This window comes from Peromyscus eremicus, chromosome 19 (genome assembly GCF_949786415.1).
Source record: "Peromyscus eremicus chromosome 19, PerEre_H2_v1, whole genome shotgun sequence".
In the NCBI taxonomy this organism is placed as follows: domain Eukaryota; kingdom Metazoa; phylum Chordata; class Mammalia; order Rodentia; family Cricetidae; genus Peromyscus; species Peromyscus eremicus.
The window spans coordinates 26,507,681-26,650,868 of NC_081435.1; the positions used below are offsets into that span (position 1 = coordinate 26,507,681).

A 143,188-nucleotide genomic window follows, 5' to 3' on the forward strand; every position below is an offset into this window, starting at 1 on the left:
ATGTAGAGAGTTCTAAGACAACCAGGGCAATGTAGAGAGATTCTATCTCAAAAAACAAACTCCCAAACCAAAACCAAACCAAACAAACAACGAGTAAACTGAAACCTAGAGACCCCTAGTGTCCCTTATCTGGAGTATATGCAAACAAATAATAACGCAAGCATATGGCAGAATGATAAACAATGAAAAGAGCGTAGCACAGATCAGCTTACCAAAGAAAATGACAGTGACAAACAAGCCTACAACAGAGAGATACTCTACTGTCACTACTTTACAAAAGTTCTAAGAAAGGCAAAATATTCTGTCAATAAAAGTCAATGTAGTGCCTAGGATGAGAGAAGTAACTAATGAATGGCAGGGGGAACGTTATTTATTTAGGTAGGTGCTATTTATTCATCTAGATTCTGATTACTGAACTATACTAACTTGGTGATTTTTTTGTTATGTACATCTAAGAATAGTGCCTGTTTTTATATGTTTATAACATTTCAATGAAAAGTAATTTGGGAATATTCAAATATTTTGCAGATATTCATTACGTTGAATTTATGTATTCAAAATGTCTTTTGATCCATATACCATTTTGATCATATAAAAAGTTACGCTCACTGAAAATTAACAAAGCGAATGTGTTAGAGCTTCTGGTTGCTAAGAACTGAAGATGCAATGGAGGACACTTCTATACCTCAAAGGGTGTTTAAACACAGCAGGGCTGGAGCTAAGAATGAAGACAACAAAACGTGCAACACTAGAAAAGTTCGCACGGTGGCGCTGCAGACTAACAATTTGTGTAATAAGGGACTCCCAGGATGCCCAGAACGCCATTCCCAGAAATCAGAATGCTGAATGTTCTCCGAAAGAAGAGGGAGGGGGGCATTTGCCTGAGATCTAAGGGAAAAGACTACTGAAAGCAATTTAGTAAGATTTAATTTGAGATTATTTCACCAAACCTTGTCTGTGTGGACTGAAACCGACAAGATTTAGAAGCAGCGCCCTCTGGACTGCATCTGAACAATGGAGACAGCTCTAGCAAAAACGCCAGAGAAAAGGCAAGTCGTTTTTCTTACTATATTGCTGATTTTGTGGGAGGCTGATTCTGAGGCGATTAGATATTCCATGCCAGAAGAAACGGAGAGTGGTTACTTGGTGGCTAACCTGGCAAAAGATCTGGGGCTCAGGGTGGGGGAACTGGCCACCAGAGGGGCGCAAATCCAACACAATGGGAACAAAGAGCTCTTGCAGCTGGATGCAGAGACCGGGAATTTGCTCCTGAGGGAAAAACCAGATCGAGAGGAGCTGTGTGGGGTGACAGACCCCTGTGTGCTGCACTTCCAGCTCATTCTGAAAAACCCTGTGCAGTTCTTCCAAACTGACCTGCAGATCACAGACATAAACGACCATGCTCCAGAGTTCCCTCACAGGGAAATGCTCCTAAAAATCACTGAAAGCGCCCAGCCAGGGACTGTGTTTCCTCTGAAGGCAGCTCAGGACTCTGACATAGGGAGCAATGCTGTTCAGAACTACACAGTCAGCCCCAACCTCCATTTCCACGTGGTTACTCAGAGTCGCGCTGTTGGCAGGAAATACCCAGAGCTGGTGCTGGACAGAGCCCTGGACAGGGAGGAGCAGCCTGAGCTCACTTTAACCCTCACTGCTGTGGATGGTGGGTCTCCTCCCAGGTCTGGGACCACTACAGTTCGCATTGAAGTGGTGGACATCAATGATAACGCCCCCCAGTTTGTACAGTCGCTCTATGAGGTTCAGGTCCCTGAGAACAGCCCCCTTGATGCCTTAATTGTCACGGTCTCTGCCAGGGATTTAGATGCTGGAATAAATGGGAATGTAGCCTACTCTCTGTTTCAAGGTGATGAAGTTTCTCAACCATTTGCAATAGATGAAGTTACAGGAGAAATTCGTCTTAAAGGGGTATTGGATTTTGAGGCAACTCCATATTATAACATGGAAATTGTAGCTACAGATAGTGGAGGTCTTTCAGGAAAATGTACTGTAGCTATACAGGTGGTGGATGTGAATGACAACGCCCCTAAACTCACCATATCCTCGCTCACTAGTTCCATCCCAGAAAATGCTCCTGAAGCTGAAGTAGCTGTTTTTCGTGTTTCTGACCCAGATTCTGGGGACAATGGAAGGATGGTGTGTTCTATTCAGAATGATCTTCCATTTCTTTTAAAACCCACATTCAAGAACTATTACACTTTAGTGACAGAGGGACCCCTGGACAGAGAAAGCAGAGCTGAATACAACATCACCATCACAGTCACTGACATGGGCACACCCAGGCTCACAACACAGCACACCATAACAGTTCAGGTGTCTGACGTCAACGACAACTCCCCCGCCTTCACACAAACCTCCTACACCCTGTTTGTCCAGGAGAACAACAGCCCCGCCCTGCACATAGGCACCATCAGCGCCACAGACTCAGACTCAGGCTCCAATGCTCACATCATCTACTCTCTGTTACCCACCCACGACCTGCAGTTGGCCCTCTCCTCTCTCATCTCCATCAATGCTGACAATGGGCAGCTCTTCGCTCTCAGGGCGCTGGACTATGAGACCCTGCAGACCTTCGAGTTCCACGTGGGCGCCACAGACCAAGGCTCTCCTGCGCTCAGCAGCCAGGCGCTGGTGCGTGTGCTGGTGCTCGACGCCAACGACAATGCGCCCTTCGTGCTCTACCCGCTGCAGAATGCCTCTGCACCCTGCACAGAGCTGCTGCCCAGGGCGGCAGAGCCAGGCTACCTGGTCACCAAGGTGGTGGCAGTGGACCGCGACTCTGGACAGAACGCCTGGCTGTCCTTCCAGCTGCTCAAGGCCACGGAGCCCGGGCTGTTCAGCGTGTGGGCTCACAATGGTGAGGTGCGCACTGCCAGGCTGCTGAGTGAGCGCGATGCTTCCAAGCACAGGCTGCTGCTGCTGGTCAAGGACAATGGAGATCCTCCAAGGTCTGCCAGTGTCACTCTGCATGTGCTGCTGGTGGATGGCTTCTCTCAGCCCTACCTGCCTCTGCCAGAGGTGGCGCGCGACCCGGAGCAGGACAATGAGGACGTGCTCACTCTGTACCTGGTCATCGCCTTGGCTTCTGTGTCTTCGCTCTTCCTGTTGTCTGTGCTGCTGTTCGTGGGGGTGAGGCTGTGCAGGAGGGCCAGGGCGGCCTCTCTGGGTGGCTGCTCTGTGCCTGAGGGACACTTTCCTGGCCACCTGGTGGATGTCAGCGGCGCAGGGACCCTGGCCCAGAGTTACCAGTATGAGGTGTGTCTGACTGGAGACTCTGAGAACACAGATTTCAAATTCTTCAACCCCATTATTCCAAGTAGTGTGTTTCAGGACCCCTAGACAAATTTCAGTGTCCAGGAGACCTAGGTTTCGATAACCAAATCAGAATTAGTTGCTTGGCTATTAATATATTTGTTTTGCATTTAATAATCTCTCCTTGCAACAGTGTATTTTATGGTGATTTTATTCGCTGTTTTTAATTGCTCTGTTTTTTTTCTTTGGATCTGTGCTTCCTGTTATCAACACAATCTTAACACATCTCTTTCTTTCACTAATTTGTATTGTATACAACCTTTTTGTGTTTCTCTGGTCATTTCAAATAGTGTTCTTAGGAACTCATTTTTTCCTCTTTATTATAACCAGGGTGGCTTTCTTCAACACCCACTTCAGATCATATACATATATATGGTTTTTCAAGACAGGGTTTCTCTGTGTAGCTTTGCGCCTTTCCTGAAACTCACTTGGTAGCCCAGGGTGGCCTTGAACTCACAGAGATCCGCCTGCCTCTGCCTCTGAGTGCTGGGATTAAAGGCATGCGCCACCACCCAACTAGATCGTATCTTCTTGAGGCTACGCACAGAACTTGCTCTGTCGTATTCACATTGATTTTCACTTTCACTGCAGCTTGTTAACTGTAAAATGTACAGCGTTCATTGTGAGATTTTCAGAGATGCACATACCATGCCTGGATAGAATTCACCTCCTTATCACATTCTTTAGTCCTGTTGTCTTTCTCCTCACCACACTCTTCAATGCTTTTGTTTTCATGTACTTTTTGTCTTTTAGAGGGTGACTGTTTAGCTTAAATGATCTGCAGTTCCATTTCCCTCAAAATGACAATTTCATTTTTCCTGATGACTGGATAAAGTAATTCCATCATGCATGTATATGTTTTCCTCACCGATATTTCTGTTATCATGATAACACACCTTTGTGTACAGCTAATGAAGTGTGAGCATAAGATACAGTCATCTGTCATAGTTTTATGTGGTTTGTTCACAAATGGAAGTAGTGTGTTGTTTTATTTATCATCTTTGCTGACAATCACATTTAGTATTTCAAGACTTTATTTGCTTTTATACAGGCCAAAATTGCTTCTAAAATGTACCAGAAATAACTTTGCTTGACCTAAGCCACTGCAAGTGATGGAGTGTGCTTTCACCTTGTATGAGAAGACACTTGGTGAGGCATGTGTTTGGATGATGAGTTGATTTATAAATGCTGGATGTAAATGTGGGCCCATTAAACTTGCAACAAAATATGTAGATGAATGGCTTTTAAGTGTTTTAGTCTTTTTATTGCTAATGCTTGCCATAAATAGGGTGACTTAGGAGAAATATTTCCACTGGTTTCTATCAATAGGTTCCTTTCTTCCTATTTCAGTCTGCCTTGATGTAGAATTACTTGGAGATGAAATCTGTTAATCCACAGCAGTATTCTACCTACAACATTGTAATTAAACAGGGTACAAATATAATAGGAAAAAACAGTATCATTGTGGAATTTTAGATTTTCTACAACTAAAAGTAACACATGGAAGCAACCAAAACCACAGAATACACCCATTTTGAGTGAATTTTTAAAAATAGTTTCACATAACAAGCCATTATTTCCTTGGCTAAATTTATTTTTAAAAGAATTTTCATATTTTACCATCCATATATATCTATTTAGTATTTCAGTGTTTTGTCTACAAGAAAAAATATTGAACTTATAAAAACTTGAAAATCATTTTGGAAACTCTGGGAAGCCAAGAATTTAATATTGATAGCTCTCAATCACCAGTAAGTGTAGTTGTATAGTCATAACTACACTTATGTTCTTGCAGGAATGGAGGAACTACTTTCCAAGCAGGAAGCTCTCCAGCATAAAAAATTTTATATAAATGAGCCTTGTAGTATGAATTCTGAATAAATGGGAAAAAATATTTCCATTCAGCCTAAATACTTTGTATGAAAATTTTGACCATCTTTTCACACATATCCACAATTTCTTGGAAATTATGTAATTCATGTAAGACAATTTTTTGAGGGGCACTATAGTGTATGACAAAGGGAGGACAAAGGATGAGATGCTACTAGTAGGGGTGCACATGCGTATGTGTGTGTGTGTGTGTGTGTGCGCGTGCGCGTGCGCGCGCGCGTGTCTGTGTGTGTCTGTGTATATCTGTGTGTCTGTGTGTGTGTGTGTGTCCGTGTCCGTGTGTGTGTCTGTGTGTGTGTCTGTTTGTGTGTCTCTGTGTGAGAGGGGTGTGTCCAAAACTTGGGGTCCAAGATATGCGAACTGTCACTAATGAGCATCCTCAAACCCAGATCCTATTAGTAATTTAATTTGTGGATGGACTATATACATTGTGGAGAAAGTGGGCAGAAATTTTCCAAGCTGATATGATAACCTGGACTGAGTTTGAAGAAGAAAAATCCCAATCAGTCTTGGTTCAAAGTTATTTTTATTTCTGGGCACTTGGAAATCATTTATATGAATTCCTTTCCAAAGCTACTCTTTATCTTTTGAGGTTGGTTCTTTTTCAGTTCTCTCTGTGCAGCCTGGGCTGGCCTCCAACTCCGCTCCCGAGGTCTGGATTACAGATGTACCACCACGGCTGGTTCCCACGGTCTCTCTATATGGATATTTTACTAAGTGGAGGACTGGGGGTGGGTTACCAGTTGTATAGCACTAACTATTGTTGCACTTTGGGGCATTTTACAAACCCCAAGTCAGATATCAGTGAAGAAAATGACTTTGTCTGTCAATTCTCTAGTAATAAGGTAACTATTATTTATGTACAAGTTGATATTACTGATATTTCAATGTTTGAAGAGGAAACAAAATTAAACAAAAACTGAGTCCTCTTATTGATAAATAACTTCAGTAGACGATAAATAGACTAAAGGTGCTCTTTTGGTTTCTTTATAGTTTAGTTTGCAGTTCATAATGCAATGTCTCATTCAAAACAGGTGCTCAATTTGCAGTCATTGAATAATTAACTTGCAACATTTAGGAAATCAATGAATTTCCTGAGGACTTTAAGATTTATCTCAAACTTGTGTACGCATCAAATTTCAAAAGAACTATCCATATTCAGAAAAGGGAATGACATTTTAATTTTGTCAGAATAACACCAATCTCTATGAAGCTCAGAGAATTGTAAAATAATACATTAATCTCTAACTTAGTTCCAAATTGAGCTTATCCATCTCTTTCATTTTAGGGATGGGGAGAGAATACAAGATTTTTCTGTTCATCCAATTAACTCTCAGAAATCTCTTTGTTGATTCCTTGGTCTCTAATTGCTGGTGCTATTGGCCTCTAGTTACTCTTTACAGCACCAAAATTAAATGAAAATTTCAAGACAGAGATTCAGTCACTTATTTTCAAAACATAATTTCATATAATATTTACTATCCCTCATTTTTTCTATAAAGACATCAATTCAGAAATTTAATTACTTTCTTGAAAACCCACTGTCCTATTTTAATGCATAACAATAGTTTGGTTAATCATACACTTAAGAATGAAAATATTTTTCTACTGTTCTTCTGTCATTCAGTACTGTTGATTACACGTGCAGTGTCAGCCAGCTTCTCCAGCATTATATGTAAATCCCTTTTCCTTCCACAATTGATTTTCCCAAAAGCAGAGAAGTGACAGATCTCATTTTATTTTAGATTGTTTCATTTATTCATCATGTTCTGACATTTGTTATTCCAGAACCCAAGAGTCATATAATACACTACATTTTTTAGTAGTTCTCATCTTCTTTTTCAAAAATTCCACTAGGCATATTTTCATAACAACTAGTACATACCTCCCAATTGTCATTTCCTACTTTTGATTTGACCAAATTAAATCTCTTTCACCTGCAGTCTCTCTGTGTGGTTATGAATCTCTCTGTCCTAGGGGAGAGAACAAACATTGAATCTGTCTAGTCTTTTTTCATGGCCTTAGTCATCTTTAATGATGCTGTTTTAATCAGCTTCTAACCGTCTTTTGGAAGTTCCTTCATACTGCCCTGGCTTTACTGGGCTTTAAAAGAGAGACTGGAGATCTCATGGTAGTTTGCACTCAGGTTTCAGTGGATCTAAGCCTTAAGAATGTTGGCTCAACTTTGTCAGACACTGGTAAAGGTTCTGTTTCACTCCTAACATTGTGTTTGGGCTAGGCCCATCCTGCCTCAGGGCTTATGATTCTGCATTTTCTCCATGAAGAAACAATCTCAGAAAACGTCAGCTTCCTCATAGCTGTTATTGTATCTTTTAAGGTATTCGAATGAGACCCTGTGAAAATATTTTATAAAGTAATTGATGAGTGAAAAACCACATGGAGTGCCAGATGTGATGGTGCATACCTTTAATCCCAACACTGAGGAGGCAGATGCACATGGGTCCTTGTGAGCTAGATGCTTTACTAGTCTACAGCATGAGTTCCAGAAGCCAGAGCTACACAGAGAGACCCTGTCTCAGAACAAAACAAAACGAAGCAAAACACACAGGGAAAAAACTCACAGCAGCAATTTAGGCAATAAATGTGCAAATCTGACAACACTCTGCAACAGTAAGACACAACCCCAAATTGCTGTTCTGAATGAAGAGTTGCTATGTTTAGGCTCTCCTGAAAACATGAAATTAACTTGATCCTTCAACGGCAATTCCCTCCTCATAAAACCATATATCAAACATTACTGTTGTAATAATAAAGATCAGATCTGCAACTACTAAAAAACTCATTTATGGCAGTAAATTATGACAAAACCAGGAAATATAACAACAGGAGGGAAAATCATAGACCCATTTGCCTTACCACCATTGGTTTGAAGAGCCTCAACACAATACCAACACCAGTAACAAATGAGATTGTACTCCACAGCTGTAAAAGATTTACCCAGAAACATATTGGCTTAACATACAAAAATCAACACTGAAATATGCCTTGTGGGCAAAATGACACAATTGTCTCAGTCAATGCAGAAAACGTTTTAGAAAATTTAATAATTGGAAAAGGTCACATGGTGTGGCCTCCCAACCTAAATAATCTGCAAAATGCTAACATTGCTAAACAAATTCAGAAAGTTTGTGGGACACAAGATCATTACCTTAAAATTAACTATTTCTGCATATTACCATGGGACAAACCGGAAATGAAGAAAAGTCCCTTGGGATCAAAAGGAACAAGACGCCCAGAAAGGAAGCAGACAAGTGTGTAGATGAATTTCATACAGAATGGCAGACAACACTGAAGTAAACCACAGAAGGCCTGTGTGAGGAGGAAGTGTCTGTGGACCGGAAGACTCTGTACTGTGAAGATAACCCTCAAACTAGTCAATGACTTAATGGAATTCTTATCAAAAGGCCAGTTCGCTTTTATTCCCCAGAAGATGCTAACTGTCTCTAAATGCAAGGACTCCTGAATAGCCAAAAAATATTGAAGAAGAAAAAAATTAAGGAAATATTCTAAATTAGAAGTCAAATCTTTGGATGATTTGTATGTGTTAAACACATAAATACTATTTTCTATTTGAATACAGGAAATATTTGTTAGTTGTTTTAGATTGCACCAAAAATTTACAGCATCAAACTATTTCAATCCCTTTAGAATTAGAAGGTTAGCCAAAGTTAAATTTCAGTGCACTCTTTGGTTTGTAGCTATTGCTCTCAGGTGGTCAGCTGATAAATTAGATCTATGCGATTTTATCTGTGCATCCGAGTATTTCAAAAGGTAATTCCCTCTACAATAATTCATACTACTCACACAAACCGTTGATATTAACCACGTAACTTTGCTTTTTCAGTATTGTAAGAACATTCTTTTAGAAATATAATTTCCTGTTTTGTTTACCTGATTATTCAAAACTTAGACATATGTGTTTGAAGACTTGCGGTCTTCTGTGTTCATGATTCCTCTCGTGCACAGTAGTGGATAGCCTTACCAGTTATGCAGTTTTAAGACAAAAACAATGTTGGCAAAGAAAAAAAAACTTTATACACTTTCAACGTGGCATCCTTTGGACATTAAAATGGTGTTTTGACATTAAAAGGTGTTTTGACTTAAAACTAGAACTGTTTCAATTTCCCCAAGAAGACACAGGGTGGCGCTGCAGGCTAAGATTGTGATTAAAAAGCATTAAAATGCCAGAAATCCCTTGTGTCAATACAGAACAAAAGACGCAGGCAAGAGCTTTGCAAGCACTCCGGAGCTATTAAGGGGTGTGAGCAAGGATATATTGGACTAATGTAAGATTAAGAGCAACGTTGTGAAGATTCCTCTCAGAAGGAACCAGAAGTCAGCATTTCAAAGCATTTGGAGATTGCTAAAGGATTGGATGCAAGCATTCACTTTCCCAACATGGAGAAGCTGGAGAGAATTCACCCGAACAGGCAAGTCATGGCTTTTATTTTTATCCTGGTTTTGGTTCAGGTTTGCAGTGAGCCGACAACTCGATACTCTATCCTGGAGGAAACAGAAAGTGGGTCCTTTGTAGCCCATCTGGCCAAAGATCTGGGCCTGAGATCTGGTGACCTGAGCACCCGTTCTGCACGGGTAGTGTCTGATGATTACAAGCAGCGACTGCTGCTGGATCCCGTGACTGGGGATCTGCTTCTGAGGGAGAAACTAGACCGGGAAGAGCTGTGTGCCTCTGTGGATCCCTGTGTGCTGCATTTCCAGGTGTCCCTTGAAAAGCCAGTACAATATTTTCATGGAGAATTACTGATCCAGGACATAAATGACCACTCACCAGAATTCCCAGATAGGGAAATGCTCTTGAAAATACCAGAAAACAGCCAGCCAGGCACACGATTTTCATTGAAATTAGCCCAGGACTTGGATGTGGGCAGCAATGGGTTACAGCAATACATAGTCAGCCCCAACTCACATTTTCATGTCCTCACTCGAAATAACAGTAAAGGCAAGAAATACCCAGAGTTGGTGCAAGACAGAGCCCTGGACAGAGAGGAACAGGCAGAGCTGAGCTTGACCATCATAGCTCTGGATGGTGGCTCTCCACCTAGGTCAGGAACAGCCATGGTTCGAATCCTGATCCTGGACATTAATGACAATGCTCCCAAATTTGTGAACACTCCCTATGAGGTGCAGGTCCTGGAGAGCAGTCCCCCAGACTCCCCAGTCCTGACTGTCCTAGCACAGGATGCAGATGCTGGCAACTTTGGGAGAGTTTCCTATGACTTGTTCCAGGCATCAGATGAAATTCAACAAACCTTCTCAATAAATGAAGACACAGGAGAAATACGGCTCAAAAAGGAATTGGATTTTGAAGAGATTAAATCTTACCACCTGGAAATCGAGGCCACAGATGGAGGAGGTCTTTCTGGGAAGGGAGAGGTGGTGATAGAGGTGGTGGATGTGAACGACAATGCCCCAGAGCTGACCATATCTTCACTGACAAGCTCAGTCCCAGAAAATGCTCCTGAGACCATAATCAGCATCTTCAGAGTTGGAGACAGGGATTCTGGAGAGAATGGAAAGGTTGTTTGTTCTATTCCAGAAAACCTGCCATTCATCCTAAAATCCACTTTCAAGAATTTCTACACCCTGGTGACAGAGAGTCCACTGGACAGAGAGAGCAGAGCTGAGTACAACATCACCATCACAGTCACTGACATGGGCACACCCAGGCTCACAACCCAGCACACCATAACAGTTCAGGTGTCTGACGTCAACGACAACGCCCCCACCTTCACACAAACCTCCTACACCCTGTTTGTCCAGGAGAACAACAGCCCCGCCCTGCACATAGGCACCATCAGCGCCACAGACTCAGACTCAGGCTCCAATGCCCACATCACCTACTCTCTGCTGCCCACCCCTAACCCGCAGCTGGCCCTCTCCTCGCTCATCTCCATCAATGCCGAAAACGGGCAGCTGTTCGCGCTCAGGGCACTGGACTATGAGGACCTGCAGACCTTCGAGTTCCAGGTGGGCGCCACAGACCAAGGCTCTCCTGCGCTCAGCAGCCAGGCGCTGGTGCGTGTGCTGGTGCTGGACGCCAACGACAATGCGCCCTTTGTGCTCTACCCGCTGCAGAACGCCTCTGCACCCTGCACAGAGCTGCTGCCCAGGGCGGCAGAACCTGGATACCTGGTCACTAAGGTGGTGGCAGTGGACCGTGACTCTGGACAGAACGCCTGGCTGTCCTTCCAGCTGCTCAAGGCCACAGAGCCCGGGCTGTTCAGCGTGTGGGCTCACAATGGCGAGGTGCGCACCTCCAGGCTGCTGAGTGAGCGTGATGCTCCCAAGCACAGGCTGCTGCTGCTGGTCAAGGACAATGGAGATCCTCCAAGGTCTGCCAGTGTCACTCTGCATGTGCTGCTGGTGGATGGCTTCTCTCAGCCCTACCTGCCTCTGCCAGAGGTGGCGCGCGACCCCGCCCAGGACGAGGACGTGCTCACTCTGTACCTGGTCATTGCCTTGGCTTCTGTGTCTTCCATCTTCCTCTTGTCTGTGCTGCTGTTTGTGGGGGTGAGGCTGTGCAGGAGGGCCAGGGCGGCCTCTCTGGGTGGCTGCTCTGTGCCTGAGGGACACTTTCCTGGTCACCTGGTGGATGTCAACAGCACTGGGACCCTGTCCCAGAGCTACCAGTATGAGGTGTGCCTGAGGGGAGACTCTGGGACTGGTGAGTTCAATTTCCTCAAACCCATGATCCCCAACTTGTTGCTACAGGAAACTGGGAGGGAAATTAGGGAAAGTCCACACTGCAGGGACAGCTTTGTATTTAGTTAAGTGTTCAAAGTGGTTCAATGAATCTAAGAATTGTCATAATGACTCTTATATAAATAAGTGTAAAGGTAACTACCTTTTTAAAAGCACTGCACGTGTGCACAGGTCCAACAGCTCTCATTTTTCCTACTGATATGAAGCATCTCATTATACCACAGGTTTAGTAAGTGTTTTCCTCATATTTTGATGTCTTTGGTGACTAATATTCTCATAACTACAAATAACTCAAGTAGCATAAGATTTGTTTAATTATTTTCTTCTTTAAAGCCAATAAGAGAATTTGAATTTCTGTATAATTGTGTTGCCTGTTTCTTCCATATACCTTTTTCCTTTTTAAGTTTTGAATACATAGCTTTTTTTTTTTTTGGTTTTTTTGAGACATGGTTTCTCTGTGTAGCTTTGGAGCCGGTCCTGGATCTCGCTCTGTAGACCAGGCTGGCCTCGAACTCATAGAGATCTGCCTGGCTCTGCCTCCTGAGTGCTGGGATTAAAGGCGTGCGCCAGAATGCATAGCTTTTTATTTGGCCTTAGCATGCTTGTTTCTGTCAAATTCATGTCAAGATGGCCTTCATTAGGACATTAGTATGCTCAATTACGACACTTGTGGGCATCATAAATGTTAGTGTTTGTTTTACTTATGTGACTGCAAATGTTCCAAATATAGCAAAGTTAAAATTTTCCATTGTTGTTTAATGAAAATTAAAGAGGCAATGTCCTATAATTTGTTGTTCCTTTCATCAAATAAAATTGTTAATCTGTTGCTAAGTATAATCTTTTTAAAAAGCGACATCCAATCTGAAGTCTGTCCTGACTTCCTCCAAAGCATTCCAAGCTGAAGAAGCATCAAATTTCTCCTTTCCTCCTCAAAGCTGAAGCATAAGGTTGTTTCCTGCAGCTTGTCCCACCTTCCATTTGAAGAAATTTCTTCTGGATTCTGACAGTCTAGTTCTTGTTATCGTGACTTCACGTTTTTTGCTTTATGTCATTTGGTAGCTATGGATTTTTTTTAAAAAAAAAAAACAACAGTAGAATTTTGCTATTTCCCTTTCTTCTCTGATGCATAATGTGATTTTAGTTATTTTTATCTTAAATTTTCAATCAAATGAAGTTGCCTTTATAGAAGATAAGTATTGTCTTGTTCATGATTAAACAACAGTGCACTTATTGAATTATAATTGCTTTATGTTATGTTCCATGGTAAGCACATTGTGCGATTCTACCTTGCTATATTTATGTAGATATGACTGTAAAACAGCGAACTTCAGACAGAAAATGAGGAATTAAAAAATCTCTCTTTAGCTGGGCATGTTGGCCCATGCCCTTATTCTTGCCACTCAGGAGATGCAACCTGGCAAGTTCTCCTTAAGTTCAAGACCAATGTGGTCTTTCATATCTAGCTCCAGGCTAGCCAATGCTATATTGCCAGACCCGATCTCAAAACATAGCTGGAATATTGGAACCTGTGCTGCCTTGCTCCACAGAAGCCAGTGAGTAGAGTCAGAAATGGAATCTTTAAGTTGTGATTTATTTGGAGAGCTGGCTATCTGAGAAGGCAGCAGGTCCACACCCTAAAAACTGCCTTGTGTCTCACTCCTAGGCAGCGGATTATACAGGAGGAAGGTGAGGGTGAGGCAGCCGGAGACTCTGAATTTAGTCTTATCCCCCTGGGCAGGTCGTACATCACATGTTTTAGAGTTGTGATGTCTCTGTTTTTCTTACCATCGTCACCTGAACTCTTTGCTCATCCTGTGGATAACAGGGTCATGTGCTTCTTGTGCTGTGTCTATTTAGATTTGCTGGAATTAACCTTATATTCCTCCAGAGGCATCTAGGCAGGGTGGGTGTGGTGACTCAGAACAATTAACCATGTAAATATGCTAAGCTGTTCATGGAGTACAAATAATGTCTTTACACAGGAGGAATAAGAAAGTGCTCCTATTTAACTCGAAGGTTACGTGAATGATGTGGTAAGAGAAAACAATCATAAAATGAGATTAAAGGTCAGACACCATTACTGTTCTGCCACAGAAAACACGTCGTATAATAAGAACTGAGTGGGCCTAAGTTTCTGAGAATAAAAATCACTTGGGGATGAGAAAGTGAGTTCTATTGTCTGTCTTGCTCCCATAGAAGTTTGCTGAGTCTGAGCAAACAATAGGTTGGTTGTCATGGAGACAGAGTAAATCAGTAAACTTTGGTAGATTGAAGATTCCACTTGAAGGCCATTTCCATCTCCTGGGACACTTACTCTCCCTGAGAAGACGTGCACAGTTAAAAACTAATAACCTGGATGCAGAGGCAGGAGGTTCTCTGAGAGTTCAAGGCTGTGGAATGATGTTTTCCTTACTATGCAAAAATTAGAGTTTGGGGCCTGCAGCAAGAAGAAGATGTGGAGCATACAAGTTCTCAACTGGAAATTAGGTAGTGTTTGTTGCTTATCAGGCCGGAAAATAACCTTAATTAGGCACAATGCCTGTTTGGATTAGGGTAATTTGATTAGCCAGAGTTCTATCAAGCAAAGCTCAGAAGACTTTCTCCAAGGGGAAAAGAATAGAACCTTAATCCTAGGTTAAGTTTTCACATGGACATCCAGTCTTCATAGAAAGAGTCAATGCAAGCCCCCACTACTGGGTGATAAGAATAAACCAAGAGGAAACACATAGCACATGTGACTTAGAAGGCTCAGATCTTAGACTGAAAGGATAGGATTAAAACAAATCAACTTTAATTAATTGATTAAACTAATGAGTAGTGCCATTGAGTTGGTTCAGTGGGGGAAAGGTGCTTGCTACCACCAAGCCTGCCAACTCGAGTTTGCTCTCTGGAACCCACAAGGCGGAAGGTGAGAACCAGCTTGTGAAAGTTATCCTCTTGTTGTACACACACACACCTTGACATGTGCATGTGAAGGCTCCCAGCTCAAAACTTGGTTCAAGATGTTTTGTGAAATCCAATCTAGACAATGAAAGTAGAAGCTCACCTTAAGAGATCTGTAGCAGGAACCTTAAAAGGTCTTATTAATAAAATCAAACCTGAGGCCAGTTATTGGGGTGAATACTGGAGGATCAGAGAACCAAAACAAGCCACAGCTACCTCACCTCGCTGGATCCTCAGCTGGTCTTGTTTCTTCACACTGGAGGCTTCTGAGTCCTCATCCAGAGTGGGTCTCAGCTGAACTGCTGCTCAAAAGCCTGAATGCTTAACCAGCCAAATGCTTAACCAGCCAAAAGCTTAACCAGCCAAATGCTTAAACAGCCAAATGCTTAAACAGCCAAATGCTTAAACAGCCAAATGCTTAAACAGCCAAATGCTTCTAGTTTCTGGTCCTCACGCCTTATATACCTTTCTGCTTTCTACCATCACTCCCTGGGATTAAAGGCGTGAGTTACCATGCTTGGCTGTATCCTTGAACACATGGATTTCTGCCTCTGGAATGCTAGGATTAAAGGCGTGTGCTACCACTGCCTAACTTCTATGTTTAATATTGTGGCTGTTCTGTCTCTGACCCCAGATAAGTTTATTAGCATGCACAATATTTGGGGGAATACAATACCACAGAGATCATAGGAAAGTTTTGCAATATTAAAGTCAAATAGAAAAGCAAAAAAAAAAAAATCTTTTAGCAACCACACAAAAAGATGTGTTATTTTTAAAGAAACATCGTTAAAATGGAGTGAGAACTTCTCAATGTGGATCATAATACCAACAACAAATGAATCACATTTTCAACATCTCCAAAGAAAATGATTAGCACACTAGAATTCTGTTACCAGCAAACAGAACCTTCTAAAAGGTTTTCAGACAAAGAAAATTAATGGAGGATACATGAACACTGAAAGGAATATGTTAGTGGAACTCCAAGAAACAAAAGGCAAGCACTCTGGAAGAGGTTATAGAATTGCAGGAAAAAAGAAAGAAAATGATGGGAAGTGAATATTGACTGAGCATTGATTGTGTCTCCAACAATAACAGTTTTGTAAAGGATTTAAAAATGCATATAAAATGCATGAAATCAGGCATGCAATAGGTTGGGCTGTTTAGAGAGTTCTATGCACTACCATAGAAATAGGAAAATGAATTATTTTACTACACCATTGTAGATGAAACTGCTTTGCTGAAACTTCTTAAGTAACTTCTAAATAATGATTCAAAGACTAATTGGAGGAAAAAATCAGATAATAAACATTTGAATAATATAGCAAGAACAAAACATACGGAACAAATGAAAACAGACCCTAAATATGGATAAAAATATATATTATATAAATTATAGCTGAATTAAAAAACCAATTACACAATCTATGTTATTAAACTACATTTAAGAGAAGTGTAAATTATACACGGTCGAATAAGTATCTATGTGTGAGGAAATAAAACAGGAAAAGACTGAAAGTTATATATTATTTAGTACAAATTTCATCCAAAATAAACAATGTAGTTGTATTCATTGAACCAAAGCAAAGAGATTTTAAGGCAAAACACAATGCTATAAATAAAAATAAATCTATAATAACAATAACACAAAGGTAAACATATCAGAAATATGCTATATTAAGACAATGTTATTCAAGGACTATGGATATGAAAAACATAACAAAAATCCAGAAATGCTTCAAACTTAAATGATAGAAATCATGACTTAAAGATGACTTAGAACAGAAATTCCTAATATTTTCCACAAGGTAAAAATTAAGAACAGAAATATTGAAACTTAAGTGATGGAAGCAGAAAGACCTTTAGGTTCAAAGCCAGCCTAGGCTATGTAGCCAGAGAGCTTGTTTTAAAATGCAAAAAAAAAAACCACTAACATATCACTAAAAAACTAGAAAACTTAAAATCTTAATTGCAAATATTAGAAAAATGACTAAGGTTTGATTTCGGGAAGTTAGAAGTGGAACAGCAAATCAAATACATATTTTTAAAAAAGAAGGCAGACAGAACCCACACACGTGAAGCAGCGAATGAAGTAGAGGATAAAAATACAAGAAAGAAAATGAGTCCACAGTGGGTTTTTCTAATTATAATAGTATTTAAAATTCTTAAATGAATCAAGAAAAAAGATAAAACAGCACCTTGCGATCCTAAAGGTCTCTTTAAAAATGAAAGAGGCAGAGATGCTAGCACATGCCTTTAATCCCAGTTCTTGAAAGACAGAGGCAGAGGCAGGTGGGTAAGTCTGAGGCCAGCCTGGTCTCCATAGTGAGTTCTAGGACAGTCAAGGCTATACAGAGAGACAATGACTCAAAAACATGCACGGTTAATATTCTAAACAATTTTGTACCAATAAAGTTGAAAACTTATAAATCATCATTTAAACTATGGTTTTCCAAAACTGAAGTAAGAAAAAAAATAGAAAATCAAATAAGTTTAACTAGCTTTTAAAACAGTTTCAAAACATAAAATATCTAAAAACATCCTGGCCATACCACTATTATCTAGAAAACTATACAGTGGTCACAAACTAAAGGATTCAGCAGGTGAAAATCAAGTTCTCCCCCAATCAATTTATAAAAACAATAAAATCTTAAACATTAAAATCTTAAACATTTCAGGTCTTTTCCTAATATGTATGTCATGTGGAAATACAAACAATATAATTTTAATTTTTTTATTTTTAAAGAGGATAAAATAAAGTTACTACAACGAAGGCATAGTCCATGGAACAAGAACTGATAATGTCGAAAACTCAATCAATCTTCTCTTCTGCAAAATATCCTATGAAGAAAATGAAAAGTCAAACTATAGATTGGAGAAAGGCTCCCAAAGGACATATTCTAGAAAGGATGGCTGTGTACAATATACAGGATTTTAAAGACTCAACAACAACAAAAACCAGTGGCACATAAAAACGCTCTAAGACACATTAGCAGACAAGACACACAGATGGTCAATAAGTGTGAAAAATGGTTACAAATTGTATGTCTTTCAAGAAATGCTAATTCAAATAATACCGAGACATTACAACACAGCTATTAGAATGTCCAAACTGCAGAATACCAACATCACCAAATGCTAAGGAGGGTGTGGAGCACCAGGAACTCTGATTCTTAGGTGATGGGAATGATAACTTTGGAAGACAGTTGGGTAGTATCTTGTAACATTGAGTGTACTCTTACTATGTCATCCAGTAATCACGTTCCATAGTACTCACGCAAAGGAACTGAAAATGCATCCACCCAAAAATATGAGCATGAATGCTTCTGGAAACTTCCTTCATAAATGTCAAAACAAAGTAATGGAAATTCCTCAGTAGGTCAATGGATAAATGCATTGTGGTAGAAGCAGAAAATGAAATGTTTAACATAAAAAAGGGCTATTGCCTCATGAAGAGGCCTTGCAAAGATTTGAGTGCATGTAGTAAGTGGAGTAAGACAAGCTGAAGATTCCATGATCTTTGATTCTTACGTGGCATTTTGGAAAAGGGAATAGCTGTAGCAACAGCAAAAACATCAGTGATTTCCCGATTTCAGGAGAGGCAGGGAGAAACACATAGATGTAAAGGATTTGGAGGTCAAGAGTCTAATCTATTTGATACTCTAACAGTATGGACACACCAGGATAAGTTGTCCAAATCTACAGAATATACAACATTAAAAGGAAAACCTAGTCTACAAGTTGGGCTTGGTGATAAAGATGTGAAAATGGAGACTGGAGAAATTGCTCAGAGGATAAGAGCACTTGGTGTTCTTCCAAAGGACTGAGTTCAATTCCTCGCACCTACAGCATGTCAACCCAAGCCCCAGGGAATCTAGCACCCTTTTCTGACATCCACAGGCACCTACATATGATTGGCATACACTCACACAGGTGTACACATGAGTAAAATAAAAATAAATCCCGTTTTTAGAAGATCTGTTAGCAAGCTGGTCATGGTGGCACACACCTTTAATCCCAGCACTTGGGAGGCAGAGGCAAGTGGATCTCTGTGAGGCCGAGGCCAGCCTGGTCTACATAGTAAGTTTCAGGACAGCCAGAGCTACACAATGAAACCCTGTCTCAAAAACAAAAACAAAAACAAACAAACAAAAGATGTGTTAGCTGGGTGCAGTCCTTTAATCCCAGCACTAGAGACAGAGGCAGGAGGATCCTTGATTTTAAGGACAGACTGGTCTACAGAATGAGTTCCAGGACAGCCAGGGCTACACAGAGAAACCTTGTCTCTAAAAACAAACAAACAAAAAAGATATGTTAATATAGATTTATCAAAGATAGCAAATGTACAACTTTAGGGTATTAATAACATGGAAGGCTGTGTATATTTGTGGCCAAGAGAATATGGAAAAATTCTGTGGCTTCTAATAATTTTCCCGTGCATATGAAATTTGCAATACATGTATCTGGAAAAGGGTTATGCTCAGAGTACACAGGATTCTATCTATCTACCTATCTATCTATCTATATCTATCTATCTATCTATCTATCTATCTATCTATCTATCTATCTATTTTTCTCTCTCCCTCTACCTTTTTAGATAGAGTCTTACTTTGTAGCTCTGGCTGTCCTGAAACTCAATACGAAGACCAGGTTGACCTCAGACTCACAGAGATTTGTCTTCCTCTGACTCCCAAGTGCTGGGATGCCTTCAGTCATGTACCACTGTGCCTGTCTTCACAAGATTATTTCTGCAGGCAAATGTTCCAAATAGAAAATTATGTGAAAGACCTGAATATTGCTTTCAAAAAATGTATCATGTGAAAAAAATCCATGTGAATATGTAGATAATTTTATTATCACCAGAGAAATGCTAATTAAACTTATAATATGGTATCATCACTTGCTCAACAAAGTGGTTAAAATTGAAATGATAACAGAAAATGTTGACAAGACCATAGAGCAACTGGAACTCCCATTCTATTGCTTTTTGCTTAAGTTTTACTGTGCTGTGAATCAATCTTGAGTATGCCAGACAAGGAGTCTACAATTGAGATGTCTATATCCTTTGGAATGCGCTGCCTTTGAACTTGAAACTCCCTTCTGTGTCTCACCATGGCTGGGATTACATGCCACCATGGCTGGAACAGTAAAACTACATTTTTGAATAAAAAAGATCTTACAATCTAGGCTAAATCTCAATGTTTTTTTCTCAATTATCACATTTTAGTGCACAGTAATCCAAGCATTCAAAATACATACATATTACAGCAAAATGGCATATACAGCAATGTTCACAGTATTACACTTCAACAAAGTTCAAACTGAAAACACAGTTCACCAGCAGGGATAGACTCAATGAATCAAGGCACACTTCTCCAGAGGAGCAATATAAAACAATGAAAAGAAAACTAGTTAGGACAATTTGTCACATATCAGCTTCACAAAGTCAGTGTTGAATGACAGACAACCAGCACAAGAGAAAAGTACTGTACAAACACATTTCATAAATGTTATAACAAATATAGAATAATGTGCAATGATAACGGTCAATATGCTGTTTTTGTAAAGAGAGTTGGTCACAAAATAATGGAGAGGAACATGGTATGTTATTGTACATTTAGTTTTTCTTTAGTTTCTGCTTATAGAAACATATTAATCATGGAAAATGTTCCTGTTGTGTCCCTTCTGAACATATGTTCTATATTAAAACAAAATTAATTTGTTTAAAATTCATTTTTTCTGTATAAAATTAATTAAATACCATTCAATTTAATAAATTATAAGCCCATGAAAATAAAATTCAAAAGAATTTTATTAAGATTACTAGACCACATTAATGTACTATATAATAAATATATGTTAACTTAATTGTAACTCAGGAAAGGTATGCTTAGCACAACTAATACTTAAGAGCTGATGTGAACTAGAGGATACAGCTGTACCTCAAAAGCAGGCGTAGAATTTGGAAGGACAGAACTATAAGCAATTGTAAAAATGGACGCCTGGTGGCGCTGTTGACTAAGAGTAAGAATGAAGGGCTCCACAGATGCCCAGGAAGCTAAAGAATAAGCTGAAAATCAGAACGCTGTCTGCTCCACAGAAGGAGAAGGTATGGAAGTGTGATCTAGGGGAGATGTCCCCAGGAACAATAAAGCGTTAAAGAAAATTTAATTCGAGGTTATATCTCCAAACCTTACCTAAGTGGATTATAATCGACTGGAAGAAGCAGCGCCCTCTGGACTGCATCTGAACAATGGAGACAGCTCTAGCAAAAACGCCAGAGAAAAGGCAAGTCTTTTTTCTTACTGTATTGCTGCTTTTGTGGGAGGCTGATTCTGAGGCGATTAGATATTCCATGCCAGAAGAAACGGAGAGTGGTTACTTGGTGGCTAACCTGGCAAAAGATCTGGGGCTCAGGGTGGGGGAACTGGCCACCAGAGGGGCGCGAATCCATCACAAAGGAAACAAAGAGCTCTTGCAGCTGGATGCAGAGACCGGGAATTTGTTCTTAAAGGAAAAATTAGATCGAGAGGAGCTGTGTGGTGTGACAGACCCCTGTGTGCTGCATTTCCAGCTCATTCTGGAAAATCCTGTGCAGTTCTTCCAAACTGACCTGCAGATCACAGACATAAACGACCACTCTCCAGAGTTCCCACACAGGGAAATGCTCCTAAAAATCACTGAAAGCGCCCAGCCAGGGACTGTGTTTCCTCTGAAGGCAGCTCAGGACTCTGACATAGGGAACAATGCTGTTCAGAACTACACAGTCAGTCCCAACCTCCATTTCCACGTGGTTACTCAGAGTCGCACTGATGGCAGCAAATACCCTGAGCTGGTGCTGGACAGAACCCTGGACAGGGAGGAGCAGCCTGAGCTCACTTTAACCCTCACTGCTGTGGATGGTGGGTCTCCACCCAAGTCTGGGACCACAGTAGTTCGCATTGAAGTCGTGGACATCAATGATAACGCCCCCCAGTTTGTACAGTCGCTCTATGAGGTTCAGATTCCTGAGAACAGCCCCCTTGATGCTGTAGTTTTGACAGTCTCTGCCAGGGATTTAGATGCGGGGATACATGGGAATATAGCCTACTCTCTGTTTCAAGGGAGTGGAGTTTCTCAACCATTTGTAATAGATGAGGTCACAGGAGAAATTCGTCTTAAAAGGGTATTGGATTTTGAGGCAACAACTTATTATAACATGGAAATTGTAGCCACAGACAGTGGTGGCTTTTCAGGAAAATGCAGTGTCCTTGTTGCAGTGGTGGATGTGAATGACAATGCCCCTACACTCACCATATCTTCGCTCACTACTTCCATCCCAGAAAATGCTCCTGAAGCTGTAGTTGCTGTTTTCAGTGTTTCTGATCCAGACTCTGGGGACAATGGAAGGATGGTGTGTTCTATTCAGAACAATCTCCCATTTCTTTTAAAGCCCACATTCGAGAACTATTACACTTTAATGACAGAGGGGCCACTAGACAGAGAGAGCAGAGCTGAGTACAACATCACCATCACAGTCACTGACATGGGCACACCCAGGCTCACAACTCAGCACACCATAACAGTTCAGGTGTCTGATGTCAACGACAACGCCCCCTTCTTCACACAAACCTCCTACACCGTGTTTGTCCAGGAGAACAACAGCCCCGCCCTGCACATAGGCACCATCAGTGCCACAGACTCAGACTCTGGCTCCAATGCCCACATCACCTACTCTCTGCTGCCCACCCACGACCCGCAGCTGGCCCTCTCCTCGCTCATCTCCATCAACGCCGACAATGGGCAGCTCTTCGCGCTCAGAGCACTGGACTATGAGGCTCTGCAGACCTTCGAGTTCCAGGTGGGCGCCACAGACCAAGGCTCTCCTGCACTCAGCAGCCAGGCGTTGGTGCGTGTGCTGGTGCTGGACGCCAACGACAATGCGCCCTTCGTGCTCTACCCGCTGCAGAACGCCTCTGCACCCTGCACAGAGCTGCTGCCCAGGGCGGCAGAGCCAGGCTACCTGGTCACCAAGGTGGTGGCAGTGGACCGCGACTCTGGACAGAACGCCTGGCTGTCCTTCCAGCTGCTCAAGGCCACAGAGCCCGGGCTGTTCAGCGTGTGGGCACACAATGGCGAGGTGCGCACCTCCAGGCTGCTGACTGAGCGCGATGCTCCCAAGCACAGGCTGCTGCTGCTGGTCAAGGACAATGGAGATCCTCCAAGGTCTGCCAGTGTCACTCTGCATGTGCTGCTGGTGGATGGCTTCTCTCAGCCCTACCTGCCTCTGCCAGAGGTGGCGCGCGACCCCGCTCACGACAATGAGGATTTGCTCACACTGTACCTGGTCATTGCCTTGGCTTCTGTGTCTTCCATCTTCCTGTTGTCTGTGCTGCTGTTCGTGGGGGTGAGGCTGTGCAGGAGGGCCAGGGCGGCCTCTCTGGGTGGCTGCTCTGTGCCTGAGGGACACTTTCCTGGCCACCTGGTAGACGTCAACGGCACTGGGACCCTGTCCCAGAGCTACCAGTATGAGGTGTGTCTGAGGGGAGACTCTGGGACAGGTGAGTTTAAATTTCTCAAACCCATGGTCCCCAACTTGTTTCAGGATGCTGGGAGAGAAGTTAAGGAAAGTCCCCACTGCAGGGACAGCTTTGTATTCAGTTAACTTTTGTGTTTGGTTCAGTGAATTTAGTTTTGGTAAATCTATAGCAATATGGTTCTCTTAAGAAAGTGAATCATTTTCTCTAAGTATTGACATTGTAATCGAAGCATATGCATGTCCTCCATTACCAATTTTTTTTTTTACTTTCTTGCCATCTGCTGTACTTAGAAGTGTCAGGTGTGATGAATATTAAGAACACAATTTCAACTTATATTTTACTTTAGCTCAAGTATTGCAAAACAATTACAAGCATTTTAGTTAACCTGTTTTGGGTTTTTGTTGGTTGGTTGGGTTGGTTGGGTTTTTGTTTGTTTGTTTGTTTTTTGTTCTTGACATAGTATGTCTGTATGTAGCTCTGGCTGTCCTAGAACTCACTATGTAGACCAGGGTGGCCTCAAACTGATAGACATCCATCTTCTCTCTCGAGCTCTCAAATGCCAGCAGCTTTATTATTTTTACCAGATAATTTCAAGTTTTTATGGCCAAAGTGTTTACATAGTTTTAACTTCATTTTGTTGTATTGGATATTAAATATAGGACCTCATACCTGCTAACCATATATTCTGATAGAATGAGCTTCACTCACAGTTGAAGTTGCTCATAGTTACCTTGAGCAGCCATGAGCATAACAACTTGCATACTTGTCTTCAAATTGTAAACATTCACTTATTAAAATAATAAGACATAATTTGTATTGCATAATACAAAAATTATTGGTTTTTAATTGAACTCTAATCCTTTTTCATCTTATGTGAACCACACATGCTAGAGGTTGTCTGTGTTATTTGTCCACCACATACCTAGCACACTGTTCCTTAAATATTAATTTTAACAATCTCATTTATAAATATTAAAGAGATAACCTTATGTCTTGTTAATTTGTCATCTATTTCACTAAACAAAACTGTTTCAGAGTAAGAGTATAATCAGTGATTGACCAAGCATGCATGCCAAGGCCTGGGTAACACTTCCAAGCAGGAAAAAGAAACAGACAGAAAAAAACACACCTGTTAAATCTTTGCTTGACACAATACTGTTTGAAAACTAATCTGGGTAACAGAAGAAACCACTGACATCCTCAAGGAATCGAGACTTTTGATGGTCTCATTTTATCTTATTGTTCCAGAAATAAAAGTGTTCATGGAGCTTTTGTGATTTTTTGTTAATCTCAGTTGTGAACATGAGATCTAGAACCATCTGACCATGGAGGATTATCATGCTTAGGATAATTGAGACGGGAAGTCCATTGTGGTGGCATCATTCCCTGGGCTGGGATCCCAGACTGTATGTTGAGGAGAACGTGGGCTGAGCACAAGTGTTCATTGCTCTCTTCTTTCTGCCTGGAGATACAGTGTGACCAGCTGTTCAAACTCCTGTCTTTAGCCTTCCCTATCATAGGGTAGTCTTGAACTGTGAGCCAAAACCCTTCCTATTTTATCCTAGAAATAGAAAAAATAACTAAGACAGCCTACATGGTCACATGGTATCAGATACCATACCCAGAGACTTGAGCATTCTAAGCATGCTGTTCACTGTGGCCCTGTTCTAGTTTATATTGATACCTATGTTTCCTTTGGTTTTCTTGCAGCTTCTCCTCACCTATCAAAAGACTCTGGAAATTTCTGGAAATTTCAATATTCTATTTGAGTCTCATTATCAGTTCATAATTTTCACATTATATTGTTTTGTAGATATGGAAAGCTAAACAATTATTTTGTGATATTTAAAACTATCACCTGAATTGTTATTTGGTGTAACCTGGAAATAGTCTCAGTTGATTTAGTTTTTCAATTATGCTGACTATTGCATAATACAAAAATTATTGGTTTTTAATTGAACTCTAATGATTCTAACTGCATTAAATTAACTTATATTCAATGAGTTAAGTAAGCTTATTATGTGATTGCTAACTAGGTAAATTTATATGGCTACAACTGCAAGAAAACTTTATTGAACTTTTGGCAGAGAATGAACAGTTGAAGAGCTTGGTTTATAATCTATTATCTTTATGTTTTACTCTTTAGCTAGTACATATCCACTGTACAAACAATGGATTTCCTTATGAATTTTATGCATGTACATAATGCACACACATTGATCATGTATACCCTTTGTTTCTTTTTAAATCTCAAGTGTCATGTGGAATTCAAATATTTGCATCTTTCCCTGAATTAATGTTTCCTCCCCTAAGGATGAAGTGATACATAAAAAGAAAATTGATGACCATTCCTTATCCTTGGAATGTAATTTTTGGTTATTAGTTTTAAAATTGAAGTGAGAAAGAGGTTAGCGTGAAACAAAGTAAATACAAACAAACATACATGACTTAAATACGGCAGATAACTCTAACGGCTTGCCCATAATGTGACAAGATGCCTCTTCTGGTGTGGTGTCTACTCAGAATACCAGCCTGAACTGAAAAAAGCCAAGATCTGCTGTTATATCTCAACAGTAGAGCATTTACCTAAGAAGTACAAATCCCTAGCATTAGAGAGAAAAATATTCATCTTTTCCTTCATGATCAAATGGCACAAAAAGTCATGTGTTTTAAAATACAAAGTTATAGATTACGCATGTGTTTAGTAGAATTCCCCTCCAACTTAGATGGATTCTCTGACACCAGAAAACAACTGTAAAAACTAACTAAATGTCAGAAATTATCTCTTCAGTGCAACAGGAAGTCACTTATATGAGAAATGAATCCTACTCAGTTTGCTTAAAGAACGGTCAACAGGTTCTTGATATAGACACCTTTATTGAGTAGCCTCTGACAGAAAGGAAAACCTAGGCTCAGGGCCAGTCTTCCTGCCAAGATCACTTGTCAACTCAGCAGGCCAGGAAAGAAGACTAAAAATGTAACTTGAAGACTCTCTGAAGACAGAATGAGATTTTGTACAAAGTACAAAGATTACAGATTGGGACTGGCCTGACAGAGTTGATGTACAGAATTCATGTTTGTAACTTGGAATTTGCCAAAACTCCATGCTTGTAAGGACTTCAGAGAACCTTGACCAAGTTTAGTGTCTGTTTGGGTTGGAGTGATTGCACAAGATGGTGCTCTCTCAGGCTAAAAGCAAAGGGTGAGCCTTTCCTGGAAGAAGATAATAGTATCATGACTTGGACAGATTTTACGTAAGTACCAACAGTCAGTAGGTGCACATGACAAACCTGGATAATATAAGAAAACCAGAGGAGAACAAAACACAATGACCTAGAAGATGCATGTGTTAGAATAAAATAACTATGTCATTAAAATAAAGTGGTTAATACTTTTGGAACAAGCAACAATTGAGCAAATAAATATTTGATATTTAAGACAATTGATATTTAAGACTCAAAGTCAATTCCATAACAAAAAATACACGTGTCATAAAACTATATAAATGGTAAAGCTTCATGGAAATAAAGGAATACAGAATTAGCAGATATAATGCATGTCAATATGAAATACCTAAAATAAATACAGAAAAATTGAAGTCTTTAAGAGATGGCTCAGCGGTTAAGAGCAACTGGATTGAATTCAGGTTTCAGCACCCACCCCTTGTCAGGGGGATCACAACTGCCTTTACTCAAGCTCTCAGGGATCCAACACCATCTTCAAGGACATTCCCACTCTCATGACATTTATTCACATGCACAAAACACAAATAAATAAAAACAAATCTTTTTTAAACAGTAGAGAATAGAGGTTGAGAGATGTCTCAGTGGTTAAGACCACTTGCTGTTTTTCCAGAGATTCCAGGTTTGGGTCCCAACAAAACCACCTATAAGTCTAGTTCCAGGGAATTCTACAGCCCTCTGTCTCTGTGGGGACTCACATAGGGGATTGTTATTCAACAACAAAAAGAAATGAGCTATCAACCTACAGAAAACCATTAAGAAACTTTTATACACATTAGTAAGTCTTAGATGCTAAGCTGAAAAAAAACCTCAATACTGTAAAATTCTGACTGTGGAGGAAGAAAAAGTGTCAGTGATTTCCAAGGATTCTAATACGACAGGATAGATAAAGAGATAGCTTTAGAAAATGGGGTTGGGGTGGGAAGAGTCAGTGAAACATGAAATTCTAAAAATATGTGCATGCATGATTAGATTTATCCATGCCTATAGACTGTATAGTACCAAGAAGGAACCTTGATTTAAACTATGGACTCAGTGGTACACATGCAGGATCATCAGTTGTCAGAAATGCACCAGTTTGGCAGGGTTACCTGTTACAGTTTCCTCTGAGTTCTGTTTCCAGAACAACTTCAAGGCTGCTGGCTGAGATGATCCAGCCTCACCAACTACTCCAACCAAGACTTAATTATCATCCTAAATTTTCTCAGGATCCCTCAAAGATTACCAGCACTCCCAATCAACAGGAAATAGCCTAGAGAACTATGCCCACATTCCCAAAGTGTTGGTTATAAATGTTTGTCAAAATTTGGGGTAGGGGTGGTTACAAGTTGTCACTTGTAATGGTAAGGAAAAAAGCTGAACAAAGGAGATTAGACTCAGGGATATATTTCTGAAAAGAAAAAGGGGCGATAGAGAAATGATATGATAAAAAGTGTAGATTGTTGAATCTACTTTAATCCAAAAACAAGTGCTAATCTCAAAATATTTTACATTGGTATAGATTTTAGTTTATTGATACAAATTTAAAGTTAGTTTTGTTATACTGTATGTATATTTCTACTCTTGTTTATGGTATGTTTATGCAGCTCATTTAAAAATATAATATACAGTTAAGAAATACAGATTAATAGTCATCTATAATAGCAATCTTATAGTCATATTAGGTATGTTTTCAAGGTCATCCAGAGATATATTTCAGATAGATCTTCAGGCAATCTTCAAACACTTCAAAGAACTACAGAATATGGCATTTAAAATGTCTTAATAACAGACTTTTCTTGATATGAGACACGTCTGCTCCTGGCAGCTCTGATCTACTTCTAAAGAGGATTATGGGTATCAAAGACACTCCATACAGAGTTTGCTTTCTTTGTGGCACAAGCTAGCCTTTAGGACAGGAAACTGCCCTTGCCTTGACTGCTGACAGTACACTGTCCAAACTAGACAAGCAGGACTGCTGAACTTTGACAAGACAGGGTAGGACAATCTTTCAAAATTCCCTGTTTCACAGGAAAGTCTGTCAGATATGCTAGGCCCATAGGACAGAGTTGGATGCCCCAACATTACAAAGGAACTTTGGGTGAATGTCTAGGCTGCCTAAAGTCTCTGTCATTCGGTAACATTTAACCCTTCTGGGGTCTTTGATGGAGTTGGAGACTAAATAGTTATAGTTATAATTTTCCTTAATTACAATAGAAAGTAGATTAGATAAAAAACTTTAGACTCACCAAGATAAGATAGATAATTATTTTCTCCTATTTTGCCAAACGCAAATGAATTGGATATTGTTATTGCAATTTTTACTTGATAAATGTTTTTGTTGTATATGATCTTACTATATTAAGGTTAAAACCTTCCTTTTTAATTAGACAAAAAAGAGGAAATACTATGGAACAATCCTTTTAAATGGTATGATTATGTATTACTCTCATTGGTTAATAAAAAGCTAACAGGCTGGTAGCTGGGCAGGAAGTTAGGTGGGAAAGCCAAACTGAGAATGATGGGAAGAAGGAGGGTGGAGTCAGGAGAGACAACAGTCAGCTGCCAAACAAGCAGGACATGTAAAAATTAGGTAACAAGTCATGAGCCATGTGGCAAACATAAATAGAAGTGGGGGTTAATTTAAGTGTAAGAATTAGCTAGTAACAAACCTGAGCTTTTGGCCGAGCATTTATAATTAATATAAACACCTGTGTGGTAATTTGGGAAGTGGCTGCTGAGTATTTGGGTCTTGCTGGGGCGACAGAAACTTTCATCTACAGATACCTATAACGAGGAAGGATGCACACAGTGTGGAGAGGAAATAATTGCATTTCCAAGTCATTTAGTGTGATTTTCAATCTACTCATTAAAAATAGACTTCTTTTTTAAAAAACAGAGACTTTCATCTCAACAAAATCTGCGATAGGTCTGCAGTAATGAAGACAATAGAGTATTACATGACACTCAGAGAAAACACTGGAACACTGGGGCAGACCTTTAACACTCTGATTCACGACATGATAGCCCCTCAGAAGGAGTGCCCCACCTTTATAGCATGCTGTAAGGTATTTGAAATCAAGAACTCCAATTTAATTCATTTAAAACATATTATAAGTTAACAAGTTTATATGTGAAAACTTAACTTTCAAAATATACACATTTTATGACCTTGAATTATGCAAGTTTAAATGTACTAAACAAAATTGAGAAGTATTACCAGATCAAACTAAACACAACTAAGATGTTTTATTGATCAAACCACAATATCAACAAAATACAAGACATAGACTGGGAAATATTTGAGCACATATATCTGAGAAAGAGATTATACATTATATACAAAATACTTCATTAAGCAACCACCAAACAAATAGAAGCCTCATATAGGAAAAATCCATAAAAGACATGAACAAGCTCCTCCAACGACTCTATACTGATGATCAGTCAACGTGAAAGTGTGCATCACTTTATGAATGACAGACAAATGCTAATTAAATTTACATATGAAGTCACCACACACTCACTAAAGTTCTAAAAATCAAGAACAACACAAATGCCAGCAGGGATAGGAAGCAACTGGAACTCCATGGTATTACTACAGCTACACATGCAAAATGTTTATTTTTCGGAGAAGCAAAGTAACCAAACCAAAGCAGGTGAGGTTCTCATGAATATGGCCTATTTTATTCTTATCTAAGCCGAGCTAAATGACATTATAAAAATTGAATTGATTAAACAATTATGACTTTCCCCCCTTTCTTGATATATGTTATGTTTCAAGGTATATATAAAAGTGTAAAATTAATTTTTCTGTATGTCCATTATCTTTGATTTCTTTAACAAAATCAAATTATAAGCCTACACAAGAAAGTCAATTCATCCACTCAGTACTCTTATAACAAAACATTAATGCCATCTTCAATTGTTCTAAAATTTTTACCTACAACCAAAACTTATTTAAGCAAAATAATATTTAGAACTTCCAATTGTAAGAACTGGGTGTGTAAATTAAAAGGATACTGAAATATATAAAATTAAAATTTGGAAGAAAATGGCAAAATGAAATGCAAGATTAAGGACGCTTGGTGGCGCTGCAGGCTAAGAGTGTGAAGAATGGGCTCTGCAGACGCCCAGGACGCCATCTCATCAAGCTGAGAACCACAACTTTGGCTGCTGTCTGAAGGAGAAGGTAATAAGAAAGGTTTCTGGGAGAATTTGGGAAGAAGGTGCCTCTCTAATCGGATTTAGTTCAGTATTTTCACGAACCCTGAGTGGATTATAATCGACTAGAAGAAGCAGCGCCCTCTGGACTGCATCTGAACAATGGAGACAGCTCTAGCAAAAACGCCAGAGAAAAGGCAAGTCTTTTTTCTTACTATATTGCTGCTTTTGTGGGAGGCTGATTCTGAGGCGATTAGATATTCCATGCCAGAAGAAAAGGACAGTGGTTACTTGGTGGCTAACCTGGCAAAAGATCTGGGGCTCAGAGTGGGGGAACTGGCTACCAGAGGGGCTCAAATCCATTCCAAAGGAAACAAAGAGCTCTTGCAGCTGGATGCAGAGACCGGGAATTTGCTTCTGAGGGAAAAACCAGATCGCGAGGTGATGTGTGGGGTGACAGACCCCTGTATGCTGCATTTCCAGCTCATTCTGGAAAACCCTGTGCAGTTCTTCCAAACTGACCTGCAGATCACAGACATAAATGACCATGCTCCAGAATTCCCTCACAGGGAAATGCTTCTAAAAATCCCTGAGAGTGCCCAGCCAGGGGCTGTGTTTCCTCTGAAGGCAGCTCAGGACTCTGACATAGGGAACAATGCTGTTCAGAACTACACAATCAGCCCCAACCTCCATTTCCATGTGGTTACTCAGAGTCGCACTGATGGCAGGAAATACCCTGAGCTGGTGCTGGACAGAGCCCTGGACAGGGAGGAGGAGCCTGAGCTCACTTTAACCGTCATTGCTGTGGATGGTGGGTCTCCACCCAAATCTGGGACCACAGCAGTTCGCATTGAAGTCGTGGACATCAATGATAACGCCCCTCAGTTTGTACAGTCGCTCTATGAGGTGCAGGTCCCTGAGAACAGCCCTCTCAATGCCTTAATTGTAACGGTCTCTGCCAGGGATTTAGATGAAGGGATGAATGGGAATGTAGCCTACTCTCTGTTTCAAGGCGGTGCAGTTTCTCAACCATTTGTAATCGATGAGGTCACAGGAGAAATTCGCCTGAATGATGAGTTGGATTTTGAAGTAACTAACTATTATAACATAGAAATTGCAGCCACAGATGGCGGTGGCTTTTCAGGGAAATGCACTGTGTCTGTACAGGTGTTGGATGTGAATGACAACGCCCCAGAGCTGACTATCAGAAAGCTCACAATTCCTATCCCAGAAAACTCCCCAGAGACTGTAGTTGCTGTTTTCAGTGTTTCTGATTCAGATTCTGGGGACAATGGAAGGATGGTGTGTGCTATTCTGCATGATCTCCCGTTTCTCTTAAAACTCACTTTCAAGAACTATTACACTTTAGTGACAGAGGGGCCACTGGACAGAGAGAGCAGAGCTGAGTACAACATCACCATCACAGTCACTGACATGGGCACACCCAGGCTGACAACACAGCACACCATAACAGTTCAAGTGTCTGACATCAACGACAACGCCCCCGCCTTCACACAAACCTCCTACACCCTGTTTGTCCAAGAGAACAACAGCCCCGCCCTGCACATAGGCACCATCAGTGCCACAGACTCAGACTCAGGCTCCAATGCCCACATCACCTACTCTCTGCTGCCCACCCACGACCCGCATCTGGCCCTCTCCTCGCTCATCTCCATCAACGCCGAAAATGGGCAGCTGTTCGCGCTCAGGGCGCTAGACTATGAGGTCCTGCAGATCTTCGAGTTCCAGGTGGGCGCCACAGACCAAGGCTCTCCTGCGCTCAGCAGCCAGGCGCTGGTGCGTGTGCTGGTGCTGGACGCCAACGACAATGCGCCCTTCGTGCTCTACCCGCTGCAGAACGCCTCTGCACCCTGCACAGAGCTGCTGCCCAGGGCGGCAGAGCCAGGCTACCTGGTCACCAAGGTGGTGGCAGTGGACCGCGACTCTGGGCAGAATGCCTGGCTGTCATTCCAGCTGCTCAAGTCCACGGAGCCAGGGCTGTTCAGCGTGTGGGCTCACAATGGCGAGGTGCGCACCTCCAGGCTGCTGAGTGAGCGAGATGCTCCCAAGCACAGGCTGCTGCTGCTGGTCAAGGACAATGGAGATCCTCCAAGGTCGGCCAGTGTCACTCTGCATGTGCTGCTAGTGGATGGCTTCTCTCAGCCCTACCTGCCTCTGCCAGAGGTGGCGCGCGACCCCGCGCACGACAATGAGGACGTGCTCACACTGTACCTGGTCATTGCCTTGGCTTCTGTGTCTTCCATCTTCCTCTTGTCTGTGCTGCTGTTCGTGGGTGTGAGGCTGTGCAGGAGGGCCAGGGCGGCCTCTCTGGGTGGTTGCTCTGTGTCTGAGGGACACTTTCCTGGCCACCTGGTGGATGTCAGCGGCACTGGGACCCTGTCCCAGAGCTACCAGTATGAGGTGTGCCTGAGGGGAGACTCTGGGATAGGTGAGTTTAAATTTCTCAAACCCATGGTCCCTAACCTGTTTCAGGATGCTGGGAGAGAAGTTAAGGAAAGTCCACACTGCAGAGATAGCATTGTATTCAGTTAACTGTTGTATCTGGTTCAGTGAATTTATTTTTGACAAATCTCTAGCAGCATGGTTCTCTGAAGAAAGTGAATCATTAACATCTAAGTATTAACATATCTATAATGTTTTTTTCTTGGTATTTACTTTAGTTGTTTCAGGTATAATGAATATTACAAACACAATTACACTATATTTCACCCATGTTTTACTTTAGCTCAGGTATTACACAATAAAATGAATTTCACTTTACATATTTTGGGTTTGTTTTGTTTTATTTTGTTTTGTTTTGTTTTATTTGCTTGTTTGATTGTTTGTTCTTTTTTTTAAATTTGAGACAAGGTCTCACTATGCTGTGGCTGTCCTAGAACTCACTATGTAGACCAGGCTGGCCTCAAACTGATCAACATCCATTGGTCTATGTCTCTCAAATGCTGGCTACTTTGCCTGTTTTTAACCACAAAATCTCAAGTTTTTATGGCCAAGGTGTTTATAAGCTTTTCACTTTCCTGTTCTTGGATATGAAATATAGGACCTCTTACCTGCTAAGCATACATTCTACTAGTGAGCTTCGCCCGCAGCTGAAGTTCCTCATAGTTACTCCGAAGTAGCCATGAGTGAAACAATTAGCATGCTTGTCTTCCAAATTATAAATATCCACTTATTAAAATATTAAGACACTAGAATTGTGACCTCTTTTCTTCTTATGTGGACCACATATCCGAGAGATTATTTGCATTATTACATACATAGCACATTGTTCCTTAAATATTAACTTAAACAATCATGTATAAATATTAAAGGGATAAACCTCATATACTAATAATTTGTCATCTCTATCACTATACAAGAGTTTGAGACTGAGGATACAGTCAGTCATAGACTGTACATGCATGCCAGACCCTAGGTACACTTCTAGGCACCAAAAGGCAACAAACAAACAGACACAAACCACATCTTATTAAATCATTGGACACAATACTGTTTGAAAACTGATCTGAATAACAGAAGTAAAGACTGAAATCATTCAATAATCAGTACTTTTAATGGTTTCATTTTATGTTATTGTTCATCCTTTTGTTCTAGAAATAAAAGTGTTCATTGAGCTTTTGTGGTTAATCTCAGTTGTGAAAATGAAATTTAGAACCATCTGACCATGGAGGATTATCATGCTTAGGATAATTGAGGTGGGAAGACCATTGTGGGTGACACCATTCCCTGAAATGGTATCTCGGACTGTGTGAAGAGGTGAAAGTGGGCTGAGCACAAGTGTTCATTGCTCTCTTCTTCCTGCCTGAAGATACAGTGTGACCAGTTGTTCAAGCTCCTGTCTTTCACCTTCCCTATCTTGGGGTAATCTTGAACTGTGAACCAAAACCCTTCCTATTTTATCCTAGAAATAGAAAAAAATAACTAAGACAGCCTGCATGGTCACATGGTATCAGATACCATACCCAGAGACTTGAGCATTCTAAGCATGCTGTTCACTGTGGCCCTGTTCTAGTTTATATTGATACCTATGTTTCCTTTGGTTTTCCTGAAGCTTCTCTCCTCACCTTTCAAAAGACTCTGCAAATTTCAATATTCTATTTGATTCTGGTTATCAGTTCTGATCTTTATCACTTTATAATGTTTTGTAGATATGGAAAGCTAAACAATTCTTTTGTGATATTTAACTATCACTTGTTTTATTATTTGGTGTAACCTTGAAGTATAATCAGTTAAATTTAGTTATTCAATTGTGCTGATTACCACATAATACAAACTGGTTCTTAGTTGATTTGAACTATAGTAAATTTAACTGAATTATAATCAACTAATATTCAACGAGTCAAGTAAGCTTATTATGTGCTTTCTAATGGTTAAATTCATATGTATACAACTGCAAGAAAACTTTACTTAACTTCTGCCAGAATATGAACAATTGAAGAGCTTGGTTTATAGTATCTTTATATGTTTTACTTTTTGGTTGGTATATATTCATTTTCAAAGCAATGGATTTCCTTATGAGTTTTTAATGCATGTACATAATGTACACATTGATCATGTTTACCTTTTGTTTGTTTTTAAATCTCAAGTGTCATTCTTATGGAGTTTAAGTATTTGCGTCTTTCCCTGAATTAATGTTTCCTCCCCTAAGAATGTAATGAAATATAAAAAGAAAGTTGCTGACCATCCTCTTGCCTTCAACTGTAATTTTTGGTTATTCAATTTTAAAATCAAAGTGAGAAAGAAGGAAAACTGAGAAAAAGTAAATACAAACAAGCATATAAGGCTCAAGTATGACAGACAACTCTAATGACCTGACCGTGAAGTGCCAACGTACCTCTTCTGGAATGGTGTCCAGAACTCAGGATACCTGCCTGAACAGAAAAAAAGCCAAGATCTGCTGTTGTAGCTCAACAGTAGGACATTTGCCTAATAGATGCTATTCCCTTGGTTCAATCTCCCCAACATCAGGAATAAAAAATATTCCGCTCTTCCTTCATGATCAAAAGTCACAAAAATCATGTATTTTAAAACATGAAGTTAAAGATTGTGCATGTATTTTGGAGAATTCCCCTCCAGCTTAGATGGATTATCTGACACCAGAAAACAGCTGTAAAAACTGACTGAATGTCAGAAATTATCTCTTCAATACACCTGGAAGCCACTTATATGAGAACTGAGTCCTACAACAGTTTGCTTGAAGAATCATCAACAGGTTCTTAGTATAGACACCATTATTAAGTAGCCTCTGACAGAATGGAAAATCCATTTCCTTCCCAGGACACTTGTTAACTCAGCAGCCCATGAAAGAAGACTAAAAATGTAATTTGAAAACTCTCTGAAGGCAGAATGAGATTTTGTACAAAGTACAAAGATTACAGATTGGGACTGGCCTGGCAGAGTCGATGTACAGAATTCATGTTTGTAATGAGAAATTTGTCAAGATTCCATGCTTGTAAGGACTTCAGAGAACCTTGAACAAGTTTAGTGCCTGTTTGGGTTGGAGTGGTTGCACAAGACGGTGCTCTCTCAGGCTAAAAGCAAAGGGTGAACCTTTCCTGGAAGAAGATAATAGTATCATGATTATGGACAGATTTTACATAAGTACCAACAGTCAGTAGGTGCACATGACAAAACTGAATAATATAAAGAAAACCAGAGGAGAACAAAACACAATGACCTAGAAGATGCATGTGTTAGAATAAAATAACTATGTCATTAAAATAAACTGGTTTATACTTTTGAAACAAGCAACAATTGAGCAAATAAATAGAAAGACAATTGATATTTAAGACTCAAAGTCAATTCCATAAAAAAATACATTTGTCATAAAACTATATAAATGGTAAAGCTTCATGAAAATAAAGGAATACAGAATTAGCAGATGTAATGCCTGTCAATACGAAATACCTAAAATAAATACAGAAAAATTGAAGTCTTGAAGAGATGGCTCAGCGGTTAAGAGCACGTGGGTTGAATTCAGGTTTCAGCACCCACACGTTGTCAGGGGGATCACAACCGCCTTTACTCCAGCTCTCAGGGATCCCACACCATCTTCAAGGACATTCACACTGTTATGACATTTATTCACATGCACAAGATACAAAATAAATTGAAAAACAAATCTTTTTTAAATAGTAGAAAATGGTGGTTTGACAGATGTCTCAGTGGTTAAGACCACTTGTTGTTTTTCCAGAGATTCCAGGTTTGGGTCCCAACAAAACCATCTGTAAGTCTAGTTCCAGTGGATTCTACAGCCCTCTGTCTCTGTGGGGACCCACACATGGGATTGTTATTCAACAACAAAAAGAAATGAGTTATCAACCTATGGAAAACCATTAACAAATTTAAGTGCACATTAGTAAGTCATAGACGCTAAGTTGAAAAAAACCCAATACTGTAAAATTCTGACTGTGGATGAAGAAAAAGTGTCAGTGATTTCCAATGATTCTAATAAGACAGGATAGAGAAACAGATATATTTAGAGGATGCAATGGGGGTGGGAAGAGACAGTGAAACTGTGATATGATACTCTAAAAATATGTGCATGCATGATTAGATTTATCCATGTCTACAGACTTATATCCCAGGAGGGAACCTGATTTAAACTATGGACTCAGTGGTACACGTGTAGGATCATCAGTTGTCAGAAACATACCAGTTTGCAGGGGTACCTACAGTGAGGATGGTCACACATGGTGTGGAGAGGAAGTCTCTGCATTTCCAAGTCATTGTATGTGATTTTAAAACTACTCACTAAAAATACACTGCTTTTTAAAGGGGGATTTTCATTTCAATAAAATGAAGTGAAGTAATGGAGTAATGAAGACAACAGAAGATTACATGGCCGTAAGAGAGAAAATTGGATCACTGGGGCAGACCTGGAACCACCCTGAGGCAGGACATCAAAGCCCCTGAGAAGAGGGTGCCTCGCCTGTGTAGCATTCTGTAATGGTTTTTGGAAATCAAGAACTCCAACTTCATTCATTCAAAATATGTTTTATGTTAAAAGTTTATATGTGAATGGTAAACGTTCAAAATACACACATATCTTTATGACTTTGAATTATGGAAGTTTAAATGTACTAAACAAAATGGAAAAGTATTACCAGATCAAAATAAACACAATTAAGATGTTTTATTGATCAAACCACAATATCAACAAAATTCAAGGCATAGACCGGGAACTATTTGTGCATATATATCTGAAAAAGAGATTATACATTATATACAAAATACTTCCTCAGACCAACCAGCAAACAAATAGAAGCCTCATATCAGAAAAATACATAAAAGACATGAACAAGCTCCTCAGAAGACTCTATCCTGATGGCCAGTCAACATGAAAGTGTGTGTCACTTTACAAATGACAGACAAATGCTAATTAAATTTACATATGAGGTCACCACACACGTTCTAAAAATCAAGAAGACAACACAAATTCTAACAGGGATATGAAGCAACTGGAACACTCACGCTTCATGGTCTTAGTACAATTACACATGCAAAATGTTTATCTTTTCAAGAAGCAAAGTGACTGAACCATAGCAGGCCAGGTTCTCTTGAATTTGGCCTGTTTTATTTTTCTCTAAGCTGAGCTAAATAACATTATTAAAAAGTCAATAGGTTATGCAGTTACGTTTTCCCCCTTCTGGATGTATGTTATATTCAAGGTGGATATAAAAAGTATACAAATAATTTCTGTATATGTTCATTATCTTTAGTTTCTTGAACAAAATCAAATTATACACCTACACAAGAAAGCTGATTCATTCACTTGGTAATCTTATAACAAAACATTAATTCCATCTTCGATAATTCTAAAATTTATACTTACAACGAAAACTTAATTCAGCAAAATCACACTTAGAACTTCCAATTGCAAAGAAGTGGGCTTACAATTCAGGCTGCCTGTGTAAATTAAAAGGATACTGAAACACATCAAGGTTAAAATTTGGAAAGAAATGGCAAAATGAAATGCAAGAACAAATAAGGACGCTTGGTGGCGCTGCAGGCTAAGAGTGTGAAGAATGGGCTCTGCAGACGCCCAGGACGCCATCTCACCAAGCTGAGAACCACAACTTTGGCTGCTGACTGAAGGAGAAGGTAATAAGAAAGGTTTCTGGGAGAAACTGGGAAGAAGGTGACTCTCTAATCGGATTTAGTTCAATATTTTCACGAACCCTAAGTGGATTATAATCGCCTTGAAGAAGCAGCGCCCTCTGGACTAAATCTGAACAATGGAGACAACTGTAGCAAAAACGCCAGAGAATAGGCAAGTCTTTCTTCTTACTATATTGCTGCTTTTGTGGGAGGCTGATTCTGAGGCGATTAGATATTCCATGCCAGAAGAAACGGAGAGTGGCTACTTGGTGGCTAACCTGGCAAAAGATCTGGGGCTCAGGGTGGGGGAACTGGCCACCAGAGGGGCGCAAATCCATTCCAAAGGAAACAAAGAGCTCTTGCAGCTGGATGCAGAGACCGGGAATTTGTTCTTAAAGGAAAAATTAGATCGAGAGGAGCTGTGTGGTGTGACAGACCCCTGTGTGCTGCATTTCCAGCTCATTCTGGAAAACCCTGTGCAGTTCTTCCAAACTGACCTGCAGATCACAGACATAAATGATCATGCTCCGGAGTTCCTTCACAGGGAAATGCTCCTAAAAATCCCAGAGAATGTCCAGCCAGGAACTGTGTTTCCTCTGAAGGCAGCTCAGGACTCTGACATAGGGAGCAATACTGTTCAGAACTACACAGTCAGCCCCAACCTCCATTTCCATGTGGTTACTCAGAGTCGCGCTGATGGCAGGAAATACCCAGAGCTGGTGCTGGACAGAGCCCTGGACAGGGAGGAGCAGCCTGAGCTCAGTTTGATCCTCACTGCTCTGGATGGTGGGTCTCCGCCCAAGTCTGGGGCCACCACAGTTCTCATTGAAGTCATGGACATCAATGATAACGCCCCCCAGTTTGTACAGTCACTCTACGAGGTTCAGGTCCCTGAGAACAGCCCCCTTGATACCGTAGTTTTGATGGTCTCTGCCAGGGATTTAGATGCTGGGATGAATGGGAATGTAGCCTACTCTCTGTTTCAGGGTGATGGAATTTCTCAACCATTTGTAATAGATGAGGTCACAGGAGAAATCCGTCTGAGTGATGAGCTGGATTTCGAGGTAAATAGCCATTATAACGTAGAAATCGCAGCCACAGATGGAGGAGGCCTTTCGGGGAAATGCACTGTGTCTGTACAGGTGTTGGATGTGAATGACAACGCCCCAGAGCTGACTATCAGAAAGCTCACAATTCCTATCCCAGAAAACTCCCCAGAGACTGTAGTTGCTGTTTTCAGTGTTTCTGATTCAGATTCTGGGGACAATGGAAGGATGGTGTGTTCTATTCTGAACCATCTCCCATTTCTCTTAAAACCCACTTTCAAGAACTATTACACTTTAGTGACAGAGGGGCCACTAGACAGAGAGAGCAGAGCTGAGTACAACATCACCATCACAGTCACTGACCTGGGCACACCCAGGCTCACAACACAGCACACCATGACAGTTCAGGTCTCTGATGTCAATGACAACGCCCCCGTTTTCACACAAACCTCCTACACCCTATTTGTTCAGGAGAACAACAGCCCCGCCCTGCACATAGGCACCATCAGTGCCACAGACTCAGACTCAGGCTCCAATGCCCACATCACCTACTCACTGCTGCCCACCCACGACCCGCAGCTGGCCCTAGACTCGCTCATCTCCATCAATGCCGACAACGGGCAGCTGTTCGCGCTCAGAGCGCTGGACTATGAGGTCCTGAAGACCTTCGAATTCCACGTGAGCGCCACAGACCAAGGCTCTCCTGCGCTTAGCAGCCAGATGCTGGTGCGTGTGCTGGTGCTGGACGCCAATGACAATGCGCCCTTCGTGCTCTACCCGCTGCAGAACGCCTCTGCACCCTGCACAGAGCTGCTGCCCAGGGCGGCAGAGCCTGGATACCTGGTCACCAAGGTGGTGGCAGTGGACCGCGACTCTGGACAGAATGCCTGGCTGTCCTTCCAGCTGCTCAAGGCCACGGAGCCCGGGCTGTTCAGCGTGTGGGCTCACAATGGCGAGGTGCGCACCTCCAGGCTGCTGAGTGAGCGCGATGCTCCCAAGCACAGGCTGCTGCTGCTGGTCAAGGACAATGGAGATCCTCCAAGGTCTGCCAGTGTCACTCTGCATGTGCTGCTGGTGGATGGCTTCTCTCAGCCCTACCTGCCTCTGCCAGAGGTGGCGCGCGACTCCGCGCAGGACAATGAGGACGTGCTCACACTGTACCTGGTCATTGCCTTGGCTTCTGTGTCTTCCATCTTCCTCTTGTCTGTGCTGCTGTTTGTGGGTGTGAGGCTGTGCAGGAGGGCCAGGGCGGCCTCTCTGGGTGGCTGTTCTGTGCCTGAGGGACACTTTCCTGGCCACCTGGTGGATGTCAGCGGCACTGGGACCCTTTCCCAGAGCTACCAGTATGAGGTGTGTCTGAGGGGAGACTCTGGGACTGGTGAGTTCAATTTCTTCAAACCTGTGATCCCCAACCTGTTGTTTCAGGATCCTGGGAGAGAAGTTAAGGAAAGTCCTCACTGCAGGGACAGCTTTGTATTCAGTTAATTGTTGTATCTCGTTCAGTGAATTTATTTTTGACAAATCTGTAGCAGAATGGTTCTCTTAAGAAAGTGAATCAATTTATACAAGTATTGACATTGTAAGTGAAGCATTTGTATGTCCTCCATTTCTAATTTTTTTCTTTCTTGGTAACTACTTTAGCAGTTTCAGGTGTAATGAATAATGTATATTACGAACACAATTTCTCTATTTCACCTTATGTTTTACTTTAGCTCGATATTACACAACAAAATGCATTTTACTTTACATGTTGTGGGTTTTTTTTTTGCCTGTTTGGTTTTTTTTGGGGGTGGGGGGATCGTTCTTCTTCTTCTTCTTTTTTTTTTTTTTTTTTTTTTTTTTTTTTTTGGTTTTTCGAGACAGGGTTTCTCTGTGTAGCTTTGCGCCTTTCCTGGAACTCACTTGGTAGCCCAGGCTGGCCTCGAACTCACAGAGATCCTCCTGGCTCTGCCTCCCGAGTGCTGGGATTAAAGGCGTGCGCCACCACCGCCTGGCTTTTCTTCTTCTTTTCTGAGACAGAGTCTTGCGCTATGTAGCTCTGGGTGTCCTAGAACTCACTTTGTAGACCAGGCTGGCCTCAAGCTATAGACATGCATCTATCTCTGTCTCTTAAATGCTGGCTACTTTACCTGTTTTTAGTAGAAAATTTCAAATTTTTATGGCCAATGTGTTTATATCTTTTTCACTTTAATTTTTTGCTATTAGATATTAAATATAGGACCTCTTACCTGCCAACCATATATTCTGATAGTGAGCCTCATTAATAGCTGAAGGTTCTCACAGTTACCCTGAGTAACCATTAACAATTGGCATACTTGTCTTCCAAATTATAAACATTCATTTATTAAAATATTTAGACAGTAGAAATGTGGACATTTTCTTCTTATGTGGAGCACATATGTTAGAGATTGTGTGCATTATTTGTCCACCACATACCTAGCACATTGTTCCTTAAATATTAATTTTAATAATTTCATTTATAAATATTAAAGGGATAACCTTATATACTAATAATTTGTCATCTCAATCACTAAACAAGTGTTCCAGACTGAGAGTATAATCAATGGCAGACCATGCATGCATGCCAGGGCCTAGGTACACTTCTAGGCACCAAAAAGCAGCAAGCAAACAGATACAAATCATATCTTATTAAATCATTGAACATAATACTGTTTGAAAACTAATCTGAATAACAGAAGTAAAGACTGAAATCCTCTGATAATCAAGACTTTTGATGGTCTCATTTTATCCTTTTGTTCTAGAAATAAAAGTGTAAATGAAGCTTCTGTGGTTTTATGTTAACCTCAGCTGTCCACTTGAGATCTAGAATCACTGGCCACTCTATGGAGGATTATAATGCTTAGAATAGTTGAGGTGGGAAGACCATTGCGGGTGGCACCATTCCCTGGACTGGGATTCCAAACTGTATGAAGAGGAGAAAGTGGGCTGAGCACAAGGGTTCATTGCTCTCTGTAGTGGGTAGCTGTTCCAGCTTTGACCTGGAAGTACTACCCCCACTGAGGCTTCAGTAACTGTCACTTCTACAAGGTGTGGCCAAGATAAGAGCCCTAAAGACCTGAGATCCAGACGTGCCAGCTCTCTTGGTTTCTGGATCCTGGACACTGCAGATAGATGGAGCAGAGTTTCCAGAGAACACCTCTGGACTATACTACACCTTTCCCGGACCCTGTAACCTATCCCTTTACTTGTAAGTTACCCCACAAAATAAACCTCCCTTTTAACTTCGTGGAGTTTCCTTAATACTACAACCAATAATGCCCGGCTAGTTCAGTCGGTAGAGCATAAGACTCTTAATTTCAGGGTTGTCGGTTCATGCCCCACGTTGGGTGCCAGATATTGGTGTTGAATCCCTGGGAGCTGGAGTAAAGGCAGTTGTGATCCCCCTGACAAGGGGTGGGTGCTGAAACTGAACTCACATCCACTTGCTCTTAACCACTGAGCCATCTCTTAATTTGTTTCTGTATTTATTTTAGGTATTTCATATCAACATGCATTCCTTCCATCCACTAATTTTGTATTTCTTTATTTCCATGTTTTGTTTCTCCTCTTGGTTTTCTTTATATTATCCAGTTTTGTGATGTGCACCTACTGATGGCTGGTAATTGTGTAAAATCTGTCCACAATCATGATACTATTATCATTTCCAGTTTTGTTACGTGCACCTACAAAAAAAGCTCCATTTTTTAAACAGTAGAAAATAGAGGCTTGAGAGGTGACTCAATGGTTAAGACCATTTGCTGTTTTTCCAGAGATTCCAGGTTTGGGTCCCAACAAAACCACCTGTAAGTCTAGTTCCAGGGAATTCTACAGCCCTCTGTCTCTGTGGGGACTCACATAGGGAATTAATATTCAACAACAAAAAGAAATGAGCTATCAACCTACAGAAAACCATTAAGAAACTTAAATGCACATCAGTAGGTCATAGACTATAAGCTGAAAAAACCTCAATACTATAAAATTCTGACTGTGGAGGAATAAAAACTGTCAGTGATTTCCAAAAATACTAATAAGACAGGATAGATAAAGAGATTTTGAGAATGGGGTTGGGGTGGGAAGAGTCTGTGAAACTATGATATTCTAAAATTATGTGCATGTATGATTAGATTTATCCATGCCTACAGACTGTATAGTACCAAGAGGAACCTTGATTTAAACTATGCACTCAGTGGTACACATGCAGGATCATCAATTGTCAGAAATGTACCAGTTTGGCAGGGGTACCTGTTGCAGTTTCCTCTGAGTTCTGTTTCCAGAACAGCTTCAAGGCTACTGGCTGAGATGATCCAGCCTCACCAACTACTCCAGCCAAGATATGACCATTATCTTAAATTTTCTCAGGATCCCTCAAAGATTACAAGTGCCCCAGTCAACAGGAAGTAGTCTAGAGAACTATGCCCACATTCCCAAAATATTGGTTATAAATGTTTGTCATTGTTTAGGGGGTTTGGTTACAAGTTGTTATTTTTATGATCAGGAAAAAAGCTGAACAAGGGAAATTAGATCCAAGGATTTCTTTCTGAAAAGAAAAGGGGAAAATATAAAAATGATAAGACAAAATGGTAGATTATTGAATTTACTTTAATCCCAAAAAACTGTTAATCTCAAAATATTTTACATTAGTATAGATTTTTATTTAATTGATACAAATTTAAAGTTAATTTTGTTATACTCTATGTATATTTCTGCTCTTGTTTAAGATATTGTGTTTGTGCAGCTCATTTTAAAGTGTAATATATAATTAAGAAATACAGATTAATAGTCATCTATAATAGCAAACTTATAGTATGTTTTCAAGGTCATACAGAGTTATATTTTGGATAGATATTCAATCTTCAAACACTTTAAAGACCTACAGAATATGATATTTAAAATTTTTTAGTAACATATTTTTCTTGTCATGAGACAAGTCTGCTCCTGGCAGCACCAATCTACTTCTAAAGAGGATGGTGGGTATCAAAACACTCTATATGGATTTTGCTTTCTTTGTGGCACAAGTTTAGCCTTTAGGGAAAGAAACTTGCCTCAACTCATGACCGTATGCTGTCCACACTGGACAAGAAGAACTGCTGAACTTTGGTGAGACAGGATAGGACAGTCCTTCAAAATTCCCTTCTTCACAGGAAAGTCTGTCAGATATGCTAGGCCTGTAGGCCATAGTTCAATGCTCCAACATTACAAAAGAACTTAGGGTGACAGTCCAGGCAGCCTGATGTCCCTGACATTAGGTAACATTGCACACTTCTGGAGTCTTTGATGGAGTTAAAGACTAAACAGTTATAATTATAGTTTTCCTTGATGATAATAGAAAGTAAATTAGATACAAAACTTTAGACTCAAAAAGATAGACAATTAAGTATTTTTTCTAATTTTCTAAATGCAAATGGATTGGAAATTGTTGCTGTAATTTTTCCTAATTGTTTTTGTTGCATATAATGTTACTTTATTAAGGTTAAAAACTTCCTTTTTAATTAGACAAAAAAGGGGAAATGTTGTGGAACAATCTTTTTCTATACTATGAAGATGTATTATTCTCACAGGTTAACAAAAAGCTTACAGGCCAGTAGCTGGGCAGGAAGTTAGTCAGGAAAGCCAAACTGAGAATGATGAGAAGAAGGAGGCCCGAGTCAGGAAAGACTCCAGCCAGCCATAAACAAGCAGGATGTGTAAAAAATGAGTCAACAAGCCATAAACCATGTGGCAAAGCACAAATAGAAATACAGGTTAATTTAAGTGTAAAAGTTAGCTAGTAACAAGCCTGAGCTACCAGCTGAGCACTTAAAATTAACATAAGCCTCTGTGTGGTAATTTGGGAAGTGGCTGCCAGGTAGTTGGGAGTTGTTGATGGGACAGAAACTTCCATCTACAGGTAACTATTACAAGGAATGTTGCACATGTTGTAGAGAGAAAAATATCTGCATTTCCAAATCAGTTTTATGTGATTGTAAAACTATTCATCAAAAATAGACTTCTTTTTTTAAAAAGGAGACTTTCATCTCTGTAAAATCTGTCATAAATCTGGAGTAATGAAGATAACATAGAATTACATGACATATGATACTCAGAAAACTGGAACACTGATTCAGGACAGTCACAGCCCCTCGGAAGGGGGTCTCACCTTTGTAACATAGTGCAAAGGTATTTGCAATCAAGAACTTCAATATAATTCATTCAAAACATATTTTAAGTTAATAACCTTATATATGAAAAGTAAAATTTCAAAATATACATATATATTTATGACCTTGAATTATGGATAAAAGTACTCAACAAAATTGAAAAGTATTACCAGATCAAACTGAGCACAATTTAGATGTTATTGATCAAATCACAGTATCAAAAAAACTCAATGCATAGACTAGGAAATATTTGAGCATATATATTTAAAAAAGAGATTATATCCAAAATATACAAGATACTTCTTCAGACCAACCAGCAAACAAATAGAAGCCTCATATTGGAAAAAAATCATAAAGAATATGAACAAGAATCTCAGAAGACTCTATACTGATGGCCACTCAATGTGAAAATGTGCATCACTTCATAAATGACAGACAAATGCTAATTAAATTATATATGAAGTCACCACACACTCACTAAAGTTCTAAAAATCGAGAAGACAACACAAATGCCAGCAGGGATATGAAGCAACTAGAACTCTTATGCCTCATGGTCTTAGTACAGCCACACATGCAAAATGTTTATCTTTTGGAGAAGCAAAGTAACCAAACCATAGTAGTCTTGGTTTCTTGAAATTTGGCCTATTTTATTTTTATCTAAGTTGAGATAAGTAACATTATGAAAATTCAATGGATTCTAACTTTTCCCCCATCAAGGATGTATGTTATGTTTCAAAGCATATATAAGAAGTGTAAAATTGATTTTTATATGTCCATTATCTTTAGTTTCTTGGAAAAAATCAAATTATAAGCCTACACAAGAAAGCTGATTCATCTACTCAGTACTCTTATAACAAAACATTAATGTCATCTTCTATTGTTCTAAAACTTATACCTACAACCAAAACTTATTTCAACAAAATAATATTTAGAACTTCCAATTGCTAAAAACTGCGTGTATAAATTAAAAGGATACTGAAATATATTAAATTTAAAATTTGGAGGAAGGAAATGGTAAAATGAAATGCAAGAACAAATAAGGACGCTTGGTGGCGCTGCAGGCTAAGAGTGTGAAGAATGGGCTCTGCAGACGCCCAGGACGCCATCTCACCAAGCTGAGAACCAGAACTTTGGCTGCTGTTTGAAAGAGAAGGTAATAAGAAAGGTTTCTGGGAGAATTTGGGAAGAAGGTGCCTCTCTAATCGGATTTAGTTCAATATTTTCATGGCCCCTAAGTGGATTATTATCGACTAGAAGAAGCAGCGCCCTCTGATCTGGTCCTGAACAATGGAGACAACTGTAGCAAAAACGCCAGAGAAAAGGCAAGTCTTTTTTCTTACTATATTGCTGCTTTTGTGGGAGGCTGGCTCTGAGGCGATTAGATATTCCATGCCAGAAGAAACGGAGAGTGGTTACTTGGTGGCTAACCTGGCCAAAGATCTGGGGCTCAGGGTGGGGGAACTGGCCACCAGAGGAGCACAAATCCATTCCAAAGGAAACAAAGAGCTCTTGCAACTGGATGCAGAGACCGGGAATTTGTTCTTAAAGGAAAAATTAAATAGAGAGGAGCTGTGTGGGGTGACAGACCCCTGTGTGGTGCATTTCCAGCTCATTCTGGAAAACCCTGTGCAGTTCTTCCAAACTGACCTGCAGATCACAGACATAAATGACCACTCTCCAGAGTTCCCTCACGGGGAAATGCTCCTAAAAATCCCTGAGAGTGCCCAGCCAGGAAATGTGTTTCCTCTGAAGGCAGCTCAGGACTCTGACATGGGGAGCAATGCTGTTCAGAACTACACAGTCAGCCCCAACCTCCATTTCCATGTGGCTACTCAGAGTCGCGCTGATGGCAGGAAATACCCAGAGTTGGTGCTGGACAGAGCCCTGGACAGGGAGGAGGAGCCTGAGCTCACTTTAACCCTCACTGCTGTGGATGGTGGGTCTCCTCCCAGGTCTGGGACCACAGCAGTTCGCATTGAAGTTGTGGACATCAATGATAACACCCCTCAATTTGTACAGTCGCTCTATGAGGTGCAAGTCCCTGAGAACAGCCCCCTCAGTGCCTTAATTGTCACTGTCTCTGCCAGGGATTTAGATGTGGGACCTTATGGGAGTGTAGCCTACTCTCTGTTTCAAGGTGATGCAGCTTCTCAACCATTTGTAATAGATGAAATCACGGGAGAAATTCGTCTGAGTGATGAGTTGGATTTCGAGGTTAATAGTCATTATAACATAGAAATCACAGCCACGGATGGAGGAGGCCTTTCGGGGAAATGCACTGTGTCTGTACAGGTGTTGGATGTGAATGACAACGCCCCAGAGCTGACTATCAGAAAGCTCACAATTCCTATCCCAGAAAACTCCCCAGAGACTGTAGTTGCTGTTTTCAGTGTTTCTGATTCAGATTCCGGGGACAATGGAAGGATGGTGTGTTCTATTCTGAACCATTTCCCATTTCTCTTAAAATCCACTTTCAAGAACTATTACACTTTAGTGACAGAGGGGCCACTAGACAGAGAGAGCAGAGCTGAGTACAACATCACCATCACAGTCACTGACATGGGCACACCCAGGCTCACAACCCAGCACACCATAACAGTGCAGGTGTCGGACGTCAATGACAACGCCCCCGCCTTCACACAAACCTCCTACACCCTGTTTGTCCAAGAGAACAACAGCCCTGCCCTGCACATAGGCACCATCAGTGCCACAGACTCAGACTCAGGCTCCAATGCCCACATCACCTACTCTCTGCTGCCCACTCAAGATCCACAGCTGGCCCTCGCCTCTCTCGTCTCCATCAATGCCGACAATGGGCAGCTGTTCGCGCTCAGAGCGCTGGACTATGAGGACCTGCAGACCTTCGAGTTCCAGGTGGGCGCCACAGACCAAGGCTCTCCTGCGCTCAGCAGCCAGGCGCTGGTGCGTGTGCTGGTGCTGGACGCCAACGACAATGCGCCCTTCGTGCTCTACCCGCTGCAGAACGCCTCTGCACCCTGCACAGAGCTGCTGCCCAGGGCGGCAGAGCCTGGATACCTGGTCACCAAGGTGGTGGCGGTGGACCACGACTCTGGACAGAATGCCTGGCTATCCTTCCAGCTGCTCAAGTCCACGGAGCCTGGGCTGTTCAGCGTGTGGGCTCACAATGGCGAGGTGCGCACCTCCAGGCTGCTGACTGAGCGCGATGCTCCCAAGCACAGGCTGCTGCTGCTGGTCAAGGACAATGGAGATCCTCCAAGGTCTGCCAGTGTCACTCTGCATGTGCTGCTGGTGGATGGCTTCTCTCAGCCCTACCTGCCTCTGCCAGAGGTGGCGCGCGACCCTGCCCAGGACGAGGACTTGCTCACTCTGTACCTGGTCATTGCATTGGCTTCTGTGTCTTCCATCTTCCTGTTGTCTGTGCTGCTGTTCGTGGGGGTGAGGCTGTGCAGGAGGGCCAGGGCGGCCTCTCTGGGTGGCTGCTCTTTGCCCGAGGGACACTTTCCTGGACACCTGATAGACGTCAGTGGCACTGGGACCCTGTCCCAGAGCTACCAGTATGAGGTGTGTCTGAAAGGAGATACTGGAACAAATGAGTTCAAATTTGTTAAACCTTTGTTTCCCAACGTTGAGACTCAGGCTGCTGCTGAAGAAAGTGAAAACGCTGTTGTGCGCAATAGCTTTGGATTCTATTAGAGCGATTATTTTGTAGTGGTTTTACCTCATTTATCGTTAAGTAACCCTAATGTAGAATGCAGTGAATAATCTTGAGCTATATGTTTAGTTTATCCCTTGTTTTGGATTTGTTTATTCAAATCTCATTACAGAAAGTTTGAATCTACTTCGTGTTTGTTTATATTTCTATGCTCTACCAATGCATGCTGAGTTTTTTTTCTATATATTTTTGCTGGTTCTTAGAACTGGTTTTGCTGTAACAAATTGGAACTTCTTTCATTGTTAGTGGCACCTTATTTTGTTTGGTTATTTGAGGTAGGGTCTTTGTAGCCTTAGCTGATCTGGAATGGCTGAGCACAGATTGACCAAAAATTTGTGGGGATCTATCTGCTTCTGTTGCCCGAAATGTTGGGATTATGAGGATGCACCAACAGGCTTAGCTGTGGTGAAGTTTGCCTTGATAAAGATCAAATACTAGTTGCATTTTCTGAGTATTCTAGCAATCTTCTTTACTGTCTACTTGATGCTAAGTTGAAAATTCAAAGTGTTTTACAGTATTCTCTTTATTTGGGTCATTGTTGATGAAATAAATGATGTTGCAAACCTTGTCTAAGAAAACATGGTACAATGGAACACTCTTCTATGGACAGTTGTTCTTTTGTCAGTCTTGATCACTGGTAAAAACAGAAAGTTAACCCTTAATGTTCAGCTAAATGTGTTTTCACAAGGTAAGAACACATCCTGCCACTAGTGCCGTGTAAAAATAAAGCATCACTAACATCCCAGGTGCCGCATAAATGATGCTTTACAACCACTATTGGCCCATGCACAGCAAACACACTGACTTCCAATTTTGTAATCTTGCTACTTTGGAGTTTATGTAAATTCCTTGTAGGAGGGTACCAGCTGCTTTGTGTTACATTTCTTTCACTCTCTATTGTGTTTATGAAATGTGTGCATAATACTGCTTTAATGTTATTTCATTATTACTATTGACATAAATTATTCTGGTTGAGTATACCACAATCTATTACTAAATTATTCATTTGTCAGTATAAGGTTTGGTTGTTTTAAATAATATTATGAATATTCTTACATATATATTTTGACTAGGTGTATATTTGCATTTGTGATGGACACCCACTTCTTGGGGATAGAGTTGTATAACTAAACTTTCAGTAGATATTTCCAACCAGGTTTCTAAATTGGTTGAACCAACTTACACTACAAATAGCAATATTTTCATTTACAACTTTGTCTACATTCTTTCCAAAACCTGTTCTTATTGGCAACCACTGTGTGTGTGTGTGTGTGTGTGTGTGTGTGTGTGTGTGTGTGTGTGTGTATACAATGCAGGCATGTTTGGACCAATACATTTGTGGAGGTCAGAAGACAACTTTGGGATAGCCTTCCACCTTATTTCAGACAGGGTCTCATAGCTACTTTTCTACTGCACACACCAGCCTAGCTGGTCCCAGAGCTTCTAGGGATTCTCTTTTGTCTTCCTCCCATGTCCCTAAAGGAGAACTTGGAACTATAGACGTTCCTGACATGAGTGTCTAGTCCTTATATGAGTTCTCGGGACTTGAACCAGAGTCTTCATGCATGTGCAAACAGGTGTTTTTACACCATCACAACATCTCCCAAGCTCAAAAGCACTTTCAAACCTTTTAAAAAATGTTAACCAACTTGTTTATTCCTAAGAAATATTTTTAACTATTATCAGCTGAATTGTTAGCACCCTCAAGGTTTATATATTTAAGCCCTGGTACCTACTACCATGAAAGCTGGTGCTATTACATAGGACTTTTTCTTCTCTTTTTGAGGAGTGATCTTACCACACAGTCCTGGAAGACCTGAAACTCATTCTGTAGACCAGGCCGGCTTTAAACTCACAGAGATCCTCCAGCTTCTGCCTCTCAAGTGTTGGGTTTAAAGTTGTGTGCCACCACACCCAGCACAGATAACGCTTCTAATGAGATTATTATATTACAATGTGTGGTTAGGCTAGACCCTTAATAACAAGGGATTTGGTGTCTTTAAGAAAAGTTTAGAGAGGGACAAAGGAAGAGAGGGGAAGAGAGAGAGACACAGATGGCAATCAAGTAAAGATACCAGAGGAAGAAGTAATCTGTGAGGAAAAGACAGAAACCACACAATAAAATTATCCCTGCCAATCCTTTCATCTTAAGCTTCCAGATTTTAGAAGGGTGAATAATTTCACTTAATATGATTTCTCAATTTTGTGTTGTCAGCCTCAGTTCACTAAGTATTTCAGTATTTAGGTGATCTGTAATGATTGCTAATTGTGTACGCTAAGAAGCACACTTAAAATGATCTCAAGTTCCCAATCTTTACTTATAACTCTGTCACTACATTGAACACTTATTTAATTAAACCAAAAGCTTCTTTTAGTGTTTCGTTAATAATAGTTTAATTTTTAATGGATTTAATGAATGGTATTTTTATTCTTTTTTAACATCTGTTTCATTCTAAAGCTTGCCAACATCCCACACTTGTTAAAATGGTCAAGGTTGATGGATTTCAATTTCTGTAAATGTTACCTTAAAAAACGGGCCATAATCAAGTCAGCTTGGAGCTTGGAGCTCAGAGCTCAGGGAATCTCACAGAAGAGGAGGAGGAAATATTGTGGGAGTCAGAGGGGATGAAGGGGAACATGGCCCACTGTATCAACTAAGTAGGGCTCATATGGACTCTCAGAGTCTGAAGCAGCAAGCACAGGGCCTGCATGGGTCTGCTCCAGGTCCTCTGCATATGTTATGGCTGTTGTATTGATATTCTGTGGGACTCCTAACAGCACGGGGGGTGCCTCTGACTCTTTCATCTGCTCTTGGGACCCTTGCTCTCTTATTGGATTGCTTTGTCCAGCTGAGTCAGATATGAGGGCTTTTGCCTTGACTGATTGTATCCTGTTTTGTCCTGTTTGGTTGTTGTCTCTTGGAGGCCTGGTCTTTTCTGAAGGGAAGTTGGAGGGTAGATCTGAGGAAGAGGGGAAGCTGGGAGGAGTGGAGGGAGGGGAAGCTGTGTTCAGGATACATTATATAAGAGCAGAATCTATTTACAATAAAAGAAAAGGGGGCATAGAAAAGCAAGTATTTGTTGGCAACAGAGGGGAAGGAAAATCACAAGAGAAACAAGGTAATATTATAAATCTGAGTAATGTCTATGTAGAAGTTTATCTCATTTCCTTTTTTGTGTTAGACACTTCTCATGACAAAAGTGTTTAATATCTCCTTGGGAAAACAGATTTTTTGGAAGTAAAATCAACTTGACTCTGTTCAAAAGAAAAAGAGGGCAAGCAAAGATGCATTCTTCTGTGAGTATCTAATACAATGTACTATAAAATGTAATTTCTATAAAAAGGGAGTCACTTGACATGCTCAACTGGTGTCTTTGGGGGGTAATATCAAGATATTACCACGTAAGTACCAATGCTTTTAAAGGAACTTTCTTTGTTTAGATTGAATTTAACACATGCTGTAATGCTGATGAAAATTTGTTTTGACATCAAGAATATTTTATAAGCCATATTTGAAGACACCTGGTGCTACTGTAGCCACAGAGAGTGAATAAAGGACTTCGGGAGATATGTATGCCGTTAAACTGGAATCAGAACTCAGAATCCTCCATTGTTAGTCAGATCTCCCACTGCTCTGACAAAATGTGAAAGAAAACAAGGAAGGGAGGATTTATTTTGACCCAGGATTTCAGTCCACCATGGAAGGAAGAACGCCCATCAAGGTGGCCAGAACCTGGAGTAGAGACGGCTTACCTGGTGGTCTTTCTCTTTTTTCTTCTCCAATTCTGACTTCAGACTATGGGTGATTTCCCACTGCAGGAGATTAGCTTTACCAATTTTGTTGGTACTCCTCAGGCCAATCCAACCAACAACCATGACTAACTAACCATGACACCATTCGGAAGGAATGTTTAGAAATGATCTAGAAATGACCAAACCCATCCACAATCTTTATGACTCTTGGTTTTACTCCATTAGTTCCATTTGCTATTCACATGCTCAAGAAATGTCCATACTCAGAAATGGTTTTTCGAATAAACCCCGGAGGATTGTGATACTGATATTCTCATTCTCTTCAGTCCATTGGATGCACATATGTGATTTCTAGCTATAAAATGATTCAATCATCAGATTTTAATTTTATTCATTTTACTTAGAAACATTTTAAATATATTTTAATTTCCCATCTCCTATTAACATGGCTTTTATGTGAAGTTAAGTAGTCTCAGCCTTAATAGAATTTATCTTTAAGTAAATACAAAATCCATCAAAAATCAACTATATTTAGCATATCTTATGCTCTTGTATGTGTACTCACTCACATTTTAAATGATAGTTAAAGACACTTTGCAATTTATCTGATCAGTAAAAGACAAGGCAATAACAGAATATAACCGTGATATTCAGTCACTGAATTCCATGGTGTATTTAAATCTGACACATTGTCTGCATCTGTTTGTTGTTTTTTGAGGCACAGTCTTTCTTGCCTCAAACTTGCTATCCTTCTTTCTCAGACCCCCAAGTTCTGGGATTACAGTTGTGCGCCACTGTGCATCCTTGAATGTCATCTTCTGTATCATGTCATTTCTAATAACTTTGGTCTTTGGTCAACCAACATGAGGACATTTTGTCCAATGAAAGGTTATAGTAAAACAGTTGGATTTCTCAAAACTATGACTAATTCTATTCACTTAGAAATAAAATTAAATCTTAAAGTTTTTATGACATATATCAATTGCTCCTAATTCCTATTTTAAATTATTGAGTTTTGTTTAGATATTGCAATCATATGTACCTTTTGGGCACAGTTTCCCCCTCAATAGCCTTATGATTACAATTACTGTTCTCATGTGGCCTTGTAGCAAAGTAAATCTGTTGTTCATGCCATTTATGAGTCATGTATTTTAGAGAACTTGATGTCTAATTCAACATTTATGTTTCTGACCAACTTTCACATTTTAATAATTTGTTGATGTGTTTATTGAGACAATTAAACAGTGTACCTCTTAAACTCATGAATTTATAGCTCTCATCAGAGATCAGTTGCACTGCTAAAGAATCATAGTGGATTGTGAGCAGTTTGAATGGCCAGAAGAGTGATTCTTAGATATTCCCACACATGAAAGACTGAAGTATGGACTCCCCTTAGATCAGCAGACATTTTGACTCAAGATCTAGAGTGAGCTTGAAAACCAACTTAAAAACAAAACACAAGAATGCACACATAATCAAGACCCCTAAGAAACCCTTTACACAGTCAATTTGAGAAACATTGACTCAACTTAAAAATCTTTATAATGCCCAGATTTGCATAAAAGTCTTTATAATGATCAGTCTTTATTATGTTCAGTGTTTATCTGAAAATATCTCATGAAGTTATTGATTTGAACGCATGGTGGCGGTGTAGGCTAAGAGAATGAATAAGAAGTCTTTAGAGTCCTTGGACTCAGTGTTTTGCCTAGAAACTGAAGCAAAATACGGAACCGTTTGCTGCTGAAGCTAAGACAAAAGCATTCCGGAGAAGAGGAGTCACCATGAACTTGTAAGATCAAATCGAAAAATTCCACAGCAAAGACTTTCCGGAAGGCCAAAGTTACCTCCGTGATTAAGAGCTGAAAGGGATTTTTCCCTCCTGTACCAGACCTAACAGTAGAGATGCCACAAACAAAGGAGCGGGGAAAGGCAAGGCAAGTGATGATTTTAATTACATTGATGCTTTCGTGGGAGGTGGGTTCAGAATCAATTCAGTATGCCATGCTGGAGGAGACAGAAAGCGGCACCTTTGTGGCCAATCTGACTAAGGACTTGGGACTAAGGGTGGGAGAATTGGCTGCTCGTGGCGCTAGAGTGGTTTTCAAGGGGAACAGACAGTATTTGCAGCTTGATCCACAGACCGAGGATTTGGTGCTAAATGAAAAGCTAGACCGGGAAGAGCTGTGCGGCTCCACGGAGCCTTGCATGCTGCCTTTCCAGGTGCTACTAAAAAATCCTTTGCAGTTTTATCAGGCTGCATTGAGAGTTATAGATATAAATGACCACGCCCCAGAGTTTCCTGCCAGAGAGCTGCTCCTTAAAATATCAGAAATAACTGCACCAGGAAAGATATTCCCTTTGAAAATGGCGCAGGACTTAGACACTGGCAGCCACAGCATTCAGAGCTACACTGTCAGCGACAACCACCACTTCCACGTACTCACCCGCAGCCGCAGCGATGGCAAGAAGTTCCCCGAGCTAGTGCTGGACAAGGCACTGGACCGTGAGGAGCAGGCTCAGCTCAGACTAACGCTTACTGCGGTGGATGGCGGGTCTCCGCCCAGGTCAGGGACCACTGAGATTCAAATACTTGTCTTAGATATAAATGACAACACTCCGGAATTTGCTCAGGAGCTCTATGAGGTCCAAGTTCCAGAGAACAACCCCATAGGCACACTGCTCATTACCCTCTCAGCAAGAGATTTCGATACAGGATCCTTTGGAGAGGTTTCTTACGCACTGTTGCAAGATGATGACGTTAACGAGCCTTTTGTAATAAACACAAAGACAGGGGAGATTCGACTGAGAAGCACGTTGGATTTTGAAGCATTTCAGTCCTACCATGTGGGTGTTGAGGCCATAGATGGTGGTGGGCTAACAGGAAAGTGCTCTTTAGTTGTGCAAGTATTGGATGTGAATGACAATGCTCCCGAAGTGATCCTATCCTCACTCAACAGCCCCATCCCTGAAAATTTGCCAAGCATCATAGTGGCAGTATTCAGCGTTTCAGATGCAGACTCAGAAAATAACCAGGAGGTTACGTGTTCCATACATGACAACCTTCCATTTCTCCTAAGACCATCCATGGAGAATTTCTATACTTTGGAAACAGATGGGGCACTGGACAGAGAGAGCAGAGCTGAGTACAACATCACCATCACAGTCACCGACATGGGCACACCCAGGCTCACAACCCAGCACACCATAACAGTGCAGGTCTCTGATGTCAACGACAATCCCCCTGCCTTCACACAAACCACCTACACCCTGTTTGTCCAGGAGAACAACAGCCCCGCCCTGCACATAGGCACCATCAGTGCCACGGACTCAGACTCAGGCTCCAATGCCCACATCACATACTCTCTGCTGCCCACCCAAGACCCGCAGCTGGCCCTCGACTCGCTCATCTCCATCAATGCTGACAACGGACAGCTCTTCGCGCTCAGGGCCCTGGACTACGAGGCCCTGCAGACCTTCGAGTTCCAGGTGGGCGCCACAGACCAAGGCTCTCCTGCACTCAGCAGCCAGGCGCTGGTGCGTGTGCTGGTGCTGGACGCCAACGACAATGCGCCCTTCGTGCTCTACCCGCTGCAGAACGCCTCTGCACCCTGCACAGAGCTGCTGCCCAGGGCAGCAGAGCCAGGCTACCTGGTCACCAAGGTGGTGGCAGTGGACCGCGACTCTGGACAGAATGCCTGGCTGTCCTTCCAGCTGCTCAAGGCCACAGAGCCCGGGCTGTTCAGCGTGTGGGCTCACAATGGCGAGGTGCGCACCTCCAGGCTGCTGAGTGAGCGCGATGCTCCCAAGCACAGGCTGCTGCTGCTGGTCAAGGACAATGGAGATCCTCCAAGGTCTGCCAGTGTCACTCTGCATGTGCTGCTGGTGGATGGCTTCTCTCAGCCCTACCTGCCTCTGCCAGAGGTGGCGCACGACCCCACCCAGGATGAGGATGCGCTCACACTGTACCTGGTCATTGCCTTGGCTTCTGTGTCTTCCATCTTCCTCTTGTCTGTGCTGCTGTTTGTGGGGGTGAGGCTGTGCAGGAGGGCCAGGGCGGCCTCTCTGGGTGGCTGCTCTGTGCCTGAGGGACACTTTCCTGGTCACCTGGTGGATGTCAGCGGGGCAGGGACGCTGTCCCAGAGCTACCAGTATGAGGTGTGTCTGAGGGGAGACTCTGGGACTGGTGAGTTCAAATTTCTAAAGGCAATTAACCCCCACTTCCCTCCTTTGGAATCTGAGAGGAAAACAGAGGAAACTCCTACTCTTCGGAATAGCTTCCTATTCATCTAAATACCGTAGTGTAGTAGTAAATTCTGTCTAAGCTTAGAAATACCTTTTAACCTGAATCTGCATGCTATTGATGTATGTTGGGTGAGGCATTTGGTATTACTTTTAATAATATTTCCTAGAACTGAAATCCAGTGTCTCATGCCTGTTAGGAAAACTCAACCACAGAGCTAAACTGTCAACCTTTTTATTTACTTATTTTTTCTATTTTTGAGACATGGTCTCACTTTGTAGCCTGTGGTGGTCAGAATCTTGCTATGTAGAACTGGCTGGCCTGAGACTCAGAGAGACCCACTTGCCTCTGTCGCCTTAGTGCTACGATTACAGACCTTTGTCATCATGCCTGGTCTTGCCTGTCCTGTTGCTATTATTCTTGATATTATACCCTTTTTTCAAGACAGGGTTTCTCTGTGTAGCCCTGACTGTCCTGGAGCTCTCTCTATAGACCAGGATGGCCTCAAATTCAGAGATCTTCCTGTCTCTGCCTCCCAAGTGCTGGGATTTAAGGCATGCGCCACCACTGCCCAGCCAAGATTATGCTTTTAAAAAGTCAGTTTCTGGAGATTCCACTAGTTTCTCTAGTATGCTTTTTATGTTTTTAAGTTAGTGGCACTAACCTGTGTTTAACAATTTAAGGGAAAAATACTCTTCAGTAAAATTTGAAATCAAATAATCTTTTAAATATATGACCATGTAAAGCCTTTGAGATTGCATTTGAAACAAGTGATTAAATTAATTTCCCTATTAGTGTGTAGGAATACTTTAAATGTGAATATTTGATATTTGTGAATTTTGCAAATTTAGTCTCATTTGGGGGTAGCTAGTTAATTATGTGCACCTCAAAATATAAAAGTAAGGAAATCTAAGTGCTAAGACACCTACCTTATTATGCATAATTATGTTTCAGCATATCTTAATAGTTAACATATCCTTGAATATAGATTTTTCTAAACTATCAATAGTTTGTGAGCCTTGTATAAGAGCAGTATGATCTTTTAGCATCAAGGTATTTACAAATGCTGAATAAATATTTGCTGAACTGTCCAGCAGTCCTTTTTTTTTGTAAAAAAAAAAATACATTATCTACAAAGAAATGCTAATATTCTCTCACAACAATGTGCCTTTGCCAATGGGTGAAGTTTTTATTTTAATTACAATTACATGAAATTTAAAACAATAGTGCTTACTGACATTATCTTCTTTCCTTCAATACAGAAAATATCTTTCTGAACACTCTATGTTCTATTGTTAAGCATAAAATTCAGGAGAGCACATTTTATTTTGTTTTTGTCTAACAGTTTGAGAATTCAAAGTTATTTTGTCAAATCCAAGTTATATTTTCTAAATTTCACCTTTCTCAAGTATCCATATTTTCTCCTCCAACATTCTATAAACATCATTTATTAACTACAAAGCCATTTATATTCTTAGCCTTGTTTTGTAGGTTATAGTTTATGAAAAACATTCTTTTCAAATTTCTGTCAAAGGAAGGCAAATTATAGTAAGGTGGCGGGTGAATATTTTACTTTTAACATTAATCATAGTGAACTATAATGGGCAAATGAAGCATTTGCTCTTTGGGATTCTGGAATGCTTGCTCTGTCCTTCAAATAGTATCTTTTTTCTTGGGAGAGGGATTTGCTTCTTTCACTCCGACCACACAGCTCTGGTTGGAACTTGAGTGTTTTTCAATTAATCAGCTTCCACAGGCCAAAGGTCCTCTACCCAAGGCAGACAGATCAAAATCCTTCCCCAGAAAGGATCATTTTTACTTTGTTGACTTCAATATCCTCTTCGTGTTTGTAGAAGCGGCAGTTGAACTCTGAGCCAGAACCACTTACAAAACAAGTGGTCGTCGCCATTCGATTTTATTGGTCATTACATATAGAACATTTATGAAGGAACACTCCTAAGACTGTACGCCACACAGAGAGAAACAATCAAACGAAACACACATTTTAGTTTCCCTTCTTGCGTTATAGACACATTGCCTTTGGAAGTTAGAAACTGGATTTTTTTAAATGATGTTTTTATTCTAAAACAGAAAAATTAATAACTTTTATAATAGAATGAAAACTCCTCCAAGAGCAAGCTATTTTGTGTTTCCTCCATGGTGCTATGGTCAGAAACTAAATGAATACCTGTACAGACAAACAATTGTTAAGTGAATGACAATCCAGAGCTTTCTGTACTGAGTTTGTACCTTTTTGAGGAAGATACATATTTCTGTCACACAGATTAGCTGTCTCAAGGATGCCAAATGAGGCTTAGGGGCAACGGATCAAGAAAGGAGAGAATAGAACACTTTGACCTAAACCCTGAGCATTTTAGCCCTTACAGAGCACTTAGAAACAAAAATTATCTGAAGTTGCAAAGCCGAACGCTTGGTGGCGCTGCAGGCTAAGAAAACGAAAACCTGCAGAATTCACGCCTGTAGAAGCGGAGCCATTTCTTGGAGCTGAGAAAGGAAGCTTTTTAAATTTCTGCCGATAGATCCTTTCAGAGAGGCAGATACACCGTGTCCAGCAATGCTAAAAAGAAAAGAAGCTCAAAATTATTGAGCCAAGATTCCTGAGCTGCTCACAAAGCAGTTCTTGTGTGATTAACTGCTGCGTCTTTTGGACCTGAGGGACGATGGAGACACCACTCCACAGGGCACTACAGAAAAGGCAAGTGACCGCCATTGTCTTTCTGTTACTGTTGTGGGAGGCAGGCAGTGCGACCATTAAGTATTCGGTTCTAGAGGAAACAGACAGGGGCTCTTTGGTGGGCAACCTTGCAAAAGATCTGGGATTGGGCTTAAGGGATCTGGTCATCAGGGGCGCCCAGATTCTTAACAGAGGTAACAAACAGCTCTTGCAGCTGGAACAGAAGAGTGGAAATTTGGTCCTGAAAGAAAAATTGGATCGGGAGGAGTTGTGCGGGAGCACGGACCCGTGCACCCTCCATTTCCAGGTGTTACTAAAAAGCCCAGTGCAATTTATTCAGGGGGAAATACAGCTCCAAGATGTAAATGACCATGCCCCAGAATTCATGGAAGATGAAATTCTCCTTAAAATCCCTGAAAGCAGCCATCCAGGGGCCAAGTTTCCATTGACAATAGCGCAAGATTTGGACGTCGGTAGCAACACAGTTCAGAACTATACAATCAGCATGAACTCCCATTTCCACCTTCTCACCCGCATTCACAGCGATGGCAGGAAATACCCAGAGCTGGTGCTGGACAGAGTGCTGGACCGGGAGGAGCAGGCAGAGGTGAGATTCACACTCACAGCTCTGGACGGTGGGTCACCTCCCAAGACTGGGACTACCCAGGTTCTCATCGTGGTGCTGGATATTAATGACAATGCCCCTGAATTTGCCCAGGGGCTCTATGAGGTGCAGGTTCAAGAGAACAGCCCCGTGGGGTCACTTGTCCTCACTGTCTCAGCAAGAGATGTAGATGCTGGGACACACGGGGAACTCTCCTACTCACTTTTTCAGTCCTCAAATGAAGTCCTTCGGACTTTTGAAATAAATACAGATACCGGAGAAATTAGAATAAGAAGACTATTGGACTTTGAGGAAATCCAATCTTACCGCATGGAAATCCAGGCCTCTGATGGCGGAGGTCTTTCAGGAAAATGCACAGTAGTAATAGACGTGACAGATGTAAATGACAACGCCCCTGAACTCACCATGTCATTACTTATCAGTGATATTCCAGAAAACTCTCCTGAAACTGTAGTCGCGATCTTTGGAATTTCAGATCCAGACTCTGGAGAAAACGGGAAAATGGTTTGTTCCATACAAGACCATCTTCCCTTCCTCTTGAAACCTACTGAAGAAAATTTCTACACTTTGGTAACAGAAGGCGCACTGGACAGAGAGAGCAGAGCTGGGTACAACATCACCATCACAGTCACCGACATGGGCACACCCAGGCTCACAACTCAGCACACCATAACAGTTCAGGTGTCTGATGTCAACGACAATGCCCCCGCCTTCACACAAACCTCCTACACCCTGTTTGTCCAGGAGAATAACAGCCCCGCCCTACACATAGGCACCATCAGCGCCACAGACTCAGACTCAGGCTCCAATGCCCACATCACCTACTCTCTGTTACCCACCCCCGACCCGCAGCTGGCCCTCGACTCGCTCATCTCCATCAACGCCGACAATGGGCAGCTGTTCGCGCTCAGGGCGCTGGACTACGAGGACCTGCAGACCTTCGAGTTCCACGTGGGCGCCACAGACCAAGGCTCTCCTGCACTCAGCAGCCAGGCGCTGGTGCGTGTGCTGGTGCTGGACGCCAACGACAATGCGCCCTTCGTGCTCTACCCGCTGCAGAACGCCTCTGCACCCTGCACAGAGCTGCTGCCCTGGGCGGCAGAGCCAGGCTACCTGGTCACCAAGGTGGTGGCAGTGGACCGCGACTCTGGACAGAACTCCTGGCTGTCATTCCAGCTGCTTAAGTCCACGGAGCCCGGGCTGTTCAGCGTGTGGGCTCACAATGGCGAGGTGCGCACCTCCAGGCTGCTGAGTGAGCGCGATGCTCCCAAGCACAGGCTGCTGCTGCTGGTCAAGGACAATGGAGATCCTCCAAGGTCTGCCAGTGTCACTCTGCATGTGCTGCTGGTGGATGGCTTCTCTCAGCCCTACCTGCCTCTGCCAGAGGTGGCGCGCGACCCCTCGCAGGACGAGGATGCGCTCACACTGTACCTGGTCATTGCCTTGGCTTCTGTGTCTTCCATCTTCCTCTTGTCTGTGCTGCTGTTTGTGGGGGTGAGGCTGTGCAGGAGGGCCAGGGCGGCCTCTCTGGGTGGCTGCTCTGTGCCTGAGGGACACTTTCCTGGCCACCTGGTGGATGTCAACAGCACTGGGACCCTGTCCCAGAGCTACCAGTATGAGGTGTGTCTGACAGGAGGTACTGGGACAAATGAGTTCAAATTTCTTAAACCAGTACTTCCCAACTTCTTGAATGAAGAGGTTTATAGGAACAGCGAGGAAAATTCCAATTTTAGGGATCATTTGGGGTTTAACTAGAAATCGTACTTTGACCTTGTGTAATTAATTACTACAGTCTTTATCGATGCATATATAATTTTCCAAGTTTTCGCTCATTGTAAAGAGCGAATTAACACGTTACTGATAGTCACATTTATAGCTGTTTCTAATTGTCGAGTACTGCTTGCATTTTTGGTTAGTCATCTTACTACACTCAAGGGCACAAAGTAGCTACAAAAATGTTCTTTCTGGGTGATGTTATTTTCATCACAATTTTTAAAATGTCACAGATGTTTTCAGGTCCCTGGTAGTTGAGACTGTGTATTTATTTCTTATAATCAAAGAAGTCATGTTTCAAAGTTATGGTTATTCTTAGGGTGAACTTAACACTATTGTAAATGATGGCTTTCAGTTTCAAAAATAATTTTCAATTATGTGAACATTTTTGTTGTTTTCTAAATCCTATGAGTCTGTTGCCTAGTCTCAAGAGCCCTGTTTTCTTTCTGCAAGTGAACTATTGGTTAATCAGGCTTATGTTTCTAAACTGAGTATTTTCTTTCAAAATAGATAAAATTTGATTGAACTATCTTTTGGCATTCTGAAAAACTTGGTCCGTTATATTAAAAAGTGATAGACTTATTGGTATACTTGTGACCAATTTTCCATGAATGGTTGGTGTATAGATATTTATTCTCATCCTTTTAAAATGATATATACTCTACATAATTAATACATACACAGTAAGTACAAAGAAGACGCATTAGTATGCTTTCACCAGAAAACTTGCATTAAGTCAACATTATTCTAAAATATTTCTACTGGAGCTTGAGGTGTAGCTCAATGGAAGAACATGTGCTTAGCATGCTGGTGCCCTAGATCCAATGCCCAGCATCAAGAAGAAAAAAGTAATTAAATTCTTCATATGAATGTAAATGAGACCTAAACTAACAAATGAGAACAGTTCTCTAAAAGTGAATTACAATAAACTTATAACATCTGATTAAAACCATTGGGGGCTGGAAAGATAACTCCATCAGTTCCCAGCACATGTTTGGGGGCTCCCAATAGACGTTAATCCCAGCTACAGGGAGACCCAGTGCCCCCTTCTGGTGCCCATGCATACCCACACACAAAGAACTAATATCAATTAAGTAATTGAGATTATAATTTAAACATCTGGTGAAATTCGGTAGCTTAGCCATTTGGTCTTTGGCTTTCCATTGATAATAACTGACACTTAATAACTACATAACTGACACTTATTATTGCCCTGGATTTTATATATATATATATATATATATATATATATATATATATATATATATATATATGTGTGTGTGTGTGTGTGTGTGTGTGTGTGTGTGTGTGTGTGTGTATGTATATATATATACATATATATATATATATATGTGTGTGTGTGTGTGTGTGTGTGTATGTATATATATATATACATATATATATATCCAACCCTGTTTATATCTCAGAAATTTTAGAAGCATTAGAATGGTTGGCCCTAAAAGCCTGGAAATGACATCATCTGAGGTGAAGGTGCCTATCTTAACATATTTACTTTTCCCCACTAGCCTTGATTAAAGCACATCCTGGGTCCTTGGATGACTACTGTGAGAACCCATATGGATTGTGTAGGACATGTAATAGGAGAACCTACTATAATAAGCCTTTGAAATTTGAAGGAGTTATGTGATACTGATTTGATACTGAAATATAATATAAATATACTCCCCTTCTATTGAAAGCTAAATCCCTCAAGCTCCCTTCTCAACTTGCAAGCAGTTCCACCCAAGAGTATTTCCTATCTCCTTGCAAATTTTTACACTTATGTGTCTTGGGGAGGGGCACTGGGAACCTTTCAGTTTCCTGAGCAAGTCTTCAAACTTTTGTGACCTTCCTGAATCTCATAAGCCAAATATTTCAAATTGGAGGAAACAGCTACATAACAGTGCCAGTCAATAGATAAACAAGATGTGTTTATATATATATTATATATATGTGTATGTATGTATGTGTATATATATGAGTATTATTTATCTGCAAAGAAGAATGAAATGACATTACTTATAGAAAAGTAGAATTGGAGATCATCACTGTAGGTAAAATAAGCCAAAGTAAAATAGACAAGTACCCCATGCTTTCTCACCTATGCAGAATCTGGGTGTGTTGTTTTTTAAGACATGCAAGTATAAGGGGGAGATTATTCATTACTTTTCCCATTGTCATGACAAGATAACCACCAAAAGCAACCTAAGGAAGTAAGGGTTCATTTTGAGTGAGAGTACAGTCCGCCGTGGGGCAGTCAGACATGACATCACAGTCACAGAGCAAAGAGAGACATGAATGCTTCTTCTCAGCTTTCTCATTTTCATTCATTCAGACCACAGCCCAGGGAATAGTGATACCCTCATGTAGGATGGGCCTTCCCACCTCAGTTATCTCAATCTAGAAACTCCACCACAGACAGTCCCAGAAATTTTTCTCAGGATGCTCATCCAGTCAAGTTTAGGATCAAGATTAACCATCACAGGGAGTATTTGGGAAGAGAAAGAAAACAAAGAAAAGACGAGGAGAAAGAAGAGCGAATAATGCTGGACTGGATACAGACGAAAACACTGTAATAAAACCTATTATGTCATACAGTTCACATAAGCTGAACACATAAAAATAACCAATAATGAATATCAAATGTGATATTTAAAGAACTTAAGGGCAGCAAAAAGTGAGATGTGAATGTCTTAGAAACCAAGAGTTATTGAGATTAAAGAGGCAAAGTAAATGACTTGATAATTAAAAATATAAATGCATAACATAACTACCCACAATGAAAACTACAGAGAATATGACCACTGAAAATTTGAAAAGTCAAAGATAGTTTGTGTTCTATGTATAATTTGCAGATTGGACATGTATCTTTAAATTGGTCTTTTTTGAAAATGTATGAACAAAAGCATAGACATTTTTAAAATTCAGCCCTACAAAGATGGAGAGAATACAAGAGAATAAAGACAATAGAGGAAAAAATTATATAGATATATAATATGTATATTATATACATATATGTATATATATATATATACATCTAATCCTGTTTATACTGCAAAAATTTTAGAAGCATTAGAATGGTTGGCCCTAAAAGCCTGGAAATGACATCATCTGAGGTGAAGGTGCCTATCTTAACATATTTACTTTTCCCCACCAGCCTTGATTAAAGCACATCCTGGGTCCTTGGATGACTACTGTGAGAACTCATATGGAATTGTGTAGGACATGTAATAGAAGAACCTACTATAACAAGCCTTTGAAATTTGAAGGAGTTATGTGATACTGATTTGATACTGAAATAAAATACAAATATAGCCCCCTTCTATTGCAGCCTGTTGAGACCAGCCCCAGGCTGCAGACAGGGCTCAAAGAGAAACCTGCAGCATAGCAAAACTTGGGACTTCTATCTGAGGGCTTTTTTTAGGAAAAGAATGAGCTCACATGCATTCTGATGGCTTCTCTATTTTTCTCATGTTGGCTCCCAATCTCTTAGTTCTTCATAGCTATATGTGTGTGTATATATATATATATATATATATATATATATATATATATCCAACAGAATCATTTATGTTGAATATAGGAGTTAAATTTTAAGTCCACATTCAATTTCTTAAGTAAATGATAAAAGACAGAGTCCTCCCAACAACACACAAGCAATAAATCTCAACTTCCTAATTGGTGGGCTGCAGCTGCAAATAAAGAACAAGTCATTTATTGCCTTAATTCTCTTAATATGAGCTCATTCGACACTCTCCAAGGCACAGTGACACTAAAAGCATTTTAAATCTTAAAATATATTTTTCTGTCCTGTCTGTACCCTTAGACCATAAAAAAGGAAACTGATTTGGCTGAACTTTGAGTATCCAAGTTACATGTCTGTGTCATAAAACTAAGATTAGGAATTTGTGCAGAGAGTTAATCACTGGCCTATGTTATCAGCCAGACTTAACAAGAAAGACTGGCATAGCAATTAGGTTCCTTTGTACCTATAACCTTGATTCAACACATCAGATGGCTGGATATATGTCCTTGTGATTGGATTGCTTTTCCTGGAAGTGTTCATCTTAAAACCCATTAGCAAGCTCCAGGAATCCAACTGATGAGAGAGAGGAGAGACACTGCAGGCAAGGGACATTGAGATCATGATGGGAGGACGTGCAGAGATGACCGGCCACACTAGTGAAAGCCCATGAACTGTGTACTGGTGGCTGTGGAGCCCCCATGGGACTGGACTAGGCCCTCTGGATATGGAAGACGGTTGTCTGGCTCGAAATGTTTGGGGGGCACTTAGGCAGGGGGATCAGGATCCGTCCCTGGTACATGGGCAGGCTTTTGGGAGCCCGGTGCCTGTGGTGTGACACCTTGCACAGCCTTGGTGCAGTGGGAAGGGGCTTGGACCTGCCTAGGCTCAGTGTGCTGGGCTCTGCTGACTCCCCATGGGAGACCTCGATTTGGGGGATGTGGGGATGCAGGGTGGCTTGGGAAAGAGGGCTTGGGGTGGAAGGAGGGAGGAAGGGGGATCTGTGGATAATATGTGGAGTGAGTAGAAAATTTCTTAATAAAGAAAAATGAAAGAAAAACCCATTAGCAAGGCACCAGGTCTAATCTAAAGTTACTTTGAAGCTTTAAATCAGCTAATGGTATACAGCTGTCTTGATAGCTGGGGAGATTCAACTACTCTCCTATGTCAGCCTGAGCTGTGATATAAAACAGGCCCTAAGTGTCTCACAGTTCTCGTGGAACAACAGGCCTAGTTATGAACCCTGTTTTTATTCATCAAAATTATACATCTAAGGAGGAATCATCTTTTAGACAGTCTACACATATAAATGCCTATTAGATTGATGTACTCATGAGATAAACACACTGCAATGCAGGTAGTGAGGGACTCCCCACACCATATGTATCATATCACATGCTCAAGGTACAGCAGAAGCAAAAGATATTTCAGAGTCTGTAGTCTCATGGCCTTGCCTAAAATGAGGTTGATCCATCAGAGATATTCCTCTTGGTGAACTGATACCTGAACTTCAATTGCCACCTGCTGCACTTCCGATATGGCTACCAGCATCCTTCAATGAAAATCTCCACTTCTCTAGTCCTACCCAACCCTTTACCTGTTTCACTACATATTTTTTTCCTTTTGGGTAGAAAACAGGGAAAACTCAGGGCATGGTGGCTCAAGCCTCTCATTCAAGAAGGTCAGAGGTGGATGCAGGAGAAGCCTTGGCTACATACAAAGCTAGCTTGACCTCTATCACAAAACTCTATCTCCAAAAAAAAGAAACAAGTTAAAAACAATAATGAGATAGAAAATATAGACCATTGATGAATGAAAAATACATGTGAAGAAAAGAAAGGAGGGATGGATAGAAAAGAAAGAGAAAAGGAAAATAAACAGGAAAAGAGACACACACACACACATTGGAGTGCTTCTGGTTCACCTTAGTATGATTTAAGTAAGCACTATCAACCTGCTGAGATCGACCACTCTGCTCTTCAGTCTTTAAAGTTGAATTAAGACAAATGCTTGAGCTGGGGATGTGGTCCAGTGGTAGCTAGCATGGAGGAAGCCCTAGGTTCAATCCCTAGCACTGGAAAAAAACTAAGGATAAATAAAAAATTAGAAAAATAAAAGAAATGTAAAAGGACTCTTGGAAAAACTAGACCTTTTCAAAGAGAAGAATTTGGAAGGGAAACATTGGGAAATAAACGTATTATTATCATCAGAGGGAAAAATTCATTGCATCTAATCAAAGAATGAAAGAGTTCTTGGAAAATATGGACATAATAAATGAAAATCTCGGTAGAAGGGCTTAACATTTCACTATTAGGATAAGAATTTCTACTGTATCAAGCTGATAATAGAAAAAAAATAAAATAAAATAAATGAAAAAAATTAGGGGCTAGAGGTGTGGCTCACTGGTAGCATGCAGGAGAGACGAGGAGAGAGAGAGACAGAGAATGATAATTTCAGTATTTGCAAAGGCATGCCAAGAACTGTATAAATTACTATACACCCAAAATACAATGCACCCAAAGTATTTCATTTGGCTTTAAAAATCATGTTGCCAGAGAAAATTTAATGAAATGAGAAAATGATTACAACCTAAAGTTAGATGATAAACTTATGTAAATTTTACATGCATATGTGTATAAGAACAGTAGAAATGGTAATACTACTAAACAAATGTGTACGTGCCTATGTACACATGGAGGCTATAGGTTAGAACTGGGTGTCTTCCATAATCACACTCTACCTTAGTTATGGAGGCAGAATCATTCAGGAAACCTGGAATTCAAAGTCAGCCCCGGAATTCTTCTATTTTCACTTCTCAGCAACAAGCACTTTACTCTCCCAGCCAAAAACAATTTTTAAAAATTCTCTCTATTTTCGACAATAAACCTGAAAATCCCAGGATCTACCAACTCAATAAATATTGTTCTACGATGACAAATGAGTGCAGCTGTGACAGAACCCCCTTGTAATCCTAGCACTTGGGGAGGTAGAGACAAGAAGCATCAAGAAGTAAAGGTCACCAGCTGCGCGGAGAATTCGCGGCCGGCTTGGGCTACATGAGATCCTGTTGGGGGAGGACCAAAATAAAAAGCTGTTCTCTGAAGTAAAAATAAAATAAAATAAAGCTGTTTAACTATAAAAAAAAGAAGGGCTTAACAATAAACTTTAAAAGCTCCCTCAAAAAGCCAGGTGTGGTGGCACACATCTTTAGTCCCAGCACTTAGGAGACAGAGGATGGTGGGTCTCTGGAACTCAAGGTCAGCCTGGTCTACAGAGAGAGTTCTAGGCCAGCCAGGGCTACAAAGACCTTCTTCCAAGAAAAAAAGTAAACAAAAAATATACCTCGGTAAATATTAAAAAATACTTTTAATTGGCAATAAGGTAAATAAAACATGGAAATGAGAGAACCATACCAGAGGACAACTGCATTAAAATAACTCTGAAAAGAAGAGGGGAGAAAGGAATCAATGAAAGAGGGGAATCAATGAAATTACTGAAACTTTGAAGAAGATGAAGGAAACCGGTTTCCTGGGTTAAACGGCCCATCAATTATCTCGTACAATGAATGAATGGAATGTAAACTCAAACCAAAGAATGCATGACTGTTAATTTCTAAATGGTTGGGATAGTAAAAATTCTACCACAATAAGTAAAATATATATGACATCTATTGATAATAAGAAAATGATGAGGTTCAGATTTCATAGTGACTGCATTGGTTCAAGCAGCTCATTGACAAAACTTAATTCTGAAGGAAAAATATTTTCAACCTAAAAAGTTACAGTTGCAGTTCCAATCAAGTTTGGGGGTAAAATAAAGATGTTTTAATACATTTAAGATCACAATAAGGGTAGCCAGGCATGGTGGCACATGTCTTTAATCCCAGCACCCAGGAGGCAGAAACAGAAGGTTCTCTGTGAGTTCAAGGCCAGCCTGGGCTAAACAGTGAGATCTTGTCTCAAAACAAACAACAACAACAACAACAACAACAAAAAGATATCAACAAAGAGGCTGGGGAGATGGCTGAGTCAGTAAAATGCCCGCTGGACAAGCATGGAGACTTGAGTGAAAAGCCCCAGACCCTACCAAAGCACCAATTGGTAAACATCTCAGTGGTAGACCCTGTCTCAAAAAAAAATTAGGGGAAGTGGCTGAGGAGATTGGCTTAGCAGTTAAGAGCACTTACTACTCTTGCAGAGGACTCAGATTTAGCTTACAGCACCCACATGGTGACTCAGAAACACTTGTAACTATGGTTCCAGGGGATCTGTCTTACTCTTATGACCACCATCACAGGCTCCTGCATATACATACACTCAGGCACGTGTATATACACATAAAATAAATAAATCTTTTAAAAGTAAGATGGACACAAGAAAACAACCCACAGAATCAACTAATCAAGGTTCATAGAGGCTCACAGAGACTGAGTCAAAAATCATGGACCCTGTATGGGTCTGACCTAGGTGCTCTGCATATACATTATGGTTGTGTAGCTTGATGTTCTTGTGGGACTATTAACAGTGGAAGTGGGGGCTGTCTCTGACTCTTTCGCCTCCTTTTAGGACCCTTTTCCTCCTATTGGATTGCCTCATCAAGCCTTAATATGAGGGGATGTGCCCAGTCTTCTTATAACTTGATATGCTGTGTTTGGTTGATAACCCTGTGAGGCCGGCCCTTTTCTGAAGAGAAAGGAGGAGTAGATCTGGGGAAGAAGGGAGGATGGGAGGATGGACTGGGAGGAGAGGAGCGAGGAGAAACTTCAGTTAGTATGATATACGAGATAAGAATAAATTAAAAAGAAAAGCCGGGCAGTGGTGGTGCATGCCTTTAATCCCAGCACTCGGGAGGCAGAGTCAGGTTAATCTCTGTGAGTTTGAGGCCAGCCTGGTCTACGAAGTGAGTTCCAGGACAGCCAGAGCTGTTAAACAGAGAAACCCTGTCTCAGGAAAGACAAGGAAAAAAAAAAACAATCTTCTCCATGTCCCCCAAAAAAAGTAAGGCAGAGAATAACCAATGAAGATTCTAACATCAACCTCTCTCTCTCTCTCTCTCTCTCTCTCTCTCTCTCTCTCTCTCTCTCTCTCTCTGTCACACACACACCCACACACACACCCACACACACACACACACACACACACATGTGCACATGAATACAAACACCACATGCACACAAAAATAATTTTTCAAAGATCATAACAAAATTTATCTTTCATACTTCCTTTTCTGGAAGCTACTGGTTGATGACTATAAAATGGAAAAGTAACTCAAAGAAAAATAAAAGAAACAGAAAAGAGAACATTCAAAATCGTAGGAAAATAAAATAATGTCCGTGTGATGATTCCAGGATGACGGCCGTGTCTCAAGTGTAGCAAACAACAGTGATCCGGTTGAATCTTGGTGACTCAAGGGATTGGTGTCTTGCAGAATACTTATCAGTGAGTCCATCATATCATCTTTTCAGTCACAGGAACCTATTAAAAATGTGATTTCTTTCTCTTTTTTTTAAGATTTATTTATTTAGTATACAGCATGTATGACTGCAGGTCAGAAGAGGGCACCAGATCTCATTGTAGATCGTTGTGAGCCACCATGTGGTTGCTGGGAATTGAACTCAGGACCTCTGGAAGAGCAGTCAGTGCTCTTAACCTCTGAGCCATCTCTCCAGCCCAAAAAAAAATGTGATTTCTTAAAGCCCATGAGTAAATAGGAAAACAGAAAGACACCAAAAAATCATAATGGAAAATTAAACTAGAATAAAAGACGGAGAATCTCTTGATGACAACAGTGAGAAGTTCCATAACAGATGTGGAAAGCAAATCGTCCACTTTAAAGGGGAACTGGTATCTTGGAAGACACGGGAGTCACCATGTGCAGAATTGTACTGGGAGGCAATTGGAATCATGAGAAGACATGGATAAATACTATCGGTAAAGAAAATGAAAAACCAAGGCAATTAATAATGTCAAGAAAATAAGTGTGGAAAGCATAGTTATTACATAGCAATGTTCCTGACATACTGAAAGTAAAAAGAGGCATGAAAGAGCTCAGATTTAATCCAACTTACCTAGGAGTCAGTTGATAATGTGTGAGCTTAACATATATTTTATAATATCAGTGGCAGAGGAGGTGATTTAAAATGCCTAAAAATGACTGCATCTTGGGAGAGAAACAGAGAAGAGGTGAGAAGGCAGGGATCACTGTATTTGAAGTCTTTCAGTGTTTGATTTTTAAAAATAAAGGTTACGTTTTATTCTGGGGTAACATGAATTTTTAAATGTCAGTACCCTGGGGTTCTTACAAGTCTCATCGCCAGTAGAAGGCAGATAGGATGTGAGTCATTGCTGATGATAATAGGAAAAGGTAAATAATGCTAACAAATGTGAAAACTAGAAAAAAAATGACTTTTTTTTTTACCTTTTTAGAGCTTTATTAGGAGAGAGAGAGAGAGCCAAAGAGACACCAAAAATGACTTTTAATAAAAGGAAAGGTGCCTATAGAATTCTGAACAGACATAACCCAGAACAGAATCGACAAGATAAAGATCTACCACCAATGAAGGCACTGAACTCGGGCAGTTTAAGAGGCAAATTGCAATTAAACATGCAGAAGAAAACAATATGCCTATGTCTGTTCTGGTCTGCAAAAATAGATGGAAAGCTTCCTCACTCTGTGAGGCCAGGATGACAATCTACTACCCAAACCATGTAAGTTAAACATGAAGAAAGACTTAAAAATAGGATGATATATCAAATCTACCTGTGCATCAAACTAATTCATCGTGGTTAAGTTTAATTTATGTTAAGGACACAAGGGTTTAAAAGCTAAGTAACACATGGACAATTTAAAAAATATTTTGTGTAAGAAAAAGAAAACACCCTTGATTTTAAAGTCTCAGCTGGGCGGTGGCAACACACACCTTTAATCCCAGCACTTGGGAGGCAAAGGCAGAAGAATGTCTGAGTTCGAGGCCAGCCTGGTCTACAAACAGAGTTCCAGGACAGTCAGAGCTGTTACTCAGAGAAACCCTGTATTGAAACAAACAAACAAAAATCTCAGTGTTTTTCTTTGAGAGCAACTGTCATAAACATGGAATTTCAAAGCACTTAATCAAATGCGAATCTGACCTACTGGCTACAGCCAATGTTAGGGCATTTGCTGGTATTGGAGATCTTGGCAATTAATACCAATATATAGTACTTAGGGCAGATGGAGTGTGAAAATTGTGGAGAAAAAAGTATTATAGAAAGTATAGAAGAGGAGTGAAGACCTTGGAAGTGGAAAAATTATCCAATTCACAAGAAACTGGAAAAAAAAAACCCTAGTTCTGTGTTAGTATTCATTATTGCTAAGTGGTTTACAAATAACACATTTGTGGACTTCTTGGTGGAGGTTTGTTTCTCTTTTATAATCTTTACCGTCAACTTTTAAAACAAGAGATTTTTAGATTTTCTTAAATTTTGGTGAAGAATCAGAGTTTAATGTAAATCCTGGGGCAGAATGCCTTTAATGGGCCGTCTTTCTGCTGAATTCTTGAGGAAGACAATAGCACGTGTACAACGCAAGGTGGCGCTGCAGGCTAAAAAGAGGAAAGGGAAGAGCCGGGAAGTGGGGAACCTAACAAAGAATAGTCTAGGTTTCCGACAAAGCCATAGGGGATGATATAACGGCAGCAAGCGCTGGGAGAAGGTGCCTCTCTCCTTTCACAGGAATTGCTAGTATCCAGATCATTCCTAAGGATTCCAAGCTGCTTGCATTCCAGGGAGCTGCTTGAGGCTAAGCAGAAGGATTTTTGTTTTTATTTTGAACGTCTGAGAAAGAATGGAGGCCAGATTGGAGCGAGCTGTGCAGAAAAGGCAAGTACTGTTTCTTTGTGTGTTTCTGGGAGCGTCTTGGGCTGGCGCCGAACAGCTTCAGTATTTTGTGGCGGAGGAAACGGAGAGAGGCACGCCCCTGGCCAATCTAGCTAAGGATTTGGGGTTGGGGCTGGGGGAACTGTCAGCTCGAGGGCCTAGAATTGTCTCAGACCAAAACACGGGGTTTTTACTGCTCAGCTCGCTTACGGGAGACTTAATTCTAAATGAAAAGCTGGACCGGGAGGAACTGTGCGGCCCCACGGAGCCCTGTGTGCTGACTTTCCAGTTGCTGTTGGAAAACCCATTTCAGATTCATCGGGCTGCGCTGCATGTCAAAGATATAAATGATAATTCCCCAGTCTTTCTAGACAAGGAAATTCCCTTGAAAATATCAGAAAGCACAACTCCAGGGGCAACATTTCTCTTGGAGAGGGCGCAGGATTCCGATGTGGGGACGAACAGCCTGAGTAACTACACCATCAGTCCCAACGCGTATTTCCACATTCACGTGCATGATGGAGGGGAGGGCACTGTCTTTCCCGAATTGGTACTGGATCAAACGCTGGACCGAGAAGAAACAGCAGAGTTCACTTTAACGCTCACAGCCTTAGATGGTGGATCTCCGCCCAGATCCGGGACAGCCCTGGTTCGAATCCTGGTGTTAGACATAAATGACAACTCGCCCGAGTTCGTGCAGCCCCTCTACAGGGTACAGTTACCTGAAAACACCCCGGTTGGCTCCTTGGTTGTTGCTGTGTCCGCCAGGGATTTAGACACGGGAAGTTACGGACAGATAGCATACGCATTTTTCTATGCCACTGAAAGAATTCTCCAAACGTTTCAAATCAATTCTACAACCGGCCATCTTTATCTTAAAGGTGAGCTCGACTACGAAGCAATTCAAACTTACTCGATAACTACACAGGCCAAAGACAGCGGGGGACTTTCTGGAAAGTGCACTGTGGTTGTGGAGGTACTGGATGTAAATGATAACCCACCTGAACTTCTCATGTCTTCGCTTACTAGCCCAATTGCTGAAAACTCACCAGAGACGGTCGTTGCTGTTTTCAGAATTAGAGACAGAGATTCGGGAAACAATGGGAAAACCATGTGCTCCATACCACATGATCTCCCTTTTGTCCTGAAGCCATCCGTGGAAAATTTCTATACTTTAGTAACAGAGACGCCTTTAGATAGAGAATCGCACTCTGAGTACAACATCACCATCACAGTCACTGACATGGGCACACCCAGGCTCACAACCCAGCACACCATAACAGTGCAGGTGTCTGACGTCAACGACAACGCCCCCGCCTTCACACAAACCTCCTACACCCTGTTTGTCCAGGAGAACAACAGCCCTGCCCTGCACATAGGCACCATCAGCGCCACAGACTCAGACTCAGGCTCCAATGCCCACATCACCTACTCTCTGCTGCCGGCACACGACCTGCAGCTGGGCCTGGCCTCGCTCTTCTCGATCAACGCCAACAACGGGCAGCTCTTCGCGCTCAGGGCGCTGGACTATGAGGCTCTGCAGACCTTCGAGTTCCACGTGGGCGCCACAGACCAAGGCTCTCCTGCACTCAGCAGCCAGGCGCTGGTGCGAGTGCTGGTGCTCGACGCCAACGACAATGCGCCCTTCGTGCTCTACCCGCTGCAGAACGCCTCTGCACCCTGCACAGAGCTGCTGCCCAGGGCGGCAGAGCCAGGCTACCTGGTCACCAAGGTGGTGGCAGTGGACCGCGACTCTGGACAGAATGCCTGGCTGTCCTTCCAGCTGCTCAAGGCCACGGAGCCCGGGCTGTTCAGCGTGTGGGCTCACAATGGCGAGGTGCGCACCTCCAGGCTGCTGAGTGAGCGCGATGCTCCCAAGCACAGGCTGCTGCTGCTGGTCAAGGACAATGGAGATCCTCCAAGGTCTGCCAGTGTCACTCTGCATGTGCTGCTGGTGGATGGCTTCTCTCAGCCCTACCTGCCTCTGCCAGACGTGGCGCGCGACCTCGTGCAGGATGAGGACGTGCTCACTCTGTACCTGGTCATTGCCTTGGCTTCTGTGTCTTCCATCTTCCTGTTGTCTGTGCTGCTGTTCGTGGGGGTGAGGCTGTGCAGGAGGGCCAGGGCGGCTTCTCTGGGTGGCTGTTCTGTGCCTGAGGGACATTTTCCTGGCCACCTGGTGGATGTCAGCGGCGCTGGAACCCTGTCCCACGGCTACCAGTATGAGGTATGCCTGACTGGAGAGTCAGGGATAACCAGCGAATTTAAGTTCCTAAAACCAATTGTTCCCAACTTTCTAACCGAAAGCATGGGGAGAGAAGCAGAATAAAAACTAAAGATTTCTACCTCCGGATGCAGCCCTAATTTAAAGCATGTCCTTGTTGAGTGTAGGAGAATGATTTTATGCTAACATCTCGAGGTTAATTAAATTAGTTCAGAAAAGACTTCCTTTGGTTATTCCCAAGAACTTTCTCTAAAGCATGAAATGCATGAGTTGTATGCTATCTCAAATTTAATTTGATCCCTCTTTGTTTTTAAGCTTTTGTTGAAATGCAATCTATTAAATGACAAATCTTGCTAAGTATGGTTTCAATTGTTTTTCCACCATCTAATTTCTTCACTGATGCTTATGTCCTGAGTTGATTGGAATCACATGTAGAAATCCCTACCTTACATTTGGGGAGATTATACCACACAGACTTTTTAAAAGTTTCTTATTAATTACTGTGCATAGTACATAATTTCATCACTTTTTGGAGACATGGTCTCCCTGTGTCCAGGATGGCCTTGAACTCTTGATCCTCCTGCCCAAAGTGCTGGACTTACAGGCATCAGCCTATTTCACTACTTTATTTCAGAAGAAACCAGTGAGTAGCTGTATTTCAATAACAAGCAAGTAGACATTCACAGAGACTTGGTTAAGTTCCACAATTATTAACTAGCAAAGCAGAGTACCTCCTAATATTTTCTGTTTTGTTTTTCTTATTTGACATGTGAGAGAGTCCTCATTCTGTCCATCTCCAGGCAGGTGACCTTGCAACAATATTATGTCGTTTTCTATCATTAGGTATTATCTGTCATACTCACATTGCTCACTGGTCTCTCCTGTGTTCAGAAATAGCAATGCTCCCCTTCACCTGTAGTCCTATTTCCTTATAAACTGACAATCCTTCTTTTGGGGTTTATTACCCAACTATTATTAAAGCTGTGACTTAACCAAATCTCAGGTTCTAAAAAATGTTTGTTTCTGGGCATGGTAGAACATGTCTTTAATTGCAGCACTTAGGAGGCACATACAGGGGGATCTCTATGAGTTTGAGACCAGCCTATTATACAATGAAAGTTCCATGACAGCCAAGGCTGCATAGAGAGACCCCTGTCTCAGAAGATGGAGGAGAAGAGGAGGAGAGGGGCAGGAGGAGGAGGAAGGGGTGGAGGAAGAGGTTTGGAACAACATCTGTTTCTCATTTGTAAGATAGGGAGTCCTCAGCAATCCTAGGACCTAGATTCTAATACCTCATCTGTAGATGAGGAAAGTAAGGTGGAGAGGGTAAATAAATTTCCCAAGGATCACAACTGTTTCTGTGGTTCACCACAATAAAATATATAATTCCCCAAATCTTCTGTTTCTAGATAAATGCATGCATACATATGTGTATATTTCTTGCATCTATTTTTCCTCCCGGGCTGTTATTTAAATTTGTACCCTTTGTTCAAAGCTCAGTTAGCATTACTGAAAGCATCTCCACCAATGTTATTTCTCCTGTGTGGCTTTCGGGCAGTTGTCTGCTCCAGAAGGCAAAGCCGTAGGAGAGGTAATGCAGCCTTACCTTGCCCACTGCTGGATACAGGCAGCTTTAGGCTTTTTACATCCATTTTCATCCCACAAAATGTTAAGATACAGTGAGAACACATGGCGGCGCTGTAGGATAAGAAAGTAAAACTAGAAGGCAGCGGTGGCTCCATTAATAGGATTTTAAAAAAAAAAAAAGGAAACGGAAAGAAGAAACCTTCTGAAGCCTGGAAGCCCAGAGAAGCTCTGACACTTCAGAGAGGAGGTCTGTGCCCTCGGGAAAGGACTGGAATAATTCTCAGGTATCTAGTGAATAACTACAGTACCAGATACCAGGGAGAATTTACAGTTCTGCTAAAACATCCTCCAGGACGCTGCACCACCACAAACAATGGAGGCCAGCAGGAAACTCCCTTGCAGACAAAGGCAAGTCCCTTTTTTCTTTTTCCTATTAGGATTGTCTCTGGCAAGTGCCGGGGAACTGAGGCGCTATTCTGTGGTGGAGGAAAGGGAGGGTAGGTCCTTTGTAACCAATTTAGTAAATGACCTAGGTCTCAGGCAGCTGGAGCTCTCCAGACGAGGGGTTAAGGTCGTTTCGAAGGGGAACAAACTACATTTGCAGCTGGATCAGGAGACGGGGGATTTGCTATTAATTGAGAAAGTGGACCGAGAGGAACTGTGTGGGCACACAGAGCCATGCCTGCTCCGTTTTCAAGTGCTGCTTGACAATCCCTTAGATATTTTTCAAGCTGAGCTGGAAGTTACAGACATAAACGACCATTCTCCAGCATTCCTGGACAAAGAAATCATGCTAAAGATATCAGAAAGCAGTCTTCCTGGGACTACATTTCCTCTGAAGAATGCTCAGGACATGGATGTGGGTCAAAATGGCATTGACAACTACCTTGTCAGTTCCAATTCCTATTTCCACGTGCTTACTCGAAAACGCAGCGATGGCAAGAAATATCCTGAGCTGGTTCTAGACAGAGCATTGGACAGAGAGGAGGAAGCTGAGCTCAGGCTAATCCTCACAGCACAGGATGGCGGCTCTCCACCTAGGTCTGGCACCACTGAGGTCCACATTGAAGTCCTGGACATCAATGACAATGCCCCTCAATTTGAGCAGCTTTTTTATAGGGTGCAGATCCCCGAGGATAGTCCAATAGGCTTTCTGATCATCACTGTCTCGGCTACAGATAAGGACATAGGAGTCAATGGAGAGATCTCCTATTCACTTTTCCAGGCTTCAGATGATATTAGCAAGACCTTTTCGATCCATCCCTTGACAGGGGAAGTGCAATTGAAAGAACAACTTGATTTTGAAAAGACTCAGTCCTATGAAGTCAATATTGAGGCCAGAGATGCTGGAACATTTACTGGAAAATGCACGATTCTGACCCAAGTCATGGATGTGAATGACCACGCTCCCGAGATTATCCTGTCTGCGTTCACCAACCCCATCCCGGAGAATTTGCCAGAAACTATGGTGGCAGTTTTTAGCGTTTCTGATCTAGATTCAGGAGAAAATGGAAAAATAAGCTGTTCCATTCAGGATGATATACCCTTCTTCCTAAAGCCTACTGGGGAAAACTTTTACACGCTATTAACACAAAAACCACTGGATAGAGAGACTATAGTCGAGTACAACATCACCATCACAGTCACCGACATGGGCACACCCAGGCTCACAACCCAGCACACCATAACAGTTCAGGTGTCCGATGTCAATGACAATGCCCCCGCCTTCACACAAACCTCCTACACCCTGTTTGTCCAAGAGAACAACAGCCCCGCCCTGCACATAGGCACCATCAGGGCTACAGACTCAGACTCAGGCTCCAATGCCCACATCACCTACTCTCTGCTGCCCACCCACGACCCGCAGCTGGCCCTCTCTTCATTGGTCTCCATCAACGCCGACAATGGGCAGCTCTTCGCGCTCAGGGCGCTGGACTACGAGGACCTGCAGACCTTCGAGTTCCACGTGGGAGCCAAAGACCAAGGCTCTCCTGCACTCAGCAGCCAGGCGCTGGTGCGTGTGCTGGTGCTGGACGCCAACGACAATGCGCCCTTCGTGCTCTACCCGCTGCAGAACGCCTCTGCACCCTGCACAGAGCTGCTGCCCAGGGCGGCAGAGCCAGGCTACCTGGTCACCAAGGTGGTGGCAGTGGACCGCGACTCTGGACAGAATGCCTGGCTGTCCTTCCAGCTGCTCAAGGCCACAGAGCCCGGGCTGTTCAGCGTGTGGGCTCACAATGGCGAGGTGCGCACCTCCAGGCTGCTGAGTGAGCGCGATGCTCCCAAGCACAGGCTGCTGCTGCTGGTCAAGGACAATGGAGATCCTCCAAGGTCTGCCAGTGTCACTCTGCATGTGCTGCTGGTGGATGGCTTCTCTCAGCCCTACCTGCCTCTGCCAGAGGTGGCGCGCGACCTCGTGCAGGATGAGGACGCGCTCACTCTGTATCTGGTCATTGCCTTGGCTTCTGTGTCTTCCATCTTCCTGTTGTCTGTGCTGCTGTTCGTGGGGGTGAGGCTGTGCAGGAGGGCCAGGGCGGCCTCTCTGGGAGGCTGCTCTGTGCCTGAGGGACACTTTCGTGGCCACCTGGTGGATGTCAGTGAGGCAGGGACGCTGTCCCAGAGCTACCAGTATGAGGTGTGTCTGAGGGGAGACTCTGGGACAGGTGAGTTCAAATTCCTGAAACCAATTTTACCTAATTTCCAAGACCATCCTCTTGGATCAGAAATGGGAGGAAATTCCAACTGTAGGAACGACTTGGGTTTCGGCATTCAGTTAAAATAACTGTTTTGTTTTTAACATGGGTAGTGTTTTTTGTTGTTGGAAACTCAAATTACTGTTCTTGCTGTGCCCATTTTGAAAATTTGAAGCATGGTGAAAACTTGTTTTCAGGATATTCTGGCCATGGTCTTAGTGAGAGTATCTCGTCTTTTCTCCAGACCGGAAGGTTAAATGTTCTGATCTTGTCTCTCTAACATGTCACTAGTTGTACAAATCCTTGTTCTACGATAGCTTAGGAATATACAAGAGAAGAGACGGAAAATCAGTTCAACCCAATCAGACGCGGTTTAGTGTGTGTTCTGTTCCTAGTTGTGAGCCATCGAGAACATATGACATGGCATTGCTCAAATGCCTCGAAATCTAATCAGAAAGGGGGAAAGAGGAGGCACTGGCTTGTGCTTTATTCGGCCTCCAGTGGACTAACTTCTTTATTGGTGTTTTCTCTTAAAAATGTTACATAGCTGCATGGCTCTTCTTTTGCCCGTTATTGTTTTTAATATCACGATTTTAAACTGCTTTCCACTGTGCTTTGTTGGTGTTGAGGGTACAGAAAGCCGCCTTATTTACCTGCTAAGCTGAAATAGCATGGCAGTAAAATTGACTTTTCTCTTCTAAGAAATGTTGGCCAGTGAAAGAAACTGTACCTGACAATATTCATTCTTTCTCCCTGCCCCCTTCTTCACTGTCAGATTCCAAATTCCATTCTGGCTATTTGTGTGTTTAGTCAAAAGAATACATTTTCACAGTTTTCTTTGGCAAATAGATCTGGGCATGTGGCTGGGGTAAAGTGAGATGTAAAAAGAAGCAGCTTCCAAAGCCTTTCAGTTGAGGATAAACCCAGGGCCCCAGGCATGCTAGGTTAGGATGGTATCACTGATATACGACTGCAAACCTCCAAGAACACTTTCAAAGGGAGAGATCTCCACCTGAAAGGGGATTCCCACCTTTTCAACCCTTTAATGTGGTTCTCAACTTGTTGATCTCGACACCTCTGGGGTCATATAGTATATCAGACATCCTGCCTATCAGATATTTACATTAATATTCATAACAGTAGCAAGATTATAGTTATGAAGTAGCAACAAAATAGTATTATGGTTGGAGGATCACCACGTGAGAAACTCTATTAAAGGGTCACAGCATTATTAAGAAGGTTGAGAATCGCTGCTTTAAAACTATGTTCTCCCTGGAATGTGTATGGTCTGATGAGTGCACATGTAGGTTCTATGATAGGAATGGTGGGCTGAAATAGTATGGAATGAACTTAATAGAGAAGGGGTCCTGGATGACTCAGGGGTTGTCATATTATTCCCTCTGTTGCCAGTTTCTAATTATACATAGATATGTCTGCGTGTGGGTATGTACATATGGGTTCAGGTACCCTCAGAGGCATTAGATCTCTTTGATCTGGAGTCACAAAGGGCCCTGAGCTGCCTATCCTGGGTTCTGAGAGCCAAATTCAGGTCCTCTACAAAAGCAACAAGTACTCTTAACCACAGAGCAGTCTCTCCAGCCCTTACATTCATTATGTTTTAAATCTTTTCATAAACCCCACTACACACACATACATATGGGAGTCTTCATGGTAACATTGTTCAGAAAAGCAAAAGGGTAGAAACATTCCAAATGCCAAATAAACGTGAGCCTGCTACAGTCAGAAAAAGTAATAAAAATACTGATACATGCCAGAGTTTGGATGAATCTTGAAAGTATCAGGCCAAGGGAGGGAAGCTGACCTCAGAAATCCACATTATTCTGTCATTCTATTCGTATGGAAGTCTACAATAGAGGACTCCATAGAAATCAAAAAGGAGACTACTTATTCCTTTGGGGTCTGCATAGGAAAAAAGAGGAAATAATATGATGGTAGTTAAGGGATGTGAGGTTCTTCTTTGGTGTAAGATAGATGCTCCAAAACTGACATTGATGATGGATGCACCACTTTGTGTATATATTAAAGGGCTCCAAGCTTTACTTTAAATGGATGTATTTAATTGTATGTTATATCCCAAAGCAGTATATTACAAGACACATGCATTATTCATGCCAAATATAAAAATCAATCCATGTCCACATATGTCTATTTATGAAATAATTTTCTGGTAATTGAACGGTGGGAAAACCTACCATTCCTTCCCTTGGATGTTGGAGAGAAGACGGAGTCCATTCCTTCTTTAATAAAGCATGTCTACATTCTGTAGAATTCACTAGTTGAAATTTTTTGCATTGCCCACTCATTTCTAACTCCGTGGTGTGCAGGTGTGCATGACGAAAAATACGTGCCTGTGAAACATTCCCCGTGCTAATTTTGAGACTTTGCCCCTCAATGCAAATGTTGATTACACTATCTTAGTCATTGACACATCAGCAGCATTAAATACTCAATACTGTGAATGAAAGTTTATTTTTGTATTTAGTTTTATGCAATACCTCAGTGTTTTATTTATACGCACAAAAGCAACTTGAAAAAAGTTAGCGATTCACATTATATAGTTTACTCCACATGTCTTGGAGAATTTTGTCTCCTGTTAAATCTGAACATGTAAGGCTCCGTGAGGCCGCGCGGTGGCGCTGCAGGTTAAGAAGACAGCACAGGAATTGCTTCTGCGATATCCTTCTCCGGGCCAGTTTCTCACCACCTAGAAGCAAAAGACGCGCTTTCCTCAGCCAAAGCAAGAGCGAGTGTAAAACCTTAAATATTCTATTTGGAGGCTTGATTCTGACGTTCTGGACTGTGAGACGGTGCTCTCAGGATCCTGGGCATAGGCGAAGCTACTGTGAAGCAAACAGGAAAGAGGAAAGAGCCATGGAGACTGCGTGGATGCACAATCTGAGGCAAAGGCAAGTCCTGATTTTCTTTGTTTTGCTGAGTGTGTCTGAGGCAGGCACGGAGCTGGGTCCCTATTTCATACAGGAAGAAATGGAGAGGGGTTCCTTTGTGACAAATCTTGGGAAAGATCTGGGTGTGGAGCTGGCAGAGATTTCCACCCGCCGGGCTCGGATCATTTCCCAGGAAAATAAAGAGTATTTGCAGTTCAATGTTCAGTCTGGAGATTTGCTCATAAACAAGAAACTAGATAGAGAGGAGCTATGTGGCTCCATTGAACCTTGTGTTCTACACTTCCAAGTGTTAATGGAAAACCCTTTAGAGGTATTTCAGGCTGAACTGAGGGTGAAGGACATAAACGACCATTCTCCAGTGTTCAGTGAAAAGGAAATGATACTGAGAATACCAGAAAACAGTCCTCTGGGAAACACATTCCCTTTAAATAATGCTCTGGATTCAGACGTAGAAATTAACAACATTCAGAGCTATGAAGTCAACTCCAACTCTCATTTCCTGGTTGTAACCCGCAACCGCAGCGATGGCAGGAAGTACCCAGAGCTGGTGCTGGAGAAAGAACTGGATCGGGAGGAGGAGCCAGAGCTGAGGTTAACCCTGACAGCCTTGGATGGTGGCTCTCCTCCCCGGTCTGGGACCGCGCAGGTTCTCATTGAAGTAGTAGACACCAACGATAACGCACCCGAGTTTCAGCAGCCAACTTACCAAGTGCAAATTCCAGAGAACCGCCCCACAGGGTCCCTGGTAGTCACAGTCTCAGCCAGTGACTTAGACAGTGGAGATAATGGAAAAGTACTGTACGCACTCTCTCAGCCTTCAGAAGATATCAGTAAAACATTAGAAGTAAATCCTGTAACAGGGGAAATTCGGCTACGAAAAGAGGTAGATTTTGAAACAATTCCCTCTTATGAAGTGGATATTAAGGCCACGGATGGGGGAGGTCTCTCAGGAAAATGCACTCTGCTCCTGCAAGTGGTGGACGTGAATGACAACCCCCCAGAAGTGATGCTGTCTGCACTTAACAGCCCAGTTCCAGAAAACTCTCCGGATGAGGTAGTTGCTGTTTTCAGTGTTAGAGATCCTGACTCAGGGAAAAATGGAAAGGTGATTTCCTCCATCCAGGAGGACCTTCCCTTTCTTCTAAAACCTTCAGGAAAGAACTTTTACACTTTAATAACCAAGAGAGCGCTAGACAGGGAAGAAAGAGAGCAATACACCATCATCATCACAGTCACCGATATGGGCACACCCAGGCTCACAACCCAGCACACCATAACAGTGCAGGTCTCTGATGTCAACGACAATCCCCCTGCCTTCACACAAACCACCTACACCCTGTTTGTCCAGGAGAACAACAGCCCTGCCCTGCACATAGGCACCATCAGTGCCACAGACTCAGACTCAGGCTCCAATGCCCACATCACCTACTCTCTGCTGCCCACCCACGACCCACAGTTGGCCCTAGACTCGCTCATCTCCATCAATGCCGACAACGGGCAGCTCTTCGCTCTCAGGGCGCTGGACTACGAGGACCTGCAGACCTTCGAGTTCCACGTGGGCGCCACAAACCAAGGCTCTCCTGCGCTCAGCAGCCAGGCGCTGGTGCGTGTGCTGGTGCTGGACGCCAACGACAATGTGCCCTTCGTGCTCTACCCGCTGCAGAACGCCTCTGCACCCTGCACAGAGCTGCTGCCCAGGGCGGCAGAGCCAGGCTACCTGGTCACCAAGGTGGTGGCAGTGGACCGCGACTCTGGACAGAATGCCTGGCTGTCCTTCCAGCTGCTCAAGGCCACAGAGCCCGGGCTGTTCAGCGTGTGGGCTCACAATGGCGAGGTGCGCACCTCCAGGCTGCTGAGTGAGCGCGATGCTCCCAAACACAGGCTGCTGCTGCTGGTCAAGGACAATGGAGATCCTCCAAGGTCTGCCAGTGTCACTCTGCATGTGCTGCTGGTGGATGGCTTCTCTCAGCCCTACCTGCCTCTGCCAGAGGTGGCGCGCGACCCCGCCCAGGATGAGGATGCGCTCACACTGTACCTGGTCATTGCCTTGGCTTCTGTGTCTTCCATCTTCCTGTTGTCTGTGCTGCTGTTCGTGGGGGTGAGGCTGTGCAGGAGGGCCAGGGCGGCCTCTCTGGGTGGCTGCTCTGTGCCTGAGGGACACTTTCCTGGCCACCTGGTGGATGTCAGTGGGGCGGGGACCCTGTCCCAGAGCTACCAGTATGAGGTATGTCTGATGGGCGATTCTTCTGGGACCAGCGATTTTAAATTCGTGAAGCCAGTTCTCACTAGCTCCCTGCCCCAGTGCTCTGGGAAAGAAATAGTGGAAAATTCTACCCTCCGGAATAGTTTTGGATTTAATCACTATTAGAAAGCTCCTTACTAGATACTTACTTCCTAATATTCTTGTTGATTAGTTAAGTTCTGTATACCTGTTACTAACAACAATTTTAATTTTCACTTTACTCATCCGTGTTCAGGTTTATGCTTAATGTTGTAGGGCTGGTTTTACTCTTATTTATTGCATAGAATTTCTTCATAGGATCCCAGTAACTGAAAAGGCTTTATCTACACAGTTAAAGTGATTGTTAAAACTTTTCTACCACTTTGCCCTTGTTGACTTCATTAGCTCTGCACATTTCATGTAAGCGTTCTGTTTCTAGACTTCTTGAACTATTAAAATATTACACTGCTTGTTATGTACACATATACTACTCTGGTATTTCTGCATTCCTTTTCTCTTCTGGCAGTCTTGTTGATTACTCCTTGGTTTTCATTATATATAATAGTTATCTAATGCCATCCTAGTATTTTATAGTTCTATTTCTCTTTGTTTATATATCTTGATTTAAAATCTATTTCTGTCATAAGTAATAGAAGCATCTAGTCAATCTGAGAACAAACATATTGTAAGATATTGTTTGTGTAGATGTGTCTAAATTTGTGGCCATGAAGGCAAATGTTGGCATTCTAAGGCATCAAACAGAAGCATTTAATAATTTGCTTTAATTCTGCATGGAAACCTTAGATAGACATTGAGTTTTCAGTGGCTTACAATCCAGTTGCATTCTGCTGAATAAACAGTATATGTGTATCACCAAGCAGATGTGGTGACTTTTCTGTGCAGCAGAGTTGGGGTTTGGGGCTCTATCTAATCTTTTTCATGTACATATCCTAAGGTTCAATCTATATCATTTGCTTTTAGTGGGAAAGTTAGAACATCTGAATAAAATTCTTTGTGAGGAAGATGTTTTATTGATATATCTTTGCTTTCAACACCATTAAGATATGTTACTTTGTCATAGTTTTTATCTTTTATTTAATGTACAGTAATCAGATCATATTAGATTTTATTAAGAGGGACATTTAAACAAAGGTGGGACTTTTGTTCAATTGGCTATTATAAGAAAATAAAGACAAATTTGGAAGGAAAGGAACAGAAATTTCAAAGTATAAGTAAGTGAAATAACATGATTTTCAAATGGTAGGGACTGATGGTCACAGGCTGTCTCTTGTTCTCCTTATACTTCATTTGTATGTGCTTTGACACAATAAACATAAGTGACTGAATTAAGTTGCCAAAGATAAGACACAGTTCCTATCCTAGATAGGTCACATACCGAAGGAGAGATAGACTCTTATAAAACCGGAAACAATGTTATTTACACAATAAGCATAGTGATGTGCATGAGTCACAGTAATAGGCATTCTGGGGCACAGAGGAGAGACAGAGTGATTGCTCAGTTATGGATGCCGAGTAGTGCTTCTGTTCAAGGAATGTGATACAGAGTTTGAATAAGGTTTCTGAGGAACGTGCCAAAGAGTTTTTTTGCCCGTTTCTTGTGTCCCTGTGGCCTTGTTTCCAGAACTGTGAAATATGTTATCAAACGACATGCTCACAATATTTCCTTTGTTTCCATGAGCCTGTGTCAGGGATGAAAGGACTAGTGTGGCGTTAGATCTATCAGTGAAACAAAGTTACGGCTACAAACCTCCTATTCAACTGTTAGAATCTTAACTTTACCACGAAGCTGTGAAGAAAAAGTATGAATGGACCTCTAACTCAGTATTATTTTCACAAAACAAACAAAAAGAAAAAGCGAAAAACTAAGAAAAGCCACTGTAGGAAATACGAACACTTAAACCTGGGAAACAGCGTTTTCAATCTGTTCGTGGCCACATGGTGGCGCTGCAGGCTAAAGAGAGACACAAGGAAAATTAACTGAGACTGCACCAGGAGTCACTAACCAATAAAGGAAAATCCTGACCGCTGGGAGAAAAGCCGAGGCTCCTCAAGACTGAGAAAGGAAAAAATAACCTCGATCCTTCCAGTTAAGTGGAACATCTGAGGTTTATGACTGCTGGGAGCCGTGGCTGGGACCTGTAGTGAGGAAACAATGGCAGCCAGAAGGTCATGCTTCCCCAGACAAAGGCAAGTGCTATTTCTCTTTCTGTTCGGGGGACTGTGTTTGGCAGGTTCTGAGTTTGGACGTTATTCAGTAGCCGAGGAAACAGAAAGGGGATCATTTGTGGCAAATCTGGCAAAGGACCTGGGGCTAGGGGTGGAAGCACTGGCTGCAAAGAGAACCAGGGTGATTTCTGATGATAACAAACAGCATTTGCTCCTGGATTTTCACACCGGAGACTTGCTCACAAATGAAAAACTGGACCGGGAGAAGCTGTGTGGCTCCACAGAACCCTGCATACTGTATTTCCAAATTTTAATGGATAACCCCTTTCAGATTCACCGGGCTGAGCTGAGAATCATGGATATAAATGATCACTCACCTGCATTCCAGGACAAAGAGATGATTTTAAAAATACCAGAAAGCACAGCTGTAGGAGCAGCATTTCGCTTAGAAAGAGCCCTAGACTCAGATGGAGGACGCAATGGCATCCAAAACTACACCATCAGCCCCAACCCTTTTTTTCATATTACAGTTCATGACAATGATGAAGGGGTGATATATCCAGAGCTGGTGCTAGACAAACCTCTAGACTGGGAGGAGGAGCGGGAGTTCAGTTTAACACTCACAGCATTTGATGGCGGGTCTCCGCCCAGGTCTGGAACAGCCACTATACATATTCTGGTCATGGACATCAATGATAATGCCCCACAGTTTTCCCAGGAACTTTATCAAACCCAGGCACCAGAAAATAGCCCAGTAGGACTTCCTGTTGTTACTGTCTCTGCAGAAGATGTAGACTCAGGAGTCTATGCAGAAGTAACCTATTCTTTTTTTGATGCTTCCGAAGATATTCGAGCAACCTTTCAAATCAACCCTTTCTCTGGGGTAATCATGCTCAAAGCCTTGCTTGATTATGAGTTGGTAAAGTCCTACAAGTTAAATATACAGGCAGTTGATGGCGGGGGCCTTTCTGCTAGATGTACGGTTATAGTTCATGTTTTAGACATCAATGACAACCCCCCTGAACTGATCATATCATCGCTTGTCAACGAAGTTGTTGAGAACTCTCCCGAAACTGTGCTGGCAGTTTTTAGGATTAATGACAGAGACTCCGGAGAAAATGGAAAGACGGTTTGCTACATTCAAGAAAATCTGCCTTTCTTTCTAAGACCCTCTGTAGACAATTTTTACATCCTAATGACAGAAGGAGCTCTGGACAGAGAAAGCAGAGCTGAGTACAACATCACCATCACAGTCACCGATATGGGCACACCCAGGCTCACAACCCAGCACACCATAACAGTGCAGGTCTCAGATGTCAACGACAATCCCCCTGCCTTCACACAAACCTCCTACACCCTGTTCGTCCAAGAGAACAACAGCCCCGCCCTGCACATAGGCACCATCAGGGCCACAGACTCAGACTCAGGCTCCAATGCCCACATCACCTACTCCCTGCTGCCCACCCAAGACCCGCAGCTGGCCCTAGACTCGCTTATCTCCATCAATGCCGACAACGGGCAGCTGTTCGCGCTCAGGGCGCTGGACTATGAGGCCCTGCAAACCTTCGAGTTCCAGGTGGGCGCCACAGACCACGGCTCTCCTGCACTCAGCAGCCAGGCGCTGGTGCGTGTGCTGGTGCTGGACGCCAACGACAATGCACCCTTTGTGCTCTACCCGCTGCAGAACGCCTCTGCACCCTGCACAGAGCTGCTGCCCAGGGCGGCAGAGCCAGGCTACCTGGTCACCAAGGTGGTGGCAGTGGATCGCGACTCTGGACAGAACGCCTGGCTGTCCTTCCAGCTGCTCAAGGCCACAGAGCCCGGGATGTTCAGCGTGTGGGCTCACAATGGCGAGGTGCGCACCTCCAGGCTGCTGAGTGAGCGAGATGCTCCCAAGCACAGGCTGCTGCTGCTGGTCAAGGACAATGGAGATCCTCCAAGGTCTGCCAGTGTCACTCTGCATGTGCTGCTGGTGGATGGCTTCTCTCAGCCCTACCTGCCTCTGCCAGAGGTGGCTCACGATGTAGCGCGGGACGAGGATGCGCTCACTCTGTACCTGGTCATTGCCTTGGCTTCTGTGTCTTCCATCTTCCTCTTGTCTGTGCTGCTGTTTGTGGGGGTGAGGCTGTGCAGGAAGGCCAGGGCGGCCTCTCTGGGTGGCTGTTCTGTGCCTGAGGGACACTTTCCTGGCCACCTGGTAGATGTCAGCGGCATGGGCACCCTGTCCCAGAGCTACCAGTATGAGGTGTGTCTGATGGGAGACTCTTCTGATACCAGTGATTTCAAGTTCTTGAAACCAATTTACCCTGATGTTCATGCTCAGAGTTTCCAGAGCAATGGTGATGAAAAGCCCACATTTTGAAGTCTCCAATTCTGAGTAATGTTTCGTTCCATTTAATGTATGATACAGCCATGTGAATATTAGTTTAGTCATGCAGTAGTTGCTACAACACAACTTCATTTTCAGCTTCCAAGTAGGTCACATTTAAATTTTTACAATGTTTTTACATTAGTGATTTTTTTGTAGTAGAGTATGTACCACTTTAAATCTGAGGTTTTAATTCTTTCTTACTGCACAATAATTTGTTGTCTTTTCTTATTACAGAAAATTGAGATTAGGGTTTCTTTTGTTGTTGTTGTTGTTTTCTTTTGTGGCTAATAATTAACCACAAGCCTTTCGCATGCTAAGCAAGCACTCTACCATTGAGTTCTATCTCTAGCCAGTCACTTTTTTAAAGTATAGTATTTTAACTTTATTTGACTTCGTTCTTTGACAATTTCACACATCTATGTCATGCATTTTGTTTCTTATGACCTCTGGCTCCACCTCCCTGCATCCCTTGTTACTTCCCTTACTCCCTTACAAGACCCTTCCCATGTTTATGAGTTTGAGTATTCTGATAATTCTTGTGTTCACATACTAATTACTGGGTTTCAGCAAGACTTCTGCAAACGTGTCATTCATTTTGGTCTCATTCATTCCTAACCTCTGCTGTTCCCCTGGATCCCCTCCCTTTTCCTGCAAGTCCCCCATTCTGCTTTCTTATCCCAGTGATTTCATTATCCTTTCTTTCTCACCCCCCACAAGAGCAAGAGCTCTTTCTGATGTTCATTCTTGCTGACATATAAAACGGATTGTGTCATATAATGCAAACACAATGTAATAGTCTGCATGAAAATCAACATAAATTTGAACACATTTAAATTTTTGTGTGACAACACTGATGGACTGTTGGAAAGATGCTTTTCATTTTATATTGAAACTTAATTGTCAAATTTAGAAACTGAGACAAATTAAAGGTTGTAGAGAAAATAATTTTTATCTCCACTTCCTTTAAACACAGTTGTTCTTCAAATTTGATCTACTTCCAAGAGATGCGTTTTGACTGCTTTATCTTGATAGTCAACTTTCATGTGTTAACCACTCATTGCAAAAGGATTTACAGTTCTTATTTCCCATTTTAGGCACACACACAAAAGCTGTACATTTCCCTTCTAGTTTCCTGGTAGATGTGTCAGAAAATATTGTCAGTTTTATTTCTTGTGGGTTTCTAGGGATCAAACCCAAGGCCTCCTAGATGAGTGCCATCCCTGAAATGAAACTAATATTAATGTCCACCTACCTATGTACTATCTTAGTATAGTACAGTATGATGACATTTCTTTTTTGGAAGATATCTTCCCCAGAGCTGATAGCTGCTGTTTTAGATCTGGCTAAAGTTCTATTTTGTGCTAGAGATTTTTCTGCCCCTCTCTTTCCACGCTAAGTGAGCAAGCAAAGCAGTGGGTTACCATGAGCTGTACCTTCCATTCTTTCTACTGATTTTCACATCATAGTCCTCTTGAATATTAACATTTTTGCCTTCAAATATTCAAATATCAGATACAAATTGTGTTTGTTTCCTAGAGATCTTTTATTCATACCTCTTCTTCGTTTAGACTGTTTACCCTATGGCTGTCATGCTTTTAATACTTTCCCCACACTGCCCACCTTTTATAGAACCCGATATCATTTCTGTATTTACTTTCTTACTTGGTTGGAACCCAATTTCATTAAAATAGATGCAGAGATAGTTTTTTAAAAAACCAACTTTTGATACTTTACATAAGTAAAGCAATCTTTTTGTTTGATTGATAGTTTGACTGGGTATAAAAGTATAATTTGAAAATTTCTCTCTCATACTTAAAAAGGTACTTTTCTTTTTCTTAATTGTGTAGACTCACCTTTCACAATGACAATTCCATTCTAAACTGCATCCCATTTTCTGCAATATTTTCCCATTCATTCTGGAAGCAATGGAAAACTTAACCACAATAGTCTGAAAATACCATAGCTGGGACTATTTCTTTGATAACCTTTTCACAAGGATATACCCTGTCAATGTTCAGACTATCAGTTCAGAGAAAATTTTCATTTTATTTTGCCATAATTTCTCTTCTGTATTTTCTAAAAAATTTGATTAACTATTTGACCAACTGGACTGGTTCTATTAAGATCCTAAGCATGTTTCCTTTTGTAGTTCCTATTTGCCTCTGGTTCTACTTTCTTACACTGCTCATTTAAGTATTCAATCTTTATATATAAGCTTTCCTTTTTGGTAGAAAGTTTGTAAATGTAGTATGTTTTCTTATCTGTAATTTTCCATCTTAGAATATATTACAAAGATATACTTGTCCAGCATTGTTAGTGTTATATAGCCATTTTAAAAATTAAGAGTGATTCAGGGAAGTTGAAGAAATTTACCAAAAGTATATAGTTTGTATGGAACATTTAAGTCCCCTATCTATTCTGTTTTCTTTTTTTAACTTTTGAAGCAGGGTTTCAACTATATAGTACAGGGTAGCCTCAAATATGCAATCTTTGTGACTCTGCCTCTTAAGTATTGGGACTACATGTATTATGTAGGCAGACCTACATCGGTAAATGTAATAATTTATTTGCACTTCCACACTTTCCAGGTTAGAATTCTGGACTATTTACTGTCTAAGAGTGTGTCCACCACAGACCTTGTGTTCTACAGTCTGAGGGCATTGCTTGAGAAGAGACTTGAAATCTTATTATTCAGAACACTAAAGTTCTATTTTCCTTTAGTTTAATTTCATACTTTTTGTTCAGCACAACTTACATGTCAGACTAGACAAGGTTTGCTAATCTCTCCACATCAAGTATCCATTCTCTACCTTGAGTGACTTTTCTATCTCTGTAGTCACTGAGAACAGAGAATTTACCACTGTAAATACAAATAATAAATTGTCCATCTCATGATTAACTTTAATCTTCCAGTTTCTCTAAATCTAAAATGTTCTGAGAGACAAACATGTTAATTGCCCCATCTCCAGTGATGGATTTTTATCCATTTCCTGGAACTTCATAGTAAGTTTCTTCCATCTGCTTTCTGTCATCAAACACATGTGTACACTTTAATTCTGTGAGTTCTCAGTATTGTTACCTTCCTATCAGCTTCCTGGGTATTTTAAAGGCAGAAGGATAACTACATATTACCAGCACATCCACCTTTCAGTTTCTATCTTTTGTGCTGGTTTATTTTCTTTTTCAACCATATATAGAACTTAAATTTTTAAAAATTCGATTCAAACTGCATTTTCAGCTTCAACTGTTTCATGCACTCCTGGGTACTTTGGAAACTTTCAGTAGTGGACATAATTGGATGAGCTTCTAGCATCTGTTCCCAACAGTCTCCTTCTTCAGTAGCAATCATGATCTTCAGTTAGGGATACCCCCCACACACAAGCTTCAGAGATGACACTAGTCGGGGTTAAACAAGCAAAGGGCAGAACTTCGGGTTCTTTGACTAAAAGATAACCCTACGATGCTATATTTGAGTAACTGTATGTTACTTTGCTAGCCAGAACACGGTATTAATTGGTTTCATCGGAGGTTAAATTTTCACTCTGTTTAGGAAAGCAAACGTCTCTCTTTTTTTTCTCCCCCAAACTGATGTGTATTGTTGGCAGAATATTTTGGGAACCTGAGGGAGGTCAGCATTAGGAGTAAGAGTGTACTTCACATGAAATAGCATGCTTGTATTTGTACACCACTTTCTGAATTTTTGTCACTTGCAGGAAACTGGAACAAAACTATGAATTAATATAATATATTTCTTAATGTATACCATCTCCTGGCCAATCCAGTTTCGTAACCCTAAGAGAACCTCTGAAACTTTCCATGGACACTTTTTCTTTCCCTTTCTGCCTAAGCAAGGTCTAGTGGGAAGGGATGCGTTAAACTTAACAATGTTATATTCCTGAGATACTTAACACGTGCTTTAAAACAAATACTCACATCATCATGAACTATAGAGAACACTGATGAAAAACTATGCTAGTAACCACATAAACAACAAATATTTGTCTCTGAGGGACGGTCAATGTGAGTGGAACTTAAGTAGCATTCATCAAACTGTGAAAATCTGAGAAGACACAGGGTGGCGCTGCAGGACAACGTTACAGAAAAAAAAAATCCCATTCAATGCTGCGGACACACAGCCCAAGAGAGCACGGAAAACTAGGAAGAAATAGCAAGTCGTGGAGGTGCTACCTAGAAACCTTTTATCCTTTGGATTCTGAGGATTCTGTGGACAAATCAAGGGACATTTTTACCGAACTGCATGGTGAGGCAGAAGTGACTCTTTCAGAAGCCTGCCGGAAAGGAACTATGGAGAACCGAGGGGGAAACTATCTGCAGACAAGGCAAGTCCTGCTTCTCTTTGTTTTGCTGGGAATGTCTCAAACGCACGCTGAGCCTGGGAGACTTTCGGTGGTGGAGGAGACGCTGAGCGGGGCCTTGGTAGGCAATTTGGTAAAGGATCTGGGGCTCGAGGTGGTTGAGCTGTCTTCACGGGGGGCTCAAGTGGTCTCTAAAGATAACAAACTGCCTTTGCTTTTGAACGTAAATACAGGAGATTTGCTCCTAAGCGAACCGTTAGACAGGGAGGAGCTGTGTGGTTCCACGGAGCCCTGCGTGGTGCATTTCCAGGTGTTAATGAAAAACCCCTTACAGATTTTGCAAGTTGAGCTTCAGGTCAGGGATATAAATGACAACTCCCCCATATTCTTGGAAAAGGAAATGGTTCTAGAAATCCCAGAGAATAGCCCTGTTGGTTCTGTGTTCTTACTAGAAAGTGCGACGGATTTAGATGTAGGACCCAATGCTGTGAAAAACTACATCATAAGCCAGAGCTCTCATTTCCACATTGCAATGAGAGTTAATCCTGATGGCAGGAAATACCCAGAGTTAGTTTTGGACAAGGCACTGGACTACGAGGAGCAGCCACAGCTCAGTCTCATCCTCACTGCTTTGGATGGTGGGACTCCACCCAGGTCTGGGACTGCCTTGGTTCGGGTGGAAGTCATAGATATTAATGACAACTCCCCTGAGTTTGAGCACATGTTCTATGAAGTGAAGATTCCAGAGAATAGCATCCTTGGCTCACTGGTTATCACTGCATCGGCTAGGGATTTAGACTCAGGAATTAATGGTGAACTCTCATATGCCTTTATCCATGCATCAGAGGATATTAGAAAAACATTTTCAATTAACAAAAGCTCTGGAGAAATACGTTTAATAGGATATTTGGACTTTGAAACAACTGAATCCTACTCGATAATCATTAAAGCTACAGATCGGGGAGGACTTTTTGGGAAATCTACAGTAAGAATTCAGGTGATGGATGTGAATGACAATTCTCCTGAAATTGCTGTGTCATCATTTATCAGTCCAACCCCAGAAAACACCCCAGAGACTTTAGTTATGATTTTTAGTATCCAAGACAAGGACTCAGGAGAGAATAGCAGGATGATCTGTTCTATTCCGGAGGACCTCCCGTTTGTGCTAAAATCTTCAATTGAAAATTACTACCACTTAGAAACTGAGGGAGCACTGGACAGAGAGAGCAGAGCTGAGTACAACATCACCATCACAGTCACCGACATGGGCACACCCAGGCTCACAACCCAGCACACCATAACAGTGCAAGTGTCTGACGTTAACGACAACGCCCCCGCCTTCACCCAAACCTCCTACACGCTGTTTGTCCAGGAGAACAACAGCCCCGCCCTGCACATAGGCACCATCAGTGCCACAGACTCAGACTCAGGCTCCAATGCTCACATCATCTACTCTCTGCTGCCCACCCCCGACCCGCAGCTGGCCCTCAACTCGCTCATCTCCATCAACGCCGACAATGGGCAGCTGTTCGCGCTCAGGGCGCTGGACTATGAGGCCCTGCAGACCTTCGAGTTCCACGTGGGCGCCACAGACCAAGGCTCTCCTGCACTCAGCAGCCAGGCGCTGGTGCGAGTGCTGGTGCTGGACGCCAACGACAATGCGCCCTTCGTGCTCTACCCGCTGCAGAACGCCTCTGCACCCTGCACAGAGCTGCTGCCCAGGGCGGCAGAGCCAGGCTACCTGGTCACCAAGGTGGTGGCAGTGGACCGTGACTCTGGACAGAATGCCTGGCTGTCCTTCCAGCTGCTCAAGGCCACGGAGCCCGGGCTGTTCAACGTGTGGGCTCACAATGGCGAGGTGCGCACCTCCAGGCTGCTGAGTGAGCGTGATGCTCCCAAACACAGGCTGCTGCTGCTGGTCAAGGACAATGGAGATCCTCCAAGGTCTGCCAGTGTCACTCTGCATGTGCTGCTGGTGGATGGCTTCTCTCAGCCCTACCTGCCTCTGCCAGAGGTGGCGCGCGACCCCGCCCAGGACGAGGACGTGCTCACTCTGTACCTGGTCATTGCCTTGGCTTCTGTGTCTTCCATCTTCCTCTTGTCTGTGCTGCTGTTTGTGGGGGTGAGGCTGTGCAGGAGGGCCAGGGCGGCCTCTCTGGGTGGCTGCTCTGTGCCTGAAGGACACTTTCCTGGTCACCTGGTGGACGTCAGTGGCACAGGGACCCTGTCCCAGAGCTACCAGTATGAGGTGTGTCTGACAGGAGGTACTGGGACAAATGAGTTCAAATTTCTGAAGCCAATTTCCCCCAATCTACCACCCCAGTTCCCTGGGAAAGAAATGGAGAAAAGTCCTACTCTCCACAATAGTTTTGGGTTATTTAGTGACCATAACTGATGCTATATTTCATATGTGTTTCATTTCATGGCTATCCCAAGGCAGTGTGCATTTCTCCCAGTTTGCATGATCTTCAAATCTGCTAGTATTTACATTTCCTTTTTTCCCTCCCACTTTTCAATTTATGTCAGCACTTGTAATAAGCTGGTAATTTATTCTGTGGCCGGTTCTCTAGATGTCCTACCTTGTAAAGCCTTTACCTCCTTAAACAACACAAAATTACCCCCATCTGTCTTCTCCAGTTGCATCTTCCCCTTTGCTGTGCTTACGATGAAATAAACAGACCACTGCAGGAGTAGTTGAAATGTCCAAGCATATCTTTCATTGACGCTCTTTCTGTAGTTTTTCTTGTGGCTTATTATTGTCGCTGCTATTTTCAAGTAAGTTTATTTAAAAAAAAAAACACCCTAATTGAGATATTATGTTTAAATGTTTGTTACTGTTGACTATATTGATATGTTGGGAAATCTATATTTCAATGGGCTTAACAGTCATTAAGCCCATTGAAAAGGAGCCCATAGTGGGTCTGGGAATGGCTCAGTGATAGGTCCCCGATAGATCACAACACAGAATAAACAAATGGGGACAGCAATTAGCTTCTTAATAACTCTATGTTATGTGCCCTGGAAGGTGGCTGGGGAGGCACATGAATACTGTGGCCATAGGAGAAAGCAAGCTTATGAGATAATATATGATTTTGTTTATGTTATCTTTGAAAAAATGAATATGCACTGAGTACTAATTCACACATAAAATTATACCATGTGTGTTATGCAACATTCAAACCAAACAGGAAGAAATATTTTGTGCTCAGTACTTAGTCTACTATGAGCTTGAAATTTCCCATTTTATTCCATTGCTTAAACTTCCTGATATGGTCACAAGCCACTAAATTGGTCCTGGACTCTACTGAAGAGCAGCATCCAAAAGTTAGGTGACTATTTTTAGTTTGGATGTATGAAAGTGTCATATATGTGTAACACTGAGAAGTTTCAAGAGATCATAATTCAGGTTCTAATTTTTAAAAAAAATTAAATTCGCCGGGCGGTGGTGGCGCACGCCTTTAATCCCAGCACTCAGGAGGCAGAGCCAGGCGGATCTCTGTGAGTTCGAGGCCAGCCTGGGCTACCAAGTGAGTTCCAGGAAAAGGCGCAAAGCTACACAGAGAAACCCTGTCTCAAAAAACCAAAAAAAAAAAATTAAATTCAACTGCCACAGAGGGGAGTTTTATCTTGTGTTGAGAAGGACCAGCCTATAATGGGTCTTGTCCTTAATGGTCTGACAACACGACAGAGAAAAATATAATGGTTGGAGATGAAGTTTCCTGTGAGTTTCCTAAAAAGTCTAAAGTCTGTATGTATAGACAAAGGAAAATGCAAATGAGAAAATGAGTCATCATGGAGACAGAAAGATGGTAAGCCATGACAGTAAGAAGGGGAGGGACTAGGTGATGATCCTTCCAGTCCCACAGGCTGGAGTCAGTGCCGAAAACTTCCTCTTGAAGATATTTAACACTGTATATTAGTTAATTACTTTTAATTAAAATCCCTTCAATATCCAAGACAACCTAGTGTTCATACTTTTTTGAAAGCTAGAATTTCATTATTGGCCCATTGAACTATGGAATCTTTGCAGCCAGGCAAAATGTGGATACAGGCTGGTTAAATTCAAGTTCCTACTTTGAGAAGTAGAAGTTGAAGCAGGCTCTCTCTTCTTTAAATGAAACCTCCTTTCTATAGAGAACAAAATTCACAGAATAACAGTAAATCAAAACCAAGTATTAAGATTACCTCCTCTCGTTATGTTACTGAGTGGGGACTAGATTAGTGGAGGACCAATTAAAACATTATAGCATATCAGACAAGATAGACAGACTACAGAAGCAAACAACAACAAAAAACCTGTAAATGACCACTTCACATGCACCAGAGCAGCTGTAATGAAAAGGACAGACAAGAAATTAATGAGTGTTGACAGGATGTAGAAAAAGTGGAATATTGGTGCTGTAGAAATAAAAAAAAAAATGGTACAGTGCTTTGGAAAGTAGCTTGTCTGTTCTTCAAAATATTAAATAGATATACAAATCTTCTGTTACTCAGAATTTCTATTCTTATATACCGATCTAAAAGAAATGGCATACATCTACACAAAACCATTTATGAACAAATGTCCATATTAGTGTTGTACCTAACACTAAAAAAATTAAACAACCCAAATATCCATCAACTGATAAATAGATAAACCAACTATGGTATTTCCATGTAATGAAATTATTCTTAATTTTTTTGAGACAGGGTTTCTCTGTGTTGTTTTGGTACCTGTCCTGGATCTTGCTCTGTAGACCAGGCCGGCCTCGAACTCACAGAGATCCACCAGCCTCTGCCTCCCGAGTGCTGGGATTAAAGGCATGCACCACCACCGCCCAGGAATTCTTAATGAGCGGTAAAATGAATGTAATACAATATGCAGTTTTAGTTATGGTTATTACTGCTGTAATGAAACACTATGACCAAAGCAGCATAGGGAAGAAAGGGTTTATCAGGCTTATGCTTCCTCATCAATGTTTATCATTGAAGGGAGTCAGGACAGGATCTCAAACAGGGTAGGAACCTGGAGGCAGGAGCTGGCATAGAGGCCATGGGGTAGTGCTGCTTACTGGCTTGCTCTCCAAGGCTTGTTCAGCCTGCTTTCATATAGAACCCAGGACCACCACCTCAGAAGTGGCCCTACCCACAATGGGCTGGGCTCTCCTATTTCAATCACTAATTAAGAAAATTCTCTACAGGCTTGCCTACAGCCCCATCTTACAGAGACATTTTCTCAACTAAAGCTCCCTCCTCTCCAGTTACTCCAGCCTGTGTCAAGTTGACATAAACTCACCAGCACATACACCATGGGAAATCTCAAAAATACGGTGCTAATTTTGATGTTCTTTGGCAGCCTACTGGTTAGGGTTTGGTGCTCTCACAAAAATATTATGCTGAATAAAAAAATGTCATTTTAAAAATCACATATTCTATAATTCTGTTTATACAAAATAATCAAAACATATGGAGACAGAAAATGTCTTGGTGGTTGTATAAAGTTGGGAAAATGTGTAGGAGTGGAGACTAGTTGGGTACAATTTATATGTGGGACAATGAAAACATTTTAAGTTAGAAATAATGGTAATAGTTGCACAATTCTGAAAATATAGGGATAATCACTAAACCATATACTTCAAATGGCAGGATATTATGGTGTCTCTATTTCAACAAAGATGTCCAAAGCAATGTACAATGTCTCCAAAAGCCTATGATTCCAAGTAAGCTGGGTCTTCTCTTATCAATGATGATGAAAGTGTAAAGAGAAATTCAAACCGCCAAGGTAGAAGAATCCTACAGACACAACAGAAGGTCCAGGTACTTGTCTTGCTTCAAGCTTTCCAGATACATGAGCATCAAGATTTCTCTATTTCTGGAAGAAATTGTGTTTCCACACTCTAGTGGAGAGTAACCAAGCCTTCAGGAGCTCCCACGCTCACATACAAGTAACCAACCAATCTTCCAAAATGCTTTGCTAAAAGCAAGGTTTTCTCTAAGTCTTCAAATATGTTTGTTTTTTGTTTTTTGTTTTTTTGGGTTTTTTTTTTTTGGTTTTTTCGAGACAGGGTTTCTCTGTGTAGCTTTGTGCCTTTCCTGGAACTCACTTGGTAGCCCAGGCTGGCCTCGAACTCACAGAGATCCACCTGGCTCTGCCTCCCGAGTGCTGGGATTAAAGGCGTGCGCCACCACCGCCCGGCTCAAATATGTTTGTTATAGCTAAATTTAAACACAGTACATTCAAATCAGGGTGTATTGAAGTTTTGTAATAAACAACTACTGTAAATTATAAGTAATTAAGGAAATGCTCTCATCGTATGAACCAGAGGGGGGGTGGTCAAGGTCATGACAGGGGAACCAGCTGACCTGAGCTTGTGGAAGCTCACTGATTCTGGACCAACAGTTAGGGAGCCTGCATGGGACCAACCTAAGCCCTCTGCATGTGTGTGACAGTTGCATAGCTTGCTGTTTGTGGGGTTCCCAGCAGTGGGATCAGGACCTGTCCCTGACACTTGAGCTGGCTTTTGGGAACGTATTCCCCATGCTGGGTTGCCTCACCCAGCCTTGATGCAGGGAGAAGAGTTTGATCCTGCCTCAACTTGGTGTGCTATGCTTTGTTGACACCCATGGGAGGCCAGCCCCTTTCTGAAAGGAGCCAGAGAAGTTGATGGGAGGTAGATGGGAGGTGGGGGGGTGGCATAGGAGGAGAGGAGGGAGGGGAAACTGTGGTCCATATGTAAAACAAATAAAAATAAATAAATTTAATTAATAAAAAGGGGGAAAGACACAATAATAAAAAGGAATAAAGAAAGAAAAAGCTCTCATAGGCAATGGAGGAAAGCTGATTAGAAATACATGTTTAAAAAAAAAAAGATACAACCTTCCAGAATGGATTTTCTTGAAACCTCTCAACAATAAAAGCCAACTAGAAGTTTAATTTGCGATTGCCTACAAGTACTGGAAGCAAATGTCTTGTGTTATTAGGACATTTTAACTTATAAATGGACTGTTATCATCTCCTTTCTAACCCATAATCGGCTTCCATTCCTGGTCCAGGGCACTGTTTAATCTAAACACATGGCTGTTCAGACCACAGCTCTTCATCTATAGTCCGGTTTTCACCCGTCAGCTCTTACGCTGCACTTCTCCACCAAGGACTGCCCTTCCTGTGATGTGGTTACTAGGCATCTCCCTCTGGGAATACCAACTTCTGTGCCTTTAAATCTTCTCATGCTGCTACTCCTATCATACCTTTGACCTTGTCATAGCCTCCTCTACTTGACACAGCTACAATGTATCAACCAGCTCTTGTTCCTGCTCTAAATTTCCTTTTTATCCAACTAGCCCCTGCTTTCCCGCTCACACTCACACTCATGCCCTTATCCCCAATTGCCTTGTTCAATTTCCTTCTCTAAAACAACTTGACAAAACTCCACTTAATATGGATGCAATTATTTTCTTTCTCCTTATACCTGGATTGCAGCACCCTAAGACAAAGCTGATGAAGTTATTAACACCACTGCCACTATGAATTTTTCATATAAAAACTATATTGAGGGGTGTGGAGAGACTGTTCAGTGGTTAAGTAGCTGCTCTTGCTAAGAACCTGATTTCATTCCCAGAACGCACATCCAAAAGATCACAATCTCCTGTAACTCCATCTGCAAGGGATCATATACCCTCTTCTGGCCTCCTCAGGTACCTGCATTCCTGTACACATATACACAGATACATACACACATATATACATATATACAATTAAAAAATAAATAACTTGCCGGGCGGTGGTGGCGCACGCCTTTAATCCCAGCACTCGGGAGGCAGAGGCAGGCGGATCTCTGTGAGTTCGAGGCCAGCCTGGGCTACCAAGTGAGTTCCAGGAAAGGCGCAAAGCTACACAGAGAAACCCTGTCTCGAAAAACCAAAATAAATAAATAAATAAATAAATAAATAAATAAATAAATAAATAAATAAATAACTTAATGTGTATTTAGATTTAAGGCCAAAAAATTCCTTTATAATTTTCCTAATAACCTTTCCCTTCCAGTGTCTACAACTACTAAAAGCTTGATTATCTTGCTTTAATTCTCTCACTCAATTACTCAGCAGATGGAGTTGCCTCATGAACCTTAATAACAAAATAGAACCCATCAAATGTTAATTATTTTTGTTTCCTGTACCAAGTCTACACCTTGGCAGCATAAGTCATACTTTTCTGATTCTGGGATGCCTCATACCAAGTTCAATCCCTTTCTGTATTCTGGATCCAGTATTTAACTGACCTCTGGGGCCTCTACATTGATTATCCTTTCTGTATTTTAATTTTCTCTCTTTCTAGTAAACATTAAACACCACCATTAAAAATATGTTCAAGTTTCTCCATTCTTTTAAAAGCTGGGTCTATAGTTCTCATCAGCTATTAGAACCTCTTTTTCATTTATATATTTCTTGACTTCATTTCCTACCTTCATTTGCTTCTACATCCCTCAAACTTCTTAACCAAGGACAGTTTCATTTTCCTTGCAACCATCCTTTTGAAAATGGCATTTTAAGGTCATAAAAGATGTCTGTATACATTAAATAATGTATATTAAATATAATGTAAACTAAATAATGCTATATTACCAAATCAAAGAAATACAACTACCAATGCTTTGCAAAAGGTCTTTCTCGCCGGGCGGTGGTGGCGCACGCCTTTAATCCCAGCACTCGGGAGGCAGAGCCAGGCGGATATCTGTGAGTTCGAGGCCAGCCTGGACTACCAAGTGAGTTCCAGGAAAGGCGCAAAGCTACACAGAAAAACCCTGTCTCGAAAAACCAAAAAAAAAAAAAAAAAAAGGTCTTTCTCTTTCGTGTGACAGTGTCAATGCAAATGGCTATGCAAATAGAGCAGTTTTGCCCCAATGGTCCTTGTAGAATCAAATTTCACTCCAAATGACTGATCCCACATTCCCTATGGCAAACTAATAGTCTGTATGGCTGTAACTTCTCACTATCATACCTATATTTCAGATGGCTTGAGGGAAAAGTTGACCATTTAGAGTACTTCTTTCCCTGACAAGAAAGTAGTAAACAAAAACTCTGCTCTCAATCCATCTGTGAAATTGTCAAGGCCAAACCAAACTACAAAAGAGGCTCAGACAGGCATGTCAGCTCAGCTGCCATGTGTCTTGGTTACTTTTCTATTGCTGTGATAAAACATACGACCAAGGCAATTTTTTTAAAGGTGCTTAACTTGGGGCTTATGTTTTCAGAGTGTTAGAGTCCATGATGGCGGAGCAAATGTCTGGTGGCAGGAACAGCTGAGAGCTCATGTCTTGATTTGAAAATTGGATGCAGGCAAAGAGAAAACTGTAGGAATGGCATGAGTCTTTTGAAACATCAAAGCCTGCCCCAAGTGACACTTCTTCTGCAACAATCCATGCCCCTTAATCCTTCCCAAATAGTTCCACCAACTAGGGACCAAATATTCAAACATAAGATTCCATGGCAGACATTCTTGATCAAACCATGACACCGTGTGTTTGGACACACATAGAAGAGTGGTACATACTCTAGCAGACATTTTTTAGGGTCATCCACAAATACTGTCTTAAATACAATAGACAAGTGTAATACTTGCTTTTGTCTTGACTTTAGAGTATTTTCTGCTCTTTCTCTTTCTCATTTCTTTGAATTTCTGTTTGCCTTTCAAAGAATGATTTTGAACTCCAAGTCTTCTTTGTTTAAAGAAAGATACTTATTTTCCTTTTTTCTGTAAGTGGACATTGGTTCTAGGGTCCTGTGTATGACAAAATTCACAAATGATAATTGTTTTCCAATAAGAGTAGCACTTGTCCATGACCTAAACAACCCCACTCATATACTTTAAATTATCCCTGGATTACTTACAGTACCCAATACCTGGTAACAAGGGAAAATCTTACATACAAATGAAATTTTGAGGGTATGTTGTGATTTATTTAATTTTATTTTTATACTTTTATTGCTTTGGAGTTAGGGATTGAATCAGGACCCTAATGAGCACACCATACACTCACACCACTACTGAGTTACCTCCCTATATTTTAATTATTTTCTCTTAACATTTAGCTAGTTCTTTCTGGTTTCTTTAAAATGCCAACTCATTAGTTACTATGATAATGACACCAGGAGGTAAAGCTATCAGCATCAGCATCCTGCTTTTAATAGGAAGAAAAACAAAGGTACATAATTTGCCCAGGTCTATAGGTAGTGAATGACAGTACCAGGATTCTAATGTTGACATCTTGGTTCCAAAACCTATGTTCCTAAATTTTATCTATCTCTTAGGTCAGAGTTACTTGTATTTTCTGTATATTTCCATTATTTTTTTTTGCCTATGCATTGTTGTATCTTAATTACTAGCTTATCAATTTTTCTAGCCTGCAAGTTCCATAAAAAGATCATCTTATTTGCATCATATCTTCACATATGTGTATGTATATGTGTGTGTATGCATATATGTATGTATGGGTTTTCAGATAATGTCTCCCTAGATAGCTTTCACTTACATGGAGCTCACCATATAGACTAGGCTGACCTCAAACTCTTACAGATCCCCCTGCCTCTGCCTCTCAAATGCTGGCATTAAAGGCATGCAGCACCACACCCTACTATTTTATTAAATGTAAAAATCAAGGAGTCTAATACTCCCATGGCTTAAACTAACTTAACTACTAACAAAAAGTAGTATGTTCTGTAATTTTTCCAGATTCGTGTGTGTGTGTGTGTGTGTGTGTGTGTGTGTGTAAATGTAATAGTGTTACCAATTATATTATGGGCTCATACCAACAAATATCTACCAGAGAAGAGGTAAATAATTATAACTACTAAAGAATTGTCTTGAAATAAATATTACTTATTTATTTCGGAGCACTTTAGTGGATCTTTTGAGTTGGACATTCAAAGCACCAATGATTTCATGGGGGATATGGACTTTGTTCATTTCTAATCCAAACAAGCCAACGAGAGACATTTTGTAGAAAACTGGAAGAGTCCAAACAGATTGAATTGCAAGTTATAACCAAAAATTATTTCTAAAAAAGTTGATTATGATAATTGTTATATTATGATATTGTAATTATGCTTTAATTAGAAAAATTAATGAACATTTAAAGATAAATAGAGTCTATGTGAAATTTACTTTTGAATAATCTAGATAGACGTATTCACAAATTTTTAGGAGAAAAATATTAAATGAAAAAATTCACAGAGACACATGGTGGCGCTATAGGATAAGATGAAACAGCACATAGCCAGCTCTGTGGGCTCCGCTAACCAGAGAACAGCCAATACGTTGAGAAGGGAGGTATCATAGGGGCTTCACCGACAGAGCTGCCAAGGGATTTTCAATAGAAATAATCAAACCTTCATCTCTCAAAATTGGGACCAAATTTAAATTTTGCAACAAAGGAGGTCATCTGAAAGAACTATGGGAACCAGAAGGACACTCATTCTGCAGAAAAGGCAAGTCTTGGTTTTCTTTGTTTTGCTGGGATTGTCTCAGGCGAGTACTGAATCTTTGCACTATTCTGTAGCGGAGGAAACGGAAATTGGCTCTTTTGTGGCTAATCTGGCAAGGGATCTGGGGCTGGGGGTTGCAGAGCTGTCCTCCAGGGAGGCCCGGGTAGTGTCAGATGATAATAAAAAGCATTTACACCTTAATTTGATGACGGGAGATCTGCTCCTGAGTGAGAGACTGGACCGGGAAGAGCTGTGTGGCTCCACCCAGCCCTGTGTGCTGCCTTTTCAGGTGGTTCTGGAAAACCCTTTACAGTTTTATCGAGCTGAGCTGCATGTCAGAGATATAAATGATCACTCCCCTATGTTCCTGGACAAGGAAATAACTATTAAAATACCAGAAAGTGCAACTATTGGAGCCACATTCTTAATTGAGAATGCACAAGATCTGGACATAGGAAGCAATGGTCTCCAGGACTACAGCATTAGCCCCAATTCTCACTTCTATATTAAAATTCATGACAGTGGCAATGGAAAGATATATCCGGAGCTGGTTCTAGACAGAGCTCTAGATCGTGAGGAAGAATCTGAGCTTAGATTGACACTTACAGCACTGGATGGTGGGTCTCCTCCCAGGTCTGGGACAACATCCATTCTCATAAAGGTCTTGGACATCAATGATAATGCCCCTGAGTTTGCTCAGAGTTTCTATGAGGTGCAGGTCCCAGAGGACACTCCCATTGGTTCCAGTATTATTGCTATCTCTGCTAAGGATTTAGATATAGGAAATTCTGGGAAAATATCGTATTCATTTTTGCACGCATCAGAAGGTATTAGAAAAACCTTTGAAATCAACCCAACATCTGGGGAAGTCAACTTGAGATCATTACTGGATTTTGAAGTAATACAATCCTATTCTGTAAATATCCAAGCAACAGATGGTGGCGGTCTTTCAGCAAAATGCACTCTTCTAGTTAAAGTATTGGATATAAATGACAATGCACCAGAAGTGATCATATCATCAATTACAAAGACAATTCCAGAGAATGCTTCAGAGGCCCTGGTCGCTCTTTTCAGTGTCCGAGATCAAGACTCTGGGGACAACGGAAAGATCCTTTGCTCTATTCAGGACGACCTTCCGTTTATCCTAAAACCCACCTTCAAGAACTTTTTCACCCTACTTTCTGAAAAAGCACTGGATAGAGAGAGCAGAGGTGAGTACAACATCACCATCACAGTCACCGACATGGGCACACCCAGGCTCACAACCCAGCACACCATAACAGTGCAGGTCTCAGATGTCAACGACAACGCCCCCACCTTTACCCAAACCTCCTATACCCTGTTTGTCCAGGAGAACAACAGCCCCGCCCTGCACATAGGCACCATCAGCGCCACAGACTCAGACTCAGGCTCCAATGCCGACATCACCTACTCGCTCCTGCCCACCCACGACCCGCAGCTGGGCCTGGCCTCTCTCATCTCCATCAACGCCGAAAACGGGCAGCTGTTCGCACTCAGGGCCCTGGACTACGAAGCCCAGCAGGCCTTCGAGTTCCACGTGGGAGCCACAGACCAAGGCTCTCCTGCGCTCAGCAGCCAGGCGCTGGTGCGTGTGCTGGTGCTGGACGCCAACGACAATGCGCCCTTCGTCCTCTACCCGCTGCAGAACGCCTCTGCACCCTGCACAGAGCTGCTGCCCAGGGCGGCAGAGCCAGGCTACCTGGTCACCAAGGTGGTGGCAGTGGACCGCGACTCTGGACAGAATGCCTGGCTGTCCTTCCAGCTGCTCAAGGCCACAGAGCCCGGGCTGTTCAGCGTGTGGGCTCACAATGGCGAGGTGCGCACCTCCAGGCTGCTGAGTGAGCGTGATGCTCCCAAGCACAGGCTGCTGCTGCTGGTCAAGGACAATGGAGATCCTCCAAGGTCTGCCAGTGTCACTCTGCATGTGCTGCTGGTGGATGGCTTCTCTCAGCCCTACCTGCCTCTGCCAGAGGTGGCGCGCGACCCCGCGCAGGACGAGGACGTGCTCACACTGTACCTGGTCATTGCCTTGGCTTCTGTGTCTTCCATCTTCCTCTTGTCTGTGCTGCTGTTTGTGGGGGTGAGGCTGTGCAGGAGGGCCAGGGCGGCCTCTCTGGGTGGCTGCTCTGTGCCTGAGGGACATTTTCCTGGTCACCTGGTGGATATCAGTGGGGCGGGAACCCTGTCCCAGAGCTACCAGTATGAGGTGTGTCTGACAGGAGGTACTGGCACAAATGAGTTCAAATTCCTGAAGCCGGTCATGCCCAGTCTTCAACTCCACGACGCTGGTTCTAATATGCAGGAAAAGGAGAACTTTCGCAATAGTCTTGGATTTAATATTCAATAAAAAAATCTCCTGTGAACTCTTAATATTTTCCTTCTACTGATAAATTGCAGATGCTTTTTTTTCTTGATGTGCAATGGATTTTAGGTTTTACTGATGTTGCATGCGTTTTCATTTCACAGATTTTTCTCACAGTTGCTACGGGGCTCTAGTGATGTGAAGAAACAATCTGCACCGTTTGTTTCGTTTATTTTGAAGTTTTATGTTAATGGTTCTGCTGTTTGTTATGCAAGACACAGAAATGGAAATACTAACTAAAGTATTTAGAGTAAATGTGTTGAGCTGGTGGTTACTGTACCTGGCAGAGTCCACAAGCAGGCAGCTCTGGGTGGATGATCTCCAACAAAAGAAAGGGAGGGAGGAAGGGGAGGAGGGAACTAAAAGGGGCAAATGTCACCATATACGGGAGTTGTTCCAACACACTATTAAAACCGAGCATGCAGAGATTTTAAATGTCGCTGCATCTGGGTAGAAATTATATTGCATCATGTAGTAGTCTCTGTTAGATTATTTTGTCATAAAAGATTTTTTAAAATGCTGCCATTCCATGTCCAGTCCCAGAGGCCTTTGTGTCCTTATGTTTTCAAGAACTGATTTCTGTTTGTGTGACCTGCATTAAATACTGACTGCTTAAGTAATTTTTCCTTATCTATTTTCTAATGATGCTTTCTAATTCTCAAAATATTCTAGGTCTTGATACTGCTGTTTTCTTGTTTTTAAATAGACAATGTTTGCTTGGTTAAAATTTGTGGTATTCTATATCTGCTTAAAGCAGGTAATAAGATCATAATCTTGTTCTAAGTAAAATAGTCTTTTACCAGAAAAAAAAAACAGGATTAAAAACTTCCTAGGAATTAAAATAAAGATCTTTAAATGACTTATTTTTTTATTTTATGGGAATTGGTGTTTTGCCTGCATGTATGCCTCTGTGAGAGTGTCGGATGCCCTGGAACTGGAATTACAGGTTGTGAGCTGCCAAGTGGGTTCTGGGAATTGAATCTGGGGCCTCTGGAAGAGCAGCCAGTGATCTTAACTGCTGAGCCATCTCTCCAGCCCCTGAAATAAAGATTTTAAACTGTTTAAAAGATTTAGATTTACTTTCCCTAGCCATTAATAAAAGTAAATATAAGCCACGCGTGGATGCACAAATCTATAATCTCAGCACTCAGGCAACTGAGGACAGAGAATAATCAACTCAAGATTGGTTTGGACTGCATAGTAAGAGTTTTCCTTAAAAAGAAATAAAAAAGGAAACAGAACTGATATGCTGGCATATTCCTATAACTGAGGCATGGAGTGTGAAGCCAAGCTGAGCTCTGTCAGACACGTCCCCCAAAATAAAAAAGAAACAGAGTGGAGAATTAGGATCTGAATCCTCGCACTTGAGACACTGAGTCAGGAGGCTGTCATAAGTTGGCAGGACTTATGACATGCTATGGACACGATAAGGAAGGACAACCGCGTTTATGCAATGCATTCAAGACCAGCCTCTGCTACAGACTGAGGCCCTGTTTCAAAGGAACCCCTATGATCTTGAAAATAGAATAAAAGATGTAGATATAATGTCTAGTTGTGTGGACCTAGCAGGTAGGTACAAAATCTTGGCTTGACTCTCAGCTCCCAGCAGAAAAGAATAAATACAGGAATATGTGTACCCTGAGCACTTTAGGTGCCCAATGTTCAATTTTCAGCATGCACAAAAAAAGTAACTTTAAAATATTATTAATACTTGTGGTCTCTCTCAGAGAGCCACAAAGAATAGATCGGTATTTATGATTGATAAATGCCTAATTATATTTCAAACTATAAGGTCTCAATTCGATAGACAGACAGGTCAGTGGAGGAGTATAGACAGATGTTGATAGCTACAATGCAGAGTGGCTATATGGCTAGCATTGTCTTGGCCTCTGTATTCACAGGAAGCAATTAGCTATTAAGACACTAGTATATACACTGGGCAGTGGTGGTGCATACCTTTAATCCCAGCACTTGGGAGGCAGAGGCAGGTAGATCTCTGTAAGTTGGAGGCCAACCTGGTCTACAGATATGAGTTCCATGGCAGCCAGGACTACACAGAGAAAACTTGTCTCAAAAAACCAAACAAACAAACAAAAACACAATATATTATCCACTTAAATTTAATGTTGAAATGTAGAGAAAAGGTAACTACAAACTGTGTATTTTCCCAGGGCCATTTAGAATCTTGGGAAATTCAGACCTTGATGTCAATGATAACTTTTAACAAACCGGGTGATTTACACAAGTCCTTCCCATTAGCATGAACCTTAAGAGCAACTTTTTGTGAACTAAGAGTAAACTGGAAATGCACCAGCCCTTGTGTGGCATTTTAGCCTTGAACTTGACTTTTTAGCCTTACGTTTAATTAGTCATCACTGACAGGCAGTAATCTTAGGTCCTCATCAAATCAAATGCAGGTTCATATAAAATAAATTATGCCCTAAGCATAGATTACTCACCCTATTGCTTTGCGTTTTTAATACTCTTTACTTGACAACTGCATACCCTAGGAAACATGAAACCATGAATGAAAGCCAGCAAGAACAAAACAATGCTAGAATAACTTGAAAGAATGTAAAATTATTATCATTATCAGACAATCCAGAATGTAAAATTATTATCATTATCAAGCAATCCACAATATACTAAACATGTTCATTGAAAGTTAATAGAAGTATTACATAGAAGTTAAACTTGAAAATGTACAGGTAACAAAATCTTGTAGGATATGACAGATGGGTGGCTAGAGAGATTGGCTTGGGCATTAAGAGTGGGAATTCCATTTCCACTACCCATGCCTGGCTGCTCAACTGTAAGTCTAGCTCTGGGGAAACTGACTCCCTCTTCTGACCTCTGCCAGCATCTGCACTCATGAATACACATATCCACACGCAGACACATCAACACTAATACGACATATTCAATAAGGACAAAATTAAGCTTCCATAATGAAAGACACATTAATCAAAAGTCAAATTTCAATACATAATAAAAGACAATAAAAACATAGCAAAATATTTAGTTGCATACAATATGTTCGAATACAATTCATACATTATGTAACTCAAGTTTGCTCCTTTTTTTTTTCAGAGCTGAGAACCGAACCCAGGGCCTTGCGCTTGCTAGGCAAGCACTCTACCACTGAGCTAAATCCCCAACCCAACTCAAAAGTTAATACAATGCAGACACAAGAGGAGATGATTAAAAACATAGGATAAAGTAAAAGTTTTAGCAGACATACAAAGGGAGAGATGAGTTGTTTGTTTGTTTGTTTGTTTGTTTGTTTGTTTTAGTTTTTTGAGACAGGGTTTCTCTGTGAAGACCTGGCATCCTGGAACTTGCTCTATAGACCAGATGGCCTTGAACTCAGAGATCTGACTGCCTCAGCCTCCTGAGTGCTGGGATTAAAGATGTGCACCACCACTGCCTGGCAAGACTGATGAGCAAATTTCAACCAGAACAGTATTTGAAGAAATAAAGACTGGGGGACTTCTAGAATTAGGGAAACATCAGCAAACAAATCTAAGAGATAGCTGTAAATCTAAAAGAATACATTACAGAGATGCTCGTGTCTATAAACATCATAGTGAAATTTCAAAAAACTAAAGAAAAAGAGAAATTTTAATTTAAAAAAAGGAAAGAGAAATTTAACTTCAACACAGATGATTACACTGTCCTCTCTGACCCATGTTTCTCAGTAGAAGCAGCGGAAATGAGACATCTCCAGTGTGTTGACAAAAGTTTGCACTTGGTCTTTTTATAGAGTCGTCAAAGGAGAAAATCAAACAAACTTGATATCATTTTAGTTTTAATTAATAAAGACCACAGGGAAGAAGTGGTATAAATACATTTTCTCTTTATCGACCCATACCTTGCCACAGATGTGGTCTAGGAGTTTGACCTGTCTCTGTTTTTAGCCTCTAGCCACATTCTTTCTCCCCTCCTCTCCTGATAAAGTCTCACAGTATGGTCCAGACTGGGTTCAAACTGATGATTCCCATGCCTCAGCTTCCAGAGTGCAGGAATTATGACTGTGTATCATCATGCCCGATTCCACATTCATTTCTAGTCTAGAATGTCAACATATGACCACGAGAATCTTCTGGAAGTGGTACTCCCTCATGGCTGTGTTTTCTCTCCTCTCTTCCTTGCCCGCCCCTCACAAAAAAAAATTCAGGATTCTCCACAAATGAGCACAAGTACAAATAAAAGTCCTTTGTACATGCAACGGAAGTGTTGTGCCACTGCGCTACATCCCCCCCCCAAATCAGAAATTCAATTATTTTTTCTTGGAGCGTTTCAAACACCTTTTATGTCAGCAAATCCCAAATTTGTCACTGAAGCTCACTTCTTTCCTCAGTTTCAATTATATGATGGAAGATCATGTGTCTAACTACAGGGATGTTCTGTGGTCACCTTAAAGTTTTTAACACCCTAGATGTGTTTAAGTTAAAATTTCCCCTTCCCCTAAGCTGAAAAAGTTTTTTCCCTCCGGCTCAGGCATATCCCTCTTCCTTATTTTCTTCCTGTGTTCCACTATCAGTTAACAGCACTAATATCATTTAATTCTTAAATCTTGTAAGTGAAGTAATTTTTCCTTATTATAACACTCCCTGTGTGACTGATATATCCCTTCATCCCATACTATCTTGTAGTTTGGGTGCAAATGCATTACTACATTTTCAATTGAGGCCAGTATCATCTCCTACCTCTATTATTGCAACAGCTCTTATCTGTGTCTAGTTTTTATTTTATTCCTTCCTAGTTTATTCTCAACTCTGAAGCATATTTATCTTTAAAAAATAAAACTTTGGGCCGGGCGGTGGTGGCGCACGCCTTTAATCCCAGCACTCGGGAGGCAGAGCCAGGCGGATCTCTGTGAGTTCGAGGCCAGCCTGGGCTACCAAGTGAGTTCCAGGAAAGGCGCAAAGCTACACAGAGAAACCCTGTCTCGAAAAACCAAAAAAAAAAAAAAAACACTTTGATTATATTACTTTTCTGTTCAGAATACTTTAACAGTCTTGCATTTCCATTGGCATTCCTTACAAATTCTTTGTTTAGAGAAAATAAAAGAAAAGAAAAAGAAAAAAACAAAAAAGAGGGAAAAATAAAAAATAAACTCTTTGCTTTTCCAGTTTCAGCTTTCACCAAATTCCCCTTGCTCCGTGCCATTGTCGTGGTCTCATTTCAGTTCTTTTGAGTCACACCACTCATTTTAGATTTGCAGCTCCATGTTTTTTACTTTCCTGGAGACTGGGGCTTCATGTGTACTCTCTTACCACTGAGCTATGCCTCCAGCCCTCCCAAACATTATTTTTGTTCAGATTATTTCCACTCATTTTTCATGTATCAGTTTAGAATATGCTTTCTCCAGGAAAGCCTTTTCTCCACCTCCAAATTTTGGTTAGTTCCTCTTTGATCTTATATTAGCATGAGCCTTCCTTATGGAGGCAGCCATTATTTTTCATGTTGTGTTCTTTTTTTTTCTTGATTTTTCATGGCAGAAGTAGCTTCGGTGTGATTATCATTCATTCCCTAATACTTACCACCATTACTAGCTCAAGAGCATGCTTAATAAAAATTCACTGAGCAAATCAGAGAATAGATAAATAAAATACTTAGAACCATGCCTTTGGAAGCCCTGGATGGCAAAATAGTGAAATTCAGTTTCACAGTTTTATATTGCCAGAATCTGGACAGATCATACTCTATTCTCTAGTGAGCATTTACTTTCTGCTGCAGCCAGATAAGTCTCCTATGGAGAATTCCTATGGAAACGGTACCATTTATCTAACCCAAAATATGCAACTTCCCCTGAAACAACTATTTGCACATACCAGACTCAACTTCGAGTGCCTAAACATACCCATCCAGCCTTTTCTGAGAGCATTTAATAATGGCTAGAAGAGATCTCTAGGTTTACAGTTTCAATTTTCCTAAGAATCTCTTGCTCATCTTTGAAAATCAATGACATGGGAGTCCTTTGAACTATCTTTAGTTTTACAGTTGTCTTCAAGAAGAGACCATGAACTGTTTGAAACAAGGATTCTATTTTAAACCATTTCATCAGTACAGCTCCATCGGATAGTAATTCATTACGTTAATCACAAAAGCTACAACTCAGAAATGGAAAGGGGACTAAAGAAGAAAATTTTATTTAGGTTAATTAACAAATACATCCGATAAATTAGTATTTTGTCTCAAACTCACTCGGCTTTGTCTGAAACCTGAAAACCTGTATAGTCACTTGGTGGCGCTGCAGGATAAGATGGGAGACTGTGTCCTAGCTGCAGCTCAGTATCCTCTTAACCAGCGGAAGTGAAAGCACCGGATAAAACAGCAAACAGGCTGTCTGAAAAGGCAGGGTACGGACAAGACCCTCCAGAAAGGAGTGCAAGCCTATAAATTCCTGAAGGTCCAGATGAGCAGAGAGCTGCTCTCTGAGCTGCCAGGGACTGAGTTGAAACAGAACAGCAGAAAGTGTCTTGTCTAAGGAATGATGGAGCCGGGAGTGAGGGCTGCTCAGCATCTAAGGCAAGTGTTGCTTTTTTTTGTTTTCCTGGAAGGGTCCTCAGTTCTTTCCGAGACCTGGAGCTATTCTGTGGCAGAAGAAATGGAGACTGGCTCCTTTATAGCCAATATAATTAAAGATATGGGTGTGGGTGACCTGGCCGCACGGGGGGCCAGAGTTATATTTGATGACTATCAGCCTTATTTGTGGTTAGAACTCGAGACTGGCAATTTGCTCTTGAACGAAAAACTGGACAGGGAGGCACTCTGTGGTACCAGTGAACCCTGTATACTGCATTTCCAGGTGTTATTGGAAAATCCTTTGCAATTCTTTCAGGCTGAGCTTTTGGTTGAAGACATAAATGACCATTCTCCCACGTTCCTAGAGAAAGTCATATTTCTAAATATCTCAGAAGGTGCTACTCCAGGAACCTCATTCCAAATGGATAATGCTCAGGACTTAGATGTAGGAGTGAATGGTGTCCAAAACTATACAATAAGCCCCAACTCTTATTTCTACCTTAAGTTAAAAGAAGGTGGTAAAGGAAGAAAATACCCAGAGCTGGTACTGGATGGATCTCTGGACAGAGAAAAGGAGCCTTCAATTAGCTTAATACTAACAGCCGTGGATGGTGGGTCCCTGCCCAGGTCAGCGACTGCACTGATTCAAGTTGCAGTTGTGGATGTCAATGACAACACCCCTGAGTTTGAAAGGACACTATATGAGGTTCAAGTACCAGAGAACAGCCCTGTGGACTCACTAGTAATCAAGGTGTCTGCTACAGATTTGGACACAGGGACAAATGGAGAAATATCTTATTCGTTTTCTCATGTCTCTAGAGATGTACGGGAAACATTCAAAATCCATCCAATTTCTGGTGAAGTCCATTTGAAAGCACTCCTAGATTTTGAGGTGATTCAGTCTTATACAATAAATGTTCAAGCCGTTGACGGTGGGAGTCTCTCTGGAAAGTCAGCCATTATTGTTCAAGTCACAGACGTGAATGACAACCCACCAGAAATAGTCCTTACATCTCTTATGAGCCCCATCCCAGAAAACTGCTTGTCAGAGATGGTCGTTGCTGTTTTCAGTGTACGAGACCAAGACTCAGGAGACAATGGCAGAATGATGTGCTCAATTCAAGACAACCTCCCTTTTCTCTTGAAGCCTACTTTCAAAAATTTCTACACTCTAGTAACAGAAAATCCACTGGACAGAGAGAGCAGAGCTGAGTACAACATCACCATCACAGTCACCGACCTGGGCACACCCAGGCTCACAACCCAGCACACCATAACAGTTCAGGTGTCTGATGTCAACGACAATGCTCCTACCTTTACCCAAACCTCCTACACCCTGTTTGTCCAGGAGAACAACAGCCCCGCCCTGCACATAGGCACCATCAGGGCCACAGACTCAGACTCAGGCTCCAATGCCCGCATCACCTACTCTCTGCTGCCCCCCTATGACCCGCAGCTGGCCCTCAACTCGCTCATCTCCATCAACGCAGAAAACGGGCAGCTGTTCGCGCTCAGGGAGCTGGACTATGAGGCCCTGAAGGCCTTCGAGTTCCATGTGGGCGCCACAGATCAAGGCTCTCCTGCACTCAGCAGCCAGGCGCTGGTGCGTGTGCTGGTGCTGGACGCCAACGACAATGCGCCCTTCGTGCTCTACCCGCTGCAGAACGCCTCTGCACCCTGCACAGAGCTGCTGCCCAGGGCGGCAGAGCCTGGATACCTGGTCACCAAGGTGGTGGCAGTGGACCGCGACTCTGGACAGAATGCCTGGCTGTCATTCCAGCTTCTCAAGGCCACTGAGCCCGGGCTGTTCAGCGTGTGGGCTCACAATGGCGAGGTGCGCACCTCCAGGTTACTGACTGAGCGTGATGCTCCCAAGCACAGGCTGCTGCTGCTGGTCAAGGACAATGGAGATCCTCCAAGGTCTGCCAGTGTCACTCTGCATGTGCTGCTGGTGGATGGCTTCTCTCAGCCCTACCTGCCTCTGCCAGAGGTGGCGCGCGAACCTGCACAGGACAATGACGACTTGCTCACTCTGTACCTGGTCATTGCCTTGGCTTCTGTGTCTTCCATCTTCCTCTTGTCTGTGCTGCTGTTTGTGGGGGTGAGGCTGTGCAGGAGGGCCAGGGCGGCCTCTCTGGGTGGCTGTTCTGTGCCTGAGGGACACTTTCCTGGTCACCTGGTGGATGTCAGTGGGGCGGGGACCCTGTCCCAGAGCTACCAGTATGAGGTATGTCTAACTGGAGTGTCGGATACCAAAGATTTTCGGTTCCTAAAGTCTGTGTCTCCCAACCATGAGGTTGTGAATTGCGTGGAAGAGAATTCCACCTCTTTGAGTGGTTTTGGATACAATTAACAATTTGTTGACTTTTTAGATGGTTCTGGATGAATATTCATTCTTTCTAAACATTCTTGTTTCCCACTGTTTTATCTTCATAAGGAATTTCTAATGTTTTGCCTTTATTTTCCTAATTCAGGAGATGGTAAGTTCCATGCATCTCATTACAGGTTAATCTCTTTTTAGAAAAATCACTTCTTGATGAAGACATAGAACTTTACTCATTCCTCAAAAGTCACGGTGTTTCTTCAACTTGTCAGATTCTCAACATAAATCATTATTGATTTGAAAATACTCACCTTCATTTTATTTGATTGTTGTACAGAAACATTTCCAAAAGATTTGAAATGTGATAGAGATGTCATGAATTGTCAGTGTACCTTCTGTATATTATGCTTTCCTATCTAGAATAGAGTATCTGAAATGCATGATTTTGTTGTACAGCAGTATTAATTGGAAAGACAATTCTCTGAAGTGTCAAGGCTTTTATTATCTTCATATGAACATCCAGCATGTAATACATATGAATATTGTTAAATTATTTTTAGATTATCTCAAAATTTATAAAATGCCAGATCCCTCCTGTGACATCTGGCTAGCCCACCTCACATTTCCTGAAAATCTCTCTCTTCAGCATAGGTATAGGATCAAAGCTTGATTTGTTTCATACAACTTGGGTCCCTCTATGATTTCAGACAATTGGACGAAGTGATGGGAACTGCTATTCTAAGCTGAGCCAGTCTGATCCTGTTTACCTTTAAAATCACTTTAGAAACCAAATGTATTCTAGTCTTTCTCTTAGGAATATTACAACGAAGAGACGTCATCTCAAACCTCTGAGAGAGGAGAGGAAAGAGGTCCTGCGGAGGATGTTCTTGTTAGTAATCCCCAAGTCACCTTTCACTGTTGGGTGAGGCTGGGGACAGAGAATTAAGATGTGCTCATGTAATAGATTTTTCTAGTCCAGCTCAGTAGAGATTGGTTGGTTGGTTGGTTGGTTGGTTGGTTGGTTGGTTGGTTGGGTTTTTTAAAAAGCATACTTGGATATTCCTGCCTAGATTGGTGAATTATTCCTGTTAATTTTGTATTTTCATTGAGCTACTATAACACAAATCAAAAAGTTTGTAAACTATTACAGTAACATGGAAAGAACTGTGAATCTTTGGTCTAAATGGGTAATTTTGAAGATAGGAGTGGTGGTACTCTCAGGACGCTGAGGCAAGATCCTGAGGACAGGGTCGGGCCTCAAGACCCTCTTTTGTTAGGACAAGCCACAGTGTTTTTCCTTTAATGAAGAGATGGTTTAGACCCTCGGTTATTTCAAGTGACTACTGAAAGAGTACAGAGAGCTGCTACCTAGGAAAATGCTGTCTAGTTTATACAGCTTATCATAAAATGAGCTAGGATCCCAACAAAGCAAGAGGCATCTACAGTAGGAGGCAAGGGCACACAATTTTGTGTTTTATTCTATGATGACTTACGCAAGTGTTTACTGAGCATCTTCTCTGTCCCAAGGATTAGTTTAGATATTGTGGTGCAGCAGTGCAGTAAAACAGTGCTGAAGTACTTACAGGTTACACAAAGGAAATGACCAAATATATTCATCTGCTGCAGTACCTGTGAGGAAAAACACCAGAGAGAAAACGGAGTACAAGGAAATGGAGTGAAAGGTGCTTTTGTATGAGTTTTCTCATAGGCAAAAAGTTTTATAAAAAATGTAAGTTCCTGACCATATGTAGGAAGTGTATCATAAACTGGAACTAACGTGCAGATTGTTTTCCTTTATTAAACTCTACCAATGGGAACCACAATCCTGTTACCTGGGAGACATAAAGTTACCAAGAAGCCCCAAAAGTATTGACCCCCACTTTATGGTGAATTTTAAATTGCATAGCTATATGTTACTAATTGTACAAGATGACTGATCAATCAGTACTGTCTTCTTTCATTTCTGTTTCCCCTAGAGTGCCCCAACACTGACTGTGGGGCTTCTAATCGGTAGGCAGCTTGTCGAGGTTGTTTACTCCTGTATTTTTCAGAATCTGACGCATTAATAACAAGAATTCTTTTTGTTTAGTGAGGGACTGCATAATCAAAATAACGTTGTTCGGTGATTGAATTTATTTCCAAACTTCTGACAACCAAACATACTGTAAAAAGAATGGAACCTTGCAGCGATCGGCTGAGAAGCAAAAATCAACGCATGGTGGCGCTGCAGGCTAAGGCTTAGGGAAGGACGGACGCGGAAAAGGGAAAAAAATGCTGCTTCAGATCTCCGGCTGAAAAGACCTTAGGTGGAGCTCAACCCATTAATTTTACAGAGACTGCTCCTAACCTACACATCGGAACAGGCTATAAACTGATCGACCGCTGTCTGGGTGCCCTTGCATCCTGGATGCGGAAGCAAAGATGAAGATTGGAAGAGACAGCAGACAAAGGCAAGTTCTGTTGATCTTTATCTTACTGGGAGTGGCTGGGGCGGGCTGGGAGCCCCGCCGTTACTTTGTGTTGGAGGAAACACCAAGCCGCACGGTTTTGGCTGATCTAGTCAAGGACCTAGGGCTGGGAGTTGCAGAGCTAGCTGCTCGAGGAGCGCAGGTGGTCTCTGAGGATAACGAATCACGCTTGCAGCTTGATCTACAGACTGGGAAGCTAATATTAAATGAAAAACTGGACCGGGAGGAGCTGTGCGGCCCCACTGAACCCTGTGTCACTCGTTTCCAAGTGTTACTGAAAAACCCACTGGAAATATTTCGAGCTGAGCTACGAGTGGGAGACATAAATGATCATTCTCCCGAGTTTCCTGAAAGAGAAATGACCGTGAAAATCCTAGAGACTAGCTCTGTTGGTACTGTGTTTCTTCTCAAAAGCGCTCAGGATTTGGATGTGGGCAACAACAGCATTCAGAACTATAACCTTAGTACCAATTCTCATTTCCATGTTTCCATCCGAAACCGAGGTGATGGGAGGAAATATCCAGAGCTGGTGCTGGACAAAGGACTTGATCGTGAGGAGCAGGCAGAGTTCAGGTTAACTCTGACAGCGCTGGATGGTGGTTCTCCGCCCAGGACTGGCACCTCACAAATCCGGATTATTGTCTTGGATGTCAATGACAATGCCCCTGAGTTTGCGCAGGCTTTCTATCAGGTGCAAATTCTAGAGAACAGCCCGGTGGGTTCCCTAGTTGCTAAGGTCTCAGCCAAGGATTTAGACACTGGAACAAACGGAGAAGTATCGTACACTCTTTTTCATAGTTCTCAGGAGATGAGCAAAACTTTTGAGCTAAATGCTCTATCAGGAGAGATTCGACTAATTAAAACACTGGACTTTGAGACAACATCTTCATATGAAATAGACATAGAGGCATCTGATGGCGGGGGGCTTTCTGGAAAATGCTCAGTTTCTATTCAAGTGGTGGATGTCAATGATAATTACCCAGAACTAACTATTTCATCGCTGACCAGCCCCATACCAGAAAATTCACCGGAGACAGAAGTGGCTCTATTTCGGATTCGGGACCGAGACTCTGGGGAAAATGGAAGGACACTATGTTCTATCCAGGATGGTATCCCCTTTACACTGGAACCTTCCGTTGAGAACTTCTATAGACTGATGACAGAAGGAGGGCTGGACAGAGAGAGCAGAGCTGAGTACAACATCACCATCACAGTCACTGACACGGGCACACCCAGGCTCACAACTCAGCACACCATAACAGTTCAGGTGTCTGACGTCAATGACAACGCCCCCGCCTTTACCCAAACCTCCTACACCCTGTTTGTCCAGGAGAACAACAGCCCCGCCCTGCACATAGGCACCATCAGCGCCACAGACTCAGACTCAGGCTCCAATGCCCACATCACCTACTCTCTGCTGCCCACCCCCGACCCGCAGCTGGGCCTGGCCTCGCTCATCTCCATCAATGCTGACAATGGGCAGCTGTTCGCGCTCAGGGCGCTGGACTATGAGGCCCTGCAGACCTTCGAGTTCCACGTGGGCGCCACAGACCAAGGCTCTCCTGCACTCAGCAGCCAGGCGCTGGTGCGGGTGCTGGTGCTGGACGCCAACGACAATGCGCCCTTCGTGCTCTACCCGCTGCAGAACGCCTCTGCACCCTGCACAGAGCTGCTGCCCAGGGCGGCAGAGCCTGGATACCTGGTCACCAAGGTGGTGGCAGTGGACCGCGACTCTGGACAGAATGCCTGGCTGTCCTTCCAGCTGCTCAAGGCCACAGAGCCCGGGCTGTTCAGCGTGTGGGCTCACAATGGCGAGGTGCGCACCTCCAGGTTACTGACTGAGCGTGATGCTCCCAAGCACAGGCTGCTGCTGCTGGTCAAGGACAATGGAGATCCTCCAAGGTCTGCCAGTGTCACTCTGCATGTGCTGCTGGTGGATGGCTTCTCTCAGCCCTACCTGCCTCTGCCAGAGGTGGCGCGCGAACCTGCACAGGACAATGACGACTTGCTCACTCTGTACCTGGTCATTGCCTTGGCTTCTGTGTCTTCCATCTTCCTCTTGTCTGTGCTGCTGTTCGTGGGGGTGAGGCTGTGCAGGAGGGCCAGGGCGGCCTCTCTGGGTGGCTGTTCTGTGCCTGAGGGACACTTCCCTGGTCACCTGGTGGACGTCAGCCGCAACGGGACCCTGTCTCAGAGCTACCAGTATGAGGTGTGTCTGACTGGAGACTCTCAGAGTAATGAGTTCAGATTCCTAAAGCCCGTGTTTTCTAATATTCTAGACCAAAACTCTGGCAGGCAATCAGGAGATAATCCACCCTTCCCAAATATTTTAGGCGTGTGAAGGTTCACGTTTCACTGGCTGTATAATTCTCTTTTGATTTTGCATTTTATTTTCAAAGTTTGTAGTAAGTTTATCTGCATTTGTTTTTCCTTTTCTCTACGAGTTTAAGTAGTGTTGTTGTTTATAAGCTTGTTAACTGTGTAAGTATTTTTCAAGTTGTATTGTTATTGAGCATTTTACATCAGGACACTTCCTGTTCCTGATTGAATTGACAGTACTCTCTCCCAAAGACTGCGAATTTCTTCTAATGAACACAAAAATTCTAATTTTAAAAGTACATTTCCTGGCGTAGGAGAATAGATTAGTTTATAGAGTGCCTGTGCAGTTTGTTGGATGCCCTAGGTTGGATCACCCTGTAATCCTAGCATTTAAACATGGAAGCAGGCTATCAGGGATTCAAAGCCATCTACTACTTAGAGAATTCAAGCTAGGCCTGGGCTATATGATGAACAGGACATAGTAAGTCCCCCAAATAAAAATGCACTCCTGAATTGTGACACCACAGAAGAATATATGATTTCTTAAAATCACACTTCATTTTACAATTGGAAATCCTTAGGGTTTATTGGGGGGCATGACTAGGACTTCAATGGCCTTATTTGTGTTTTCTTTAGTAGCAGTTCATATTCATTAATGCTGAGTTTCTTCCAGATTCCCTGATTATGTTTTCTATTCTCTAACAGGAACTAACAAGGTAATTTCAAGCTTTTTTGGATGTTCACTGTAAATATGGTCTCATGAAAAAATATATCCATATCACCTGTTCTTTCTGGTCTAAGTTAACATAGAAAAGAATAAAAGCCTATCTTTAGCCAATGGGAGTACTTAGCATGTTGCTCCTGGACTGCCTGTGTTCAAGAACTTTCTGTAAAGCCAATAGACTCCAGGAACAATACTATATTTCTTGCTGTTATCACTTTTTATAGTGAGGAAATTTTGGTGTAAACCCCAAATTCTTGGCTCAGGTTAGCTTCTGGTAGTATAGCATGCTGATATCTGCTTGCTTTGGTTGATGACATTGCTCTGATTGATAAGGAATTTGGAAGAAAATGCGTTATAGAATTAATATTAGTTAGCCAGACAAATTTTAGTAATAGATACATTGATGTAGTATTGAATGATTTAGAGAAATTATTCAGAAAAAAAATGACCTCAAAGATATTCAATCCTGATCCCTAGAACCTATGACTATTACTTTACATTGTAAAGATAAAATACAAATAAAGTTGAAGTTGTTTATAAACTAAACGGAAAATATGGAGTATATCCTAAATCATTTGGATGGGTCTGATAGGAACAGTGAAAGGCTTTAAAAGCAAAGTTGAGTCTACCTTGAGATGAAGAACAGCCAGGCATTGTGGCACATGTGTTTAATCCCAGCATGTGGGAAGCAGAGTTTAAGGCCACCCTTGTCTAGTAAGTTCTAGGACAGCTAGAGCTAGAGAGTGAGACCCTGTCTTGAAAACACACACACACACACCAAAAAAAGAGAAAGATATGAAGAAGAAATTTCCTAAGGGCCAGCAGTGGTGGCACACACCTTTTAATCCCAGCACTTGCGGGGCAGAGACAGGCAGATCTCTGAGTTTGAGGCCAGCCTGGTTTACAGAGTGAGATTCAGGACAGCCAGGACTACACAGAAAAACCTTGTCTCAAAAAAGTATATAGTTGAAATTGCTGACACAGAATAGAACATATTCAGATTGCTTTGAACAGACTTGATAGAAACGTGATAGTAACAATTCTGTTGGTGAAAATGCAAAAGGAAGTGAGGAATGTGGTGCTTATAGAACATGTTGGCTTATAGAACTTATAAATCATTTAAAGCAAACTATGGGGAGAAGTATGGACATTAAAGTTACTATTAGAAAGAGCCCAGATAAAGAGAACATTATTGAAAATTAGAGGAAAATTAATACTTTTATTCTTTTTTATGCTTTTTCAAAACAGGGTTTCTCTGTGTAGCTTTGGAGCCTATCTCGGAACTCACTCTGTAGAGCAGGCTGGCCTCAAACTCACAGAGATCCACCACCATGCCCAGCTCCTACTTTTATTCTTATATAGTGGCAGAAAACTTAGCCTTAAACTTGTGACCTACATTAGATGAGGAAAATAATTGATGCATTTGGATGTTTGGCTAAGGAAATTTCCAGGAAAATTGCTGAAAGTACACCCTGATTTCTTCTCACTGTTTATAGTAAAATATGAGATGAATGACTGGAGGAAATTTTCATCCTAATTGCCTTGTAACATATGTTAAAATCAAGAGTTCACTGCCAGGGATGCCTGCATGCTGTGGAATAATCCTCTTGTACATTGTAAAGATTTATCACTCAAAATGGTTTAATAAAATGCTGATTGGCCAGGAAGTATGGGGGGGTGACCAAATTAAGAATGATGGGAAGAGGAAGGTGTAGTAAAGAGTCGATAGACAGATGCTGAAGGAGCAGGAGATGAATGTGTCATGCTAATAAAAGTACCACCATGTGGCAAAGCATAGATAGAAATATGAATTAATTTAAGTGTAAGAGTTAGCCAGTAATAAGCCTGAGATATTGGCTGAACATTTATAATTCATATTCAGCCTCTGCATCAGTTATTTAGGACTGGGTGGTTGGGACATGTTTACACATGCATTGGAGAGAAAAACTTACATACAACAGAGAAACCTTTCCCCTAATGCCTGGGAAATTTCAGAGCAGTTAATAATATAGAAGTCTCTTTGCAGGGACAAATACATTTTCTATTAATATGTTTTTAATGACTTTTCTCTCCCGTATCTAGACAGGTATAATGTGACTCTGATTGCTATGATCATATTTACCATACTGTCTGACTGACAGAACTTTCAGAAGTTGGTCTCATCTTTTCAATCTCCAGTATGACTGGTAATGGGTTAGAAAATAAAAAGTATTGTTTTCTCCAGACTATTGCCATTAACAGCCAGTCAGGAGTAGTTCCTGTCACTTGGAAGCACTGATGATAAATTTCAAAATAATAATGTTGATTTGAATACAAAATGGGAGAAAGAAGTACATTTAAATTTGGCGTTTCTCTTGATTTTTCTAAATATTATACTTGGGTTAATCCTAACAGTCTTCCTATAAGCTGAGATGTTTTGAAGTAGGCCCAGAAATTCAAACTTGTTAGGTCAGTTCATTCAAGTTTCCATGGTCTCACAAATTGTTTGGAATTGTCTCTTCCTCTTCTATATAATGAAGGTTAATATGAGGTGTTTGTGGTAGTTTGAATGAAAATTGTCTCCCATCAGCTCAGATATTTGAACACTTGGTCCCCAGTTGGTGGAGCTTGTTGGGGAGGCAGTGAGGGCCTGATGGAAAGCAACTCACTTGGTTGGGATTCAGGAGTTCATAGCATTACCCCACATCCAGTTTCCTCTATCCACTTGGTGTTTGTAGTTGAAGATGTGATCTGTCAGCTTTTTGCTCTGGATGCCTACTTCCATACATCCCCAACCATTATGCTCGCTCTCTCTCTCTCTCTCTCTCTCTAAAAGTAAGCAAAAATAAACTCTTTCTTCCTTCAGTCTCATTTGGTTATGGTACATTATCACAACATCAGAAGAGTAACTAATGAAGTTTTTATTATTTTTCTTTTATTTTATTAATTTGATATAATTTAGCATTAAAATAATCCATGGATATACAGAGGCAGAGGCAGAGGAGGCAGAGGTGCGGTCTTAATAAAGACCAGAAGCTGAGCTTTTATCCACTGAGGAGTTGGTGAGAACATGGAGATTAAGAGCTTGGAGCAGGGACGCCTTTAATCCCAGCACTCAGGGAAGGAGCTGTCTCAGTGGGATGAGACCAGAACAGACTGAAACATTCTGCCTGAAGTCAATCCAGGGCCCAGCTGCTGATCCTGAGAAACCCAACAACGTGGAGGTGTTGGTGAGATTGCCCTACTAAACAACATGCTCAGCTGAGATCCATTCAGGTGAGGTTTCAGAATCCTACAGTCTGCAGTCTGAGGAAACAAAATCAGCTGAGAAATTGACAAATGAGAAAAAGGTGACCTAAGAACACAAAAGAAGGCGCCGCCCAGCCACCAAACCAGATCACCAGAATCATAAGCCCACCCTATATTGACTGGGAACAGGTAAGCCCCCATCTCCGGACCAGGTCTCTAGCCCCTAGGCCCCAGCCATCAGAGTCCCAGGGACCAGACAGCTACCTTTCCCTGATCCCCCACCAAAACACAAACAAAATGAAAAAACCGACCCCTATGAACCCAACAACCACTGGAGCCATAAGCCCACCCTGCACCAATTGGGAACAACTGCTCCCTGAGACAGAACTCACTAACGTTGATTGGACTAAGGGGCTCCCGGGGAAACAGAACCCAACAGCATTGATTCAACCAAGAACTCCTAGTGGACCAAGACTAACAATTAGAACAAGAGAGGCACCTTCAGACACAGACACCACCTGCACTGAGCCGAGAAAGAGATGAGTAGACGCCAGTGCAAAAATACAGGCAACAACATAAAGACCTATATGACAACATCAGAACCTAGCGATTCTACACCTGCAAGACCTGAACATACCAAGGCAGAAGAAGCAGAAGAAATCAGTTCTAAAAATGACGTTAGGAAGATGATAGTGGCCCTTAAAGATGAAATGAAAAGCTCCCTTAAAGAGGAAATAAAAAATTCCCTTTAAAAAATGAAAGAAAAAATAATCCATGGGTAAACTGTTTTCCTTTGGGAAGGCTGCATTGCAATCTCAACTTTTTATCTCAAAATTTATGCAAGTTATGGAACATTTGAAAGACATTATTTATAATATTAATATATCTTTTACTGTATTTAGACTATACAATGATGCTCTCTTTTTTTTAGATATTGGTAATATGTATTTTCTCCCCTCTTCTTTCTTTTTTCCAGAGCTGAGGACTGAACCCAGGGCTTTGTGCTTGCTAGGCAAGTGCTCTACCAATGAGCTCAGTCCCCAATCTCCCCTCTTCTTATTATAAGCATTAATATGAGAGTATCAACTTCATTAATTTTTTAAAAACAAGCCAGCATTCCCTTTGATACATTGCCTATTGCTTTCTATTTTCTGTTTCATCCAATTCTACTATTAAATTATAATTTCTCATATCTCCTTTGGGTTTAGCTTTCTTTTTTTTTGCTAGCTTCCTTCTTTACTCTATGCATTACTTTTTAACTTAAATCAAGGCACATAAAGTATGAATATGTACATTTTTCTCTGTGTGGTACGTCACTATTTTAATACTCTCCAATTTTTTGGATTTGAGACTGTATTCTGTGTAACTGCAGTCCTTGAAAACAGATTGAATTATTTTGTTCAAAGAATCCAGTGTTCTGAAGTATATTGGTAAAATCCCCATGTCCATTTGGAAGAAATGTATAATCTGTAGTTGCTAGGAATGAAGATTTAAAAATATTAGCTAAAAGTTGTTTAATAACGTTTAAATATTATTTATGCATAATTTCCTATATATTTAATAGTTTAGTAGGAGAATGTGTTAATTTCTTCAAGTAGGCTAGTTTATTTATTTGTCTACCTCCCTTTTCAAGTCTAGAATTTTTCAAAACCTTATTCACTTTGAATCTATTATTTGATTCACACAGGCAGGGGTTTTTGTTGTTATTTGTTTTGTTTTAGTGTGATGAGTTGGCATTCATCATTGTGGAATGTACCTCTTTTAGTTTCTAGTCAACATTTGGCATCCCATAGTTATCTTTTTAGAGTTATGACCATTTCTTTACTAAGTTACACAAAAGTGGGAAGATAATGTGCTGTGGGATGTCTTTCTGTATGCTGTGAATGTGTGTTGCTCTGATTGGTTGATAAATAAAGCTGCAGTGGCCTATGGCAAGGCATCTTAGAGGCCGACAGGAAACCCAAGCAGATATACAGAGAGAAGAAAGGAGAGAGAGAGAGAGAGAGAGAGAGAGAGAGAGAGAGAGAGAGAGATGCCAGCTGCTGCTGAAGGAGCAACAAGATGCCAGCAGACCAGTAATGCCATGGCCACATGGCAACTCATAGGTTAGTAGAAATGGGTTAAGTTATAAAAGCTAGCTAGCAAGAAGCCTGACACAGGCCATACAGTTTATAAATAATATTAAGCCTCTGAGTGATTATTTTATAAGTGGCTGTGGGACCTCAGGGCCAGGCAGGACTGGAGAAACCTTCCAGCTACAATAATGAGCTAGGCTGCCAGGCTTGGTGAACATGTTCCCACCTTGGCTCAGCACTATCTGAGAGGAGGGGACCTGAGGGAGACTGAAGGGTCAACTAAGAGACGGGTGTGGCAGGATGGGAGACTTAGGTGCAGAGTGTGTGGTGGAGAGGCTGCTATAGGAGAACCAGGACAAGTGAGATTGTGGAGAGAGGCAGGAGGAGAGCAAAGAAGTGGATAGGGGCAAGTGGAGGCAGCTGCAGAGCTCTGATGGAGCAGGTCAGGAGGTGGAACAATGGCTGTTTCTGGAAACAAGTAATTGGCAAGCCAGGAAGGGGCCAGAGGGTGTCAGCTCTGGGACAGGTCAAGAGCAGATATCCAGGGGAAAGCAGCTGTACTCATCTGTTTTCTCCCTAACTCGAACCCCAAGGGGCACCCACCACTAGCCCATTAGCAGATGCTAATGCTAAAGCCCTGCTCTCCTACTTTGCTTCGCTGCTGCTATGCTAAAACACTGACCAATAAAAATTTGGGAAGGAAATAATTCACTCTAGCTCATGGGTCACAACCCAACATTGAGGGAAACTAGGTCAGGATCCTGGCTGCAAGAACAGAAACAGAGATCATAGAGGAAAACTTGCTTAATGTCAGGCTTCTCTTTTGCTTGCTCAGCTACTTTTCTTATACAAATCAAACCCACCAGCCTAAGGATGGCAACACCTCCTATATCATCAATCAATAAGGAAAATGTCTCACAGATGTGTGCACAGGTCAGTTCACTAGGGGCTATTCCTCAATATAAGTTCTGGGGGAGACTCAGGTTTGTGTCAAGATGACAAGCTATCTTCTGATGCTTGGGATCTGCTATCCTCAAGGCTCTTTAAAGCACAATACCTTTGTTATCCTCTTCTTCCTCATCATCATCTTCATCACCTTCTAATACCCTTCTACATATTCAGTAGTTTCTTTATCTTCCTCCCGAGATACAATCTCTGCCTAAAACCCCTTTCTCTCTTTCCAGTTTGCCTTCTACTCCATTTTCTTCTCCTCATTTAGGCCCTTGGCATTCAACATATACATTGTTTCAATGCTCTCCTCTAACTTTGCTCTGGGGCTGGAGCTGGACTAGGGCTGGTGGGGAAGTGGGTTCCTGGGGCTGAGATGGAGAGATCCTAGTCAGTGGATAGTTGCCATGGCCAGAACCCAACATGACAGTTTCTAGGTAAGGTGGTTTTCTTGAAGATGTGGCAGGGGGATAAGGGGTAAGACAGAAGTTAGTCCAGATCAGAGACCTGAGGGACTGAAGTCATATGAAGGGTAGACAGAAAAGCAATAGGGCAGCAGTTAGTGAGCCCAGTTTGCAGGTCCTAGGTCCTAGGCTTCTGACCTAGTGCCAACCACTCAATTTCATAGGTCTTATAATTTTAGTTTTGCATGATATCTCTTTTTCCATAATTTTAGGTTCAACCTGCATTTATACGTAATGTAAATATTCTGTAAACAACAGAGTTGGGGTTTTGCTTCTTTATCCAACACTGTTGGTTCTGTCATAGAATTGAAAAGGCCATTCCATTTATTTGTAATATACAATACTTCTATGGTTGTACCTATTATATTTTGTATTCAAACCATCTGTTTTCAGTCCTCTGTTTAAAATTTTCTGTTTCCTTTTGCTTAAGAATTTTTAGTATTTATTTAGATCTTCAGTTGTATTTAGTAGTAAAATTATTATGGATATTTTTCTCAAAAAATGATCAAAATAGTCATTTCTTATCACAATTTACCTTAAGCTGACATTAGACTAAATTCACATAACACACAAAACAGTTTTAAGTATTTGATCTTCATTTATTTTGCTATGGCATGAAAGATCAATACAAAACAGAGGAGCTATATTTGAGAATTCATATGGTAGAGAAACTCTGTGTTTATAATAAAATTGAAAAATTCTCAAAAAGACTTTTATATTTAGAATATAGAGTATATTTTAACTGGAAAGAAATGAAATGAAAGTAATGAAAAGAGCTAGGCCTTCGTCCAGTCTCCAAGACAAAATGTTCACTAGAGAACTCATACTGGCAAGAAATAATAGAAAATCAATGAACGTCAGAATGTATTTATTGACTTCTCAATTAAGACACATATGGGATAACACAGTCATAAACTCAATCAATATGATGTATACAGAGAACCTTTCAAATGTTCCTTGAACCTTGGGACTCATGTAGAGAACACATTGAAGACAAATACTATGAGGATACAAAATGTGGAAAGCATTAATTCTTCACCCACCACTGTACATGTAACCACAGTGGAGAAAAGTCTCATGAATATAAGAATAGTGAAAATTCCTTCCAACTTTTGATGCCAATTACGTTCTGAGTGTAAAAATTGGGGGAACCCCTCCATTTGTTAATTATCTGTTAGGGTGTAAGTGAGAACTCATATTGAATTTCTAATTCAATGTGAGACAGTCTTATTTCTTATATTCCTAATGTGCGTGTAAGAATTATCATTGAAGAGAAGACTTATGGATATGAATGTGAGAAAATTTTCACTTAATCTTCCTTGAAATTTATACAACAAGTGAGAAAAATGGAAGCATTCTACAATTACAAGAAATTTAGGTTCTGGTCTTCCATTCATAACTATGTGGGAACAAATATGAAGCAAGCCTCTATGATTTGAACAATGTGACAAATCTTCCAATTGTTCTTGATATTTTACTGTGCATTATATATATTATATATTTTGTGGATTCATTGGAGAGAAATCATATATAATGGTTAGTTTTAAAAGCCAATTTGACTAGATTAAGGAACATATAAAGAGCTGATAAAGCATTATTTCTGGGTGTGTCCATTTCTGAAAGAAATGAAGAATTTAAACCTTTAGTCCAGATAGATAATATCCACTCTCACCCAAGAGAAACTGATAGCAGCTGTCTTCTGCATCTGGAACACCAACTTTTCCTGCCTCTGAATAACAGAACTCGTGTTTGGACTCCAGGACTTTCAAAAGCCAGCCCACATAGTTTCAGGCTTTTGGATTACAACTAAGCTTTACTACTAGTTTAGCTGGTTTTCTAGATTGCATATAGCATGTTGTGGGGCTTCACAATATCCATAATCATGTGAAATAAATGAATCCTCTTTTTTATTTGTATGGGTGTTTTGTCTGTATGTATTTCTGGGCACCGTATAAAGTGCCTGCTGCCCACAGAAGCCAAAGAAGGGAATCAGATCCCCTGGTACTGAAGTTACAGGTGATTGTGAGCTGCCATGTGGGTCCTAGGAATAGAACCCAGGTCCTCTGGAAGAGAAGACAGTGCACTTAATCACTGAGCAATCTACTCGGACTTTCTCTCTGTTTTTTAATAGAGAGGAAAAACCTGGAAAAAATATGTTTGGCTGTTTCTCATCCATCATGAAATATGAGAACTCACACTAGACCAAAATGATTTTAATATATAAAAAGTTCATATATATATATATATATATATAATTATTTCAAAGCTATATAAAGGTTCATACTAAAGAGATATTATGTAACTATAAGAAATATGATAAAGTGTCTTTCCTCTTTAGTACATATGTGAGTACATACACTGAAGAGAACTCATACAAACAAGAAAACCATAAGACTTAAAATTTTTCATAGTCTTTAATCAGAGAGTAAGAATCAATAGTTAAATATCTATCAAGATTATGGAAAATCCACCAACCCAACCCGGGACTGAATTGGCAATGGACACAGAGGGCGCCCCACCCCTCAGATTCTTGGCTCTTCAGGGGCCACATTCAAGCAGGAGCTGCTAGCCAAACCCAGGCCTAAATCAGCGATTGACACAACACAGCTGGGTAGGGGCATGGGATTCCAAGCCTGGCTGTAGCAGAACTCCAGCCAAGCATCCACCTCATGCCATGTGGCTGGGGTGCACAGCCAAATGCACCAACCAGGAGCCTGCCATAAGCACCCAATGTTTGGGCACTGTAATGATCTTCTTGTGATGAGGAAGAAAGCCCAGCCCTGTGTCACAGTGATGTGAGTGAGACAAGGAAACCCACCACAGAATGCCCACCCCAGCCTCTGAAGAGACACGGGCCCACCCAGTACCTTGCAGCACCAACCAAAAGGCCATTCTTAGAGTGATCAGAGGTACAGTATGGTATCTTATAGGAGAGAGGGGGTGTTCAGGTCCTGTGGACAGAGGCAAATCTTAAGAGAGAAGAGAAGAAGCGAGCAGGCTGAGATGGTGAGGGAGCTGACCCCTTGACCAGTGGCAACACACAGGAAAGTGAGCCTTGTACATTGGGCAGCACAGCAGAGATCACCTTGTTGGTGAAAGCACAGGTAAGCTAACCCTGAGGACAAGGGTGTGGGAGACCTAGCCCCACCCCTCATCTGCCACATTGTGGCATGGGCTGGGAAGAGATGCCCCCTCCCCTGCCCATCAATGCTGGAGGCAGGTGGGAGAAATGGCCATGTGGTCATAAGAGTGGGAGAGCCATCCCTGACCCCCGCCGGCAGCAACATTCAGGAGAGCAGGTCATGCATCTCAACAGGGCAGCACAATAGAGCCAATTCTGTTAGGATAGGTGTGGATAAGTCAACTCCAAAGTTGTGAGCATGGGGGAGCCGTCCCATTACCCATCTGTCCTGTGATGGCATGGACGGGGGAGAGCTACCCTCCTCTCCCCAACCCATCAATGCCAGGGGCAAATGGAAGAGCTGGTCCTGTGGTCGTAAGAGTGGGAGAGCTATCCCTGATCCCCACCAGCTGCAACACTTAGGAGAACAGGCCCTGAATAGGCCCAGGGCAACACAATAAAGCCAACACTGTTAGCACAGTGTAGGTGAGCAAGCCCCAAAATTGTGACCATGGGAGAGCTGTCCACATTTTCCATCAGGCAGACCAACCCTACATACAGCTGCCCGTGCTCAGACCCAGACCCAGGGTTTTGCCTTGGCATGCCTCAACATCCACCCCATCTATGATCTGCTGGAGCACGTGAAGGAACCTGACCCACAGACCCAAAGTGGCAGGATCTCCACAACACAGGGCAACAGAAGGAAGTGTCCTAGTGGGGACCCAGCATCAAACATGTGGTGGAGATCAGGGGCCTAAAACCAGACCAATGACTTTGCAATGAACACTTGCAAGTAGAGATGTATGGGCAAATGTGGTATATGGTGTGACTTGTTGGATAGCATGCAGCTTCCAAGACAAGATTTTTTTCTTTTTTATTCAATTTTTTTCATTTTACATACCAACCACAGTTCCCCCTCCCTCCCCTCCTCCCGATCCCTTCTTCCTTCCCCTCACACCCATCCACTCCTCAGAGAGGGTAAGGCCTTCCATGGGGAGTCAAAAAAGCCTGTCATGTCAAGTTGAGGCAGGACCAAGCCCCTCCCCTCTGTATCAAGGCTGGGAAAAGTATCCCACCATAAGGAATGGCCTTGAAAAAGCTATTTCATGCACCAGGGGTAAATCCTAGTCCCACTGCCAGGGGCCCCACAAACAGACCAAGTCACACAATTGTCACTCACACTCAGGGGGTCTAGTTCACTCCCATATAGGCTTCCTAACTGTCAGTCCAGAGTCCTTGAGCTCCCACTAGATCAGGTCAGCTGTTTCTGTGGGTCCCCCATCATGATCTTGACACCCCTTGCTCATATAATTATTCCTCCCTCTCTTCAAATGGACTCCAGGAGCTTGGCCCAGTGCTTGGCTGTGGATCTCTGCATCTTCATCTATTAGTTACTGGATGAAGGTTCTATGGTGACAATTAGGGTAGTCATTGATCTGATTACAGGGAAAGGCCAGTTCAGGTACCCTCTCCTCTATTGCTAGGAGTCCTAGCTGGTGTCATCCTTGTGGATTCCTGGGAATTTCCCTAGCACCAGGTTTTTCCCTAACCCATAACAGCTCCCTCTATCAAGATATCTCTTTCCTTGCTCTCCCTCTCCATCCTTCCCCCAACTCAACCATCTCATTCCCTCATGTTCTCTTCCCCCAACCTCTCCAACCTCACAACCCTACCCCCAGTGTACCCAGGAGATATTATCTATTTTCCCCTTCCTAAGGTCTAAGAGGACTCTCTTAGGGTCCTCCTTGTTACCTAGCTTCTCCGGGGCTGTGGATTGTAGCATTGTTATCCTTTCCTTTGTACATACTGTGTTTGTCTGTGGGTCTGGGTTACCTCACTCGGGATGATTTTTTTTCTAGCTCCATCCATTTGCCTGCAAATTTCATGGTAGCATTATTTTTTACTGCTGAGTAATACTCCATTGTGTAAATTAATGTACCACATTTTGTTATCCATTATTTGGTTGAGGGGAATCTAGTTTGTTTCCAGGTTCTGGCTATAATGAATAATGCTGCTAAGAACATAGTTGAGCAAGTGTCATTTTGATATGATTGAGCATCTTTTAGGTATATGCCCAAGAGTGATATCACTGGGTCTTGAGGTAGATTGATTCCCAATTTTCTGAGAAACCATCATACTGATTTCCAAAGTGTTTGTACAAGTTTTCACTTCCACCAGCACTGGAGGAGTGTTCCCTGTTCTCCACATCCTCTCCAACATAAGCTGTCTGCAGTACTTTTGATCTTAGCCTTTCTGACAGGTGTTAAAATGGTGTCTCTGATAACCAAGGGTGTTGAGCAGTTCCTTAAATGTCTTCCAGCCATTTGAGATTATTCTGTTGAGAATTCTCTGTTTAAATCTGTACCCTATTTTTAAATTGGATTATTTGGTATTTTGATGTCTAGTTTCTTGAGTTCTTTATATATTTTGGAGATCAGCCCTCTGTCAGATGTGGGGTTGATGAAGATCTTTTCCCATTCTGCAGGCTGCTGTTTTGTCTTCTTTACTGTGTCCTTTGCCTTACAGAAGCTTCTTAGTTTCAGGAGGTCCCATTTACTAATTGTTACTCTCAGTGTCTGTGCTACTGGTGTTACATTTAGAAAGTGGTCTCCTGGGCCAATGTATTCAAGGCTACTTCCTACTTTCTCTTCTATCAAGTTCAGTGTAACTGGAATTATGTTGAAGTCTTTGACTCACTTGGACTTGAGTTTTGTGCATGGCAATAGATATGGATCTATTTGCATTCTTCTACATGTCAACATCCAGTTATGCCAGCTTCATGTTTCAAAAATGCTTTCTTTTTTCCATTGTACACTTTTGGCTTCTTTGTCAAAAATCCAGTGTTCATAGGTGTGTGGATTAATGCCAGGTTTTCAATTCAATTACATTGTTCCACATATCTGTATTTATACCAATACCAAGCTGTTTTTTTATTACTATAGCTCTATAGCAGAGCTTGAAGTCAGGGATGGTGAGGCCTCTAGAAGTTCCTTTACTGTACAGGATTGTTTTGGCTATCCTGGGTTTTTCGGTTTTCCATAGGAAGTTGAGTATTGTTCTTTTGAGGTCTATGAAGAATTGTCTTGGGATTTTTTATATATTTTATTTTATTTTTTATGTGCACTTGTGGTTTTGCCATGGGTGTCGGGGTCCCCTGAAACTGGAGTTACAGACATGTGTGAGCTACCATGTGGGTGCTAGGTGTTGAACTCAGGTCCTCTGGAAGAAGAGTAAGCGCTCTTAACCCCAGAGCCATCTCTCCAGCCCTTGTCTTGGGATTTTGATGGGCATTGCATTGAATCTGTAGATTGCTTTTGATAAGATTGCCATTTTTACTGTGTTGATCCTCCCTATCCAAGAGCATGAGAGATCTTTCCATTTTCTGATATCTTCTTCTTTTTCTTTCTTCAAAAACTTAAAGTTCTTGTAATATAGGTCTTTTCCTTGTTTGGTTAGAGTTACCCCACAATATTTTATATTATTTGTAACTATTGTAAAGAGTGATGTATTCAAATATTAGGCTTTGTTTTCAGCACACATAGATACATAACTATTGGAGACAAAATATTTTCTTAAATGTTTCTTAAATGTCTATCACAGTTAAAACCAATTTAAGTTTAATATTTATCCCCTATTCCTGCTGGCATATATTAGGCAATCACAGTAATCTCAGCTTGTTATTATATTTATTCAGTGATTAAAATAAGTAAACAAGAAAAGCCAACAGCACAATCCCATATTTCTCCATTTGTTTCTAAACTATTGCATAGACCAATGCTTCTGATACCTGTCCCTCATTTCAATAAGTCTTAGTGTGATGTTATACCATGAAAACAGTCTGTTATTACCATATGATCTGTAAGTAATTGAAGTACAGATTCTCACCCTGAAGATTTGCTTTATGATACAATCATCTTTACTAGTTTCTTCCTAAAGCAGACCCAGTCAAAACCATAGGTAATTACTTCACTGGACTTTTCAGGAAGCACAAGTAAGGAAGTGGCAAATTGAAAATGGAAAGGAGAAGTCACTAAATTTTAGATTGTTGTTTTCATAAATAAATTACATTTGCGAGTACCTGGGTCTCTATCTTATTTGGGAACCCTCTAAAAGATTGTGAACAATGTGTTTCTCCATTTATCCACAGAGACTGTGAAATTAGCACAATGATAACCAATTCCAATTCTTCACTGGGAGTTAACCTCTTAGGGGCATTAAATCTCCAGAAATTATAGTTTGCTTTGTGCCTGAGCACATAGGGTACTTATGACATCAGAGAAACTTTTTCAGAAGAGAATCAAAAAGACAAAAAAGATTGAAATAAAAAGTCAGCTTGCTGGTTTCCACTGAACTGAAGATGAACTCAAAGGTGGGCCAATGGGTGTTGTGGGAAATTGATCACACTGTGTGAGAGATGTGTCTCTGTTTTACCTCACCTTCCTAAGGTATCTTCTAATTGGTTTAATAAAAAGCTGAGTGGCCAGTAACTAGGCAGGAGAGGATAGGCAGGAATTTGGGGAGAGAGAAGAACTCAGAGGAAGAATCTGAGGCAGAGGATTCACCAGCAAGATGCAGAGGAAGTCAGACTTACTGTACTGGGAGGTAACAAGCCACGTGGCAGAATATAGATTAATATAAATGGGTTAACTTAAGTTTTAAGAGCTAGTTGAGAAGAATCCTAAACTAAGGCCAAGCTTTCATTCTTAATAAGAAGTCTCCATGTCATTATTTAGGAGCTGGTGGTCCAAAGAAAAACCTATTACAAATGGGACATAAAAATAACATCTGCTACATTGGTATAGTCATTGTGTCTCTTGACAACTTGACAAATGATGCAGCAACATATATTAAGAAGGAGCTAATCAGATTTTACTGACTCCCCATGGGAGGCCTTGCCTTGGAGGAGGTGGGAATGGGGGTTGGGATGGGGGAGAATGCTGGGGAATGGGGGAGGGGAGGGGAGGGAGTCTGTGGTTGGTATGTAAAGTGAATAGAAATTTTCTTAATAAGAAAAAGGAGGGCTGGAGAGATGGCTCAGTGGTTAAGGGCACTGGCTGCTCTTCCAGAGGTCCTGAGTTCAATAACCAGCAACCACATGGTGGCTCACAATCATCCATAATGAGATCTGGCGCCCTCTTCTGGATTGCAGGCAGAACAATGTATACATAATAAATAAATATTTTTTAAAAAAGAAAAAGAAAAGAAAAAGGAGCTATAAAGTCTCACTATTTTAATTCTGGTAGGACCAATAACTAGATATAGTGACCCAGCATCAAGGCACAATGCTTTGGGTTCTGAGATATGTCAACAGCAGTAGTGGTGTACCAACACCTATATCATAGATATCAATGTGTTCTTGAAAATCAGTAACTTCTAAAGTTTCACTGTCCATATAACCCAATGATGTTGTAAATATATAATCATATATACTAAGTGTAAGTATTTTTTCTCATCTATCTTGAGTTGCTTCTGTTAGGTACTCTGGGCCCAAGAAAAGTGTAGTTTGGCTGAGAAGAGGTTACAAGCAATATATATTCAACAATGACATTTAGTGTGTATTGTATGATCTGACTAGATATGAGGGCAATAATCATCTCATTTCCTGAAGAAACGGGACAATAGTAGTCCTTAGCAAGCAAAAAACAAAACGTTTGCTTTGATATTCACCTATAGTGACTTTCTTGTGGAAATCAGCCTCTATCAAGAAAAGTAGATAGTTGCTAAACTGTTGTGGAACATTATTTTAAGGTGTGTTACTTTTGTATATGTTGCTGTGAAGCTGTGTTACTTTGCCTGTCTAAAACACCTAATGGTCTAATAAAAAAAACTGAATGGCCAGTAGCAAGGCAGGAGAAAGGATAGGTGAGACTGCCTGGCAGAGAATAAATAGAAGAAGAAATATGAGAGGAAGAGAAGAAAGAGCAAGAAAAGGAGGACATCAAGGACCAGCCACCCAGCCACCCAGCCAGCCATGGAGTAAGAGTAAGATTTACAGAAGTAAGAGCCCAGAAGTAGAAGCCCAGAGGCAACAAGTTGATGGGGTAATTTAAGTTAAGAAAAGCTGGCAAGAAACAAGCCAAGCTAAGGCCGGGCATTTATAATTAAAAATAAGCCTCTGTGTGTTATTTATTTGGGAGCTGGGTGGTGGGCACCCCAAAAGGGCCTCCAAAGAGTAAAGAGTAAAAAGTAATCAACAACACTACACCATTGTGAAAATGAGGAAGATACATATGGGAAGTCACTACATGTAACTGTGCTGTAAAGTTTAAGTAAAATAACAAATGAAGTTTTGAAATTCTTAGTTTAGTACATAATCTGAAATGCAACCATTCTTAGGATTTCTCTAAAAAAAATTTATCCTAGATCTATCCACAAGAGTGGCATAGATAAAACCTAGATATAAAATCTAATCCTTTAGGTTAGCAATTTATAATTAATGTATTAATGAGTGTTGATTGTGAAAAAGTATCTTTAAAATAGGAATAAGACTATCTAGGCTTATTCAAACCTAGTTGTATCTTAGATTTTTATACTAAGAGAGCCATTTTTCCAGCAAAAGAAAACTCACCTTTTTTTTAGTGGTACTGTCCCAACATTTGTACTCTGTAATAACCTTAACTGAGACAATTGTATTGTGAAAGGATAGATTCTACCTACCAACTGTTCATGCCACTAGTCATATAAAGTCAAGTATTAGTATATTCAAAAGGGGCAGATACCAAGCAAGTCCTAATTTAGAAGAAATGCATATTAAAAGAATTGTGAGAACTTACTGAACACATTACCAAGACTTTAGAAATATTTTAAAATATACAAATGGCCAATAAATAGATGAAAGAAATGTTTAGTGTCATCAGAGAAGTGTAAATGGAAACTACATTGAGATTCCATATTATCCCAGTTATAATGTCTGTCATCAAACAAAAATCAACCATAAATCTGATCAAATATTTGGGGGAAAGTAACTCCTATACACTGTTGGAGGGAAGGTAAATTAGAGAAGCCACAGTGGAAAGTTGTGGGATGATTCCTCCCAAAAGTGAAAACTAGAACTGTCAGACTCTCCAGGTATAAAATCCTTGGATGTATCCCCAAAGAAATCAAATGCATTATGGAATGGACATATCTACATACCCATGTTTAGTTCAGCACTATCACAATACCTGTGGTGGTTTGAATGAGAATGGCCCCCATAGGCTCATGTGTTTGAATACTTGGTCCCCAGTTGATAGACCTGTTTGGGAAGGATTAGAAGGTGTATTGGAGGAAGTAAGCTGGAAGGGGAAAGCTTCAAGGTTTCGAAGGCCCATGCCACTCCCAGTGTCACTCACCCTCTCTCTGCCTCTTGGTGCTTCAGTGCCATGTCTGCCTGCTGCCATGTTTCAAACCATAATAGTCATGGACTGCAACTGTGAGTCCAAATTAGACACTTTCTTTTATCAGTTGCTTTGGTGATGTTGTCTTATTACAACAATAGAAACATCTGCACTGGATGATTGTGTGTCAACGTGACACAAGCTATAGAGTCATCAGAGAAGAAGCCTCAGTTGAGGAAATGCCTCCATGAGATCCAGTTGTAAGACATTTTCTCAATTAGTGATCAATGGGGGAAAGTCCAGCCCATTGTGGGTGGTACCATCCCTGGGCTAGTGGTCCTGGTATAAGAAAGCAGGCTAAGCAAGCCATGGGAAGCAAGCCAGTAAGCAGCATTCCTCCATGGCCTTTACATCAGCTCCTGCCTCCAGGTTCCTACCCTGTTTGAGTTCCTGTTCCTTCAATGATAAACAATGCTGTGGAAGTGTAAGGTAAATAAACCCTTTCCTCGCCAACTTGCTTTTTTGTCATAGTGTTCCATCAAAGCAATAAAAATCACAACAAAGACAACATCCAAGTTATTAAATCAGTTTAGATACCTATCAATGGATGAACAGAGCAAAAAAAAATGTGGTAACAGTTGCTAGGTGATCTTCACTGCTAAGCCTGCATGCTTTTCTGAGCTCTAACTCAGAAGGGATAATTTTTGCACATTTCTTTCTCTGAATACTGACAAAAATCCTCAGCACAGTTGTCCAGATACTCTGAGCACTCTTGTTCTCTGAACCACAGCCTGGCATACAGCTACTCACAGATCTCCATTGGCGAACCTACTTGCATTCTTAGACCCTAACTCCAAAGGTATGGCCATATTTCTCCATGTCCTTCTTCACAGCATTAACCTTATCACACAGCAGTGGAGATTCCATGCTAATCTAGCACAGGAGCCTTTCATTAAAAAGGGGTGATTACCCTTAGGTAAGATTTCTGGATAACCTTATTGCTATGTGATAAGGTTAATGGTTTTTCTGTATCAGACCTCCATGATGGTTTCTTCTGTCCTGGAGACAATATTTCACCTAACGTACCAACTGATCTCTCAAGGGAGCATGGACTTTCTCCTCCAGCCATGAGCCTCCAACACATTGCAGGCAGGAAGCAGTTCTTTCTTTCTGGGTTTTCTTCTGACCACTACAGATCTTTACATGAATGAAATTAATGCTATATCCAAGAGAGGCAATTGTATATTTACGATGTAAAAATGAAAGAGGGAAATTAAAACTCAACCCAACCAATCAAGCAACATTTCAGTCTTGGCCTTTGCCAACCAGGAAACTTAGTCCCTACCAACAAAGGTAACTCTTGGAATTCCCAGGAACACTTTGGGCCTTGATTCTCCTCAATCAAAGTGGCCATGGAATTGATCAAGGCACACTCTTTATTTCCAGGCAATGTGTTGGCCCTGACCTGCACCAACTTAAGTAACTCCCAATTCCCAGTTTTCTTATCATCTCTCACCTCTGAATACTACTAATTTACCTCTCAGGTATAGTCCCCATAATTAGGATGAATTATATTCCTAGGTCTTAAAAAGAGGTTAAGTTGGCCTTATACTTATAGTGTTGCCAGAAAATTTAAGTAATTTCTAGAGAGAATGACATATTTAAGCTTTAATACCATCCTCCAGATAGATCTGGTTTACAAAATGTGAAAAGTAAGCAGATATGTACTAAAGCTAAGGTTTTTTTTCAAGATTAGTGTAACTGACTCTCTAAGTTACTGTTTCATTGCTGTGAAAAGACACATGACCAAAGCAACTTGTAGAAGAAAGCACTTAATTGGGGCCTGTGTATAACTTCAGAGGGTCATCACAGCAAGGAGTGTAGTGTCAAGCAGTAGGGCATGGTGCTGGATAAGGAGCTGGGAATTGCATCCTAATTCTCTCTGCAGCAAGCAGACAGAGAGCTAGAGACTTGGCCTGGCAGGGTCTTTTGAAACTTAAAGCCCACTCCCAGTGGCACAGGTCCTCGAACAAGATCATACCTCCTAATTCTTCCAAAACAGTTCCACTAAGTGGGGACCAAACATTCAAATATATGAGCCTATTAGGGCCATCATCATTCAAATCACAACATTACTTTCTAAATGTTGAACGAGCATACCTGGGGGTAAAATTCAATAAGGGTGCAGTGGCTAAAACTGCAGCCAACATTTTGACTCTTGTCTCCATGTCAGCCAGGCCTCAGAGGTTGATAGGTCACCTCTGGAAGAATTCTAAAGCTCTGAAACATCACTTGTTATTTTGATCACAAAGCCCCTAAATATTGAACTCTTAACCAGTGTACATTCCAAAAGATGGGGCCAATTACAGAGGGAAATGTCTCAATCTGTCCAGTGGAAGTCACATAGCAGATAACTTTAACCCATCCCAACAAAGGGCACAGCTGGTATAGAAAGCACTGAATGCAGTCAGTCATGGTGAAGCACACCCTTAATCCTGGCACTTGAAAGGCAGGGGATGCCTCCTCTGTGAGCTTGAGGACAGCCTGATCTACAAACACAAGTTCCCAGGCAGCAGGAACTAAATATGAGACCCTATTTCAAAAGAAAGAAAGAAGGAAGGAAGGAAGGAAGAAAGGAAGGAAAGAAGTAAGGAAGGGAGGGAGAGAGGGGGAGGGAGGGGACGGGAGGGAGGAGCAATAAAAGGCATTTTTGAAGTCTCTAAAAGTAACCCCTAATGAGCCCAAATTGACTTTTCCAATAAAAAAGGAAAATGGTTATTTTTTGGCCACCTAAATGGCCTTAAACACAATAGGAAAGTATAACCAAAAAGTGAAGTAATAGATAATAGTCTAAAATAAGAAGAACTAGGCTCTACTTTTAAAAGGAATAAATAATAATTCAGGCTTTACAGACTTCCTCATCAAACCACAGTTATGTACTATTGACATGTCAGATAGGACAATCACAGCCACTCAGCTACAACAAGATCAAAGGACTCATGGTTTTCCTCACCGTTTCATTGACATATGTCGG

At 41.6% G+C, this 143,188-nt stretch overlaps 15 protein-coding genes and 1 long non-coding RNA gene across 17 annotated transcripts; 15 read left to right on the plus strand and 1 right to left on the minus strand.

Annotated features, from left to right (window-relative positions):
* Nucleotides 1–843: 843 nt before the first annotated feature.
* Nucleotides 844–12,388, plus strand: LOC131896205 (protocadherin beta-8-like). 2 transcript variants are annotated; one of them, XM_059246820.1, is made up of 2 exons: nt 844–1,872; nt 10,489–12,388. In XM_059246820.1, the coding sequence occupies exons 1-2, from the start codon at nt 1,015–1,017 to the stop codon at nt 12,031–12,033; spliced, it is 2,403 nt and encodes an 800-aa protein (XP_059102803.1). In that variant the 5' UTR covers nt 844–1,014; the 3' UTR covers nt 12,034–12,388. The 2 variants fall into 2 exon arrangements, with proteins under 2 accessions (XP_059102803.1, XP_059102802.1); XM_059246819.1 differs by lacking the exon at nt 10,489–12,388 and having other exon boundaries at nt 844–3,666.
* A 311-nt stretch (nt 12,389–12,699) lies between these two features.
* Nucleotides 12,700–14,157, minus strand: LOC131896206 (uncharacterized). The gene is made up of 2 exons (XR_009375382.1): nt 13,750–14,157; nt 12,700–13,023 (listed from the first exon to the last, which is right to left on the minus strand). It is a non-coding gene; the product is annotated as an uncharacterized LOC131896206 (long non-coding RNA).
* Nucleotides 14,158–20,103: 5,946 nt separating this feature from the next.
* LOC131896204 (protocadherin beta-6-like) lies at nt 20,104–24,706 on the plus strand. Its single transcript, XM_059246818.1, has one exon. The coding sequence runs from the start codon at nt 21,158–21,160 to the stop codon at nt 23,546–23,548; it is 2,391 nt and encodes a 796-aa protein (XP_059102801.1). The 5' UTR covers nt 20,104–21,157; the 3' UTR covers nt 23,549–24,706.
* A 6,152-nt stretch (nt 24,707–30,858) lies between these two features.
* Nucleotides 30,859–33,361, plus strand: LOC131895688 (protocadherin beta-6-like). Its single transcript, XM_059246174.1, has one exon. The coding sequence runs from the start codon at nt 30,971–30,973 to the stop codon at nt 33,359–33,361; it is 2,391 nt and encodes a 796-aa protein (XP_059102157.1). The 5' UTR covers nt 30,859–30,970.
* A 5,419-nt stretch (nt 33,362–38,780) lies between these two features.
* Nucleotides 38,781–41,460, plus strand: LOC131895853 (protocadherin beta-6-like). Its single transcript, XM_059246400.1, has one exon. It carries the CDS (start codon nt 39,067–39,069, stop codon nt 41,458–41,460), a length of 2,394 nt encoding a protein of 797 aa, XP_059102383.1. The 5' UTR covers nt 38,781–39,066.
* Nucleotides 41,461–47,276: 5,816 nt separating this feature from the next.
* LOC131895854 (protocadherin-3-like) lies at nt 47,277–50,049 on the plus strand. Its single transcript, XM_059246401.1, has one exon. It carries the CDS (start codon nt 47,400–47,402, stop codon nt 49,785–49,787), a length of 2,388 nt encoding a protein of 795 aa, XP_059102384.1. The 5' UTR covers nt 47,277–47,399; the 3' UTR covers nt 49,788–50,049.
* A 5,242-nt stretch (nt 50,050–55,291) lies between these two features.
* Nucleotides 55,292–57,904, plus strand: LOC131895675 (protocadherin beta-6-like). Its single transcript, XM_059246152.1, has one exon. It carries the CDS (start codon nt 55,462–55,464, stop codon nt 57,847–57,849), a length of 2,388 nt encoding a protein of 795 aa, XP_059102135.1. The 5' UTR covers nt 55,292–55,461; the 3' UTR covers nt 57,850–57,904.
* A 2,400-nt stretch (nt 57,905–60,304) lies between these two features.
* Nucleotides 60,305–63,366, plus strand: LOC131895611 (protocadherin beta-14). The gene has a single exon (XM_059246107.1). It carries the CDS (start codon nt 60,481–60,483, stop codon nt 62,872–62,874), a length of 2,394 nt encoding a protein of 797 aa, XP_059102090.1. The 5' UTR covers nt 60,305–60,480; the 3' UTR covers nt 62,875–63,366.
* A 10,713-nt stretch (nt 63,367–74,079) lies between these two features.
* Nucleotides 74,080–76,597, plus strand: LOC131895700 (protocadherin beta-7-like). The gene has a single exon (XM_059246184.1). The coding sequence runs from the start codon at nt 74,237–74,239 to the stop codon at nt 76,595–76,597; it is 2,361 nt and encodes a 786-aa protein (XP_059102167.1). The 5' UTR covers nt 74,080–74,236.
* Nucleotides 76,598–78,326: 1,729 nt separating this feature from the next.
* On the plus strand, nt 78,327–81,267 carry LOC131895657 (protocadherin beta-13-like). Its single transcript, XM_059246134.1, has one exon. The coding sequence runs from the start codon at nt 78,453–78,455 to the stop codon at nt 80,859–80,861; it is 2,409 nt and encodes an 802-aa protein (XP_059102117.1). The 5' UTR covers nt 78,327–78,452; the 3' UTR covers nt 80,862–81,267.
* Nucleotides 81,268–83,495: 2,228 nt separating this feature from the next.
* On the plus strand, nt 83,496–86,895 carry LOC131895658 (protocadherin beta-16-like). The gene has a single exon (XM_059246135.1). It carries the CDS (start codon nt 83,665–83,667, stop codon nt 86,065–86,067), a length of 2,403 nt encoding a protein of 800 aa, XP_059102118.1. The 5' UTR covers nt 83,496–83,664; the 3' UTR covers nt 86,068–86,895.
* A 783-nt stretch (nt 86,896–87,678) lies between these two features.
* LOC131895659 (protocadherin beta-18) lies at nt 87,679–92,574 on the plus strand. The gene has a single exon (XM_059246136.1). The coding sequence runs from the start codon at nt 88,094–88,096 to the stop codon at nt 90,467–90,469; it is 2,376 nt and encodes a 791-aa protein (XP_059102119.1). The 5' UTR covers nt 87,679–88,093; the 3' UTR covers nt 90,470–92,574.
* A 1,377-nt stretch (nt 92,575–93,951) lies between these two features.
* On the plus strand, nt 93,952–97,479 carry LOC131895595 (protocadherin beta-11-like). The gene has a single exon (XM_059246078.1). It carries the CDS (start codon nt 94,598–94,600, stop codon nt 97,187–97,189), a length of 2,592 nt encoding a protein of 863 aa, XP_059102061.1. The 5' UTR covers nt 93,952–94,597; the 3' UTR covers nt 97,190–97,479.
* An 8,627-nt stretch (nt 97,480–106,106) lies between these two features.
* On the plus strand, nt 106,107–109,049 carry LOC131895727 (protocadherin beta-14-like). Its single transcript, XM_059246221.1, has one exon. It carries the CDS (start codon nt 106,223–106,225, stop codon nt 108,620–108,622), a length of 2,400 nt encoding a protein of 799 aa, XP_059102204.1. The 5' UTR covers nt 106,107–106,222; the 3' UTR covers nt 108,623–109,049.
* A 6,087-nt stretch (nt 109,050–115,136) lies between these two features.
* LOC131896148 (protocadherin beta-18-like) lies at nt 115,137–117,521 on the plus strand. Its single transcript, XM_059246729.1, has one exon. The coding sequence runs from the start codon at nt 115,137–115,139 to the stop codon at nt 117,519–117,521; it is 2,385 nt and encodes a 794-aa protein (XP_059102712.1).
* Nucleotides 117,522–119,912: 2,391 nt separating this feature from the next.
* On the plus strand, nt 119,913–123,371 carry LOC131895720 (protocadherin beta-15-like). Its single transcript, XM_059246212.1, has one exon. The coding sequence runs from the start codon at nt 119,913–119,915 to the stop codon at nt 122,298–122,300; it is 2,388 nt and encodes a 795-aa protein (XP_059102195.1). The 3' UTR covers nt 122,301–123,371.
* The last annotated feature ends 19,817 nt before the right edge of the window (nt 123,372–143,188 follow it).

Excerpts from the sequence above, each read along its gene's own strand:
- LOC131895657 (XM_059246134.1), top strand. The coding sequence starts at position 78,453 with ATGGAGGCCAGCAGGAAACTCCCTTGCAGACAAAGGCAAGTCCCTTTT.
- LOC131895595 (XM_059246078.1), top strand. The coding sequence starts at position 94,598 with ATGCTGCGGACACACAGCCCAAGAGAGCACGGAAAACTAGGAAGAAAT.
- LOC131895720 (XM_059246212.1), top strand. The coding sequence starts at position 119,913 with ATGAAGATTGGAAGAGACAGCAGACAAAGGCAAGTTCTGTTGATCTTT.
- LOC131895700 (XM_059246184.1), top strand. The coding sequence starts at position 74,237 with ATGGAGGCCAGATTGGAGCGAGCTGTGCAGAAAAGGCAAGTACTGTTT.
- LOC131896204 (XM_059246818.1), top strand. The coding sequence starts at position 21,158 with ATGGAGACAGCTCTAGCAAAAACGCCAGAGAAAAGGCAAGTCTTTTTT.
- LOC131895675 (XM_059246152.1), top strand. The coding sequence starts at position 55,462 with ATGCCACAAACAAAGGAGCGGGGAAAGGCAAGGCAAGTGATGATTTTA.
- LOC131896148 (XM_059246729.1), top strand. The coding sequence starts at position 115,137 with ATGGAGCCGGGAGTGAGGGCTGCTCAGCATCTAAGGCAAGTGTTGCTT.
- LOC131895854 (XM_059246401.1), top strand. The coding sequence starts at position 47,400 with ATGGAGACAACTGTAGCAAAAACGCCAGAGAAAAGGCAAGTCTTTTTT.
- LOC131895688 (XM_059246174.1), top strand. The coding sequence starts at position 30,971 with ATGGAGACAGCTCTAGCAAAAACGCCAGAGAAAAGGCAAGTCTTTTTT.
- LOC131895659 (XM_059246136.1), top strand. The coding sequence starts at position 88,094 with ATGGCAGCCAGAAGGTCATGCTTCCCCAGACAAAGGCAAGTGCTATTT.
- LOC131895727 (XM_059246221.1), top strand. The coding sequence starts at position 106,223 with ATGGGAACCAGAAGGACACTCATTCTGCAGAAAAGGCAAGTCTTGGTT.
- LOC131895658 (XM_059246135.1), top strand. The coding sequence starts at position 83,665 with ATGGAGACTGCGTGGATGCACAATCTGAGGCAAAGGCAAGTCCTGATT.
- LOC131895853 (XM_059246400.1), top strand. The coding sequence starts at position 39,067 with ATGGAGACAACTGTAGCAAAAACGCCAGAGAATAGGCAAGTCTTTCTT.
- LOC131895611 (XM_059246107.1), top strand. The coding sequence starts at position 60,481 with ATGGAGACACCACTCCACAGGGCACTACAGAAAAGGCAAGTGACCGCC.
- LOC131896205 (XM_059246820.1), top strand. The coding sequence starts at position 1,015 with ATGGAGACAGCTCTAGCAAAAACGCCAGAGAAAAGGCAAGTCGTTTTT. Across the intron at positions 1,873-10,488 it reads CTCTGTTTCAAGGTGATGAA|GCATCAGATGAAATTCAACA; the intron begins GTTTCTCAACCA and ends GACTTGTTCCAG.